At 43.5% G+C, this 144,179-nt stretch overlaps 1 protein-coding gene across 1 annotated transcript; it reads left to right on the forward strand.

Moving 5' to 3' along the window:
• The first annotated feature begins 16,510 nt into the window (after positions 1 to 16,510).
• Positions 16,511 to 112,327, forward strand: LOC147716853 (olfactory receptor 6N1-like). Its single transcript, XM_086919808.1, has 3 exons — positions 16,511 to 16,948; positions 101,605 to 102,503; positions 112,297 to 112,327. Exons 1-3 carry the CDS (start codon positions 16,511 to 16,513, stop codon positions 112,325 to 112,327), a joined length of 1,368 nt encoding a protein of 455 aa, XP_086775934.1.
• The last annotated feature ends 31,852 nt before the right edge of the window (positions 112,328 to 144,179 follow it).

The following is a 144,179-nucleotide window of genomic DNA, read 5'->3' on the forward strand; positions in this document are numbered from 1 at the left end:
GCGACTCTCAGTCCTCAAACTCTGTCACAGAATACCTCTCTGCCAATGTATGGCTTGGCTGCTTATCAGCATATTTAGCTCCAGCAATCATATCTAGCTATTTTACTTTACAAATCAGGTTTTCCTTTAGAACCAATCCCCTCTACTGTTCCTAAGAAAGTTATTGGAGTTTTTAATCCTGTAATGAACAATGTTTTCATTGCTTACCTTTAATTGCTTGACCCATGGAGGTTGGCTGTTACTACTAAAAAAAGAAATCAGCACTCAACCAAATTTAGGCCAATTTCTCTTCTTCCTGCCCTTACTAAGTTTTGGAAAAGTTAGTTGACGAGTAGGTAACAGATTTTCTAGAAAATTCCAGCATTCTCCATTCTTCTCAATCAGGTTCTAGGCCCAGTCACTGCATAAACAGCATTTCTAGAAGTATCAGAAACAATGAAAGTTATGATGGATCAGGTGTAGAACGCAGTACTAATCTTTATAGATCTTTAAGTTATATGCAATCAAGTATCTCAGTAGGTACTCCCTCAGCGACATAGGAGGCTAGTTATATCTATTTGTCGGTTCCACTCAAAATAAGAAACCCTGAACTAGGGATCCTGGAGGGCTTGTCACTTAGCGGAACCCTTTTTAATGCATACATATCCCGTCTAATCACCATCATTGATTTCCACTTCCACTTCATATGCTGACGATTCCCAATTGATCTTATCACTAGACACTATTCATTCCTTTCGGCACAAAATAGAAGGAGGAATAGCTTTCACCTTGTTGGGTTCAAAAGCTTGGAACAAGCTGCTTTTAGCACTCAGATTCACTGATAGTAAAACAGGTTTTAGGAGACGTCTTAAAACTTGCTTTTTTCACTATCTGCTCATTCTTGTAGATGATTAGCAGACTCATCTCAAGTCTTAACTCCGATCTTTATTGCTGTCAGGCTTAGGGGGTCATTATGATGACGGGCGGACTTAGTCCACCCGCCATCCTACCAGGACTCGGGACCGCCCGCCATAAGGGCGGGAGTCCCGCGCCCGCCATAAGGGCGGGGGTCCCGTGAGTGGTATTAGGATGCCACTCTCAGCACCGCCTGCCACAATGCCAGAAATGCATGTATGCATTTGCATACACAATGCACCACCCACCCCTCCTTCACTTTGGGGTCCCGCAGGGGGCCCCCAAAGTGAAGACCGCATGCACCATATTATTCCTTTTCCGCCCCGGACGCAAGACGAGCGGGACGGAAAAGCGGCGGACGGTCTTTCTGTCCGCTGAGGTCCCCCCGCCATAATAATATGGCGGGGGGAATTCAGGAGATGATGTCGACGGATTGCCCCCGCCAGGCCGGCGGTGGCCACCGCCAGCCTGGCGGGGGCAATCCGGCCGACATCATAATGGGCCCCTTAATGTTTCAATTCTTTCTACAGTGATTAACAAAGAGTTCTGTATCTGAAATAGCACCGGACTACTAAGTTCAGCGTGACAGTGCACTCTAAATGTACCCTATGATTCATTTATGTCAAAATGTGGTATACTTCTAATTGGCACATTTAAAACATTACCTGAATGTCGTGAAATTTACAACATACTCCTACTTCAAGAGGTCTCCATGTTTCAGCCATTATACATTGCCTAAAAATTGTTGACTGACTTTCTTCAAGACACCAATTATAGATCCCTATTTACTGTGATTTACTGATCAATTACTCTTTATGAAGCAATTATCTCAGTGAAAACTGTTAAAGCTAAAATGTTATTACATATCTTACACAGAATACATTTTTAATTTGAATACCTCACAGCATCTAAGAGGACGACGGACAATATAGTGACACTTTTGTAAAGAGTATATGCCCTTGAGAACCTAGTCGCATCCTCTACCAGATTTAGATTTTAGGGGTTTCCATAAAAATTAATTCACTAAGAACTTGGGACACCTGATGGCAATAATAAAATAGTTCCCTTACAAAAAAATAAAAAGAGCTCTGCTGATAAAAAGCGTTGCGCCCATCCTGATAGATTAGGTATCAAGAGTGAGGATTCAAGGATGAAGCAAGCCAACAGTGTAACTAGTGGGTGAGGGTGCATTTAAAAAAAAGAGGTTTCTTTCCCCACCCCCATTATCATTTAACTGATAGGGAGGGTCAATTAATAGAAATACAAAATATCTCTCTCTTGATCTGATGATTCAATCAACAAGAGGCAGAGTCAACCTATAAACCTAATGTATTATTCCTCTGTTTGTATTTGAAAAATAATCCCTTTTGGCAGGTCTAAATCTTCCTTTTATACATTAATAAGTCAATGCTAAGTACCACTTCCAGGCCATAAGTCAAGTTGCATGATATTTAAAAGCGGGACTATTTTCACTGTACCAAGGCTAGTTGTTTCATAGGAAAAGACTTGGATGCAATATTAAATGTAATAATGCCATCTTAGGCTATGAAACTTACTAGAAATGTACATTTGGATTCTTTGTAATACCTAGTATCTAGTCAGATCTTTAATAAATACTAAGGAAACTGTACTGTTAGAAAAATACCCTTTTCCTGCCTAAAGCTTCCGGAGGTTAATTTGCATTATCCTCCCGCTGCAGACATCTGAGTGCTTAACCCTGATTGAGGTATGGAAAATTGCTTCCAAGGGTAAGACAAAAGCTTGTAGTGCTGGGGTTGACATTTGCCTGGCCACTTATATGTCATGGGCACACGGGCTAGGCACAAGATGAGAAGGACTTCACCACCTTAGGTTTAGGCATGCAGGAGCACTGTGGGATTGTTTGCTGTAGGGCAAACAGAAAAGTCTGAAAATATGCATATGGTAATCCCTGGGAACTTTTATCCCATTGGTTAGGGAGAATTCACAAGTCAACCTACCCACAGGCATTAAGGTGGTGGCCTCCACAGAATCCTCTTGAGAACACCACTGCACCTATGGGTGATCAAAACAGGACTTAGAATTCTGAGTAAAATGATACCTCACTTACGTGGGGGGGCGAAGGCCTGTGACTGGGAGAAGCCAAAATTATAGGGATTAAAGGTGCAGCAACGCAAATACTAAGCACAAGGCCTACCCACACATGTGAGGTACCATTTTTTCAGAAGATTTCAAGGAATGCAGGGTAGGTGGAATTCAGTGGATTCACTCAGATCACAGAGCTTTCATCATAGAAATTTGAGGAAAACATGTTTGTTTTAAAACTTTGGGGTTTGCACTGGATTCTGAGTAACAGAGCTAGTGAGAGCCATACAAGTCACCCAATACTGGATTCCCCTTGGTGTCTAGTTAAAAAAAATTTATAGGTCTGCTAGGTTTTCCTAGGTGCTGGCAGAGATATGGGGCTAGATGTAGGTAATTCCAATTTACCTACTCTTAAATACCGAATTTTACCGATTCTGTATTTAAGAGTAGGTAAATAGGAAGGGGGCAGATGTAGGTAATTATTATTTTACAATTACTGAATCTGTAAGATTCGGTATTTACCGATTCGGTAAATACCGAATCCGTATTTCCCATTGATTCCTATGGGCCTTGAAGCCCATAGGAATCAATGGGGAATACTGATTCGGTATTTACCGAATCAGTAAATACCGAATCCTGCAAGGGGGAATGGGGTGTCACTTTGACACCCTGTAGCACCCCAATTCCAGGCTTGTGTGCCATGTGGCACATATACATGCTCTAAGGGCATGTCTCTGTGTGACATGGCACAGGTGTACATGCACAGATGTGCTTCTACACCTGAATTCGTTATTTACCATGCAATAGTATTACATGGTAAATACCGAATTCTAAAGGGCCTGTGGCACACTTAAAAGTGCCACCTACATCTGCATTTACAGATTCGGTATTTTTACTGAGTCTGTATTTACCGATTCGGTAATTTTACCGATTCGGTAAATACAGAATCGGTAAAAATACCAATTCTGTGAATGCATGCCCCCTACATAGGAAAAGGCATTTACCGGTCGGTAACGGCCGAATTCGGCCGTTACCGACAGGTAAATGCCTACCTACATCGGGCCCATGGTTCTTAATCTGTAGCTAGGCACTTTGAAAACAAGCACTGGCATAGCCAATAGGTCACGTCATTGGAACCTTATACGTGTTTAGTTATGCAGCACAATATCCCTGGTGCAACATCAACTGTTGGATGGCTAAACATTTATAAGGTCCCAAAGGCGAGACCTATTGGCTATGCCAATGATCGTTCCTTTTGCCATCTGCATGGCTGATATAAGTTCAGTAAACTGTGATGTTAAAAAAAGAAACCTATTCCGCCCAATTTTATTTTCTAACAGACCTCCTGTACGGAGGCTCAGACTATTATCCGAAAGGCATTTCATTTTATTGAGACAAAAAAAGAACACGATCTGTTTGAAAAATATGAAGAAGCTCATAGACAAAGAGAGAGAGAACATTAATTCTCTGGGTGGCAGACATTTCGGTTCAGGTCCCTGTCAATTGGTTTCCTTGTAGCATTCAATGACTCTTCTGCAAATTTCTACCACCGTATTACCCTGCGGTTCAAATGCACTCTGTACCTGAGGGGGAAACAGCCTTTAAATTTCCACGGAGCTAAAATATTGACTAAGTACCCACGGCATATCAGAAAACTAGTAGAAAAAAAGACAAACCACACTGGAGGATGCCAGAAGAAAACGGAGATTTGATGCTCAGCAATTGAACTAGTGTACTAAAAACTAAACAATTTCTAGAATTTTCTCACTGTTATATTTTATAGTTATTGATGAGTCTGAACAACAAACTAATGACAAGCGCGGCCGCAAATGCAGCGGCAGCGTCCCGCAAGTGGTGTGCGCACATGCTCGCGAGCCAGTGCGGGTAACAAGTCAAGTCAAGTCAAGTCAAGAGATTTATATAGCACGCTACATACCCAGAGGGTCTCAAGGCGCTTGAAGAAGGGTGGGGAATTACTTGTCGAATATCCACGTTTTAAGTTGCTTTCTGAATGCTAGGTGGTTCTAAGTAAGGCGAAGGTGAGTGGGAAGTTAGTTCCAGGTTTTAGCTGCCAGGTAGGAGAAGGATTTACCTCCCATGGTGGTTTTGTTGATGCGAGGTACAGTGGCAAGGGCTTGGTTGGAGGATCGAAGCTGGCGGGAGGGGGTGTAGAAGGACAGTCGTGTGTTGAGGCATTCGGGTCCAATTTCGTAAAGTGCTTTGTGTGCGTGGGTTAAGAGGCGGAAAGTAATCCTCTTATTGACGGGGAGCCAGTGGAGGTTTTTCAGGTGACCAGAGATGTGTTCTTTACGCGGGATGTCTAATATGAGCCTGGCTGAGGCGTTCTGGATGCGTTGGAGTTTTTTCTGGAGTTTTGCGGTGGTACCGGCGTATAGGGTGTTTCGGTAGTCCAGGCGGCTCGTGACCAGTGCGTGGGTGACCGTTTTTCTAGTTTCGGTGGGGATCCAGCGAAATGTTTTTTTGAGCATGCGAAGAATGTTGAAGCAAGATGAAGAAACGGCGTTTACTTGTCTGTTCATCGAGAGTGAGGAATCGAGGATGACGCCCAGGTTCCGTGCGTGGTCCGTCGGGATGGGTGCTTTTCCAAGGGCCTCTGGCCACCAAGAGTCATCCCAGGCGGAGGGGGAGGTGCCTAGGATGAGGACTTCTGTTTTGTCTCATTTCAGTTTCAGACGGCTGTGCTTCATCCATTCGGCTACTTCTTTCATTCCTTCATGCAGGTTGGTTTTGGCAGTGTTAGGGTCTCTGGTGAGTGATAGGATCAGTTGAGTGTCATCAGCGTAGGAGATGATGTTGAGGTTGTGTTGGCGTGCGATGAACGCGAGGGGGCTCATTTATACGTTGAAGAGGGTGGGGCTGAGTGAAGATCCTTGTGGTACGCCGCAGATGACTTCAGTGGCCTCTGACTTGAATGGTGGAAGGCGTACTCTCTGGGTTCTTCCGGTGAGGAACGAGGTGATCCATTCCAGTGCTTTTCCTTGGATTCCGATGTTTCTGAGGCGCTGTAAAAGGGTGCTATGACAGACTGTGTCGAAGGCTGCGGAGAGGTCGAGGTGTGGTCTTGGGGTCGATGTGGATCTGGAAGTGAAGGTGTTCAGTGTTGGCGAGATTGACGTCTGAGCTGGTTGAGATGCGGATGGATTTCTTATGGATGATAGCGATGCCTCCTCCTGTTTGGCCGGAACGGTCCTTGCGAATGATCTTATAGCCTTCCGGGATGGCAATGGTGATGTCTGGGGCTGATGTGGCGTTCATCCATGTTTCTTTTAGGAAGGCGACGTCCGGAGAGATGGTGTCTAGTAGATTCCAGAGGTCGATGGCGTGCCTGTGGACCGAGCGGGTGTTGAGCAGGATGCATTGTAGGTGGTTGGGGTCGGGTATCTGTTGTGTGTTCGTAGATGAGGAGTTGTTCTTGGTGCCGTCGAACTTGCAGGAGTAGCAGGAGAAGGGTCCATGGAGGTGTCCGGGAGCGGCTTGGACGCAGTTGGGGAGTCGGCCGGGGTTAAGGGCTAGGAGGGTGGAGGTGTCGTAAGTAATGCGGGAGGGCTGGGTAATGCGAGGACCATGGGCTCTGGCGCTGGGCGCGGTCCAGGCGCGGACGGGCGTAGACGGACTTACCTTTGGCGCACCTTCGGCGCGATTGGGGCGCGGTCTCTGCGCGTGAACGCTACGCGCAAATACTCCTGTCATATATGGTGGTGAGGGGGGGAGGGGCGAGGGCGGGTCAGCTGGGAAGGTGGGAGCGGGGTGGAGACTAGGGCAGGGCGACCAACAACAACAACAACAAAATGGCCGGCGGCCTTACAGGGTCGATCAGCTGCACTGTACCTGCTGAAATCGATTGTAACCTCAGTGACACACAGCGCAAAGCGGCAAAGGAAATGTGATGCCAGGCAGGCAGCAGCGGCCAGGGCAAGCAGCGGAGCGGCGCTGAATATTTAAATGAATGCAAAGCAGTAATTATAAATAAGCAATAATATATAGATTAGCGCGAGCAGTCAAATCAAGGCAGTGTCAAGCAGCAATGCAGTAGCGGCCAAAGCGAGCAGCGGAGCTGCCTAACGATACCCAGCAGGGAGGAAAGGCGGGTCAGGGAGCAGCGTGGGGAGCGGCTGAGTCCGCAGGGAGCAGAACGGTCAAGTCATAGGCTCGAAGTCAGTCCGGAGAAATTCCAAGAGGTCTTTTTTCCTAGGTCAGCGCATGCGTGCTGTCTAGGTGGGACCTAAAAACCATGGCAACTGCCCAGAACAAGTAACATCTAATTTAGGCACGTTGCATAGGTGGGATAATTTATGCAGCAAGGTTAGTTTCTAGAAGACCACTTCATCAGATACCAATGCTAGTAAACCAAATGTGGTTCACCTAGCCTCGAGGGTGCAGCAAAGCCATAAGACATCCGTCCATGACCTTATAGGGTGAGGCTTATTCAGAGCAGAGCTTCAGTTACGACCTCCAGTATCTACTTCTATTTTTAAGGGGAAGAATCAAGTGGGATCTGTACTGCGATCTTCGATGCAGGTGTGTCAACTTACAAGAAAGGTAAGAGGAGTGAAACAGGATCATGTTGCACCATTAACTTAATGCATTCTGTGGTCAAGCTGCTTGGGAGAGTAAAAGGGCTTTTCCCTGGTCAGGTGAGACAGGTGTCTCAGTCAAAGACTTTGGAAGCAGCGTGTGAGGCAAGGATGAGAAACCTTTCTGGCCATATTGAAAAATACATTATTCACTGAATTAAAAGTAGGTCAAAGCTGTTGAGCTTCCAAAATATTCGACCAGACGCTTTAGCCACGGCTTGCATCCTCTAATCAGTGATCACCATCTGAACACTGCTAAAGGCAGTGTTGTAGGAAAATTATTCAATTTTAGCTGAATATAAGGGGTTAGGGGTATGCAGGTGCCCCAGCATGGTCCCATCTCTTTCACTTGGCACAGTTATTCAAACCTAGCACTATCCAGACCAGTTAACGAGTTATGGAGAGGGTGGGGTTCACGAGCACAAATTAAGAACAATTCAAAACTTCTTGGACCAGCTTTTCAGATTATTGCCGATCCAACAGCCTAGCAGTTGATGGGATCACCTTCAAAATAATGGGTCAAAGAAAGAAAAATGGAAGAATATTTTGGATCCAATTAGAATGCCTTGAAGAAGTGCAGCGCTATGATTATCAAGATGTCTGACTTCAGAAAAGTGTTATTTGACCCCCACTATTTCAGAAAAAAAATATCTGTTACAGCCAATGAGAGCGGATATGCTTTACTGGTGGATCTGGATTGTTAGTTCTACAGCCAAGCCTTATGCCCTAAAGATGGTGGAAGCAGCATTACAATAACTTACTGACGTGAGGAATAGCAGAACAGTGTTTACTGGTCTGCTCCAAAGGCAATGTTGAACCAAGAGCGAGGGGGAGGGTGCATTTATGACAAGATAGCTCATACACCAAGTGACCTCTAGGACAGGTGTAACACTGTAAAACTCTAACGTTCTTGTATTGGTCATTATAAAATATTTATCTCACAAGAGCATCTCAAAGTGCAGCATGGAGGACCATTTTAGGACATGTTTGCTTTTCTTTCAACATTATCAAAAGGCCTAGGGTAACGCAATTCCTAAGATTTATAAAAAAAACACTCACTTACTGATTACGTTATGGAGGCCTAGCAGGAATTGAGAATTTCATAGTTTTAAGTTATAGTATGTTACCATTATTCATATAGTGCACGTCTGTAAATTGTGTGGTTTCTTAACCCTTGAGGGCTGTCTGGAATGTGCATTAATACATGTACCTGGGATATCAGTGTGTATGCAATGATGCATCGGTCTCGGAGGGGTCAAGAATCAGTCTTGAGGTGGTAAGGTAGAAGTTGAAGCTGAAGTTTAAGTATTTTGTAAAGCGCTCTAACACCATACGGTTTCTTGGCGCTATGAAGTGACATCACTGAGGGGGAGCAGGAGGAGAACTGCGATGGATATGCTTGGGAAAAGATATGAGGTTATAGGGCTTTATGAAAGTCCATATAGGTGGGGATGCACCTGATGGTAAAGGGAAGGGCATTTTAAAAGTGGGGGCCAAGGGTGGAAAACCTCATGCCTCCAAATTTTTTTCTCCGAAAGCGAGGAACGTTCAGGAGGGACTGAGTGGAGGAGCGAAGGCTTCTGCTAGAAACATAGGCACAGATCTTCGAATTAATGAAGACTAGAGCAGTGCCAGCCAGGGCCATGAAGATCAGGCAACCCATCTTGAATAAGGATCGCTCCAAGATTGGCAGCCAGTGGAGAGTTTTTAGCAAGGGGGTGGCTCAATGGGCCTGTAGATAAGGTGGGCTGCTTGATTTTGAATTAATTGGAAGCGCCGAAGTTCGTAAGCCGGAATGCCTACATACAGGCCATTGCCGTAATCGAGGCGGGATAAAATCATAGCCAAGAGGATGAGTTTGAGGGCTTCAACAGAAAAGAAGCAGGAAATTTTACGAATAATTCTGAGAGTCAGAAAATAACATGAAACAACAGAACTGATCTGGGTACACATGGTGAGATCATGACTGATTTTAATGCCCAAGTTTTTAACAGAGGTAAAGGGTTGGGGAGGGGAACCAAGGGCTGGGAGCCAGAAGGCAGAGGTCCAGGGGTTAAGGAGGCAACAGGTAAGGCCCAACTCGGTCTTATCAGGATCAGGATTAAGTTTTAAGTGATTATGGTTCATCCAGTCATAGATAAACGTAAGTGTGGTTTGGAACTTAAAGATAGAATCAGAAGAAGAGGAGAGATTGAAGATGAGCTGGAGGTCATCGGCATAATTAAATACAGTGACCTCCATTTTTTGCAGAGAGGCTACAAGAGGATAGATATAAAGGTTGAAAAGAAGAACCCTGGGGGAACCTGCAAGAGACAGAGCAGGTAGGGGCAGAAAAACCATCCAGCTGGACGGCCTGGGTGCGGTCTTGTAAGAAAGAGGTGAGCCAGGCCAAAGCTGACCCCCGAATGCCCGCGCCCCCGATGTGATCGATAAGGATGGAATGATCGACCGTGTCGAAGGCGGCAGACAAATCGAATAGGACCAAGGCCTGAGGAGAATTGATATCAGCACTTCTCCTAAGCTCGTCCAGGATGGAGAGGACCACAGATTCCGTCGAGTGAGCTGGGCGGAAGCCGGCCTGATGAGAGGCCATGAGGTGGTTCTGCTCAATAAATCAGAGAGACAGGTGGTGACTTGGCTCTCCAGGATCTTTCCCAGGAACTGGAGCAAAGAAATAGGTTGAAAATTGGAAAGAGAGGAAGGATCAGCACCAGGTTTTTTAAAGATGGGAATAACTGTGGCTGATTTGAATGATTTTGGGTCAATTCCCTGAGTGATGAAGGTATTAAGGAGGGTTAGCGGGGGTTGGGGACAGCTGGCGAAAACCTCCCTCAGAATGTGGGTGGGGCAACAATCGGATGGGGACCCCGATTTCACTTTCTTAAGCAGAGAGAGGAAGATCTCTTTAGAGATCAGAGAGAGTTGGTCAATGAGGGAATAGGTAAGAGGCAGTTCGGGGGAGGAGAAGGAAGGGGAGGGCAAGGGAATATTGCATTTGATAGTAGCAATCTTCTCAATGAAATAGATATTGAGGGAGTTGCAGAGAGATTGAGAGGGGATAGGCTTGGGGGCGACTCTGTCAGAAGCTGCTAGGCCGTGGACAATGGTAAAGATCTCCTTGGGTTTATTTGCCGCAAGGAGGATCATCGAGGAAAAATATTCTGTTTTGGCTAAGAGGATGGCTTTTTTGAAATCCTGAAGGAGAGTCCAGTATTGTGTCCTAAGAATAGGACAGTACCTGCGCCTCCAGTGGTGCTCAGACTGCCTAAGTGCGAGTTTGAGAGCCTTAAGATCGTTAGTGAACCATCTGTTAGCCTCGTGTGAGCGACACGTTCTGACCAATTTGAAAGGGGCGACTAAGTCACAGGAAGCATAAAGCCAGATGTTAATTGCAGCCACCTGAGAATCAGGGGAGGCATCAGCCAAGCAGGGGAGCAAGGCCACTAGAGAGGAGCAGAGAGCAGCAGGATCCACACAGTTCCAATTACGAGCCAAAATGTTTTTAGGAGGGGAGGGCTTATTAACGGCCCCAAGTTCAAGGGAGAAGGAAATCAAGGAGTGGTCGGACCAGGTGCAGGTAAGGACTGTGAGGGAGGAAATGGGCAAATTGGCTGACCATATCTGGTCAAGGGTATGGCCATGTGTATGGGTAGGGAGGGGAATCTGAGAATTTGAAGATGCGCTGCAGTACAGAACAAGCAAGAAGTCCTATTTATAATATGGGTCCTTGAGCCATAATATGACGCCATGGTTTATGCTGCCCGAAGTAGACGGGGTCTGTATTTTTTGTTTTTATTGTTTGCCGCACATATACTGACTGGAAAATTATCCAAGTTTGTGTATGAGATGCAATCAGCATGACTCTGAAACACGAACAACAGAGCTTTTAATGGGCAGGTTCTGTTATATACCGAGTACCTGCACTTCTCAGCGCTGGTTCAATACTTTTAATGGGAGCGTAATGGCACTTCTCAATAGCAAACAGGTACTCTGGTATAGTGAGTGCATGCACTTCTACATTACAAATTACACCACTGACAAAGAGGCAATTACTGCCCTTTGTATCTATGCTCTGCTGTCAGTAGCACAAATACTAACTCAGAGTCTTAACGTATGTACTGAAGATGGGGAACAGACACTAAGGGGGTCAGTAGGATGGCGGGCGGACTTTGCCCGCCTGCCATCCTCGTGGTATTAGGGACCGCCGCCATAAGGCTGGGGGTCCCGTGGGGAGTATTAGGATGTGCCCGCCACAGTGGCGGGCACATCCTGTATTTTTAGCATTGTGGCGGGCGGTGCTCTCAGCACCGCCTGCCACAATTCTAAAAATGCATTTCAGCATTTGTATTTACAAAGTGGCAGGCACCGCGGGGTGCCTGCCGTTTTGTAAATGCAAATGAAGGGGGGTACCACAGGTACCCCTGTGTGCACCCCCCACCTCTCCTTCATTCTGGGGGCCCGCAGGGGTCCCCCAGAGTGAAGACCGCATGCCTTTCCATGGTGGCACCGCCGCCGCGGAAAGGTACCTAAATGCAAACATCATAATATGGCTGGCGGTGTCTGATAGACACCGCCACCATATTATTCCTTTTCCGCCCCAGCCACAAGGCGACCGGGGGCGGAAAAGCGGCGGACGGTCTCTCCGTCCGCCGAGGTCCCCCCTACCATACTAATATAGCGGGGGGAAAACTAGTGTGGATGTCGGGCGGATTGCCTGCGCCAGGCCGGAGGTGGCTACCGCCAGCCTGGAGGAGGCAATCTGCCCTGACATCGTAATGACCCCCTAAGACCTGTTCTGTGCAGAGATCTGGTTAGAAATGCAGCCATTGTTTTGTGATTTCCTCCTATTTTGCACAAGGGTGGGGTGCGCTTTGAATGTGTGAAGTGCTATTAGAGGGGAGATGTTCATAGCACTACCATTGTAGATTAAAGTGTGATGTTGGCACCATTAGTGGGTTTTATTTTACTAGTGGTGTTGGATGTTGAGATGCATGACTGATGTTTAAAGACTATCAAAGCAATATGTATGGTGTTACCAGTTGCTACCGTTGACAAATTGTATTAAAAGTGACAGAAGGTTTACTTTACTTTATTGCGTGATTTGTTAAAAAACCTTTGCAGCAGTATACAAAGACAGAGGTTCATTGCTAAGTGCTTAACTTGAGAAATAAAATTAAAAACATCATTATGTCCTTAAGTACTGACTTTGACGGTGAAGTTAAGAACATCATTAAAATCTAAAAGTTCAGTAAGTTTTGAGCTAAAAAGTTGGGATTGAAAAAATAATTAAAGAAGAATCATTATGACATATGAAACCTCTGTTGCCTGATGCACAGACCATGATACACTGTAGATTATATTCTATTAGGGAAGAGAGTTTAGCATCTTCCTAAATGAAAAGTATCAGTATATGGCCTTAGGCACGGTTTTCAGAGGAAGAGAATGTGGGTGTTGGTGCAACTGTGATGTGGGATTGATGGACTCAAATGCGATAAAGCATTCATGTTTAGCAAGCTCATACACTACATTTATTACACCCAGGTTATACATTACTTTAGAGTACGATTTACCCTGTTAAGTGAATATTGCATGTGCACACGCCAATGAGCTACCTTACTTAAGTAAACCGTAAATGCTCCTTTTTGAATCTAGTGACCATAGGAACAGGGCCCAAGTGGTTGCAGTCAGTGCTTTTATTGGGCAGGTGAATACCTGCTCTTCATTTTGAATGGGACAGTTCCAGCTCTTTCCACCACTTGTGCAATACTTTTGATAGGAGAGTACCAGTACCAGAAAAGCCTGGTCTGGAGGTTTAATGGACTCATGCGTCCACTGTAGGGGCCTGTGATTGGCCTCATTGTCACAGGTTCAAATCCCTGCCTGCTTACTCAGCCTTTTATCCTCCCGAAGTCGATAAAATGAGTACCCTTGAGTTGGGTAACAAACATCTGTTACTCAGTGCCAAGGTGCCCTTCTGGATGAATGTGCTTCACAAATACACGCTATGTTCTCAGTAGCGCACAGGTAATCTGGGGTAGTGAGTACCTGCATCTCTGGATTTCCATTGAAAGCACCGGCCTCAGCTTTACAAACAGTAATGTAAAAAACAAAACAGTAGGTGTTGTTAAAATGGGTAAATAATGAGGGGGGGGTCGCTACTTGAGCTGAGGGTAGTCTTTTAACCCCTTCGCCGCAGGGCTAATTTCCCAGCGGCGCTGGGGGGAGCGGGGGCGTGCACAGTGCCAGGGTGCTTGTGACGAGTTCAGCTCGTCACGCTGCTCAGCTCGTCATGACCACGCCCTTTTTTTTAGAATACTCAGCACAGTAGGGGAATTAGCCCCGCATGTGAGCGCTGCGCGTGTCATGACGAGCTCAGGTCGTCATCAGAACAGCACAACAGTGCCTCATGATGAGCTGAGCACGGGAGGGGTTAAAGAATGCTTTTTGGTTTCTATGTTATGTAACATTCCATAGTCATAAACATTAAACAAAGCGACAAAGAAATGTAGGAATCTCCAGTGGGAGAGTGGTCCGATGGAGTCCTTTATTTTGTAAAACAGCCAGCCGACACGTGTTTCATCGCTATTGGGAATCCTCAGGGCTATATATGGCTGTATCACAACAGAAGGTCGTTCAGCTGGTGAGAATTCCGACCCAGCCGGGCGCGTGACCGTGAATGATGAATAAACAGGGAAAAAGCCTCCACTCCCTGTATGAGGTAACTGTTAATTAACCCGGTATTGTGTCAGACATCCGATGGTAGATGAAGAAATCTTCCGTATTTGCCGAGTTGGGCACAAGTGATTATAGTATCAATCTAAAAGGGCTTCATGCCACATCGCACAACCTGGAGTTGGGTACGACTTCAGTCGTTAAAACAAGACGCCCAAATCTCAGTAAAAAGTGCATCGCTGCTGCGTACTCTTCGTGGGCCGTGTTCCCAACAGGTAAACGGCCCACGAGGAGTACGTGGCAGCACTGCACTTTTTACTGAGAATTGGGCATCTTGTCTGACACAAGACCTGGTTAATTAACAAATACCTCATACAGGGAGTGGAGGCTTCTTCCCTGTTTATTCATCATTCACGGTCACGGGCCCGGCTGGGTCAGAATTATCACCAGCTGAGCGACCTTCTGTTGTGATTCAGCCATATATAGCCCTGAGGATTCGCAATAGCGATGAAACACCTTTTCGGCTGGCTGTTTTACAAAATAAAGGACTCCATCGGACCACTCTCCCACTGGAGATTCCTACATTTCTCTGTCGCTTTGTTTAATGTTTATGACTATGGAATGTTACATAACATGTGATCAACTTTTTTGAGGTCATTGGGTAACCCCACAATTCCTGCAAGTTGGTAGTGTTTGCCACCAATTATTGAGCGGTTCTAAGGGCTCTCCACTCACCCAGTTGCACCACCCATATATGCCATTTAGTATCCAGTGCGTCTACTTTAGGTTGTGCACCCAGTTGTATCTCTGACAAAAAGCCCTTCGGTTTCTGTTTGCTTTTTGGTTTCTAGTAAATGTCTAAACGTTGATTGAGCGATCTTTGACATTAAAATACAGGTCTCGAGAAAATAGCAGAGCGTATAGGGCCATAAGAGGCGTTCAGAAATATAAATGCCTACTGTGTTCACTGTAACATGCTATACTGGGAACATTGCTGTCAATGTGATAGTGACAAAGGCGGTCTTTGCTTTACTGCTGTAGGTGGTACCAAAGACCAGTATCTACAAACTGTTTATTGATTTATATTGTTTTGTCATGGTTCACTTGTAAAGCGCTCAAAGGGTCAATTTTGCGCTATATAAAGCTTTTCAAATTAAATAAATAAATACATTTGTTATATTTTTTTGCCTTGGTTCATTTGTAAAGCATTTATTTTTTTATTTCGATCGGTCAAAAATATTATCATTCACATCTTAAAATACAATACAAAATCAATATACCATTAAAAAGGGCAGCAATATAAAACCATTAAAAGTGATTTATATAATACAATAAGACAATCTTATGCATTTTCCATAAAAAAAGAGCCTCGTCTGAACATGGTTACCACTGAATCTGGTTGGAATTATGTTAACAGTGCTACAACGCAGGAACAAGTTTGCCCATTTTTGACCTTTTCCACCACGCAAATATTAAAAACCTTGAAACAGTGAATACCAGCCAGCTTATGGTATCTGACTCAAAAATACGCATGGCTTCCAATAGACAATTAAAAGATAAAATACGGCATACAAGGGCCAGCCAAGTTTTCCTAAGTTCAGCGTAAAAGGAACAGCAGAAGAGAAAGTGCTCAGTGGTTTCAGGTAAAATATGGCATAAAGGACACAATGGGTTAACAGACAGGTTTCCCCATGAACTCTTCAATACATTCAAACGTAGGGTTCCGTATCTAAACTGAACATACAGAGCTCGAGCCTGGGGCGGTTCAATATCATCCAGAAACCCTTCAAAAGCAAATACTCCTTCAATATTTAAAAACCCAGCAGTCAAAGTGCCATGTGCAAACCGGTCAACTCTTTCTGAGACCCTTAGTTCCCAGAACCTCTTTTTGACTAAAGGAATTGTATATTTAGTCATAGACCCTGGGTCTTCCCACATCCCAATGTTTGTAAACATCCCAATTTTTGTAAACCAAATTTACTAAACCACTTGATGCGGACTGTTAGATTATGCAGAGCAATCAGCTCTACCAAAGCCTCCCCCAGGGTCAACTTTGTTTTGCTTACCCAAACCTCCAGAACATGATTGACCTCAAAATGGCATAATGGTGAATGAGCTTTAGGCCAAGAGCTAATCTAAGTGGCAGGAGTGGTGTATTCACTGGGAGATTCATAATGGCTCTCATGAATTTGTTTTCAGCACAAGTTAGTTCTGTCAGGTTTCCCAACCCTCATGATTAGGCCCCATAGAGATTAAAAACAAAGGTGGTTCTGTTGGGTGGCAGAATGAATTGCTTTGAAGGAAGGTGTAGCGAGGTGGGGAGGGAGCTGGCCCATGAGAACTGGTGGGTCGCTGACATTACATCCCCTCCTTCCCTCCAGAGAGACTGGGAGCCCTGGCAGAGAATCACCGACACCGAAAAGGAGGAAGGAGCCTTTAATTGGGCATGCACCAACGAAGAGGAGAACACGCCCACTGATGACGTCTTGGAGTCCGGAGTGGACAAGAGCAGGGAAGTCCTCTATGCGGTGTGCAACGTCACCCAGGAGGAAGAAGGAGTTCGAGAGGGGGAGAGAGGAGATCGGCGTTCGGAAGTCGTGTGGAGAGACGAGGAGACCCGTGAGCAGAGGAGGGAAAGTGAAGACGGCGAGAGACAGCCAGGAGGCCAACGTCCCCACGATTCGCCATGCCACACTCCGGAGGGAGGAGTGTGGCTTCAGCAGGTACGGAGGCGTTTGTCAGCCTGGGTGGGGAAGAGAGACGGCCCGTGTAAATACTGTAATTAAACTTCCCGCGTTCCTTTACTGTGTTCCCTCCTGCCCGTGTTCCTTCCCTTCCCTACCTACCATCCTCCCTTTGCTTTACCTACACTTCTCCTTCACGCTGCCCCTTCACTATAGCCAGATTTGAGTCACGTATCAGCGGTGTCCCTGTCACTCCAGTATCCCCCTGGGCATTCAGTACCAAACCTCTAAACTAACGGCGGTCCCTCTTGTTGGTTCTCTTTTTGGCTGGCTGACGAGGAGAGGCGGAAAGAAGACTCCCGAAGACCACCTAAGGCCAACAAGGGTTCCCCCAAGCCAGAACTGGCTTCTTCAACCGCGACCACGGACCGATCCGAATTCGCCAGGGAAAGACTGACCTCACGTAGCAGAAAAGTATTACTGAAAATAAAAGAAAGGTCTCCGATATGTTCCTGACCCACAACCCACGCTACAACTGGTGTCAGAAGTGGGATCAGGAGCCTCTGTCCAGATACCCAAGAATGAGCAGGTTATCCAACACCTGATTGAGGGGCAACAAAAACTGGAATGGGCTGTTAACCAGCAGTTGACTACGGTGGACGCTGATAGAACCCTGTTTAAAGACACCATCAGCGCCCAGATAGAAGGGCTACAGAAGGCGGTCCAGTACCCCACTACCCCTACACCCCTGGAGAGAAGAAGCATGGGGCCACATCCGGCCGGGGTGTCCCTCCAAAAATACATACCAGGGGAGGACCCAGACGCTTTCCTCACAAACTTTGAATGAGCCGCAAGGGCCTGTGGGTGGCCCGAGGACAAATGGCCGTATTTTCTAGCACCGCTCCTGACAGGGGAAGCACAGACGGCTTACCAAGTCGCCAACCATGCAGGAGTAACACCGTACGCAGAGATAAAAGGAGTGCTTCTGGACCACTTAGGGCTAGACTCAGAGGCCTATAGACTAAGGTTTCGCAAGGAGAGAGGGGTAACAGGCGAAAACCCCAAGACTTTGTTTCTACGTTTAAAAATGGCAGCTGACAAATGGCTGAAACCAGAGAGCCGCAGCAAAGAGGAAATAATGTCTAGCATTTATCTTGAGCAGTTTATGGAGGCATTGCCTTATGGGACACAGCGATGGCTGAGGCAGCACGCAGGCCTCACAGTGATACAAGCCATAGAAATGGCCTCCAATTATGCGAGGGCTCAACCACGGCCCTTTCCTCGGGATACAGACAAAAATACCAAATCCGTCCCTTCAACGAAACCGGAGAGGAAAAATAGACCAGGTCCAGAGGTCCCTAGGATACGACCCATACGGATGGATGTGGTCCCTGCAAGGGGCCCCCAATGTTTCGAGTGGGGAGAGTGGGGCCACATCGCACGGCTGTGTCTGAGAAAATGAAGTACGGAAGAACCGATGGAAGTTGGGTACATCCCCAAAGCGGTGATGTACACCGCGGAGATGGGACCATCCTTCTATGTATGGGTATTTGTGAATCACAAATGTGTTAAAGCCCTGTTAGATTCAGGGTGCAGACAATCAGTCATAAAAAAGGGTCTAGTTCTTCCCTCCCAAGTGATACCCAAGGTCCTGGTACACATACGCTGTGTGCATGGAGATGTGAAACCATATCCCGTGGCACACCTTGCTTTGCAATCGATAGGCAGGACCCCTTGTACAGTCAGAGTAGGAGTTGTGGACTCCCTTCCGGAGGAACTGATCCTAGGGGTAGATAACCCGGACTTCCTATCTATGTTCCACACAGAAGTCAAGGAAAGGGAAACGAAACCACATAACACCTATGTAACCTCCGAACCTTGGGTCCTAGACCGTAGCTTCAGAGTTCTGAGTTGATGCTCCATGGAAACAGATGGTTACTGTGCAAGTTCCCGGAGGTTTCTTGACCAACTCAGAACTCTGACCTTCAAACTAAAAAAAACCCTCCCCACCTTTTCCCCCGAAAATGTATACATTTGTAAATACGTGTCACTATATTTAATGCACTATTCACTTTGTTCACCAACAGTCACTCATCACATGTTTTAGCATTAATTGAAACTAAAACGGAATGAAGTAATTCCTGTGTACTGTAATTGTGTTTTTTACTATATAAAAGTTTCGAACTTCATTTGTTTTCAGAGAGGTTTAATTTATTGTGCCATGACCTGATATAGCCTTCCTTCAAAGCAATTCATTCTGCCACCCAACAGAACCACCTTTGTTTTTAATCACGCTTACCCAGGTTCTGAGGGACACAGGGTTACCCCTTTTTTGTAAAACAATAGGCCCCATAGAGGGCCGCACCTTATCCCTTAGCCCTATGAATTTCAATAATAGGAGATATTGGCTGAAAATGGGAAGCTCTAGCCCATTGAACTATAGTACAATCAACATGCTGAAGGGTCGCAATACTTTTTTCTATCTGCTGTGTCCATGCCACCCTATCGTTGATACGGATTCCCAGATAGTCAAAAGAACCAACCTGCTCCAGACTATGCGTGCCCAGGGTACGTTTCCTCTTATTAGGCAGGGTACGTTTCCTCTTATTAGGCTTACATGGATTAAAGACTATGGGCCCGATGTAGGTAAAAGTCATTTACCGATTTTAAAATACCGATTTTGAGCCTAAATCAGTATTTTTGTGCTTCCCTACATCTCAATCTGAGTTTTTGCCTGTCTGAATCGGTAATTTACCGATTCGGTAACTCTACTGAATCGGTAGATGGTCCGATTCGGTATATTTACAGATTCGGTAACTCTACCGAATCGGTAAATGGTCTGAATCGGTATATTTACTGATTCGGTATGTTAGCAATTCGTTAATTTACCGATTCGGTGTATTTCCGAATCAGTATTTTACAGAATCGATATCTTTACCCATTCGGTGCAATTACCGATTGGGACGGATTTCTGGCTCCTACATCCCGATGGCTCGATACCGCTCGGTAACGGCCGAAAATCGGTATTTTCGGACGTTACCGATCGGTATTGGGCCACCTACATCGGGCCCTTTGTTCTTTTCTACCTCGGCGTGGATAGCACTGTGCTAATCCTTCAAGACTTTGATAGAAAAGCAAACATTTGAGGTGAGCAGATCTAGAGTGTCGCTGGTGTTGAGAGTACTCCATACAGAAGCTGCTTTCCACCTAAACTTGAGAACTACCCAGAGTTCTCTGCTCCTTTTTTGCATAGTTAAATATTTATAATTGTTGTCAATCACAAATGAATGGGAGTAATGTATTTACTATTGAGAAAGAAATGGCAAACAAAATCCCAGGACGAACTTGTTGTGACTCTGACCTACAAGTATTTTGTTTGTTTTCATTTTGTCACATGGTGCACACAAATTCAGTTAAAAAGAGGGCATTATGGGAAATATTTCTGATGTGAACAAGGGCAACCGCCCGAACCGCGTCGTCTGCCATGCTGCTGTAATCTTCTCGGAATAAATTACCTTTTGCCAGCATTTTGGGATTCGTTGGTCTTTCTGTGTGTGGTCGCTGAGACATTGGTGATTCGGGATTAACCTCCTGTTGCCGATATATATATATTCACAAAAAAAAACATAGGTTTCACAATCGTTATAGTTAGGAATTAGCATTTAAATAACCTTTGAAATTCACTGAAACAAACATAGGTTTCAACCTTGTTATAGCTAGGAATTAGCATTTGAAAAACCTTTGAAATTCACTGAAAAAACCATAGGTTTTACACCAGTTATAGTTAGCTGAACAGTTTACTCATACAAAACCATTGAAATTTCCACGATATAGTTAGTTGGACTCACTATAACTCGCGCGCCCGCAATCCACTGCTGATGATGTCACATATTACATCATTCATGGCATGGTCAGTGACATCACTGATGACATCACTGATGACATCTCAAATGACATCACTGATGACATCACTGATGACATCATCCAGTGAATGTGTGTTCCTGTAAAGTTAAAATGTGTCTAACATATTGAAGAATGAGTGTATGTATGAGTGTCTGGATAAAGGATTTAGTAGGTGTGTGACTGACTGTATGAGTGAGTGATTAAATATGTCTTACTGAATGCATTGGTTGACTAAACTGTCTGAATGTGTGCATCAGTATGTCTGTTGTTGTGTAAGCTGCTGCATGTGTTGATCAGTAGCTATATGAGTGGCTATATGGGTTATTGATTGGTTGTCTAAGTATTTGAGTGTGAGGGTGAGTATGTGTGTTGGGTGGCTGTGAGACTCTGTGCATAGATGTGTGACCAGTTGATTCACTAGGTATATGGGTTTAAGAGTGCATATAGAAACAGCTGTATGGGCGGTTGACTGTGTGCATGGGTGTGTTGCTGAGGGAATGGATATATCAGTGCTACATGTCCATGTAAGTACATATATAAAACACAGTGCATGTGAGAGTTGGTATATATAAATGACTAAACATCAGAGCCTGTGATTGCGTAAGTGACTGTATGGATCAATGTGTACATGTATTAGTGATTGTAAAAGAGAGTAAGTATGTGTTAGTATATGTTTGAATAAGTAAGGTTTAGTGTGTATAAGTTTGTAGTTGAGGAAATGGGAGTGTGATTGATTCTTTGCATAACTGACTAGGTGTTTGAGTAACTTTGTGGATGAGTGTCAGCATGTAAGTGTCTGTATAGGTGTATTAGTGGATATGATAGTGTTGTATTGATGAGTGTCTGTATGTATAAGTGATTGTATGGGTGAATGAGTGGATGTGTGTGTAGACCTAGGAATCAGTGAGTGCGTATGTAGTTACTGGTATTGGTGTGTCAATAATTACAGGAATAGCAGTTTGTATTTAACACTGGGTGTATCAAAGGTTACATTAGAGTGTGAGGAGGTGCATCATATTATCTCATGGTTGATGTCATCAGTGATGTCATCAGTGATGTCACTGACCATGTCATGAATGATGTAACATGTGACATCATCAGCAGTGGATTGCGGGCGCGCGAGTTATAGTGAGTCCAACTAACTATAACGTGGAAATTTCAATGGTTTTGTATGAGTAAACTGTTCAGCTAACTATAACTGGTGTGAAACCTATGGTTTTTTCAGTGAATTTCAAAAGTTTTTAAATGCTAATTCCTAGCTATAACAAGTGTGAAACCTATAGATTTTTCAGTGAATTTCAAAGGTTTTTTAAATGCTAATTCCTAACTATAACGATTGTGAAACCTCTGTTTTTTTCACTAAATTGCAGAGGTTTTTTAAAAGCTAATTCCTTTCTATACCGAGTTTGTAACCTGCGTTTTTTTTTGTTGTTTTGTGTAAGTATTAATTATTAATATTTTTTTTAATAATAATATTTTTCCAATGTTTTTTTTTTTTTAATCATTTTTTTCCTGGGGCCCTCAGGGTGCGCGCACCAGTAAGCTCTCCCGAGAGCACACCGAGAGCACTATTTCTGCGTTCGTTAAAAAAAAAAGTTATGAAAAGTAAATAATAACGCAAAACATTTAGGCCCAGATGTAGGTAAAATAGATTTACCGAATTTTAATTATCGAATTCTACCGATTCGGTAATTAAAAATCGGTAAATCTTAGGGGTGGATATGTAGGAACATCCAGATGTTCCTTTTACCGAATCGGTAAATATCTGTATTTACCGATTCGGTAAATACCGACCGGTAATGCCCCATTCATTAATGAATGGGGCATTACCGGTCGGTATTTACCGAATCGGTAAATACCGATTTTGACAAGGGTGCAGGGGGTGTCACTTTGACACCCTCTAGCACCCCCAAAAAAGATTTGGGGGCCATGTGGCAGGCATACCTGCCCTAAGGGCAGGTCTGCCTGTCATATGGCACAGGTGTGCATGCACACATGTGCATGCACACCGTAATCGGTATTTTACCATGAAGTTGGATTTCATGGTAAAATACCGATTCTGTAAGGCTTGTGGGACTCAGAAGAGTCCCACCTACATCTCATTGTTACCGAATCGGTAACAATACCGATTTGGTATTTTACAGATTCGGTAAATTTACAGATCGGTAAATTTACCAAATCTGTAAAATATGTGGCCCTACATACCATTTTGTGAATCTCGGTCGGTAACGGCCGAAAATACCGATTTTCGGCCGTTGCCGACCGACCTACATCCAGCCCTTAGTACCATACTTATAAAAGCAATATTTATAATTTACGAAATGAAAATGTATTTTCATTTTCGTAAAGCTATCAAAACGTCACTCTTGCGCGCCGCGTAAGAGCCCCCGGAAGTGCCTACGTTCGCGCCGCGTAAGCGACCCCGGAAGCGCCTACGTTCGTACCGCGTAAGTGCCCCCGGAAGTGCTCTGATGCGCGCAGCGTAAGCGTGTCAAGTCATGTGACCTTAAAATAACTCTTTTCATTGGTTGCTAACAGTTTTTTTTACAACTAATGAAAACCCCACTCTTTTCCTTCACTTCTTCTTTCACTTTGGTGAGAGCAAGACCTCTTTTTGTCTGTGCTAAGAATTTATGGAGAGAATGGCTGCCAGACCATCCAGCAGCAGTGACGACTTAAATGAATTCATCGATGAAGAGCCTCCTCAGCCGAAGGTGAAAGAACATTTCATTAGGAAATTTTTTTCTATACCCGACGGGCATAAAAAAAAGTAAATGCACCAAAAGTTGAATGCAAAATCTGCCAAACAGTACTTTCCTGTGGAGACCCCCGAAAGAAGTACAGTTTTGGTAATTCAACTATGATTCGCCACGTAGAAAGGAGGCAACCCCAGAACTATGCCCGGGAGAGTGTTAGGGCTCTAGCACAAGAGGCTCCCAGGGATGGGGCCTCTACATCAACCGGAGGACCAACAACATCGGTGAGGGGGCGATCGCAAGAGCTGGTTCCGAATATTCAGCCTGCTTTTAACAAAGGCGTCCTTAAATGCAGAGACTGTGATCAGCTACTTTGCTATGGGGAACAAAGTGTTCTGCTCATGGTTCGAGCATTGGAGAACCATCGCTGCCGTTCCCAGCCCTACATTTTTTTTTGTTTGTTTTTGCTCCTGTTGAGCAGTTTCCCATTCCCTGTTTTTGTTCCTGTTCTGAAAAAGGAAAAAAGAAGAAAAAAAAAGATCTGTTCAGAATTAACTCCAATTCTCATCAAAGAGCTGTGGGGCATATTACCAAGAAATAGTGATAATTCTCGCTATTGCTTGGTTAGAGACAAAATTTTACCGCTGAGCTGCGGCGATTTTTATCGCAGATAAACCTTGGTATTACCAAGGTTTATCGCAAAAGCGATAAAAATCGGCCGCAATGCATGAATATCGCTGAAAAGTCAGCGATATTCATGCATTACCGAGCTAATGCTCTTAGCCAATTTATCCACCTCCCATTGGATGACATGGCTAAGAACTGCTCAGGGCAGATCTTAGCTTTTGGAGATATTCGCACTTAGCCAGTATCACAGCAGGCGTAAGACTGACGCAGGCCCTTTCACATGGGACTGGCCCCATGTGAAAGGATGCATTGCTGGAGTTGCATCATTTTTGTGACACACTCCAGCAATGCATCACTTTTGCGCTTACAGATACGTCTGAAATACTGACGTATCGGTAAGTACTTGCGACATAATGCGTCATATATTTAATATGACGCATGAGTAGAAGACTGAAGGCCTCATTTATGAGGCCATGCGTCACTTTTACGTCACCAGTACGTCACTTTTTGTGACGCACCAGTGCTGTAAAAAATGCACCTTAATGAGTCATATTTACAAAGTGACGCATCTAGGTAGATGCGTCACTTTGTAAACCCCTGCACCACATTATACCTACGTCAGGTGTAATGTATACAAAAAGGGTGTATTGACGCAAGAAAGGGTCGAAGAGGTGACGCAGTGAAATCTAAGAGATATCACTGCGTCACTTTTATGATGCTGTTGCGTCCAAATCTTGCGCCTGTTTAACAGCAGCTGTAAGACTGATGCAGGCCCTTTCACATGGGACTGGCCCCATGTGAAAGGATGCATTGCTGGAGTTGCATCATTTTTATGACACACTCCAGCAATGCATCACTTTCCTCTAAACACGCAACATTACTTTTTTTACTCTATTTTTTTACACTGTTTTTCCCTGTGGTACACTTATGGTGCGCGTACCGGAGAGCGTACCGGGGAGCGCCGCCAGCGCTTACCCTGCGAAATTTTAAAAAAAAGAATAATAATTTTTAAGCCATTCAAGGTCCTTCCCGGCCCCCCTCAGAATACCTAGGGGGCCAGGGGGTGTCTACTCTGCCCCCTTTTAATTATATCCCCCTTTCTTTTTTCACCTCTTGTGTCTCGATTCTACAGAGACACAAGATGGCGGACTCTCCGGACTGTTTAGAATGTTGACAGACACCCGACAGCCAACCAGCTTTCGCTCGGGCACTCCCGTAGCGCGCCGGGTGCGCTCCCCGGTACGCGCACCGATGAGCGCCCGCAGCACGCCTATAGATATATATGTGTTTTTGAACTTAATTTTCATAAACACTAGAGCAATTTTCACCAAACATATCAAAGGCACACCAGCGTACCAGTCCCTACAACTTTGCCAAGTTTGGCGTAATTCCGTTCAGCGGTTCGGGCAGTAGACTTGTCAGACCGTCCTACGAAAATTAACATGGAGAAAACACGTTTTGGGACCCCCCATTTTTCTCTGCCCCCACTTCACGAATCCCCCCGAAACTTTCAGGGAAGGAGCGGAGCGCAGCGAGACCATTTTAAGGAAAATTGCAGGCAGATCCCTCAATCGGCGCTAAAGTTATTCCCAATAGAATGTTCGGAATTTCCTATGGTAGCCAATCCTAACTATAACTACCTACTAGCGACCGCCAGTAGGTAATATATATATATATATATATATATATATATTTATATATATATATATATATTACCTCCAGAGCGGTTCCTTCGCGGGAGCTTGTGCAGCGCTCTCGCATGTGCGGTATCCTGCGGCAGAACCAAGCCGCTATTTATCAAACAACTTCTTCCCAGATGGGAAAAACAACGGGTCGCACAGCCAACTTGGATTTAAACAGCAATCCTTTTTTATTTCTTTCGTTTCAAAGGGCAACAGGCGCAGAGATCTACGCGTTTCGGTGTCACTCCACCTTGCTCACGATATATATATATGCCCGTACACCCAGTCCAGTACCACAAGCTCCCAAGCAGCTTGGAGCTCAAACACGGTAAGGAAACAGGAGCCGACCCAGATTGCAGTGAGCAATTTTGAAGTTTATTTCATGAAGCTCGCCCGCCAGCATAACGTTTCGCCTGCCCAGAGGCCTTGGTCACATGACGCCAGCTTGGGAGGGAGTTCTATTTAAAGTGCAAGTGATCTTAAAGCAGGGATTGTCATTGGTCAATTAAAATCGAGACATCAATGCCACAAAAAGAGGACTATAAAATACATGAATGTAAAAAACATCCCCGTGTTTACAGCAAAAACAATGATTTACACAGACATGTCAACACAGGAATTACTACTAAAAATGGAAAATCTGTTTGTTTAACATACAGTCAGATTCCTCAAAATCAATTGTGTATACATGATATTGCATTACACCCAATATAGAAATTTCTCAATTTATCATGCTTAAATGCGGCTTCAATATTGTGCAAATATGCAGCGTTAAAAAAGTGTTAGTGCAAATCGTTTTTTTGTACTCCCATGTGCTATGCTGACAACTAACATTTGGTATATATCTATAGTACGAGTGTTCAGTGGCTTGACCTTACAGATGGAATAATGCCCCAATAGGCTCGTCTCTTCTGTAAAAACCCTTTACAAGTAACCTGCCGGTGAAGCAAACGTGTCAAGCATGTACCATTTCTTTCCCCATTTTTTGTTTTTTTTAAAAAAACACAGAATTAAATAAAGGACTGCAGCAGTACAAATGGCAAAAAAGTAAACCCGATTATGGTCACTAGGCCAAAAACCCAACTGACAAAATGGATGTGCCACCTGTTATATATATATAAATTCACTGAAAAAACCATAGGTTTCAGGGACGTCATAGTTAGTTGGGCATTTCACTCGTACAAAACCAGAGAATATTGGCTGTTATATGAATTTGTACTTGTTTGTACTTGTAAAGCGCACTTATACCCCAACCAGGGTTTCCTGTCGCTGTACGCATACCGCTGTGGAACCCTTCCTGGCTTTTCCCCGTGAAATGTCCACTCCTGGACAACCCCAAGGTGAAGCCAGGCATCCCAGCGCTGTTGGGGCCATTGTGGAGAATAAGCAAGCTATTGCCCAGAGTTGCAGAGTGGGACCCATGATTAGAATAGGCACCGAGGTGAGAATTATCAGGTCGGAGGAAATTGAGCCCAAGACCCACCGAAGCGGGAATTGAACCCTGGTCCCCGGCCAGACCTCTGCATTAGGGTCTGCCGCTCTAACCATTGAGCCACACTTCTCCACCAGTTAGTTGACTAACTATAACTTGCGCCCCCGCAATGCACTACTGGTGATGTCACATATTGCATCACTCATGACATGGTCAGTGACATCACTGATGACACCTCAAATGATATCATTGATGACATCACTCATGACACCTCAAATTATACGACTGATTCACTGATGACATCATCCAGCAACTGTTTTTGTGAAAATTTTAAGTATGTGTTTTATATATATATATTCACTGAAAAAACCACAGGTTTCACACCAGTTATAGTTAGGAATTAGCATTTAAAAAAACCTATTAAATTCACTGGAAAAACCATAGGTTTAACACCAGTTATAGTTAGCTGGAAATTTTACTGAAATAAAACCATTGAAATTCCACGTTATAGTTAGTTGGAATCACTATAACTTGCATGCCTGCAATGCACTGCTGATGACGTCACATATTACATCACTCATGACACCAGTCCCTACAATTTGGCAAGTTTCGCGGAAATCCATTCAGCCGTTCGGGCTACAAGTGAGGTCGACCGCCCTATGTAAATTAACATGGGGAAAACACGTTTTGGGACCCCCCTTTTTTCTTGGCCCCCACTTGACGAATCCCCCCCAAACTTTCAGTGAAAAAAACAAAGGTTTCACACAGGTTATAGTTAGCTGGACATTTCACTCATTCAAAACGATTGAAAACACCCCATTATAGTGAGTTCAGCTAACTATAACTTGCGCACCCGCATATTACATTACTCATGACATGGTCAGTGACATCACTCATGGCATCACTGATAACATCTAAAATGACATTTTTAAATTACATTACATATTTTTAATATAAATTTAAAAAAAAGTTTAAAAATTGAAATTGTAATATTTGCTTTTTTTATTTTATATATTTTTTAATTTATATATATTTTGTATTGCAGGCAATGATATCCTATGCAGCACTGAGGTCTCTCCTGATAACAGGTGAATAAATCGGAATTCCTAGTTCAGCTGATTTTATAGGAGTATTTTAAAGTTTCAAAACTCCACACTTAAAAGAATTTCCAAGTGAAACCAGTCAATGTTAGCCTATCGAAGAAAATTCAAGTTGCTGTAAGTACAGTTAGAATTACTTTACAGGATCAGTAGTGGGCTGAAAGATGCAGCACTGAGGTCTTTCCTGATAACAGGTGAGTAAATTGGAATTCGTAGTTCGGCTGATTTTAGAGGAATTTTTAAAAGTTCCAAAACTCCACACTTAAAAGAATTTCTAAGTGAAACCAGTCAATGTTACCCTATGGAAGGAAATTCAAGTTACTGTAAGTATGGTCAGAATTACCTTTCAGGATCAGTAGTGGGCTGAAGATGCAGCACTGAGGTCTCTTCTGATAACAGCTAAGTAAATCCTAATTTGTTGTTCGGCTGATTTTAGGTGAATATTTTAAAGTTCCAAAACTCCACACTTTGAAGAATTTCCAAGTGAAACTAGTCAATGTTACCCTATGGAAGGAAATTCACTTAGCAGGTAAGCAGTGTTATCGTTACTTTTTCTTACTCAGTGGTAGATCCTGGATCCAGCACTGGTGCACTGGTGCATCTCCTGTAAACAGTTGAAAGACTACATTTAAGTCATACAGGCGATTTTTTAGGAATATTTGTAGTTTGTGAAAATAGACACTTAGAAACTTTTCTAGTGAAAACCAGACAATGGATTCCTATGGAAGGAAATACAAGTTATTGGTAAGTATGGTTAGAATTACTTTTCAGGGTCAGTGCTGGGCTAAAAGATGCAGCATTGGGTTGTCTCCTGATAACTGGTGAGGAAATCGGAATTTGTTATTCAGATGATTTTAGGTGAATATTTAAAATTTGCAAAACGCCACACTTTGAAGAATTTCCAAGTGAAACCAGTCAATGTTAGCCTATGGAAGGAAATTCAAGTTACTGGTAAGTATGGTTAGAATTACTTTTCGGGATCAGTAAAGATGCTTCACTGAGGTCTCTCCTGATAACAGGTGAGTAAATCGGAATTCATAGTACATCCAGTAAGCACCACAGAGCTGGGTAGCAGAAATATGTAAAAAGGGGCACGGGTTGCACCACCTCTCTGCAACGCAGCGCAGTGGCGCTTCCTGGAAGCACCTGGTGGGCTACTTGGCCCCCATGGTCCCTCAGGTTTGAAGTGGAATTATTTTCCGAACTTAAAGAGTGGCACAGGGCGTGTTTGCACACATCACGCCAGGCCCCTCCCCTCCCTTCACCACTGTGTAAATGCACCCTATCACCGTTCTAAATTGAGAAATTAAGTCCCCTTGAATCCTAAGGGTCCCTAGGGTTAAACTAGCCCACTAGGTACCTCCAGTAAGCGCCACAGAGCTGCATTGCAGCGAGGTGTAAAACGGGGAGTGGCCTCTGAGCACCTGTCTGCAACTCAGCTCCCTGACGCATACTGGAGATACCTGTTGGCCTATTTGGACCTCAGGGACCCTCAATATTGAAAGAGAATTAATTCCCCAACTTAAAATGCGACACAGGGCGCATTTCCACAGTGGTGAAAGGAGGCGTGACCTATGGTGATATGTCTGCAAGCACACCCTGAGGCGCGTTTTAAGATTAGAGAATTAATTCCTCACCAATCCTGTAGGTCCCTGGGGGCCCAATAGCCCACTAGGTCCGTCCAGTATGCGCCAGGAGGCTGCGTTGCAGAGAGGTGTTCAGAGGCCACGCCCCTTTTTACAACACTCTGCAACACAGCTTACTAGAGGTACCTGGTGGGCTAGTTGGCCCCCAGGGACCCTCAGTATTGACAAGGAATTAATTCCCCAACTTAAACCGCACCACAGGGCGTGTTTGCACACATGTGAACTCAGGCCCCGCCCCCTCCCTTCACCACTGTGCAAACGCGCCCGTGGCCCGTTTTAAGTTGGCGAATTAAGTCCCTTTGAATCCTGGTTGTCCCTGGGGTCCAATTAGCCCACCAGGTACCTCCAGTAAGCGCTACAAGGCTGCATTGCAGAGAGGTGAACAAAGGGGTGTGGCCTCAGAACACCTCTATGCAATGCAGGCCCCCGGGGCATACTGGAGGTTTCTGGTGGGCTAGTTGGCCCCCAGGGACCCGCAGTATTCAAGGGGAATTCTTTCCCCCTCTGCAAACGCACCAGGGAGCGTGTTTGCAGAATTTAGAAAGCAAGGGGCGTGGTGCCCAGGCACAATGCCGTTTTTTTAAAAGTTTTTTTTTAAGAAGGGGGCTGTGTACCCCCCTACTTTTTCAATTGTTTGGTCCCTGCGAACCCCATCCCCCAGGGCCTCCCCCAATTTTTAATTTAAAAATAAATAAATCAGGAAGGGGGCCGCGTGGCCCCCTCCCAAGGCCATAGTCTGCCCCGGCGACCCCATCCCCTGGGGCATGTTTTAAAAAAAAAATATTCTCTTTATTAGAAGGGGGGCTGCCTTGCCCTCCTCATGTGGCCACTCTTGGCCCCGGGGACCCCATCGCCCAGGGCCGGCCCACTCCGTTGGCGACCATGGGGGGCCCAATTCCCCCAAGGTCCCTGCCGGCTCCCCGCATCCTGCGGGAGCCTGCATTGCTTTACAGTATGGGGAGCAGCTAACATGCTGCTCCCATTGTAGCAAAGCAATTGTCTTTGGATTTTGGAAGAGAGAGCAGGTTTCCTGCTCTCTCTACCAAAAACTAAAGCAGTTTGCTATGGTAGGCCGGGGCCTAATCACCACACTTACTATCGCGGGCATTCCTCCCTTCTCAGCACTTCAACACTTCTTTATCACCTTCACTGATGGGCACCTGTGGCATGTACTATGGACTTTGCGGCAGAATTGTGCACGACTGCACTTTGATTAACATTTACAAACCTTTGAACCATTGGCTTACATGATTGAGGCGAGCTAGACACACACCTTTCCTCTTAGTGGGAGATATTGTGTATTTTACATAGTAACTTTACCCCAGTTCATTGCAGATCACTGTTATCATTGGCCAGTCACGGCTCTTACATTTAATTGGTGGCCAGTGTTTTAGTGAGATATTCTGATATAACTCCTTGCTGTGCATTTTGACAGCAGAACAGAATCTTCCTTCAATTCAGGATTGCATTTTTGAACGATGTTGTAAAGTTTGATCACTTTTTGCAATTACAGACTTAAGCCGATTACCAGCGTGTACACTTTAATCATAATCAATGCAAACACAATTTTGATCCATTTAACATAGTCCTGACCCCTTTACTATGTGAAATATTAATTTTATTGTGTATAGTATTTTGCTAACCTATTTGTACCATTACACATTGGCAGACAGTGTGCGCATTGGGTCACTCATACCCAGAGGGCTGATACAAGGATGTAGGATGGAATCATGAGGTGTACGTCTTGCATGAATAAGGAAAAGTCCAGTAATTTCTTTTTCCTTTATGTTGATTTTCATGGTATTACTTTTACTATTAGAAGTGTGACTAACATGTTGGAATTACCGCTATTATTGTTTCACTTACGATGCATTACCCTTCCAACATGTCAGCCTTGTTGTTGCCGGTCAACAGACATTCTCTGTCCTTTTTTTTTATGTCAATCACTTGCCCAAAACTTTATCAGTAAGCTTGTTGAATGCACTCACTTACATGAAAAAGGCTTCTTTGGAAGCCGAAACATGTTGTGTAGGTGAAATAAACACCCTTCAATTTTGGATTTAGTGGCACATTCTTGTTGGCTGAGAGCGTATGAATTTGGAACTTTTTAGTTGGACGTGATTTAACTACTGGCGTGCTCGGCCGGTGTATACGCCTCCTCCCACGGGGCCACCAGCAGTCAGAACGGAGCAATCTTTGGTAAATATATATCTATATATACATATCTTGGGTTCGGACGTCACAGGCTTGGACTGTTTCAGTTCTATGTTGTACCACAGTTGTTTGGATGGTCCTTTACCCGCCTCGGAGCCCAGTAAGAAAGCCGGCCGTGGCGAGGTTAACCCAACCTCGTTGTGGGCCTCGTTGTGGGCTGCAGGCATTGTCTACGCAGCCCCTGCTTCATGAACACCTGAAATCGGAGGCTGAGGCGTATTAGGGGAGCAGAGGAGGTTTTGTTGCGGACTATGAAGCTGAAAAACAGAGCATCACATTTTGTTCTGTTTTGTGGACTCATTTTGCTTTACTCCCGCAATCACGCACATGGTTTTATTTTTATTTTTCACTCCATCCCCCAGTACCAACCCCCATGGTCCGCTTACAAGGGACTCTGGGACCTGTAGTTTCTCCAGAGGCACGGGATACTACACAGGTGTGCTGTTACAAGCTCTTCTGGGGGAGGTGCAGACTCATCACATCGAGTTTAAAGAGAGACGGGACTTTGAGCACAGTGATACTTCACCTATGGAGGCTTTGGGCGCTGACGAAGGCATGACAACAGCCAGAAATGCATCCGCCACACTCTTCAATAAAGCCTCCGAATGTCTCCCCTTGGGTCTCTGTACTCTTTTGTTCGGAAGGAGTTTATGCTGCATATATATATATATATATATATATATTACCTACTGGCGGTCGCCAGTAGGTAGTTATAGTTAGGACTGTTTACCATAGAAAATCCGCAACATTCTATTGGGAATAACTTTGGCACTGGTTAAGGAATTTTCCTGAAATTTGCCTCGCTGCACTCCACTCCTTCCCTGAAAGTTTGGGGGAGATTCGTCCAGCGGGGGCCGGGATAAAAGGGGGGGTCCCAAAACGTGTTTTCCCCATGTTAATTTCCATGGGGCGGTTGGATTCACTTTTAGGTCTCTCACTCTGTCACAAGGATGGTGTCATCAGTGATGTCATGAGTGATGTCACTGACCATGTCATGAGTGATGTAATAAGTGACGTCATCAGCAGTGCATTGCAGGCGCGCAAGTTATTGTGAGTCCAACTAACTATAACGTGGGAATTTCAATGGTTTTATGTCAATAAAATTTCCAGCTAACTATAACTGGTGTGCAACCTATGGTTTTTTCAGTGAATTTAATAGGTTTTTTAAATGCTAATTCCTAACTATAACTGATGTGAAACCTATGGTTTTTTCAGTGAATTTCATAGGTTTTTTAAATTCTAATTCCTTTCTATATCGAGTTTCTAACCTATGTTTTTTTTTTACAATTTGCTGTTTTGTGTAAGTATTAATTTTTGAGCTTTTTTTTATATCATTTTTTTCCTGGGGCGCTCTGGGTGCGTGCTCCGGTAAGGTCTCCGGTAAGCTCTCCGGTAAGCTTTCCGGTAAGCTCACCGGTAAGCTCTCTTGAAAGCGCACCCAGAGCGCTACTTTTGTTTGTAAAATAATATGAATGAAAAGTTAATAAACCATACAAATAAAAGCAGTTTTTTTTATAAGGGAAATGATTATGCATTTCCGTAAAAGTATGATGGCGTCACTTTGGCGCGCAACGTAAGCGCCCTCGGAAGCGCCTACTTTCGCGCTGTGTGTACGCCCCCGGAAGCGCCTACGTTCGCGCCGCGTATGCGCCCCAGAAGCGCCTACGTTTGCGCTGCGTGTGCGCACCCGGAAGTGCTCCGGAGCGCGCAGCATCAGTGCGTCAAGTCATGTGACCTTAAAATAACACTTTTCATTGGTTGCTAACAGTTTTTTTTACAAAGAATGAAATCCCCACCCATTTCCTTCACTTCTTCTTTCACTTTTGTGACTGCAAGACCTGCCTTTTTGCTCCTGGATATTTCTTGGTTTTACCATGGCTGCCAGACAATCCAGCAGTGATGAAGAACCAGAATTCATCAATGAAGAGCCTCCTCAACGAAAAGTTAAGGAACATTTTATTTGGAAATTTTTTAAAATCCCACCTAACCAAAAAAAGGTGAATGCTCCAAAAGTGGAGTGCAGGATCTGCAAAGAAGTGCTGTTGCGGGGTAACCCCTTAAAAAAGTACTCATATGGAAACCACACGATGATCCAACATGTGGAGTTAAGCACCCCCAGAATTTTGCCCGGGAAAGTGTCAGGGCTCTGGCACAAGAGGTTCCCAGTGATGGGGCCTCTACATCAACCGGAGGAGCAACTTCTTCTGGGAGGGGGAGATCACAAGAGCTGGTTCTGAACATTCAACCTGCTTTTAACCATGGTGCCCTCAGATGCAGATACTGCTATCAACTGCTTACCTTTGGAGAACAAAGTGTACAGCTCATGGTTCGAGCATCAGAAAACCATCGCTGCCCTTCCCACCCCTAATTTTTTTAGTTTTTTTGCTCCTGTTGAGCAGTTTCCATTCCCTGTTTTTGTTCCTGTTTAGAAAAAAGAAGAAAACAAAAATATCTTTTCAGAACTACCTCCAATTCTCATCAAAGAGCTATATTCTTAAAAAACATGAAAAAAGAGTAAGTGAAATAGAACCCATTGATAATGGAAAGGAGAATGAGTAAGAAAGAACAGAAAGGTATGAGAGGAGAAAGGAAGTGAAGTAGGAGGACTGAAAGAAGGTGAGTGTTAGGAAAGAAAGTAAGGAGTAGAAGAGTGAATATGGGGAATGTTGATATTCAAAGAAAATGTTGAAAAGGAACAGGGGTGTGGAAGGATAAGAAAAGATGCATTGCTGGAGTTGAGCGCAGAAGGCCTCATTTATGAAGCCATGCGTCACTTTAACGCCACCAAAGCATCACTTTTTCTGAAGCATCAGTCCAATAAAAAATGCACCTTATTTATTCATATTTACAAAGTGGCGTATCTAGGTAAATACGTCACTTTGTAAACCCCTGCTCCACATTATTCCTACGTCAGGTGTAATGTATGCAAAAGGGACGTATTGACGCAAGAAAGGGTCGTTGAGGTGACACAGTGAATAAACTGGAGGCCTAATTTCTGAAAAGTGACGCATCGCTGCGTGAAAACAGCGATGCATCACTTTTCTGTGCGCACTCCTTACGACATTCCAGATGTGTCATATTTAATGTATGACGAATCAAGTCGCAAGGAGTTACAGATACGTCAGTATTTCTGACGTATCTGTAAACACAAAAGTGACGCATTTGTGAATTGCGTCACAAAAGTAACGCAACTCCAGTAATGCGTCCTTTCACATAGGGAAAGCACCATGTGAAAGGTCTTGCGTCAGTCTTACACCTGCTGTGAGGCAGGCGCAAGATTTTGACGCAACAGCATCCTAAAAGTGACGCAGTGAAATCTCATAGATTTCGCTGCATCGCTATTACGAAGCTTTTTGCGGGGGAACGCCCCCTCTGCATACATTATACCTGACGCAGGTATTATGTGGCAAAGGGTTTTAAAAAGTGACCCATCTCCCTAGATGCGTCACTTTTTAAATATAGCGCAACGAGGCGCATTTTTTTACACCGCTGGTGCGATGCGTCACTTTTCTGTGCGCACTCCTTACGACATTCCAGATGTGTCATAATTAATATATGACGAATCATGTTGCAAGGAGTTACAGATACATCAGAAATACTGATGTATCTGTAAACACAAAAGTGACGCATTACTGGAGTGCGTCACAAAAGTGACGCAACTCCAGTAATGCGTCCTTTCACATGGGGAAAGCACCATGTGAAAGGTCTTGCGTCAGTCTTACACCTGCTGTGAGGCAGACGCAAGATTTTGACGCAACAGCATCCTAAAAGTGACGCCGTGAAATCTCATAGATTTCACTGCGTCGCCATTACCAAGCTTTTTGCAGGGAAATGCCCCCTCTGCATACATTATACCTGATGCAGGTATAATGTGGCGCAGGGTTTTAAAAAGTGGCCCATCTACGTAGATGCGTCACTTTTTAAATATAGCATAACAAGGCACATTTGTTTACACCGCTGGTGCGATGCGTCACTTTTCTGTGCGCACTCCTTACGACATTCCAGATGTGTCATATTTAATGTATGACAAATCATGTCGCAAGGTGTTACAGATACGTCAGTATTTCTGACGTATCTGTAAACACAAAGTGACACATTGCTGGAGTGCGTCACAAAAGTGACGCAACTCCAGTAATGCGTCCTTTCACATGGGGAAAGCACCATGTGAAAGATCTTGCGTCAGTCTTACACCTGCTGTGAGGCAGGCGCAAGATTTTGACGCAACAGCATCCTAAAAGTGACGCAGTGAAATCTCATAGATTTCACTGCGTCGCTATTACCAAGCTTTTTGCGGGGGAACGCCCCTTCTGCATACATTATATCTGACGCAGGTATAATGTGGCGCAGGGTTTTAAAAAGTGACCCCTCTACCTAGATGCGTCACTTTTTAAATATAGTACAACAAGGCGCATTTTTTTACACCGCTGGTGCGATGCGTCACTTTTCTGTGCGCACTCCTTACGACATTCCACATGTGTCATATTTAATTTGTGATGAATCATGTCGCAAGGAGTTACAGATAAGTCAGTATTTCTGACGTATCTGTAAACACAAAAGTGACGCATTAATGGAGTGCGCCACAAAAGTGACGCAACTCCAGTAATGCGTCCTTTCACATGGGGAAAGCACCATGTGAAAGGTCTTGTGTCAGTCTTACACCTGCTGTGAGGCAGGCGCAAGATTTTGACGCAACAGCATCCTAAAAGTGACGCAGTGAAATCTCATAGATCTCACTGCGTCGCTATTACCAAGCTTTTTGCAGGGGAACGCCCCCTCTGCATACATTATACCTGACGCAGGGATAATGTGGCGCAGGGTTTTAAAAAGTGGCGCATCTACCTAGATGCGTCAGTTTTTAAATATAGCGTAACGAGGCACATTTTTTTACACCGCTGGTGCGATGCGTCACTTTTCTGTGCGCACTCCTTACGACATTCCAGATGTGTCATATTTAATGTATGACAAATCATGTTGCAAGGTGTTACAGATACGTCAGTATTTCTGATGTATCTGTAAACACAAAAGTGACACATTGCTGGAGTGCGTCACAAAAGTGACGCAACTCCAGTAATGCGTCCTTTCACATGGGGAAAGCACCATGTGAAAGGTCTTGCGTCAGTCTTACACCTGCTGTGAGGCAGACGCAAGATTTTGACGCAACAGCATCCTAAAAGTGACGCCGTGAAATCTCATAGATTTCACTGCGTCGCTATTACCAAGCTTTTTGCGGGGGAACGCCCCTTCTGCATACATTATATCTGACGCAGGTATAATGTGGCGCAGGGTTTTAAAAAGTGACCCCTCTACCTAGATGCGTCACTTTTTAAATATAGTACAACAAGGCGCATTTTTTTACACCGCTGGTGCGATGCGTCACTTTTCTGTGCGCACTCCTTACGACATTCCACATGTGTCATATTTAATTTGTGATGAATCATGTCGCAAGGAGTTACAGATAAGTCAGTATTTCTGACGTATCTGTAAACACAAAAGTGACGCATTAATGGAGTGCGCCACAAAAGTGACGCAACTCCAGTAATGCGTCCTTTCACATGGGGAAAGCACCATGTGAAAGGTCTTGTGTCAGTCTTACACCTGCTGTGAGGCAGGCGCAAGATTTTGACGCAACAGCATCCTAAAAGTGACGCAGTGAAATCTCATAGATCTCACTGCGTCGCTATTACCAAGCTTTTTGCAGGGGAACGCCCCCTCTGCATACATTATACCTGACGCAGGGATAATGTGGCGCAGGGTTTTAAAAAGTGGCGCATCTACCTAGATGCGTCAGTTTTTAAATATAGCGTAACGAGGCACATTTTTTTACACCGCTGGTGCGATGCGTCACTTTTCTGTGCGCACTCCTTACGACATTCCAGATGTGTCATATTTAATGTATGACAAATCATGTTGCAAGGTGTTACAGATACGTCAGTATTTCTGATGTATCTGTAAACACAAAAGTGACACATTGCTGGAGTGCGTCACAAAAGTGACGCAACTCCAGTAATGCGTCCTTTCACATGGGGAAAGCACCATGTGAAAGGTCTTGCGTCAGTCTTACACCTGCTGTGAGGCAGACGCAAGATTTTGACGCAACAGCATCCTAAAAGTGACGCCGTGAAATCTCATAGATTTCACTGCGTCGCCATTACCAAGCTTTTTGCAGGGAAATGCCCCCTCTGCATACATTATACCTGATGCAGGTATAATGTGGCGCAGGGTTTTAAAAAGTGGCCCATCTACCTAGATGCGTCACTTTTTAAATATAGCGTAACAAGGCACATTTGTTTACACCGCTGGTGCGATGCATCACTTTTCTGTGCGCACTCCTTACGACATTCCAGATGTGTCATAATTAATATATGACGAATCATGTTGCAAGGAGTTACAGATACATCAGAAATACTGATGTATCTGTAAACACAAAAGTGACGCATTACTGGAGTGCGTCACAAAAGTGACGCAACTCCAGTAATGCGTCCTTTCACATGGGGAAAGCACCATGTGAAAGGTCTTGCGTCAGTCTTACACCTGCTGTGAGGCAGACGCAAGATTTTGACGCAACAGCATCCTAAAAGTGACGCCGTGAAATCTCATAGATTTCACTGCGTCGCCATTACCAAGCTTTTTGCAGGGAAATGCCCCCTCTGCATACATTATACCTGATGCAGGTATAATGTGGCGCAGGGTTTTAAAAAGTGGCCCATCTACCTAGATGCGTCACTTTTTAAATATAGCGTAACAAGGCACATTTGTTTACACCGCTGGTGCAATGCATCACTTTTCTGTGCGCACTCCTTACGACATTCCAGATGTGTCATATTTAATGTATGACAAATCACGTCGCAAGGTGTTACAGATACGTCAGTATTTCTGACGTATCTGTAAACACAAAGTGACACATTGCTGGAGTGCGTCACAAAAGTGACGCAACTCCAGTAATGCGTCCTTTCACATGGGGAAAGCACCATGTGAAAGATCTTGCGTCAGTCTTACACCTGCTGTGAGGCAGGCGCAAGATTTTGACGCAACAGCATCCTAAAAGTGACGCAGTGAAATCTCATAGATTTCACTGCGTCGCTATTACCAAGCTTTTTGCGGGGGAACGCCCCTTCTGCATACATTATATCTGACGCAGGTATAATGTGGCGCAGGGTTTTAAAAAGTGACCCCTCTACCTAGATGCGTCACTTTTTAAATATAGTACAACAAGGCGCATTTTTTTACACCGCTGGTGCGATGCGTCACTTTTCTGTGCGCACTCCTTACGACATTCCACATGTGTCATATTTAATGTATGATGAATCATGTCGCAAGGAGTTACAGATAAGTCAGTATTTCTGACGTATCTGTAAACACAAAAGTGACGCATTAATGGAGTGCGCCACAAAAGTGACGCAACTCCAGTAATGCGTCCTTTCACATGGGGAAAGCACCATGTGAAAGGTCTTGTGTCAGTCTTACACCTGCTGTGAGGCAGGCGCAAGATTTTGACGCAACAGCATCCTAAAAGTGACGCAGTGAAATCTCATAGATCTCACTGCGTCGCTATTACCAAGCTTTTTGCAGGGGAACGCCCCCTCTGCATACATTATACCTGACGCAGGGATAATGTGGCGCAGGGTTTTAAAAAGTGGCGCATCTACCTAGATGCGTCAGTTTTTAAATATAGCGTAACGAGGCACATTTTTTTACACCGCTGGTGCGATGCGTCACTTTTCTGTGCGCACTCCTTACGACATTCCAGATGTGTCATATTTAATGTATGACAAATCATGTTGCAAGGTGTTACAGATACGTCAGTATTTCTGATGTATCTGTAAACACAAAAGTGACACATTGCTGGAGTGCGTCACAAAAGTGACGCAACTCCAGTAATGCGTCCTTTCACATGGGGAAAGCACCATGTGAAAGATCTTGCGTCAGTCTTACACCTGCTGTGAGGCAGGCGCAAGATTTTGACGCAACAGCATCCTAAAAGTGACGCAGTGAAATCTCATAGATTTCACTGCACCGCTATTACCAAGCTTTTTGCAGGGAGAGCCCCCTCTGCATACAATATACCTGTCGCAAGTATAATGTGGCGCAGGGTTTTAAAAAGTGACCCATCTACCTAGATGCGTCACTTTTTAATAGCGCAACAATGCTCATTTTTTTACACCGCTGGTGCGATGCGTCACTTTTCTGTGCGCACTCCTTACAACATTCCAGATGTGTCATATTTAATGTATGACGAATCATGTCGCAAAGAGTTACAGATACGTCAGTATTTCTGACGTATCTGTAAAGACAAAAGTAACGCATTGCTGGAGTGCGTCACAAAATTGACGCAACTCCAGTAATGTGTCCTTTCACATGGGGAAATCACCTTGTGAATGGTCTTGCGTCAGTCTTACACCTGCTGTGAGGCAGGCGCAAGATTTTGACGCAACAGCATCCTAAAAGTGACGCAGTGAAATCTCATAGATTTCACTGCGCCGCTATTACCAAGCTTTTTGCAGAGGAGCGCCCCCTCTGCATACAATATACCTGTCGCAAGTATAATGTGGCGCAGGGTTTTAAAAAGTGACCCATCTATCTAGATGCGTCACTTTTTAAATATAGCGCAACGATGCACATTTTTTTACACCGCTGGTGCATCACAAAAAGTGACGCACAGGCGGCGCAAAACTGTTGCAAGGCCTTCATAAATAACGTCCTGGATTTTCCCCGTGCTTCGCTCCCCGGTGCGCTTCCCGGTGCGCGTTCCCGAGCGCTCCCCCTGCGCAAATCGAAAAAAAATATTTTTTCAAAATGCCCCGCGGGACCCTATTTTAGCCCCCACATTAAACCTAGGGGTCAGGAGGGGGTCTACCCTGCCCCCTTATAGTCATTTCTCCCTTTTTTTATGTCACCTCTTGTGTCTCGATCCTACCGAGACACAAAATGGCGGCCGCTCCGGACTGTTTCGAATGTTTACAGACACCCGTGAGCCAATCAGCTTTCTGCGCGCAAGTCGCGTGTCGCGCCTGGTGTGCTTCCCGGTGCGCACACCGGAGCGCGCCTATAGATATATATATTTTTTTGAACCTAAATTACTCAAAATCTACTGGAGCACATATCTTAAGACATAGCAAAGGCACATCGGGCTACCAGTCCCTACAATTTTGCCAAATTTGGTGGAAATCCATTCAGCCGTTCGGTCAAAAAGTGAAATCGACCGCCCTAAGGAAATTAACATGGGGAAAACGCGTTTTGGGACCCCCCTTCTATCTCGGCCCCCCCAAACTTTCAGGGAAGGACCGGAGTTGGACGAGGCTATTTTGAGGACATTTTCAGGCAGATTCATCATCCGGTGCTAAAGTTATTCCAAATAGAATTTTGAGATTTAACATTGAAAAAAATCCTAACTATAACTACCTACTGGCGACTGCCAGTAGGTAATATATATATATATATATATATATATATATATATATATATATATATATATATATATATATATATATATACATATACACATATATAACATATATATATATTTATATATTTGTATATATATATATATATATATATATATATATATATATATATATATATATATATATATATATATATATATATATATATATATATATATATATATATATATATATATCCAACCAGAATGAATCGCTTCGGATCCCTGCCGCTTCCAGTGGCGGGCCTCGGACAGGGTAGTGAATCCCAAATATTCCAGCCAAACACTCTCCTTTGTAAGAAAGAAATCTGGGCCACTTTAAGTTTGCAAAGTGTGTTTATTTTACAAACGGCTCTCTCAATGCTGGAATATATATATATATATATATATATATATATATATATATATATATATATATATATATATATATATATATATATATATATATATATATATATATATATATATATATATATATATATATATATATTTCCTCTCAACTGTTCCCATCGCAGAGGGAACTCGATCTGTCCGTGCCCGCGTCTGAGACCGGGAGCGTGTCCCCTTCTAATTCGGAAACAAGAAATCATGCGGCACACTTCTGGGCAGCAGTTATTTCGTTTATTTTACAGGTCTAGCGCAAAACTCCTATGCGTTTCGAACAAACGTTCTTGATCTCGGCAGTGTTCTACATTAGTCCTTTTTTAATTTCCACATTTTATGCTCTCACCCTTTGACTTTTAGGGTGATGCATTATGGGCTATGTAGTTTATCAACATAACTTTATGTGTTAAAGTACATTTTGAATATGTTTCAACTGGGATTATTGTGGGGATGCTTATCTAGAGTGATACTCTTTAACACATTTGATCGTTTAGTAGGATATTTATAATGTGTTTGATCATGGAAAGTCCTAAATGCTCCTGTTAAGCAAAGATGATTTTTGAGAATTCACTTGGTGATATCGCATTGGTAACTCGGGCTGAGTGCCCTTTACCCTACCTATTATCCAATCATATGCTGTTCTCTTTACAAGGCCCTTTCATTCTTTACATTTGTGCGTCAATCCGTACAGTAGTTCCTACTATGATCAAACAGTACACGCTATAACAGTATTGTCCTTTTAATATCATTTCACCATTTCTACAAATGGACATGCATCTCTTCATCTGCATTTAGACCCAATGGATGATTTGTTTTAAATTTTATTATGAGCTTGGACTCCAGTCTTCTCAATTTTAGTAGTCTATCTCCTCCTCGTTCTTGTTTTGGGATTGTTGCCAGGCCCAGATATTTTATGTCTTGCCATGTTTTTCCAATATGAGTTCTGATGTTTTGCCATGACATACGTATTATCATTGTTCTGAATTGTCCGGATGTGTTCTAGTATTCTCTTTTTCAAAGGGCATTTTGTGCTGCCTATATATTCCTTTCCACAGCAACATCTCAACATGTAGACTACAAATAATGATTCACAAGTTATCTTGGTTTTGATTATGAAGTCTCTTCCTGAAGGGTCTTTTCAGGTGGTGATGTTTTGTCCTATTTTGCATGCTTTTCATGTTAAGCATTTTATAAATCCATTGCTCCTCTTCTGGAGCCAATCTGCAGGTTTGTTTGTTGAGAAATGGCTTCGCACCAAATGGTCCGGAAGATTCGGCGCTCTACGATATGAGATTAATGGACCCGTTCCAATTTCAGTTCCTATGTCCGGGTCTCTCATTAAAACATGCCAGTATTTCGATAGAATTTTTTGAATTTTGTAACTTTCCTTACTGAAAGTTGCAATCATCCGTGGTCGCTCTTCCTTTTCTTGTTTGGTTTGCTTGATCTGTTCTTTGTTTTGTGTTTCTGTTATTGTTCCATCTCTGCTCCCCCTATTCAGTGTCTCCAATCTTGATTTCAATCTTGCTTCTTGTTCCCCCTGTACAATGTCTGTATGTTTATATCCGCGTTCCAGGGAGCGATCTTTGGTGTCTTTAAATTTCTTTTCTATTTCCTCATTTGTTGAACAGTTCCTCTTCATACGGAGAAATTCTCCATATGGTATGCTTTTAATCAGTTTTTGGGGGTGAAAGCTTAGTCCATGGAGGATGCTATTCGTTGCAGTCTGTTTTCAATAACTGCTGCCAAGAAGTGTGCTGCGTGATCTCTTGTTTCCTGAATATATATATATATTACCTACTGGCGATAGCCAGTAGGTATATATAGTTAGGATTTTTTTCCTATGGGACTTTTGAAAATTCTATGTCTAATAACTTTGGCGTTTGTGGACGGAATCGGCTGAAATTTTCAGGAAAATGGCACATTTTGTTTCTGAGCAGCTCCTGAAAATTTGGGGGGGGTTCGTCAAGGGGGGGCCGAGAAAAAAGGGGGGTCCCAAAACGCGTTTTTTCCATGTTAATTTCCATAGGGCGGTTGGACTCACTTTTAGCCCGAACGGCTGAATGGATTTCCACGAAACTTGGCAAAATTGTAGGGACTGTTAGCCCGATGTGCCTTTGCTAGGCCCCTCCTGAACCCCTAGGATTGATGAGGGGGCTATTAAAGTTCCCTGCGGGGCAAAAGAAAAAAAAATTGCGATTTTTCGCGGTAAAGGTGCTTCCTTGTACGTTAACCGGGCAGCTAACCGGCAGCGTAACGGGAGTCCGACATATTGTGTTTTTTGAACGTTTGTGATATGTGCACGTGTGGATTTTGTCTAATTAAGGTTAAAAAAATATATATATATCTTTAAGCGTGTTCTGGCGCGCTTACGTTTTGGGTTTGGTTTGCGCTGCAGAGACGATACGTCACGGTTATGCGATGCATCATGAGGCGTCTCACGGGCTACGTGATACGTCACTTAATAAAGAATATATTTTACAGCTATAGATATTAGCTTTTAAAAAACCAATGAAATTCACAGAAAAAACCATAGATTATAGACCATATATAGTTAGGAATTTGCATTTACAAAACCTTGAAAATTCACTGAAAAAACCATAGGTTATAGACCATATATAGTTAGGGATTAGCATTTAAAAAACCTTATTTTATTTGCACAAAACCATTGAAATTCCATATATAGTTAGTTGCACTAACTATATATCGCGGACCCGCAATCCACTGCTAATGATGTCACATATTACATCATTCATGACATGGTCAGTGACATCACTGATGACATCACTGATGACATCTCAAATGACATCACTGATGACATCACTGATGACATCTCAAATGACATCACTGATGACATCACTGATCACAACATCCAGTGATTGTATGTGTCTGTAAAGTTTAAATATGTTTCACATATTGAAGAATGAGTGGATGTATAAGTGTCTGGATGAAGAATTTAGTAGGTGCATGACTGACTGTATGAGTGAGTGATTAAATGTGTCTCACTGAGTACATGGGTTAGTGACTAAACTGTCTTAATTCGTGCATCAGTATGTTTGTTGTTGTGTAAGCTGCTGCATGTGTTGATCAGTAGCTATAAGAGTGGCCATATGGGTTATTGATTGGTTGCCCAAGTATTTGAATGGGAGGCTGAGTGTGTGTGTGGGTGGCTTGGAGGTGCGTGACTCTGTGCATAGATGTGTAAGCAGTTGATTCACTAGGAGTATGAGTTCAAGAGTGCATGTGGAAACAGCTATATGGGCGGTTGACTGTGCATGGGTGTGTTGGTGAGTGAATGGATTTCTCATTGCTACATGTGCAAGTAAGTACGTATGTAAAACACAATACATGTGAGAGTTGAGATATATAAATAACTGAACATAAGAGCCAGTGAATGTGTGAGTGGCTGTATCGATCACTGTGAGCTTGTATCAGGGATTATATAAGAGAGTAAATATGTGTTATTATATGTTTGAATAAGTAAGATGTGTATAACTGTATAGTTGAGGAAATGGAGGTGTGATTGATTCTTTGCATGACTGACTAGGTGTGTGAGTAACTCCATGGATGAGTGACAGTCTGTGAGTGTCTGTTTATACTGAGTGTATGTAAGGTTATATTAGAGTCTGAAGAGGTTCATTGTATTATCACATGAGTGATGTGATCAGTGATGACAAATGAGATGTCATCAGTGATGTCATTTGAGTTGTCATCAGTGATGTCATCAGTGATGTCATTTGAGATGTCATCATTGATGTCATTTGAGTTGTCATCAGTGATGTCATTTGAGATGTCATCAGTGATGTCATCAGTGATGTCACTGACCATGTCATGAATGATGTAATATGTGACATCATCAGCAGTGGATTGCGGGTGCGCGATATATAGTTAGCGCTTATAGTTAGCTAACTATATATGGAATTTCAATGGTTTTATGCGAGTAAAATAAGGTTTTGTAAATGCTAATTCCTAACTATATATGGCCTATAACCTATGGTTTTTTCATTGAATTTTCAAGGTTTTGTAAATGCAAATTCCTAACTATATATCCACTATAACCTATGGTTTTTTCTGTGAATTTCATTGGTTTTTTAATAGCAAATATGAAAAGCTTTAAAATGTCAAGTACGTGATAGATAAAAACATTTTCGTATTTATGCACGCTGATGTGCTTTGAACGCTGCCCCCCCCCTCCCCTCTTTTGCCTTAGTAGTACTCTCTCTTTGCAGATACTGAAGGGTAGTTAACGCAGGCCTTTACCCCCGTTGTAATCCGTCGTGCCTCCTTGTCTCTCCATTTGATTGATTGTTGTCCAAGCATTTACTGTTTTAGAATTGGTTCTCTTTGGATCATTCTCTATTTACAAACAAGCACAAAGTCGCAATACTCTGTTTAGTCTTTGCAGATAGTGAAAAATCGTGTAAAAAAATAAAAGTAATCGAACAAAATCAGTAGGCCACTAATTGGATCTCTTTTTGACCTCGCTAAAATAGAAATATTAGGAACAACCCTTCTTGAGAAATACGAAAATAGTGAGATGAACTGAGCTCCACACCATGAGGGCTGCAAGACAGCTCGGCTCCATCACCCATCCCGCACAAAATAATGACAAACCCTATGCAAATATTAAAAATATAGACAACACACCAGCAAAGAAACAGGGTAAAACATTTTATTAAAAAACTATTTACATAACGTTGGTCTATAAGATGATGTCAGTAGTGGACCGATGTGTGAATAGATCGAAAACAGCACAAGGCTCCAAGATCCGGATAGCAAGCTCCTGGATGTTGGGTGCCATAGTTTAGAGTTCTGAATTTCAGCCTTTTTCAATGCCTGTGCTTTGTTGAATCAAAATGGCGGCTTGACACAAAGCTAACTCAAACGTTGTTACTGATGCTATGCAGACCAAAACTGGTTTTCAGTTTGTACATTTTTCTAGATTTTTCAATCCAAGTTTGGTTGACTTTGTAGAACGATGGCTTCAGATTTTCAACATACGGTGTGGTGGCGCTGACTGGGAGGGGGCGCTTCGCTCCTGCCCCCTCCCCAAGTAAGATTTTCATACGTGAAAGTACGTTAATAGTTTTGGTCCCTGAGATGCTTCGATGTCACTACCATTCTCAAATAGCATAAGTTCTGGATGTTGGGTGCCATAGTTAAGAGTTCTGAGCAGTGCTTGTAACACTGTCTGAAGCTTATTTCCACCTACTGCAGCTTCACTATTCTCAAAGTAAGTGAGTGTCGTTTGTGGACCTGACTGCATTAGAAAACAATGTGATATGTTACCTTCCTAAACAGCTTGACGGAGGCCCCTGAGGGGCGGTGTGATGGCCATGGACTCGGAGAAGACGCTTGGCTCCGACACCCTCCCCAAGTCTTATAGCACTGGTGTAGCCTGAGATCGCCCCCGACATAGGCGGCCGGCTCCCGGGGTCCGGCGGAACTTTTTGCCTTTTGATGACTCTTCAATTCTGGACCTTGTCCCACAATCCGTTTGACCTGAAGACAAGCTGTAGTGGTGCGCCCCTTTATCGTTTTAGTTGCTATTCCGCCCGCTTTTGCTACACTGTGCCTCTTCCGCCATTCAGCTGTTTTCCGCCCGCTCTTGCGACTACAGCGTCTCGCTCACCATGTAGTTGAGATGCGCCCGCTCTTGCGGTGCAGCGATAGGCGGCTGCCACAGGACTCTCAAAATGGCGGCCGGCTCTTCGGTTTTGGGCCTGGTCCACTAAAATGGCCCTGGGACACCTTGGAACTCGGACGCTTGTCTGCTAGGGCTTGGGTCCCATTCTCGAAAAGCGTCCCCTCAGCCGTGAAGATTCTACAAAAGTCTTGGGGGCCTCCGACTCCCGCAGGCTTCTGGTGGGGAGCGGCTGCCATGATTGCTCGTGGAATGGCCACGACGGAGCTACGAGATGGTAGTGGTCTCATGCTGACGCCAGCTTTAGTCTGAAACATCCAGAAACACTGTAGACTACCAATTCGATCAGTTCCGGTAGTGCCCCAACATGACCCGGAAGAGAAGAACTTGCCCTCCCCTCTTTGACTGATGGTTCTTGTTGCCTGTCCCCTCTGTTGTCATTTAACAGAACTTTTTGGACTGCTGAAAGGGGTTGTGTTCTGAACGCTGGTTGGTGGAGACATTTAGACTATATTCTTGACCTACGTTGTCGCGTAATGCGTTTTATGACACGCCGCGTTAGCGCACCCGGAAGTGATCCGAGGCGCGGCGCGCAGCGCGTAACGTAAGCATAACAGGTCATGTGACTTGTTAATAAAACTTTTCATTGGTTCATTTTACTTTTGTTAATTTAATGATGAAAAGCTTGGTCATATGACCTAAAAATTACGCTTTTTATTATTTTCGAACAATATTTTTTTTTCAAACATATGTTATAATATTCCAGGCTAATGTACTTTCCCGGAAAATTTCCAACTGTCTTGCAAGTAAAATATATTCCTTTTTCGAGAAAGAGGGCGTTTCTTCCTTCCATGACGGAGCCGTTGAGTAAAAGAGATTCGGCCTGCTGTCTTAGTCGCCGATACGCCTGATTATCAGATTCTTATCGATCACTTTATGTTGCAGACATGAAAAACACAACTGCCCTTCACCATTTATCTTTACTGCGTTCCTACATATTATACCTTTTATCCGTCATGTAATTGGACTGCTTTATTTCACTTGCCTTTTACTGATTCGAAAACAGTCACTAAAAGTAAAAACTTTACAAATGAAAATACTACTACCGTGTTTTGTTTTAAAAACCTTTATTGTGAAAATGTCAGTATACAAATACGGGCCTATAACCACGTGGGCCGGCCACGGAGCAAACTGAAATCGTATATGATGAGGAGACATTTACACTGTAGAAGAACGTAACGAGCGGGCCATTAGGTGACAAGAACAAAGGTGTCTAACAGTTGCGGAATCGGTGGACGTACATTTTGTAATTAAAATACGACAGGGCCACTTACAATAACATTTTCTAGATATACATTTGCGGGCAAAGAGTTACGAGTCCCATTTATACCGGCGCCATTTTGGGCGAGGCCGGGCAGGTCCAAGATATAGTCAAAATGTCTCCACCAACCATCGGCCAGACCAGAACCCCTTTCGGCCCTTTATGCTACAAGATGGTGTCTTCCATTCAGAAAATATTGGTGGCAGCATTTTGAAAGGAAACAGAAACAGCCGTTCTCCTAGTGAGTTTCACATTGTTACATTTAGGAAGAATGTTGAAGAGTAGTATGTGGAAAATCTGAAGCCATTTTTCTACAAACTCTCAATCAGACTTGGATGGAGAAAAAAAAACCTGAAGAATGTTCAAACTGAAAACCAATTTTTGTCTGTATAGCACCAACAGTAACGCTTGAGTCAGCTTTGTGTCAAGCCGCCATTTTCATTCAATCAATAGCGTCCCCCTGCACACATTCAGGGACCTGGTCGTGTCTTCAGATGAAACGCATTGTAGGAAAAGAAGCAGAAAGGAAAAGGAAAAAAGTTCCGCCGGACCTAGTGAAGCTGCAGCAGGTGCAAATAAGCTTCAGACAGTCTTACAAGCACTGCTCAGAACTCTCAACTGAGGCACTCAACATCCAGGACTTGCCATTCGGATCTTGGCGCCTTGTATTTTTGTTTTGTTTTTGATGGAGGGGAAACAACAAAAAAGAGACATTGAAAAAGGCTCAACAGTGCAGGGCGCCTTGTGCTGGTTCCGACCTATTCACACATCGGTCCACTACTGACATCACCTCATAAACCAACGGGGCACCCCACGCCGACTTTCGGCGCAGCATTGTAGGATGGCCACACCAGTGCGGCAATTTTCTGGACACCACCTCGGTGCCATCCAGATCTCGGCGTGTTCATTCAATCAATAGCGTCCCCCTGCACACATTCAGGGACCTGGTCGTGTCTTCAGATGAAACGCATTGTAGGAAAAGAAGCAGAAAGGAAAAGGCAAAAAGTTCCGCCGGACCTAGTGAAGCTGCAACAGGTGCAAATAAGCTTCAGACAGTCCTACAAGCACTGCTCAGAAATCTCAACTGAGGCACTCAACATCCAGGACTTGCCATTCGGATCTTGGCGCCTTGTGCTGGTTCCGACCTATTCACACATCAGTCCACTACTGACATCACCTCATAAGCCAACGGGGCACCCCACGCCGACTTTCGGCGCAGCATTGTAGGATGGCCACACCAGTGCAGCCACTTGCTGGACACCACCTCGGTGCCATCCGGATCTCAGCGCGTTCGAGTCACTGTGCCGGAAGAGTGACCGGAACTCAGCTGAACACGCCGTCTTTCGGCGCAGCATTGTAGGATGGCCACACCAGTACGGCAATTTGCTGGACACCACCTCGGCGCCATCCGGATCTCGGCGCGTTCGAGTCACTGTACCGCAAGAGTGACCGCAACTCAGCTGGACACGCCGTCTTTCGGCGCAGCATTGTAGGATGGCCACACCAGTGCGGCAATTTGCTGGACACCACCTCGGTGCCATCCGGATCTCGGCGCGTTCGAGTCACTGTACCGCAACAGTGACCGCAACTCAGCTGGACACGCCGTCTTTCGGCGCAGCATTGTAGGATGGCCACACCAGTGCGGCAATTTGCTGGACACCACCTCGGTGCCATCCAGATCTCGGCGCGTTGTGCTGCCTTCGGCCTATTCGCACATCGGTCCGCTACTGACGCCGCCTCACGTGCCAACGGATTTTCTACGCTTTTTGTAGCCCTATGTCGCATAACAGGTCATGTGACTTGTTTATAAAACTTTTCATTGGTTCATTTTACTTTTGGTTTCCTAAAGATGGAAGGCTTGGTCATATGACCTAAAAATAACACTTTTCATTGGTTTAGAACATTTTTTTTTCCCAAACGATGAAAGCCCCACCTTGTTTCTGGATCATTCAGACTGAAGCTGGCGTCAGCATGAGAGCACCACCATCTCGTGGCTCCGTCGTGGTCATTCCGCGAGCAATCATGGCAGCCGCTCCCCACCGGAAGCCTGCGGGAGTCGGGGGCCCCCAAGACTTTTATACAATCTTCACGGCTGAGGGGACGCTTTTCGAGAATGGAACCCAAGCCCTAGCAGGCAAGCGTCCGAGTTCCAAAGTGTCCCAGGACCATTTCAGTGGACCAGGCCTAAAACCGAGGAGCTGTCCGCCATTTTAAGAGCCATGTGGCAGCCGCCTATCGCTGCACTGCAAGAGTGGGAGCAACTCAACAACATGGTGAGCGAGACGCTGTGGCCGCAAGAGCGAGCGCAACTCAGCTAGATGGCCGCCACCTGGGGAGGCCCATTCACGCCGGCTCCCCCACGCCCCCCCCCCGGGCCGCCGCACGCCAATTTTCGGAGCAGCATTGTAGGATACCAAAACCAGTGCGGCAGTTTACTGGACATCACCTGGGTGCCTGTCGTACATGTTGTGTCAGCCATGTGACACTGGACACAGACCGCTACTGACGAGGCCTCCCCCCGCACCACCCGGGACGCCCCACGCTGTTTTTCTGTGCTGCATTGTAGGATCCCTAAACCAGTGCGGCACCCAGGCGACATCACCTGGGTGCCGTCCAGAACTCTGCACGTTGTGCTGCCTTGGGACTATTCGCACAACAGACCGCTACTGACGAGGCCTCCCCCCGCCCCACCCGGGACGCCCCACGCCAATTTTCGGAGCTGCATTGTAGGATCCCTAAACCAGTGCGGCACCCAGGCGACATCACCTGGGTGCCGTCCAGAACTCTGCACGTTGTGCTGCCTTGGGACTATTCGCACAAAAGACAGCTTCTAACTATTGTTGCTTTTTGTGTTGAGAAATGTTTAAATGTTTTTAGTTTTTGTTCCGTTTGTTAAAGTTAGTAGTTAATAAAGTTTTATAACCTTACTTTGTTGGAGTGTTATCTATTTTTTTAAAAACGGGTGAATGGGGCCTTGAATCGGGTTATTGTCATGTGTGGGCTTTGGAAGTGTGCTGCTGCAGGATCGGACATTTCAAACTCAAATGCACGTTCTTTTTCTTACCTTTCCGAAGCATGGAGCGCAATAGCAGGCAGAGAAAGGGTGATGCACGTGTTGAACACTACCTGACCTGGCAAGTTGCTGGCAGTGCCCCCCCGCCCGCTCCTGAAAAAGGGCACACACACACCGCCGCCCCGAGTACTTCACAAATCTTTAAAAGACCATGCGCTTGTTCATGAGGCTTAAATGGTTTATCACCTCTTCTAGAACCCCTGCATCGACCCTCTGACGTTTCCTGGAAAAATTACCATGTAACACAATACCAAGCCCTGTCAGCTGAAACCCCCAAGGAATCGTGGGGCATATTATCAAGGGGGTTTATCTCCGCTTTTTTGGCTTTAAAAACCATGAAAGCGGAGATAAAATTATTTCCCTATTATCAAGCTGTCGCTAACACCAGTTAGTGACAGCTAAAAGGAGATAGCGACCATCTTGGGCCCCGCTTTGCATGTCAGTGATACTTATCACTAATGACATGCAAAGTGGCGTGCCAAGATGTTAGCGACTGGAAACAGTCCCTAACATCGCTACCTTCTATTACCAACTTTTGGAGATATTCGCGCTAAGCGCGAATATCTCCAAAATCTAACACCTGCCCTGAGCAGTTCTTAGCCATGTTATCCAATGGGAGGTGGATAACATGGCTAAGAGCATTAGGTCGATAATACATGAATATCGCGGACTTTTCTGCGATAATAGCAAGGTTTATCTGCGATAAAAATCGCCGATGTGCGGCGATAATTTTTGTCTCTAAACAAGTTAGAGACAAAAATTATCGCTAGTTGTTCGTAATATGCCCCCGGGTTTTTGCTTGCAGAAATCGGGAGGCGGGAGACTAGCACTGAAATCAGTACTCACACGCCTGAATCAGGAGGATTGGCATGTCTGAATTCTCTACAGCTGGGGCCATAAACTACATCCGCAGGGTTAGGTGATAGCCTGGAACCAGCCTGGCATCTAAAATGGCTGCCGTGCACGACAAAATTGTGGCATTCGAAAAAAGGCAAGATGGCGCAGCCGCTGGAAGAGATGTATCAACATATATCAGCCTCCTCAGCCACCCTCAGGAAACATAGGGGATTAGGCTATGTCTCCCGCACCCCCTTATACCTAGTACTTTAATTAACGAAGCACAAAATGGCGAATTCCCGTTTCGCTACCAGTTTGCGGCCCAGTTCGCGGCCCGTGAAGCGCTTCTACCGTGAAAAATCTTTTTTTTTTTTTTTTCCCCACGGGACCCTTTAATAACCCCAACAACATTCCTAGGGGGTCAAGAGGGGGATACCTTGCCCCCTTTCATTAAATTCCCCCTTCGTTTTCCACCTCTTCTTCTCTCTCGATCCTACCGAGAGACAAGATGGCGGCCGCTCCGGACTGTTTAGAATGTTGACAGACACCGGAGAGCCAATCAGCTTTCTGCGCGCAAAGTTCCGATAAGCGAAAAGTAAGCGGACCGGATCGCTGCCCGGAGCGCTGTTACAGATATATATCTTGGTTTGAACGTTAATTTCTCAAAAACTACTGGAGCACATATATTGAGACCTAGCAAAGGCACATCGGGCTAACAGTCCCTACAATTTTGCCAAGTTTCGTGCAAATCCATTCAGCCGTTCGAGCTAAAAGTGAGTCCAACCGCCCTATGGAAAAATGAATGGAAAAAACGCGTTTTGGGACCCCCCTTTTTTCTCAGCCCCCCCTTGACGAAACCCCACCAAATTTTCAGGGGCTGCTCAGAAACAAAATGTGCCATTTTCCTGAAAATTTCAGCCGATTCCGTCCACAAACGCCAAAGTTATTAGACATAGAATTTTCAAAAGTCCCATAGAGAAAAAATCCTAACTATATATACCTACTGGCGACCGCCAGTAGGTAATATATATATATATATATATATATATATATATATATATATATATATATATATATATATATATATATATTTCCTCTCAACTGTTCCCATCGCAGAGGGAACTCGATCTGTCCGTGCCCGCGTCTGAGACCGGGAGCGTGTCCCCTTCTAATTCGGAAACAAGAAATCATGCGGCACACTTCTGGGCAGCAGTTATTTCGTTTATTTTACAGGTCTAGCGCAAAACTCCTATGCGTTTCGAACAAACGTTCTTGATCTCGGCAGTGTTCTACATTAGTCCTTTTTTAATTTCCACATTTTATGCTCTCACCCTTTGACTTTTAGGGTGATGCATTATGGGCTATGTAGTTTATCAACATAACTTTATGTGTTAAAGTACATTTTGAATATGTTTCAACTGGGATTATTGTGGGGATGCTTATCTAGAGTGATACTCTTTAACACATTTGATCGTTTAGTAGGATATTTATAATGTGTTTGATCATGGAAAGTCCTAAATGCTCCTGTTAAGCAAAGATGATTTTTGAGAATTCACTTGGTGATATCGCATTGGTAACTCGGGCTGAGTGCCCTTTACCCTACCTATTATCCAATCATATGCTGTTCTCTTTACAAGGCCCTTTCATTCTTTACATTTGTGCGTCAATCCGTACAGTAGTTCCTACTATGATCAAACAGTACACGCTATAACAGTATTGTCCTTTTAATATCATTTCACCATTTCTACAAATGGACATGCATCTCTTCATCTGCATTTAGACCCAATGGATGATTTGTTTTAAATTTTATTATGAGCTTGGACTCCAGTCTTCTCAATTTTAGTAGTCTATCTCCTCCTCGTTCTTGTTTTGGGATTGTTGCCAGGCCCAGATATTTTATGTCTTGCCATGTTTTTCCAATATGAGTTCTGATGTTTTGCCATGACATACGTATTATCATTGTTCTGAATTGTCCGGATGTGTTCTAGTATTCTCTTTTTCAAAGGGCATTTTGTGCTGCCTATATATTCCTTTCCACAGCAACATCTCAACATGTAGACTACAAATAATGATTCACAAGTTATCTTGGTTTTGATTATGAAGTCTCTTCCTGAAGGGTCTTTTCAGGTGGTGATGTTTTGTCCTATTTTGCATGCTTTTCATGTTAAGCATTTTATAAATCCATTGCTCCTCTTCTGGAGCCAATCTGCAGGTTTGTTTGTTGAGAAATGGCTTCGCACCAAATGGTCCGGAAGATTCGGCGCTCTACGATATGAGATTAATGGACCCGTTCCAATTTCAGTTCCTATGTCCGGGTCTCTCATTAAAACATGCCAGTATTTCGATAGAATTTTTTGAATTTTGTAACTTTCCTTACTGAAAGTTGCAATCATCCGTGGTCGCTCTTCCTTTTCTTGTTTGGTTTGCTTGATCTGTTCTTTGTTTTGTGTTTCTGTTATTGTTCCATCTCTGCTCCCCCTATTCAGTGTCTCCAATCTTGATTTCAATCTTGCTTCTTGTTCCCCCTGTACAATGTCTGTATGTTTATATCCGCGTTCCAGGGAGCGATCTTTGGTGTCTTTAAATTTCTTTTCTATTTCCTCATTTGTTGAACAGTTCCTCTTCATACGGAGAAATTCTCCATATGGTATGCTTTTAATCAGTTTTTGGGGGTGAAAGCTTAGTCCATGGAGGATGCTATTCGTTGCAGTCTGTTTTCAATAACTGCTGCCAAGAAGTGTGCTGCGTGATCTCTTGTTTCCTGAATATATATATATATATATATATATATATATATATATATATATATATATATATATATATATATTTCCACAGATGTCCTCCCCACAAGAAGAAGACTGAGGCAGCACTCGAGGTCCGTTCAATCCTTTTATTTCAATTAACACCATGGGCATTAACGCGTTTCGGGGGTTTGCTTTCCTTTGTCAAAATGCCCCCCTGGTGAGTAAGTCGCCACTGCTGCTAACAACCCCTTCATTTGAAAAAGTTTGTCCTTCCCACCACTAAAGTAGCGTGGGTTGCCTCCAAAACACGGTATGGAGTCGCCTCTGTCTTCGCTGTTGAACCACATTTCCCAGCATGCAACATCATTTCCAAGCTGGCGGCGATCCCATCCATCGGTGTATTTGTTTGGTGAGTGACCGATGGCTTTTGTGTGAGCAGGCAGGGATTGTAGAAAGTTTTCTGGGCATTTCAAAGTCAATCACGGTCCTCTCCCCCTCCCATGCACTTCCATCCGTCGTGGCGCCGAGAACACCGTTAAAGTAAGGTGTAGTTCCATGAAGTATGGACTGCGCATCCGCAGCCATGTCCGCTCCAGATTTCGTGCGGGGCAGTCAGGGGATCTTCCATGTAGCGACCCCCTTAACACTTGCGGGGGGTGCCAGCCTTAGCGCGCAGCAACACTCCAAGTCGCGTCGCTAACCACGCCATATGTTTCCACAGATGTCCTCCCCACAAGAAGAAGACTGAGGCAGCACTCGAGGTCCGTTCAATCCTTTTATTTCAATTAACACCATGGGCATTAACGCGTTTCGGGGGTTTGCTTTCCTTTGTCAAAATGCCCCCCTGGTGAGTAAGTCGCCACTGCTGCTAACAACCCCTTCATTTGAAAAAGTTTGTCCTTCCCACCACTAAAGTAGCGTGGGTTGCCTCCAAAACACGGTATGGAGTCGCCTCTGTCTTCGCTGTTGAACCACATTTCCCAGCATGCAACATCATTTCCAAGCTGGCGGCGATCCCATCCATCGGTGTATTTGTTTGGTGAGTGACCGATGGCTTTTGTGTGAGCAGGCAGGGATTGTAGAAAGTTTTCTGGGCATTTCAAAGTCAATCACGGTCCTCTCCCCCTCCCATGCACTTCCATCCGTCGTGGCGCCGAGAACACCGTTAAAGTAAGGTGTAGTTCCATGAAGTATGGACTGCGCATCCGCAGCCATGTCCGCTCCAGATTTCGTGCGGGGCAGTCAGGGGATCTTCCATGTAGCGACCCCCTTAACACTTGCGGGGGGTGCCAGCCTTAGCGCGCAGCAACACTCCAAGTCGCGTCGCTAACCACGCCATATGTTTCCACAGATGTCCTCCCCACAAGAAGAAGACTGAGGCAGCACTCGAGGTCCGTTCAATCCTTTTATTTCAATTAACACCATGGGCATTAACGCGTTTCGGGGGTTTGCTTTCCTTTGTCAAAATGCCCCCCTGGTGAGTAAGTCGCCACTGCTGCTAACAACCCCTTCATTTGAAAAAGTTTGTCCTTCCCACCACTAAAGTAGCGTGGGTTGCCTCCAAAACACGGTATGGAGTCGCCTCTGTCTTCGCTGTTGAACCACATTTCCCAGCATGCAACATCATTTCCAAGCTGGCGGCGATCCCATCCATCGGTGTATTTGTTTGGTGAGTGACCGATGGCTTTTGTGTGAGCAGGCAGGGATTGTAGAAAGTTTTCTGGGCATTTCAAAGTCAATCACGGTCCTCTCCCCCTCCCATGCACTTCCATCCGTCGTGGCGCCGAGAACACCGTTAAAGTAAGGTGTAGTTCCATGAAGTATGGACTGCGCATCCGCAGCCATGTCCGCTCCAGATTTCGTGCGGGGCAGTCAGGGGATCTTCCATGTAGCGACCCCCTTAACACTTGCGGGGGGTGCCAGCCTTAGCGCGCAGCAACACTCCAAGTCGCGTCGCTAACCACGCCATATGTTTCCACAGATGTCCTCCCCACAAGAAGAAGACTGAGGCAGCACTCGAGGTCCGTTCAATCCTTTTATTTCAATTAACACCATGGGCATTAACGCGTTTCGGGGGTTTGCTTTCCTTTGTCAAAATGCCCCCCTGGTGAGTAAGTCGCCACTGCTGCTAACAACCCCTTCATTTGAAAAAGTTTGTCCTTCCCACCACTAAAGTAGCGTGGGTTGCCTCCAAAACACGGTATGGAGTCGCCTCTGTCTTCGCTGTTGAACCACATTTCCCAGCATGCAACATCATTTCCAAGCTGGCGGCGATCCCATCCATCGGTGTATTTGTTTGGTGAGTGACCGATGGCTTTTGTGTGAGCAGGCAGGGATTGTAGAAAGTTTTCTGGGCATTTCAAAGTCAATCACGGTCCTCTCCCCCTCCCATGCACTTCCATCCGTCGTGGCGCCGAGAACACCGATAGCCAGTAGGTATATATAGTTAGGATTTTTTTCCTATGGGACTTTTGAAAATTCTATGTCTAATAACTTTGGCGTTTGTGGACGGAATCGGCTGAAATTTTCAGGAAAATGGCACATTTTGTTTCTGAGCAGCTCCTGAAAATTTGGGGGGGGTTCGTCAAGGGGGGGCCGAGAAAAAAGGGGGGTCCCAAAACGCGTTTTTCCCATGTTAATTTCCATAGGGCGGTTGGACTCACTTTTAGCCCGAACGGCTGAATGGATTTCCACGAAACTTGGCAAAATTGTAGGGACTGTTAGCCCGATGTGCCTTTGCTAGGTCTCAATATATGTGCTTCAGTGGATTTTGAGAAATTAACGTTTAAATCAAGATATATATCTGTAACAGCGCTCCGGGCAGCTATCCGGTTAGCGAACCTTTCGCGTATCGGAACTTTGCAAAGCGAAGCTGATTGGCTCTCCGGTGTCTGTCAACATTCTAAACAGTCCGGTGCGGCCGCCATCTTGTCTCTCGGTAGGATCGAGAGACAAGAGGAGGCCAAAACAAAGGGGGAAATGAAGGAAAGGGGGCAAGGTAGACCCCTCCTGACCCCCTAGGATTGATGAGGGGGATATTATAGAGCCACGCCGGGCCCAAAAAAAAAAAAAAAAAAATCCGATTTTTTCGCCGTAGAGACGCGTCTTGGTAAGCGAACCGGGCAGCTAACTGGGCAGCTAACCGGGAAGCTAACCGGCAGTGTAACGGGAGTCTGAGGAGTAGCTGATTGGCTGTCAACATTGTAAACAGTCCGGAGCGGCCGCCATCTTGTCTCTCGGTAGGATCAAGAGACAAGAGGAGACCAAAACAAAGGGGGAAATGAAGGAAAGAGGGCAAGGTAGACCCCTTCTGACCCCATAGGATTGATGAGGGGGATATTATAAAACCACGCGGGGCCCAAAAAAAAAAAATCCTGAGGAGTAGCTGATTGGCTGTCAACATTGTAAACAGTCCAGAGCGGCCGCCATCTTGTCTCTCGGTAGGATCGAGAGACAAGAGGTGGAAAAAAAAAGGTGTAAATGAATGAAAGGGGTAAGGCAGACCCCTCCTGAACCCCTAGGATTGATGAGGGGGCTATTAAAGTTCCCTGCGGGGCAAAAGAAAAAAAAATTGCGATTTTTCGCGGTAAAGGTGCTTCCTTGTACGTTAACCGGGCAGCTAACCGGCAGCGTAACGGGAGTCCGACATATTGTGTTTTTTGAACGTTTGTGATATGTGCACGTGTGGATTTTGTCTAATTAAGGTTAAAAAAAATATATATATCTTTAAGCGTGTTCTGGCGCGCTTACGTTTTGGGTTTGGTTTGCGCTGCAGAGACGATACGTCACGGTTATGCGATGCATCATGAGGCGTCTCACGGGCTACGTGATACGTCACTTAATAAAGAATATATTTTACAGCTATAGATATTAGCTTTTAAAAAACCAATGAAATTCACAGAAAAAACCATAGATTATAGACCATATATAGTTAGGAATTTGCATTTACAAAACCTTGAAAATTCACTGAAAAAACCATAGGTTATAGACCATATATAGTTAGGGATTAGCATTTAAAAAACCTTATTTTATTTGCACAAAACCATTGAAATTCCATATATAGTTAGTTGCACTAACTATATATCGCGGACCCGCAATCCACTGCTAATGATGTCACATATTACATCATTCATGACATGGTCAGTGACATCACTGATGACATCACTGATGACATCTCAAATGACATCACTGATGACATCACTGATGACATCTCAAATGACATCACTGATGACATCACTGACATCTCATTTGACATTACTGATTACATCACTGATGATATCATTTATGTGATAATACATCTTCAGACTCTAATATAACCTTAGATACACTCAGTGTAAACAGGCACTCACAGACTGTCACACATCCATGGAGTTACTCACACACCTAGTCAGTCATGCAAAGAATCAATCACATCTCCATTTCCTCAACTATACAGTTATACACACCTTACTTATTCAAACATATAGTAACACATATTTACTCTCTTATACAATCCTTGATACAAGTTCACAATGATTCATACAGCCACTCACACATTCACTGGCTCTTATGTTCAGTTATTTATATATGTCAACTCTCACATGGAGTGTGTTTTACATATGTACTTACTTTGACATGTAGCACTGAGATATCCATTCACTCACCAATATACTCATGCACACAGTCAACTGTCCATACAGCTGTTTCTACATGCACTTTTGAACCCATACACCTAGGGAATCAACTGCTCACACATCTATGCACAGAGTTATACACCTCCCAGCCACCCACACACATACTCAGTCTCCCATACAAATACTTGGGCAACCATTCAATAACCCATATAGTTACTGATATAGCTACTGATTTAAACATGCAGCAGTTTACAGAACAACATAAATAATGATTGCCAAATTAAGACACTTTAATCACTAACCCATACACTCAGTGAGACACATTTAATCATTCTCTCATACAGTCAGTCATGCACCTACTAAATCCTTCATCCAGACACTTATACATCCACTCATTCTTCAATATGTAAGACATATTTTAACTTTACAGAAACATACAGTCACTGGGTGTTGTCATCAGTGATGTCATCAGTGATGTCATCAGTGATGTCATTTGAGATGTCATCAGTGATGTCATCAGTGATGTCACTGACCATGTCATGAATGATGTAATATGTGACATCATTAGCAGTGGATTGCGGGTCCGCGATATATAGTTAGTGCAACTAACTATATATGGAATTTCAATGGTTTTGTGCAAATAAAATAAGGTTTTTTAAATGCTAATCCCTAACTATATATGGTCTATAACCTATGGTTTTTTCAGTGAATATATATATATATATATATATATATATATATATATATATATATATATATATATATATATATATATATATATATATATATATATATATATATATATATATATATATATATATATATATATATATATCCTGTACATAAGATCTCTCACCGTTTGGATTTAGAAAATCATCCGGCACTCCGTCCTGAATCTTTTCATGTACAAACAGGCGCTGACTCCGTGGGATCAATAATATATCAAAGAGAAAATGTTACTCCATGCGATAGGAGACCACCTTGTTCACAACATCTGTCCACAATGAGAATAGTGCATTATATACATCTGACTTGCTTGGTACTAGCATACGTGGGTTGTCATGGATACTCTCCCAATGTGAAAGACATAGAAGAGGTGTGCTCCGTGACAAGTGATTAATCATGGTACGACTTGCAGTGTTTCTTTTACCACCATTAAATCAAAAGATTTCGAAATATACAATTATAAACTATAATGTAATGGCTAGGCAAGTGGTATTTTTAAAACTAAAATTGTTGTGTGTCACAATTCCGTTCATCAGTGAAAAACATAATGGTGTATAACAGTGAACCATAGTAGGAATTATGTGCAATATATACAAATATATAATGAAAATGAGTCTTTGCCTACATGCATTGCTAAACGCCTCACACTTACCAGAAACAGAAAATAGGCCAATCTGAATGAGCAGAGATGAACTCCACAGAATATTTAGAGTGGGACCACATGGTTAAATCCTGCATGTCATGTCTGTTGAGCAACATTTAACATTTGAAAGGGAGAAATAAGGATGGCAAGGCCAGTCCTGTGTATACCCTGGCTAGTCGCTCAAGGGTCCTGCATTTGTCCTACCAGACTTCTGTCTCTGGTTTGTTGTGGGTAAAGTACATCAGAATAAAGTTTGAAAACATTACCTTCAGATCACTATGCTTGAAAACTTTTTTGAACATTCTGACTACCAGATTTTCACCAGGAAAATCCACTTGATGTATCTGACCAAGGCTCCATCATGTTCATCCTGGTATTGCACCTTGATACCAGTGTACCATGACCATTGAATGTTGCTGATGCTATACTTTTTCTTGGCTTTATTTCAACCTAAAAAATTCAAAAAATCATATCTTGAGTTCCTGTAAATGTATTTTTAGCATATTGGTGTCATTTTGTTTATTGCATTTCAGTATACTTTTCCAATTTCGGTTGGGATTTTTTATTGCTTTCTATTTTGAATTCATTGCTGTTTTTGCACCTCATAAATACTTTACATGATGCAATGTTAATCCTTTCTGTGCCAGATGTATGACCTCTTTTGCGTCCGCAAACGGGAGATGTTCCCATTTGCGGCCACAAAAAGGGTGATAGCATCTACAAATGCTATTTGCGAGTCACTGCCTCACAAAATAGGATTTGCAACTCTCGCTATTAAGAAGGGGAGTCCCTTTTTTAAAGGAGAGTTAACATGCTATCTACTAATGTTTTGCTACCACATTTGCGGTCGCAAACACTCGCAGTTCATCATAGCTGGTAAACCACTCGCAAAGGGGAAGAAGTCCACAGGGGACTCCTTCTTTTTTGTGAGTATGTTGGAAAATATATTTTAGGCGCAGACAGTGGTCCCAGAGAGAACCTCCTGCCCTGCCAAAAATGAAACTTAAAAGTTGCATTTTTCTTTCTTAAATGCTTTCCACCTGCCTCATTAATATTAAGAAGTCAGGTGCCTTATTAAATCGCAAACAGTGTCTGGGACACTGTTGTGCATTCCAATTAGCTAGTCGCAAATTGCGACGCAATTTGTGACTCGCTAATTGGTGGGTCATACATCTAGCCCTCTGTTATGAGCCACAGCTACCAGAGGGCTGAGCACAAAGTAATTTAGTGACTTTAAGTGTTCACCCTGACAAGAGTTGTGAATATTCCTTGAAGTGGGCAGTGGCCCACCCCAAATAAAAATCAGATTTCTCACATTGTTGTTTACAGTGGGATCCGGGACTGTATCACATCTGTCCAAGAAATGAGTACTGAAACTGAACAAGCAATGCAATAAGGAAGATTAACATATTGCTCTCTGAGCCTGGTGGAAAGTCACTCAGCTACTGCCCACCTCATAGGAGAAGGGGGATAAAGTTGAGGCGGGAGATGAGAATGACACTAAGAAATCCTGGTTGCGAAGGGACTGCTCTCCACAAGCAGGAGCATTGCCTGCACTGCCGTGGGTAGTGATCCTATAGATTTTCCACATCAGAGTGGGAGGCCAAGCAGGCAGAGAGAGCCTTGAAATTCCAGCTGGCTATGTCTGTCCTTGAGAAGTCAATTCTGACTTTGCCTGTGAAGAAGACTGTTGTATCTTTGGGTGTTAAGGAAAAACAGGTTGCAGAAGCTCTGGGAGTGGCAGAGAAACATTTGGCTTTAGAGGAGAATTAGGCTCCGCAGGCCCGTGAGAAGCACCAGTACAAGATGGACTTGAGGTCCAATAGTGCGTCTAAGTTCAGGGATGATGTTGGCACCAATGCACAAATGTTGAGGAGAGGTAAACAAGTGTCCATAACCAAAAATACCTGTTGCCTAATTTTGTGGTGGGGGAGAAATTGATAAGTGTTTTTCAGCTCAAGAGGTGGCCTTGCATATGCTTAAAGTTTTAGAGGAGGACTGGTGTGGTAGCCATTGAGCCCACATACCCATTATAGAGGGGGATAACATATTGGCCCCAGATACGGCTGACCAGGCTAGGTATTCCCCCATAAAAGAGGCCCTCATATGTAATGTTGATATTACCTCAGAAAAGTATCCCAGGGATAGCCTACAGCAGTCATACAAGTCTTGAGTGCATAACTAGTTTATGCAAGAGTATATTTTGAGAAATAGATTTAAAGGGGTGTGCCAGCACCTGATAGATTGCAAGCTTACTGTGGCACTGGGGCTTTGAGAAAGGTGTCAATTTCTGGTTTAGCACCAGAGTGTTCAAAAAGGTACTCTGGAGTGATCAAAGGGCATGGGGGTCCTGATTCCCCACCTCAAAGAGAACTGGAAGGCCAGAATTATAGAGAAACATTGTCTATCTGGCCCCTAAATAGTTTTAAGGGGAGGGATCAACAGACCACTTCTGAGCAGAAGGGAGGTGTTGGTAGAACAAAGCCAAAAGTTTCAAATCATCTGGCCCAATGGTATAATTATCTTTAGACAGGACATAAGAAGGGGACTCTATATGTAACCAGAAACCACCCACAGGTGGGCACTTCATTGGGTTGACTAGTGTAGCACCAAGCAAATATGATGTCCGGAGGAAAAAGTCGTCTATGCCCTGGTACTAATACTTTAGATACTTGCGCCAGCAAGGCCATGGTGTTTTCCCCAGGATATTATCTGCCAATACATATCTGCAGGGGGACACAGGCCATTGAGCAGGATGAAAATCAAAGAAATGCCTATCCACACACAAGTAGTAAGGTACACAGTAGTGAAGAAAATCATGTAGATATGATTATATAAGTCCAAGACAACAAAAGTAATCAGAATTTGGAGACATTCATTGTGTAGATTTTGGAGTATTTTAATGGTTCCACAACCAGCCGACACGTGTTTCGTCACTTTGGAACAGTGTTCACGTGACTCCTCAGGGCCGCGGCGTGTGTCTAAAAGACTGAAAGGTCGCTCCACTGATGATAATTCTGCCCCGGCAGGGCACGTAACCAGATCAAGTGGAAGTCTAGGTTGTAGTGATGATCAAAGTGTTTGTGGTTAAAGTAACTTGGACGTGCGGTTGCTATTCTCCAAAAGTTCGATGCTGAAAAAAGCGACTCGGGTAAAGGTCGCACAATGTGTAGGTAGTAAGGGTGAATTTACAGTGAGATGGTTGTCATCCAGAATTGGCGCTGAGACGAGCGACTCGAGTTGGAGTCGTGCCCTTGAGGCGTTATCTCTTGTGGAAAGCCCGGGAGTTGCTTGCTGCAGTTCGGAGGTTACTGGAGGGGATCACTCGCAGTAAAGTGTAGTTGCGGAAAAAGTATAAGCCGCAATTGTGTCTCCTGGGTCGCCGTGTTCCAATGTGTCACCCTTACCGCCTACGCATTGTGCGACCTTTACCCGAGTCGCTTTTTTAATTGATTTAATTGTTGAAGGGCACTGTATTGGTCCTACCAGACATCTATCTCTGGATTTGCTGTGGATCCACTGTCTGCCTCAAACTCTATTTTAGTGTTAGATGTGGAAGGACTCTAGGTGTTCACCAACCGTAGCTTCTCGGTAGAGCAAGGAGGAGCACGCTCCGACACCTTTGAACTCGGTCAAGGAGTGCCGCAGGGCTCAAGCCTCAGTCCAACCCTTTTTAATTTATATGTCACCCCCGTGGCTACTACTGCGGAACGATATGGGGTAGAAGTAGTGACATACGCAGACGACACACAGTTGGTGGTCGCTCTGACCCAACCTGCTGAACAAGCTGCCGCTAACTTCTCAGCATGCCTCCAGGATATGGCGGGATGGATGGCGAAGAATTGCCTCCGTCTTAACGGTGACAAGACTGAGGTGCTGATTGTTGGAAAACCCCCCTCAGTCTGGTCATCTGCCTGGTGGCCACAGACCCTGGGGCCCCTTCCTACCCCTAGTGATCAGGTCAAGAATCTGGGAGTATGGGTGGACTCAAAATTGGACTACGACTACCATACTAGACAGGTAGCCGGTACGTGCTTCTCGATTCTACGGAAACTCCGCAAAACCATCGCCCTTCTCCCAGAATCATCTAGGAAGACCCTGGTCCACGCCCTTGTCACATCAAGACTGGACTACGGCAACGCCCTTTATCTGGGGGCCAATGCCACTAGCCGGCGGCGACTGCAGACAATTCAGAATGCTGCCGCCCGCCTGGTCCTCCGGCTGCCCAGAAGAGCCCCCTCAAAAAAATCCCTACAAACTCTTCACTGGCTTCCGATCAATGAAAGAATTGATTTCAAAGTCCTTTGTATCGGTCACAGGATCGTACATGGCAAGGGCCCGGCCTTCCTTTGGAACCTTCTTTGCCCCTATACGCCCACTCGACAACTCCGCTCGTTAGGAGCAGGCCTCCTCGCTGTCCCCAGACACAAGAAAGCCAGAATGGGAGGAAGATCCTTTCGTACTTTGGCAGCACATAAATGGAACTCTCTCCCCCTGAGCTTAAGAGTGAAAACATCAGAGCTCATCTTCCGTAGAAAGCTCAAAACATTCCTCTTTCCCAAAGATTAGCCCGTCCTGTTTGACTGACGGAGTAGATGGCTCTTCTGACAGCGCGGGGACACACTGAAAGTGTAACCATGCGCTTTACAAATTCAGAAATAAATAAATAGTACACTCTCCATCTCATACTCCTAAGCTTCAGCACCCACATTTAGTATGGCCAAAGACCTTTGCCCTCTTGGATTTACCCTAACACATTGGAATTTGGGTCTGTTTTCAGAAATGAAAACTTGAACTACTGCAAATTAAGGTAGGTAAGAGCCTGGTAAACGTTGAAGCAATGGTCACTAGAGGAACTAAGAGTCTCTTGGGATGTCCTTCAGCCACAGGTTTGTAAGCCCAAAAACGCTGGACCTTTACCAGCCTTCCTGGGAACACTCTCCGGGACTGCAGAAGACCAGAGAGGAGCCCTGAATGTCTGTACCTGCTCTCTCGTACACCCAGGACAAAGACTTAGATGCTGATGGTCACTTGTCGGACCTCCTGTGTGGCTACAGCAAGCCAACAACATGCAAGAGTCTTTTTGCTGGAAGTACAAAGTTGACCAGTGGAAACTTAACCTGGACTGGACCCTGATGTTGACCATTCACTGATGATATTAAATATGGGATCTACTCAGAGTTAGCCCCATTGGGGAGGGATCAATTTAAAGTAATAAAAGAAAAGAGAGAACACTCACTAGATGTCTGACAATCAGTCACGTAATACACAAGGACATTATTTAATGTGTACAGTACATTACGTTTCATATTCAGACCATGTTTATAGCACATTCACATTAACATATATAACTAAGCATCATGTGCTCTCTACAGTTTACATGAAATATTGATATTAGATCAAATTGATACATACAGTTCAAATATACAGTGCCCAACAAATTATCATAAAGCCTATTTCCAAGCTCAGTAGATTTCTTTTGAAAGGATGTGCCCAAAAAATTATATCACACTCCTCAACCCAATAATGCATACCAACACATTGCCAGTTGACAGGAGAATGAACTTCAAAGCTCTGAAGCCCGATTCACAAAATCCATCCGAGACAAAAGTCTAACTCTACAACTTTTGGTATTCACAGAGCTCATTTACGAGTTGTATCTTTATGTCCACAAATAGGCAGGAATCTCTGGCTCGGATATACTCTTTGCACAGGCAGAATCTGGCTAGGGCCAGAGGAACTCAATCAATGGGCCGGAATGCAATTTTTTACAAAAAGGAACATTAGAAACATGTGATAAATGGTAGAAAAACGTTATGAAAATCAATTTGGGCAAGGAAAAGGGTGTGCCAGGCACTACATCATAGCCCAGAAAAGTTTGCTACTTTGACACACTACAGTCAACACTGAGGGGAATGCAAATTGTGAACTGCCAGTACCATGATGCAAAGGAGCAACGTTTCCTTGGCTATAATGTAGTATCTGGCCACACCCTTTTCCCTGCCAACACTGATTTTCACTTGCTGAAAGCCAAGTTCATTCACAAAGTCATGTAACTTCGAGATGAATCCTTTTTACAAAAAGCAGAGGGTATTTTATTCCTCCTTAAAAAATTGTGCCACATCATCACCCATTCCAAAATATGCTTAAATCGTTTCTGTTTTGTATTTTTATATAAAAGTGATATCATGATTTACAGCATATTGAAATCAGTTTAATGTACAGAAGATTAAAAGGCTATAGATCAGAATGAGAAGTAACTTGCACAACAAATATTTCTTCCTTGCCATAGATCTCTCCTTTGTGCTAATCTCTGTGTAGTTCAGACACAGCTATTCCTAAGAATGGGAAGTGTTCAAAATTCAGCTGAAATGAAGCTTTGTGACCTGCCTACATTTGTTATTACAGAAGCAGCTACTACATATGCTTTAACAAACCTGTAATGAGGAAATTTGATTGAGATTGCACCTTCCATTTATTATACAACATTGAGAAGCATTATTATTGTTCCTCAACTGGACTACGCACTATAGCGCTACCTAAACAAAGCAAAGGACTTGTTGAATATGTTATGTGTCAGGAAGGACTCTGTGACAAGCAGTTATGCTTTCAGAAAATTCCCACGCCAACAGAAAAGGGCTCCTATCAGTATAATATAAAAGTCAACTACAAGACAGTGGTGCTGAAAGAATTTCTAAATGCCATCAGTATTATATCACACAGGTCACCTAAGCAAGAGAGTGGTGCAGTAAGTAGCTAGCTGCTGTGAATTGTTGTGTTTAAATCTTTTTATTGAGTAGCAAAACTAGGAAAGGCATACAATACAAATTACAGTTACATTGCCACAGACACAGTCATAAACAGAGATGAAGAAAGAGAGAAGGAGAAAAGGATGAGACAACAAACCAACTTTTGCATGCCAGACCGGCTTGCGACCAGAATGTCAGGGAACATACATGGATTGAAGCAGTGAGGGGGTGGTACTTGGGAGTGGGCTGAACAAGGTCAAGTGGCCAGAAATAAAAAAGAAAAAGCAACACCTATGGGTTGAGGGGGGCCGCTGGGCAGAGGAAATAAAGGGGTCCCTCAAGGAAGAAGAGACATGCACCTCAGGCAGGATCACCCATATCAAGAAAACAACAGTGCAGGGGGAGGGAAAACAGAAAGGAAGCAGTAAGGCAGCAGGGACAATAAAGGATGAAGGCAGTGGGGCAAGGCCTACGCAATCCGGACAACATACAAGCCATTTACCCCAGCAAAAACACAACAGACATGAAGGAACAACAAACAGCAAATGAATGTCCAATAGGCCAGGCCAGGGGAGATAAGCATCCAGTCACCCTGCCCCAGGAAGAAAGGGGTGTCAGACGCCCGTAAACAGGTGCTCCTGGTAATTCAGAGGTTATATCAGGCATGTGTGTGCAACCATGGACGCCACACTATCAAATCAGTCCTGCTGGGTAGGGACAGCCAGGGTGGACCACGGGTGGAGGGTGCACAACTTAGCAGCGGCCAAGAGGGAGGCTATCCGGTGAACATTGTAGGAGCTAAGGGCTGGCATGCCCTGTGTGTTGTAGAGGATCGCCATGATAGCCTGGAGGATGATGGTGTGACCAAACATGTCCTGCAGGAGACAATCTAACCTGAAACGGAGATATGGGCAAGGGGCACGCAAGAGCACAGAATATGAAGAATGGCACTGTTTGTGGCCTGACAGTGCCAGCAATCTAAAGTAGGTGCCAATGGTGCCCTAGGGAACCTGAACAGCAACAGTGCTAGTCAAGGAGAAAACAGTCCTGTCAGCAGAGCCCGAGCATGCATTCCAAGGGGGCAGAGTATAGGTTTGTTTGACACAAGCAATCCATTGATAACAGAGACCAGTTTTTTGTCAGAGGCCCAGAGCATCAAGTATTTATGGTGCAAGGAGGGGGCACCAGGGCCTAGAATACACTTGTGAATGAAGGAAATGTTGCAGCTGAATGTAGCGCTAAAAGAGGGAGCATGGGATACAATAGTCAGCAACGTGGCTCTCGAAGGACAGAAGGGAATTCTCACTTAGGACTACTCAGACCAACACAACGGAAGGTTGATGGTGATGGAGATATTGTGCACAGGTGTGCAATTGAGTGCATGAAGCCATCTTCCTTCAAAAGGGCATGAGTCGACTTCCAAAACCATGTGCGTGGCCAACAGCCTGGCGTTCCGTGTATCACTGGATGCCTTTTGTCCCGCTTAGGGAACCAGAAGTCAAGGGAGAGTATGACTTCGGACCCACAACAGAATTTCAATGTGATGAAGAAGATACTATGCCATCTGGAACAACTGATAGGCCCTATAGTTGGAATAAAAGTGGAGAAGTTGTTGCCCCCCAGAAAGCATGGCAGCATAGAGTTTACATGGAGCAAGCCTTAGTGACAGAGAGCCTCAAACATATTTGCAATCCAGTGAGTCAAGTTGCTGGAGGAAGCCTACCGAAATGCAGAATAGGAGCACGCTAACCAGGTAATTAACCCATGGGACTGTCACCATCCTGATCGTCTCGACTCCGCCTCACACGGACAGGCAGAGGGCTGACCATTTAGTGAAGTCCCACTTTGGCGAATCCAGAACTAGACGAAGATTGTCCTGTACCATAGCTTGACTTCAGCTATACAAGGAGACCCCTAGATCGTGTAGGCCATGGGGGAGCCCGTAACTGCTAGTCAGGTGAGAGACATTTCAGCAGTGTTGGGGGTCAAGGGCATGGCCTCTGTCTTGACCCGGTTGATCTTACAGTCAAAAAAGTAGGCACATATGTCCTCAAAAACTATAAGGGGTGGGATTGATTCCTTCAGTTCAGTCAGGGCAGTCGAATGTCATCTGCATACAGCAATAGTTTAAGCTCTCCCACACCCATTTGGATCCCAGAGACTCAGGCTGAGGATCGAACCGCCACAGTCAAGTCCTCCAGCAGGAGAATGAAGAATCCTGGGGACAGAGGGCAGCCCTTTCTATTGTCCCCGGTAATGGACAATACAAAAGCGAGCTATGGTGTGAAAAAGGGTAAAGAGACAAAACTTTGATGAAAAAAAAGTTGAACTACATTTATATCGAGGGAGAAATATTGTGGAATGGAAAATCGAGTGCAAGACTATCGTTGTCAAGAATATCGATTTATTTTTGTATAAATATTGTTTATGATTTTTAATATATGTGTTGAATGTCTATTAGTTATTACATTTGATGTAATTACATTTGCCTCATTTAGTTCCGTAGCGGGTTGTGGGATTTTAGGGGAAAAGGATGGGAAGTAATTTAATTATAATAAATTAATGATTGTGTTGTATTTACATATGTTTATTTAATTTATATTTAATAGTAGTAATTGTGCTTTTAATTTTTTAAGGGTACAATTTTTGTGTGGGTTATGGGGTTTATAGGGGGTAAAAGGTGGAAAGTCATTTATTTTCAATTTATTAATAATTAGTTGTTAATCACTATATTGAATTAATTGATAATTCATTATAGTAAATGTGTATTTTTTTAGGTGCAGGGTGTGGGGTTAATATGGGTAAACGATGGGAAGTAATTTTATTAATTAATAATAATTCGTTTATAATTAATAATACTCAATCTTTTTGCCTATCCAACGGAGGAATCTTGAATCGTCAGCGAGGCACAGCAGCTCACCTGTTCACAACTCGCCGCACCCGCTCCGCGGGTGCCGCTTCGTCTGTGCTGAGACGGGGATCACAACTTCACGTCTTTGAGGAGCATTGAACTACAGAGGCGGTAAGGAGGAAAAGCGGTACCGGGCGTGTGGCATCAGCGGGGCTGCGAGCGTGCGGGGACTTCAATTCCCAGAAGTCCCTGCCAAACCGACGGACAGCTTCCGGTCCGCTCTCCCTGCTGGCCCGCCCCCCGCCAATCCCGCCCCTATATCACTCCTTCAAACTCCCGCAGCGCGGGACGCAGCCCGGGCGAAGACTGGGCAAAGACAGGGCCGTTTTAGGCCGTTATAGACCGATTAAGACCGGACCGGGCCATCCCTCTTGGTTTTCTTATGTGAGTTATTTAGTTGGGTTCTTTGCTTTGTTTTAACTCACTTATTGCCCACATAATGTCTGTCCGTGAAACTAGGAGTAAGTCTACTAAGACCTCAAAAAAGGCCACAGGCACCCTAGATGATTTTATCACTAGGACTAGTCTTTCAATTGATAACAAGATAACCAAACTCCAGCACAGAGTATCACTAGAGTTGGAGTCTGCTAGGAGGCTCTCTACCGAACTAGCGCTAAAGAAAAAATCTTCTTCAGGTAGTATTGCTACTTCAAAAACTCCTGAGCGCACTACTGGTCCCACACCAATCATCACCCTGGCCGAGGTTCACTCTATTGCTAAGGAAACAACCCCCTTTATTAATCATGATCTCACACCCACTGGGCCTTCTGTCAGTGTTGAACCCGAAAGTCTTCCACCTCTGGATCCTCTGATAGGGAATACCGAGGGCACCAAAAATGGGGAGAAGCAAAAGGCACTGGTGGAAATAGAGTCTAACAAAAGCCAGGTGCCTGCTAAGGTATCACTAAAACACAAGAGAAAACGCAAAACATTTAACTGCATATGCTAGGAAAAAGGCAAAGGTAGCCCTTAGCCAAAACATTATAGGGGGTGCCCCACACACGCCTAGTGTAACTATTGATAACAACATAGCTGACCAAGCACCTCTAATTGTAGAAAGTGTTAATGACAGCATAGATGAGCAAAACTCGATTATAATGGCTGACCATTCTGTTCATGAGGGCCAGAGAGTCTCTTTGAATATGACAGAACAGGAAGGGGGAAGGGAAGAGTTTCTAAAACTGGTGTGGGAGACGCTTAAGAGACTGCTTAGGCCGCTAGAAGTCAGGTTAACTGGTATTGAGAACCAGTTGCTTGAGGTAGAGAAAAGTGTCATCACATTATCTAGCCTAAGCCTTAATTGTACTGATGTACCTATAGTCCCTAAGCAAGCTCCAGCTGCTGCTCCTGTGTTACCTACGAATAAAAACTCAACTAGCGTACAGCAGCAAAAAGAGGGAACAGTAAAAAACATAAATACAAAACCATTAACTAACACTACTGATAAATCAAACTCACTACCCTCAACTTCATCATCTGTAAATACCACTAACAAACCCCTGCAGAAAGGTCATGTCCAAAGTAAAACGTCCCAACTGCCAAATGCTGCCATCACTCATTCTCCTATCCCGAATGCACTGGCTCGACAGAAACCCCCATCTAATCCTCCTGCCCTGCCTCATATTATCCCCGTCAGTAGCAAACCCCTGTCTGACAGATCTTTTGCCAATACTAATAGCAAGACAAACTATCAATCTGGCCATGCGTATAATAACTTTAAAGGAGGGTATATAGACCTGCCACCTGACGCTAGCCCATTTGTAGCCGTTCTTACAGGGGTGCCTGAATTAGAAAGCCAATATGAAGAGAATTTCCAATCCCTAAAGAACAAAGTGATATATTGGTTAAACTCAAATAAACCCATTCCGAACCACATGAAAAGCAAAATCCTTATGGTTCGTGGGGTGCCGTGGGTGGGACCCATGGCCAAATCAATTATGGGTGACTGTATAGTCATTTCTTTTGAGGAACCCCATAGTGCTGAACAGATTTGCAAATGGAAATCATATGGAGATACACCACCCATTGAAGCTAGGCCCCTATCGTTTTTTTACCCTCCACCCAGGCCTATACAATATGGGCCTAACTGGAATACAGTTAATCAGTATCACGGTTACGCACCTAACTTGGCTAGACAGGTTGATCGAAACATGTGGTCTGGTATTCCCACCTTCAATAGGTACAGTTGTCTAGATGCCGTCGACTGACTTGGAACTATGCCAGATTGTATTTCCAAGCTATATGACACCTACTGCACTCTTGGAAATGGTAATTTTTATTCCAGAACAGACAAACGAATGACCACAGATAGTAAGGGTGTTGTAGATAGGATGTGTAGTAGAATGTGGAATCACCAGAACAAGGAACTGTCTTTACCAGCTGATAAAGTATGTTACAGCCTGGATATGGGTTGTCTGGACGGGGGATCTAACATTGTAGCTAGTGATATGGTTAAAGAGGCAGAGAAAGAAACGGCCGATTTACAGTTAGGTAGTGTACTTCACCAGCCGGCATCCATGCCAGCCTTTGATGATCAGAGCCTAACACCACGTTTGCTTATTCTGTCATGGAATATCGCTGGTGTTGGCAAAAATCTAAAGGATCCCGAATGGGCTGACTATGTTGACACCAGTGACATTTGTTTGCTGCAAGAAACTTGGGCGATTGAAGTTCCACACAGGGTCGGATACAAAACCTATGGAACTGAGGCAGTCCAGTCTGACAGAGGAAGACCATCAGGGGGTCTGATCGTATGGCTTAAAATTACTTTGGTCATGAGGGTTGAATCTATTGATACAGGTACTCCTGACATTCTGGCTCTAAAGGTTGTACCCCCAAACGGAAACGAATGTTACATCATCAATGTCTACAATAGACCAATTGGCCATTCCAAGGTCTCACCTACTTTGGAAACACTGGATCTCTTTTTGAAAAATGTTGTTTGGAGATACTCCGGTTATTTTGGGAGGTGATTTAAACTGCAATTTCGAACCTGTTTCTGGCATCAATGATGTCTTTGAGGATGAGGACCAAGTGTACAAAATTCCCAGCTTGAAACTTCAAAATTTGTTAAGTATTATACCTTGGTCGGCCAACTGTTAAGGCTAACTGCAGATCATGGCCTTAGAGCATGTAATGGCTGCCTCCCCTCGGACCTGATAAAACATCCAACCTTTGTTAAAGCCAATAGCAATCTAGACTTCATACTTGTCTCACTTTATCTGGCATTATTTGATTGACTTAAAAGTGGCAAGTAGGGGGGAAAGTGATCACTATCCTCTGGAACTTTACATTGATGTGCAAATGTTTAGTGACACTCTCGCCAACTCAGCTACCTCACCAACTGAGAACACCAACGGAAAAATGCGTGAGGACGTACACATAAATAACAATAGACGTGCAGTAAAATGGCCCTATATTTTGGCGGATGGCAAGGCTCTAGCATCGGTGTACTCTCTTTTTGAGAAAACGTTTGAAAACATAGTTGTTCAATCCTTTTTACCTGTACACTTTGAACACTTTATCGAACTCCACAATGCCTTCTTTACTGAACTAAAAACCTATTTGTCAAAAATGCCAAGGAAAAAACAACAAAACATAAGAGTGGGAAGTCACGGAAAACTATGGTACGACCACTCATGCAGGATGGCTAAGAGAAACTTATTGCTTGCTATCAAAAGTAAATCAAAAGAAGAAGTTAAACTTGCAAGGGAGGTATATAAATGTGCCCAAAAAACATCAAAAAAACTATGGGAGGAGTCGATGTGGGCTGAAATGCTAGCTGCTGCAAAAATTAATGACAACGTTGGCTTTTGGAGGCTGGTGGCAAATGAAGGGCACGCAGGCAGAGCTGTGAAAGACATGTTCTTGGACGAAATGACATGGGTGACCCATTTCACATCCCTTTACAAACAATATGATGGTGATAACAACAAGATTCCATGGTCTCCTCCTCCTATTGAACCCCTTGACTTTACACTGGAGGAAACAATAAGGGCGATTAATGAATTAAAAAACACTAAAGCACCAGGCCCTGATAAAATACCGGGGGACCTATATAAACATGATATTGGGGTATGGGCTCCTTATGTGAACCGTTTGTTTAATGTTCTGTCCACAAATTGTCGCTTTCCAGATAGTTGGCGTGCAGCGGAAGTTGTGTTAATCTTCAAAAAGGGGAATAGACTGATACCCTCTAATTATAGACCAATTAGTCTCATGGACACCCTGCAAAAACTATATGCCAAACACTTGTTATTTCGGATCAACGACTGGCTGGAAGATTCTAAAATAATCTCCAAATTCCAAGCTGGGTTTAGGAGCAAGACCAGCACCATAGATCAAATATTTAGATTCTGTTGTTTGATCTGGCAGTACGTGCATATTAGGAAAGGTCATTTGTACGTAGCTTTCGTTGACCTGAGAACTGCATTCGATCTTGTCCCTCGCAGCTTGCTCTGGAAAACGTTAAGTGAAGTAGGCTTACCAGGGTGCCTTTTGGCACAAATAGTTGAGCTGCATGCTGGAAACTATGCAAACATCAGGTGGGGTCCAAATGGTGAGCTGACGCGTAACATTCCTATTGAACGTGGGGTTCGCCAAGGGTGCGTCTTGGCCCCTACCTTGTTTTCTCTGTTTGTTAATGATGCCCCAGATTATTTGAATGGTTGTATTAATGACTCCCCGCAGCTCAATGGAGAAAGGGTGCCTGCGTTGCTCTTCGCGGACGATACCATTCTTATATCTCAGACCAAGAAGGGACTCCAGGCACTCCTAAACTCCTTTAGCCGATATTGCATGACAAAGGGTTTGGAAATTAATGCAGATAAAACGAAATGCATGGCATTAAATCCCAGCAAACCAGACAGAGGGTTTTTGACCTTGAACAGCCAGAAATTAGGAACTGTGGAAAACGTTTCTTATCTGGGTGTTGCACTTGATTCGAAACTAAGTTGGAAAGCCCAAATTGAGAAAAGTAAGATATCATATGCCCACAATGTTAAGCCAATCATATGTAGATTGAACGCTAGCACAAGCAAGAGTGTAACCCCTGTTTTAGAACTTTTTAAATTCAAAATCCAATCTGCTGTGTTGTATGGAGCGGAGATATGGGGACCTTGGGCAAAAGATAGCTTTCGGGGCTTGGACAACAAATTCATGCAAACCATTGTAAGGGTCCCAAATAGTACACCTTTAATACCCCTCCAGCTTGACTTGAATTTTAAAAGAACAGACTATTTTGCTATTTTAAGACCATTATTGTTTTGGGTTAGGTTATGGACCACCCCAGAACTGGTAGAGTATAGAAATGGTCTACAAGAACTGTTGAACCTTGATTCTTTTAATTCCATCCAGTGGCTTGTACATATCAAAAAATGGTTTGCGCTCCTGGGCCTGTACTCAATGTGGGAGAATCCTGATAATTTATCGGCCTCCTCTAAATTAATAGTTAAGTGAGCCTTTTGGTCTCACATGAGTGACAAACTGGTACATGGAAGTAGAGTTGGGTCTGCAATCCAAGATTTTCTATCCTTTAAGGATGAATTTCGCTTCGAATCATTTTTGGATGAAATAGAGCCACCTATTGCAAAGTCCCTTTACTTGAAGTTCAGATATGGGATACTTATGCTGAACTATAATACAGAACGATGGTCACAGAAAAGACTGGGAGAATTGAATGTCAAAAGCGGGTGTTGCCCCATGTGTTTAAACCCCTGTATGGAGAATGAGGTTCATATGCTGTTTATATGTAGTGCCTACATGAAGGCTCGAAAGAAATGGTTAAAACCCATGTGTACCCTTCTAGAAACCAGATCCTGTTGTATAGCCTATAGGATCTTAAAAAGCAATTCTACCCAGTTTATTGTATTTAGCATAAGCAGGTTCCTCTACTCTGTTTACATTACTCGTAGGAAACATGGTCAGGTACTCTGAGCAGGACCTCTGCATATGTTTACAAAAGTTTGCAGCTAAAATGAAATATGTTTTAAACTGAGGTGGTAAAAATTATTTTTTGCAATATATTTTAAATTTACTGACTTGAATTGTTGTTATGTATGCTGCTATGATCTTTTACTTTTTAATGTGTATATGTGTCTTTTATGGCCAAAACTGGCCGAAATAAAGAATAAAATAAAAATAAAAATAAATAAATTATAATTAATTATGTTAATTGTTTACATTTTTTGGGGTGTGGGGTTTGGGGTTTTTGGGGTAAAGAGTGGGAAGTAAATTAATTGTACTTAATTTAGAATTAGTTGGTAAATACTATTAGCTATTTAATTGACAATGAATTTTCAATTGTATAATTCATGTTTTTAAATTTAGGTTTTGGGTGTGGGGGTTATAGGAGTGAATGTTGGGAAATCAATGTATTTTAATGAATTATGATTTGTGTAATTGATAATTAATTTTGTTAATTTTAGATGTGGGTTGTGTGTTTTGTAGGGGTATGGGTGGGAAATAAATATATTTTAAGCAATTATTATTTTTTAAGTGAATAAGAATTATTAATGTAATAATTTTTTGTGTTTTGTGGGGGCATATTGTGAGAAGTGCGTTAGGTATATAAAATGATTAATGAATATTTAATTAATGACATTTATTGAGGAATATTTATATTAATAGTGTCAATAATTGTTTAGGTGCAGGTTGTGAGTTTTGTGGTGTGATAGGGTGGGAAGTAACTAAACTAAATGTATGTAATAATTAATGTGTTTGTTGATAATTTCTCAATTAAAATATTGATTTGATAACATGTGTAGGTATTTGTGATATGTATTTAACTTCATTATATGTTTATATAAAATTATTTTAACATAAAATATAGATTTTTAACATATTTATTTATATATATATATATATATATATATATTATAAATATTTTAATTTTGTTAATAATATTTTGTTTATTTTTAATGTTGAACTGATTCGAGGGTGGGGGCTGAGATGTTTTTTTTTTTAATATGGGGTCAAGGTTTTTTGGTTTAGGCCAGGGGGTAGTTTTGTGGGCTGGTAGTAGGTTAGTGGTAGTTTTTTGGGTTAGGGTGGGTCAAGGTAGTTTTTGGGCTGGGTGGAGATAGTTTTCTGGGCTTTATTTGTAGTGTGAAGGGCTGGGGATTTTGGGGTAGTTTTGTGGGCTGGGGTTGGTCGCCATAATTTTCAGGGCTGGTGGGTGGGTCAGGGGTAAGGGGGGTGGGATGTTTTTTCATATTGGGGTCAAGGATTTAGGGGTCAGGGCAGACCTGGTTTAGGGCTCAGGGTGGGGTGTTAGGGCTCAGGGCACAGAGGTGCTGGAGTGTTTTTTTAAGTAACGTGTCAAGGACTTAGGACTCAGGGCAGGGTTTTTTGTGCTCAGTGTGAGGTTTAGAGCTCAGAGCACAGGGGGGGCTGAGGTATTTTTAGTGCTGGAGCTTTGATTTGTTGTTAGGGCAGAGTGATAGGCTATTTTTAGGGCTGGGGTCAGAGTAGAACTCAGGGCAGTTGACTGGGTTTAAAAAGTCAGGTCAGGTGTTAGGGCAAAGTCATAACCATGCATATGATTTTACCAATTTACCATTAGAACTAAATTTGTTGTAAAGGAATACATGGTGAAGGTATGTGTGGTTAAGACGTGGTCGTTATTAAGACCTCATTGTTAAGGCAGCCATGGTTTGGATATTCATGGTTCCGACTATACCCCTGAAGCGATCAGGTGACACAGGAAATAAATATCCCAAAGATTCAGCAGCTGGACTGCATCAGGAGTGGTGTAGGATCATAGAAGGCCAGAAACAAATCATCCAGACTGTGGCCTGCTGGGCTCCCTCTGCTGATCTCTCCGATGATGTTTCAATTTTAGAAAATGCAGCAGATTTTTTTAAATCAGTCACCATGTTATTAACAGTTTCAAACTCCCAATCATCAGAAAATGTACTTGAGGTATTGATATCACTTAATGATGTTTTAAATAAATGTGGAAAGTTCTGTTGGGTCTAATATGTTGAAATCAACATTGTCCCAAACTATACCATTCGGTACAGGAACAGCTGTAATGTTCACAGTCTCTTTGTTCTCGATGAGATGATTGGTGTTTCAAAATTATATTCACCGCTTGGGCTGTCGAGCTTTGCCTAATGCAATGCATGTTAAAAACTATTACTAAGCCTAACCAGAAAAGAAAGAAAAGCACCCCAGTAATTAACCATAGTTCTACCCACGGTGATACCAGGTAAGTTCTTTTGTGAAAGTTCAAAAAGTCTTTAGCTTGCTGCTTGCATCATTTTTGTGCTGGCTTTGGTTTTGGTTAGCTTGGATCAAAAGAAAACATATAAAAGTTTATGAATAGCCAGAAGCAGTTTGATCAATTGTTGGAATTGCATCAGGATTTGTTGAAAACGTAGTTTGCTCTTGTCGAGGCATATTGACGTTATCATCAGTATTTTGTTCTATTGTAACTTGTGTGTATTTTGAGTTTGATATTGAAGTTGAACTTCTGGTTCAAGAGGCACGAGTTCCATGGCATTGTTGCACAGTCCTTCATTCCGTACAGGAGGCTCTTCGAACGTGACGAGTCTTTCAGTTTGAACTTCTTATATTGTAGCGAGAGAAGGGCGTCTGCTACTTTGGAGTCCATGTGGCCTACCGCTTAGTATTGGCCACATAGTGTGGTTTGATTAGGTCAATTGAGACAAATCTTTTCTCCTTTTTTCCAGCAAGAGGCGGTAGAAGTACAGTTTTTGTTCCTTCAATGGCTAGGACCGGTACAGGTTTTCTGTAGTATGGCCCAAATTCTTTCTTGTCCGCTATTTTTTCTCTGACCAGATCCCCGACTTTTGGGATCCAGACCGGTCTTGATGTGACTGATTTGACTTCCCCAGTGGAGGTCTTTTTCGGGTGGACGGTACTTTGTTTTGTCCTGGATTCATTCAGATCCTGTAAAACAGCCAAATGATCAAAAGGCTTTTCATCCACCAATGCGACTTCACAATCAAGACCAGGTACCCACATTCTTGTCCCAATTAGGACGTTGTAAGGAGTGACCCCCGCCGGAGAACTCCTTGACATGTGGTTAAGGGCCCTCTGGACTCCATAAAGATGTTTTACCCAACTTTCACCCATGCCAAATACTCTAGCTGTCAAAGATTGCTTTAAGTCTCATTTTTTCTCTCTCCACAACCAAATTTCCCTCACGATGGTTCCGAGATGAGGACCACAATGCTTCACCCAAACTTCCCATGGCTTCCTCGTAAGTCCAAAAGATAAACGTGGGGCCCTGGTCAGAATGTAATGTGCCAATTGCGTATTTGCCTATAAAGACTCGCAATTCTCTGATGACAGTTGGAGCATTAGCCGAGGGCTGGGGCCACACCCATAGGCACCTCGAGCAGGAGTCCACTGCTACCATGATATACTTTTTACTCCATCTCTTTTCAGGGGGTCACAGTGGTCTAGGTAGACACAAGCTAGTGGCTTGTCAACTATTAACAATGGTGTCTGTGCAGGACGTGTAACGGTGGAACCCTTCATTTGCTGGCAGATGTCGCATTTCAAGACATAGTCCTTAGTTTGCTTTGTTAAACCAGGCCACCAATAGCGTTGTTCCAATAAGGAAACAGTAGGTGTAACTCCTGCATGTGCAGAACCAATCTCTTTGTGTGCTGCTAGTATTAAACTTAATCTACAAACCATGTTTGGAATTACTCTATCCCCCACTCCAGGAATCTGAGCAAATGAAATGTCATTGACATCTAAGTGGAGAAGCGTGGCTAAATGGTTAGAGCCAATGCACAGCATATTGTGCCATTACGGTCTTCATGTATCTGAATCAAATTATTTAGTATTTACTCAATGTTATCATTCTTATCACAGTTTTTGTCCCATTCTTTCACATTTTGAAACGAGTCCACACGTTGGGTATAAATTGCTTATTTTCAAGTTTCTAGTGTCCAAATGTGTCAGAGACTTTTCATAAGAACACGACTGAGGCATGGGTTCCTTTCAGGCAGCATTTTATTCGAAAACAAATGACCCAATGCATTTCGGGCATAGCGCCCTTCTTCGGGGGTCGCTGTGAAAGATCATAAGAAAACGTAATTACCATCTGCAGATTGCATAAACATTTAACAATCATCATCGCCCTTTCCTGTCCAGTTATATTCTCTTATATGCTCTTAACAAAAATTAACATCATGTCTGCACGTATTAACACACACTAAATTACGCAGAAATTCTATTTGCTGTGAACCATATCTCTACCCTTTCCTTGTTTACTCATTCCTTCCGCAACTTTTCCCTTAGTTATTTGTCTAAAAACAGGCTCCAAATTGAACATTTAGGAATCATATGGATTTCACCCTCCTCTTCATCCTAGAGGTGTACCAGCGGTATTCTGCCTTTCACCCTCATCTTGCCTCTCCCGTTATCGTTCTCCTTTGTCTACCCATCTGCTTTCACCCTGTAACCTTAAACTCCGATGCTTCACAGCGTTTCAACGGCCCGCTCACGGTGCTAATTCACTCATGTGATATTAGTACCTGAGTGCCATGGGGCTTGGCGCTACAGCAATCTGCACGCTATCCTTGTACATACTGAAAAAAATACATTAAGATTGATAAAAATATGAACATGAGGTGTGCATCCTGACTCTTCATAAATGTCTAAATGGTTAGAGCGGCAGACCCTGATGCAGAGGTATTGCCTGAGACCCGGGATCAATTCCCGCCTCGGCGTCTCTTGGACTCAATCTCCCCGGACCTGATAATTCTCACCTCGCTGCCTAGTCTAATCATCGGTCCCACTCTGTGACTCTGGGCAATAGCTTACTTAATCTCCACAACGGCCCCAGCAGCGCTTGGATGCCTGGCTTCACCTTGGGGGTGCCCAGGAGTGGACATCTCACAACAAAAGACAGGAATGGTTCCACAACGGTATGAATACAGCGCTACAAGACCTCTGGGTAGAAGGCGATTACATTTACATTTACATCTAACTTGTAGGAGCGCTTGAATGGAAATCTTTTTGGTACTGCACTATTTTTTTTGCATGAAGCAATAACAGCTACCATAATCTTACCATCTATTCTCATTTAAGAATAAGTGATTGCAGCTACAGAAGCCATGCGTAAAGCCCCCTTTGCGGCTTTCTCAGATGATGAATTCCCTTCAACATGAACGTCATCGAGTTGATGACTCAATGTGTGAATCACGTGAGTCCTTGGTAGTTCTAATTTAAAGTTCACTACCTGTTCCAATGGAATTTCTGCCTATTTGTGCCTCCTTTTGCGTCTTTGAACTCATTGTGAACCCAATATTGCAAGTATTCATTGTAAAACTGTACACTGTAAAACGAACTGCACACAATTAGTGTGGGGAATCCTCGATCCGTGATTACAAGTGCCAGTATAAGGACTTTTAACTCTGCCAACTAAGCCATGCAGTCTCCTAAAGATTGCGTTTTAGTGCAACTTGGATAGCCCTTTCTATCCCACATGCGATGTTTAACGATATCACATGCTGCACTGTATTGTTGCTTACTCCCTATGGCCGATTGTCCGTCAGTGTAAATAATATTTCATACTGATCCAGAGGCATTTTTTTATTTGGTAAAGGATATTCTTGTTCGTGTTGCAGAAATGCTTGTGTCTTTAGATTGCGTTGTCCCTGATTCTACGTCTGTTGCAGTGGAAAATTAGCCCATTGTATCCATCTAAGATGTAAGGCTTTAGCGTTAGGGACGCTTGCCTTTGACGATGCCGCAAAGGCTTGAACTGTAGTCACTTCTATTATTCGTTTCCCCTGAGCCAGTGCTCTTTCTCCCACTACAACAGTCTGTACTGCTGTTAGAATCTTTTCTGTAGATGCAAAGTGCATCTCAGCATTTGTGTACAAATGTGACTTGTATGCAATTTGTACTGTTTCACCTTCATTATATGTGAGATGGGTGTACCCTGATAGATGCACAATTATACAGATCACCAGGTTGCCTACGTTTACGCATGTCTGTAAGTGTTTGGAAGCAATCATGTCAGCTTGTAAGGAACAAAGTGTATCTGTGCGTTCCTGTGTCCAGTTTCTCGCTGAGCAATCCGGTTTTATAAAGTCATAGAAAGTCTTTACTCTTTCTGCGGGGTCCAAAATGTATGTTCTTTCAAAATTTTGGAATCTCAGTATTGATTGTAGATTTTTTATTGAGCTTGGAGGTTGGAGCAGCGCATATTTTTCTAAAAAATTTGCTGCCATGCTTTTTCCTTTACTTGAAAGCTCATATCCTAAAAACAGGAAACTGAGGTGGGCGATTTTAGATTCTTTAAAGTTACATTTGTAGCCCTCAGATGTAAATCCCAAAATTATGGTATTCACTCTGTTCAAGTGTTCCTCCAGGTCATCGTCCATCTGATAAATATCATCCACATAGGACAATGCCTCTTAATCTAATTTTTGAAGTAATTCTGTTACTCTGGCCGAAGACAACCCCGGGCTGGTCTTATACCCCTGGGAGACCGAAATTGTTGGTGCGACCCTAGCTCTACATATTCTGTCAAATACCGGCTTTCAGGCGTATAATTTGGCAAAAAAATCCATTTGAGATATCAAGTGTTGTCTTATAATTTTTCCACACAATGTTATTCATTAATGCAGCACTGTCTGCAGTTTGGACTGCAAATGTCTTAGTGCACGTGTTTAAATGTCTGCAATATAAAACCAGATGATATGTACTATCAGATTTCATGTGAAGAAACAAAGGATAGTTCATTTGAGAGGTGCACGTTTCAATCACCCCTTGGTATTCAAGTTGATCTAAGATCTCCATTACCTCTTTTTGGTTCTTGTATTGTTGGATACTGCCTCTGTGCAGTTGAAGTGTTTTTTAAAGGAATTATGTGGTGGGTTGAGTCCTCATCCCATCCAACATGGTTTTTGTATAATGCTGGAGCCTAGGCTACCACCCACTCCTGCGCATATGTATGTTGCAAGTGCCTGGGAATGTGATCTGAGAAGGCTGGTAGAATTATTATTTCTCCTTTAGGGCAATCCATGCCGAATGTTGGTGGCTAATGTTGTTCTGCCAGCAAAATGGCATAGCCAAATGTAAGGTTCTCCCAAAAGAGACCTCTTACATTCCTACTTTTGTCCCCGTCCATTTGAAGCATAATTTCATACAATTTATGTGGGACACTTACTCTAGTATCAGGGGTTTCCACCGTGATATAATCATTCAAGTCCACTGTCACCAGAAATTCCATCAGGTACCTGCAAGCTATTGTTACTTCTGCCCCTGTACCTCAAAATCCAAACCTACCCCTGAGCCCTAAAAATACCCCTGAACCCCACAACCCAAACCTCAAACCTAGCCCTGAACCCTAAAAGTACCACTGTACCCCACAACCCAAACCTTCTCCCTGAACCCTAAAATACCCCTGTACCCCAAAACCCAAACCTAGCCCTGAACCCTTAAAATACCCCTGTACCCCAAAACCCAAACCTACCCCTGAACCCTAAAAATCCCCCTGTACCCCAAAACCCAAACCTAGCCCTGAACCCTAAAAATAACCCTGTACCCCAAAAGCCAAACCTTCATCGTCGGAACCCATTTCCCGTTCAGTAGTCAAGTCCTCGGAATTCTGGTCATGTCTGATCTTTAGACCAACGACCTTCTTCTTTTTGAACTGTGGCTTTTGCTTTGGATTTTCTTCTTTTTTGGAAGCATGATTTTGAGTGTGCTGCTTGTCTCTGGAAATTGTCCTTCCTTCTCTGAGTTTTTCGATGAACCCTGAAAGGAACAAGAGGAATGTGTATCAGTATCCTGATACCTGCCAGGTTTCCTAATATTATCCCTATTCCTGAGATTTTACCTCTTTTCAGAGGGTTTTGTGGAAGAGATCTGCCTCGGAATTGAGATCTGTTTCCTTTAAACTTTTGTTGTTTTTTATTATCCCACTTCTTTTTAGAATAAGTAGGTGTCTGCTTATAAGTGTCCTTTTCAGGACAGCCCATAAGTTTTCATTTTAAAGCTTTCCCATGCAAACTGTCTCTGCCTAATTCTGAATATGCAGTTTAAATTATTTTGGGTAGTGTGTGTTATTTATCTTTAGGAATGAACTCCCTTAGGCATTGGCGGATAGCCACTGAAGCTGCTTCCCGTATAATATTAGCTCGTTTTATGGCTGATACCTGGTCATAGTTATCAAGTAAATTCCTCCCTCAGTTCAGAGCAGGCTCTTCCATACTCATTTTGCATTTGTCTTAATACATCTGGTACCACCGATGACGAATGAATACCATGAGTTCTGGTATAAATTGCAGCAAAGACAGTATCCGAAGTGGTACAATCTTCTACTTGTAGTGTTATCCCAATGGCCAAGCAGATTGTTAGCATTCTGTGTTTTTGATATAGGGTAGTATTCCGGAATACTACCTTGAGCTGAGTTATTTTCTGAGCTACCCAGAATGGCATTTGTTCACATTTTGTGGGCATTTTGCCCATTACCACGTGTAACGTTTGTGGTGTGATTTTAGTTGCTGTACCCTGTGATTGAGTTCCATTTGTTGCAACTGTTGTTGGCTGGACAGTGAAAGTCCTCATGATGAATTGAGTCAAGTTTCTATTGATTTTAATCAAATCTTTGTGTTGTATGAGTAAGTCTGCCTGTGGCATTGTTTCAATGTCAGGATGTGGTGTGTAGACCACTAATATCAGCCATGTTGCCCCCTGGGCCTAATCTTGCTCTTCTTCTTATGTGGGATATGGCGTCATTAAACGAGTATAAGTGTTGCTGGTATGTGATTGGGATCTCTATGTCCTAGAATGGGCCATATTCCAAAGGGGCATCTCCCTCTGTGTAAGAGTGAAATGTCTGTGTTATCGCATGTGCTGCTGGGAATGTAACCCAAGAAAAAAATACCTCTGTTTTATTTGTTTTGTGTGCCTCAATCACAAAAGCTACTAAGCCACCCCTAGCTGATAAACCATTTTCTAACAGTTTCAAGGTGAGTGTATGGCTGAATTATGGTGCAATTTGTATTGCATCTGTGTCTTCTTCTCCTGTTGATAGGTGCAGATCCACTACTGGGTTATCTTTGTCCTCAGTCATTTTTGTAATAAAGATGTTTGTTTAATGGAACTAAGATAAGGTTTTATGCACAATTTTAGGAACACTGTGTCCTTCAATCTTGATTAACCAACAGCTAATAAATAGGATTATTTGCCTTCTCAGCTCTGGCAAAGATTATGCCCAGCCACTCTAGATGTCTCGGGTGTTTTGTGAGTAGGGGTCTCTGAGTAAAGCACAACTGAACTACTCAGATTCTACTGTTAAATAAGTACCCAACCAAACATTGGCGGCGCCAATGTCTTGTAGTTCCTATATTACCTACACAGGATCTGCGCGTTTTGTGGATTGTGTATTTGGTGGATTTGGTGGCAGACTGGTTCTGAGTACCCCGACTGGATACATTAGCTTGTTTGTGTTAGCTAGCTCACAGTGCCACTAGAATCTTCACTTATTAGGGAGAGAATAATTTCTGCCAACCTCAGAACATGACAACACTATACTACTTTTCGCTCAGGCACTCGTGCTCACTTAGTTTGTCTCAGAGGTACACAGCCTAAACAGTCTGGGTGTTTCAATAACTATTTATTGAACAGTTGTTATTCTTCTGTAAGATATATGAGCTGTGACAATCATTAGACAGTAGCAGATATATATGGGTAGCAATACTACAAAAGTAAAAGGATGGTACAGTTCTACCATTTTGCAGTAATCATGAATATATATACAAGTACATAAAGCACATGATAAAAAAGTGTGTACTCGTATGATTTTTTCCTAACTAGATGTACTTAAATATACCTAGCATCTGTGTAGGTGTTATGCCAAGAATCCCTTCTAGGAACTAATCCACCCCATTACCTGATAATTAGAGGATATGGGACCCCGTCCTGGTCTCAAGTTTGACACCCCACAAGGGATGTTAGACCACTGCTAGCTGGAGCGTCTGCATGCAGGAACTTCAGCATCTCTGGTCAGTGTGTCAGTCAGAGAGTCACGGTCTCCTCTGTCTTTCTGAATCAAGACATGATGTATATATATTTATAATGATCAACAGTTAGGGAGGAGGAATAACTGTCCATTCAGTTCCCCTTAGTTAGTACAAAATCAATAGTGGAATGGACACTTGTAACCGTGTACCTCTGGTTACTTAAAAAACCCTCATCAATGCGGTGTACGAAGTGTGCCCAGCGGTGTATCTTTTTATCCGCTCTCCACTCGCGTTATGGCATAGTCATTGGGTTTATTAAGTTGTAATATGCAAGCCTCAACGCTGAGGCAACCTCTGGTACTGTACGGTAGTGACCAGAGATCGTGACTCGCCCAAAGGAATGTTAAAAAACAGAGCTGTTCTTTCCAAAATACTTTAATTAACTCAAAACAAGTCTGTTATTAAAAATAATGGGATATGATATTAGACCGAGTGACTGGGTCCAATCATATCACTTTAAAGTTCAGTTGACATGTTTCTGCCCATCCATGCCCAGCCCGGTCTATGGGGCATTCATCAGGACAATAAAAAATCAGTACGTTACTTACACTATTTGTGTAGTATTAGTCTAGTGAACATTGTGTTTTACCACATGTTTTCTTTTGCCAAGGTGTCTTTTACCTAAAATATGGGAGACAAAAAATCATTTTGCAGGCAAGTAATGGCATATATATTCTTACGTGTCTGTAGTAACCTAAATTATGTTAGGTAGATTCTAGCTAAAAAGATTGATAAGCTGTACTTCATGGATAACAATCTTGTACCTAACCACTCAGAGAATTGCGAAAAAATGTCATAGCGTGGGACATTAGTGATCTCTTTTGTCAATCTTGGAAACCTCCGTTAGGGACAGTATCGTCTATTCTGTGATGTTTCTCAGGCAAAATCTGTTGTATGTTGGAAGATGTGTGTTATACATATCTATCATAACATTTAGCCTTTTAAGCTTTTTGGGTATATCATCAACATCGAGATGTAATATCATGACAGTTATTTCAAACAATGAACTCATTCATTCAGTTTCTGTGAACGTAATATATTACATGAAGGTACCATGTGTGGGAGTTACCTTGCCGATAAATGTAGGTTAGCGTCCTTGGGCTGGCAGGCTAGTGTGGAAAGATAGCTCCATTATTTTCAATATTCGGGTAGTATTGGTTTGTTTTCAAGATATGCAATGGCGAGCTTAACAGAAGAGTTCAACTCAACGTTATCTGTCTTACCTGCGTCTTGCGAGAGTTTTGCTACTTGTGCTGGCTCTGACCCCAGAAACAGCTAGACTGTTCCGGGAGGTGCTTTTGTCTTCGTCAATGTGTCGGCATAGAGAGGAGACTTGAGTATTTCTAGTCATAGGTATAGGCTCTAATTAAAGGGCCCACTGTCAACTCTCTCTCCTGATCCGTATCCCACTTTTGTTCAGACATAGGACTCTTCAATATGTAATGTTGTGAATAACCGTATAGATTGAAAAATTTACGATCCAGTTTTTGGTGAATGTGCATTGTCTGTTCTGAGCAGTTTTGTACTGTATTCAAAACTAGTTTATCAAAATAGGTCATATTGCAGGATTTTTGATGTTAATCAGTTCAAAATATTGACCTCCTTAGTACCTAATTTCATGGTTATTTTGTGAATTGGTGCCAGGGAATGTTATCATTCAATCCATCAATATTTGTTCCTAAGCGGTCAACCCATCTCTGTTCTCTTTCGAATAGGTTCTTTTCTGGGTTCTGAGATTTGTCCGTTACCATCTCTGTCACTGTCCACCTTAAATCTTCTGGTTTGTGATTGGCTTCAATGAAGTGTGAGCAAAGTTTTGTCGTACTTTTCAGGTTCTTGATATTACTCTTATGTTCGCCAATGCGAATTTGAATTTTTCTTGTTGTCAACCCTATATATTTCTTTTGACAAGGGCATGTCACCATGTAGATCACGTGGGTTGAATTGCAGTTTGTATGCTGCCTCTGTGTCCAAAGTAGGGTTTCTGTTAACTGAAGAGTTTTTGTTGCTGTTGTCAGTTTGCATACCAGACAAGTACCGCAAGGACAATGGCCTCTAATTGGGGTCATGTTGATGTTTCTCTCTGTTGTTATTAGTTGTTTTTTACGAGGTCGTGTGTGGACCAGGATGTCTTTTATATTGCGGGTACGTCTATTGGCAAATCTTGGTTTTGGCCAGTTGTATTTTCTTGTAGACAAGATCCGCCAATTCTTATTAACGAGTTTTTGAACCTCATATGTTGCTGAACTGAAGGTGGTGATACATGTCATTAGATCTATAATGGGTTCTTTTATCGTTGTCTGTAAGAGATTCTCTCTTGGTTGGTTTTTGGCATTTTGCTATCGTCTTTTTAGGATAGTTTCTTTTTTGCAGTTTTAGGCCAAGTTCCCTTGCTTGATTTCGATAGTCAGTGATCTTGCTACAATTTCGCTTTAGCCTAAGAAACTGACTAAAGGGCAGATTTTCCCTTAGCGGTTTAGGGTGGAAGCTTTGATATTGTTGATGAATGGGTTGATGTTATTCAGTACATATTTCGATTCAAGTTGCTCACATACAATCCTGCTACTGAAGGCGCAAAAGCGCTTCCCATGGATGTACCATGGCTTTGAATGAATAGACATCCATTGTACCAGAAGAAATTTTCTGTAAGAGCCAGACGACAGCATTCAAGGACAATATTATATCTAGGTGTCTGGTAGTTCCACTCTGTCGTGAAAAATATTTCCTCTAATGTTTCCAGCGTTTCTTTTTGTGGCAAGCTGGTGTAGAGTGCCTCTACATCAAGTCCTACCAATAATGTGGTAGTTGGTTCAAAAATCATTCCATTGATCTGATTCAGGAGGTCGCGGGTGTCCTTTAGATAAGTTGGAGTTTGTTGTACTAAAGGCTTCAAGAACTGGCCCGCAAATTGGGACAGAGGCTCCAAAATTGAGCCTATGCCCGATACAATTGGGCGTCCTGGTGGTGGCATTCTTAGTTTATGCATTTTGGGCAATGAATAAAAGAATGGGGTTCTTGGTTCTCGAGCTACTTAGTACTCCGCCTCTTTTTGAGAGATCCATGAGTTCGTTTCAGCTTCGTGAATCATCATTCTTATGGTGTTTTGAAGTCGAGGGGTGGGGTCAATATGTATTTTCTTGTAGAATTTTGTATCTGACAGAAGGGAGAGGCATTGAAGATCATAGCCTTCTTTTTTTAGCAGTACAATCCCTCCCCCTTTATCGGCTGGTTTAATTACCAACTGGTCATTGTTTTGTAATTCCTCCAAAGCTTTTTTCTCTTTTTTCGTCAAATTTTGAAAAGGTTTGTAAGTGGTTTTCTTCAGATCATCCGCACCTTTCAAAAGAGCCTGTTCGAAAGTCTGTATTTCGATTGGAACTGTATGATTCGGGGGATTGAATGTAGATTTTCGTCTTAAATTGGTGTCTTCTTTGTTCACAGTTTGTTCTTTTCCCTCAAAAAAGGCTTTCAATTTTTAAGTCCTACAGAACTCCGCTAGTTCACTCTTTAGTTTGAAGACGTCCAAAGGGGGGGTCGGGACAAAGCCCAGTCCTTTGTTTAGAACTTTTGTTTGATCTTCAGTCAATATTACATCGGTAAGGTTCACTATCAACGATTCTGTTTGCTTGTTCCCGGTTGTTCCGATTTCATGATGTATATATACCCACAGGTCTACCCAGGGGTCCTACCTTGCTGTGTTACTGTGTCGGCCTAGAGGATGATTTTGGACCTGAACTTTAACATAGATATTTTGCAGGAGTTGTCCATCCTGCTGTGAGTCCTGCTGTGCTTTCAAGAACCCTCAGGCTTAATGTATGACTATCGAACTAGGGAAAAACCTGCTTTCTAAATGCAGTGTTGTATATTGGTAAAAGGTCAGTGCCAAAACATTGTTATGTATGTAATGTAGTGAGGAATATAGGTGAAAGGTTGTGATATTTACCTGTACCTACATAAGGTACCTATATGGAATATAACAGCATCCTGTCACATGGAGATGTTAACACCTCCCAGACTTGATGCAGTCAATTCAATTTATAAAGCTTTATTCGACATTTGTCATAAAAGCATTCACCTAACCCTAATACAATAAATACTACATATAAAAATACTTCTAAAAATACATATTAAACATTAAATGTCGAATAATACATAGTAAAAAGTACATCGATATTACAACACATTATTACACTTTAAAGTAAAGTTTCTGTAAGTTAAAAGACAATAATCCATGTCGCAAAAAGCAAAATTGAGGATATACGTAATTTCATTATGATGCATTAGCCGTTAATGATCGGGTACGAATTAGCCACGACCAAGCCAAAAATTTTGCTACACCAACCACAAGTAATGTTGAACAGTCTGTTTCAAGTATCCTAAGGGCTTCAGATTGACTTCGGGTTCCCAACTTTGAGCACACCGGTTTTAACCATTTACGTCTGGGGGACAAGTACAGTGGACAACAAAACAAAAAATGGGAGATGTGTTCTGTTTCTTCAATACAATGGTGACAATGATCATCCCATTCCAGGGACCAATGCTTCTTGAACGCATTCAAAGGAAGTGTGCCAATGCGAAATTGAAAATAAAGTTTTCTATCATATGGTTTTTCAATTAAGTCCCAGAAAGGTTCATAAGAGGGGTACATTTTTGTATTTAGGAAGCGAGATGTTAAATTTGCGCTTGTACTGTCACTAAACATTGTAAAATATACCATTTCCCAATATAGATCTTTTAGCTTTTCCTTAGTAGGGAAGCAGGCCGGATCTTTGTTGTCCCATAAATAGTCCAATTTCAATTTTGTAAGGAGTCCCCGCAACTCCCTTAGCCATGGAATACTATGGAAACGGTCAAATTTGATGACATCCATCAGTGCTGCTGCATAGTGGCCTAATTCTGGGGTCGCCATAACTCGTCTCCAATATAGGAGGGGCCGAAGCCTCGCTATGTCCTCAACAGATTTTCTTCCCAGATCCAATTTTAACGGGATTGTTGGTGTACTTTGGGGGACCATTACGATCCCTCGTAAAAACCTGTTTTCGGCTCGGCCCAATTCTCTCAAGTTTGAGAACCCCCATAGTTCAGAACCATATAAACAAGCCCCCAAGACTTTCATGGAATACATTTCCATCACACAGTTTACAGGCTTTGTCAGTGAGGTGCGGTGTTTTAAGGAAATAGCGCCTGCTAGCTGTCTAAACTTTAGTAGGGTTGTGGTTATGTGTTGTTTCCAGCTCAAGGTTTGAAAAAGAGTCCACTCTTTCTAGGGGTGTGCCTTTGTATTTTATTTCACCCTTAAAAGTGGACTGTTGATGAGGCACATGAATTTTGTTTTAGTAGTGTTCAATTCCAGGCCCCTTTCATCACAATATACACCAAAGGCATCAACCACTTTTTGTAGCCCACTGGGGGTGCGGGAAAGTAAGAGTGTATCATCCGCAAACATGAGGACTGGTACACGAGAGCCAGCTATTACAGGGGCGTCACTAGCAATCTTCTCTAGATGTTCAACGATACCATTTATATAGATAGAGAAGAGGGTTGGCGCTAGGACACACCCTTGTCTCACCCCACGTTCAACCGGAAAGGGATCAGTTACATCTCCTTGTTTGCCCCATCGTATCCTTGCAAAATTGTTTTCGTGTAGGCGAACAAGGAGTGTGAGCAATTCCTGGCTTAGGCCTGCGTCCGCCAAGGTCTGCCAGAGTTTTTCCCTGGGGACCAAGTCGAAAGCGGCTTTTAAATCTACAAAAACTGCATACAGTGTCCCCTTCTTCAAGGTGACATTTCTCCAATAGATTGTTAGAAAATGGAGGACTTGGTCGACGCTGCTAGTTAGGGGCCGAAACCCAGCTTGATAAGATGACAAGATGTTGTTTTCGTCGATCCATTGCTGAAATTTGTTTTGGACTAATCGGCCCATTAGTTTTTGTGCTGTATCGATCAAACTAATGGGTCTGTAGTTTTTAGCCAGGGATCGGTCACCTTTCTTATATATGGGAATTATTTCAGCTCCCTTCCATGAAGCAGGCACTTTCCCTCCCATAGCCACCGCATTAGCCAGCATTGTGAAGTAGCTACTCCAGGACTTCCGGTCCGATAAAAAAATATCTGCCGGAATGCCATCCATGCCTGGGGCTTTCCCCCCTGCTACACAGTCCAATACAATACTCACATCCCTCTCAACAAATATAGGTACTTTGTAGTAAACTTGCGGAGGAGGACTAACATTATTAAACATGGGGTTACAAGCATACTGTGGTTGAAAGTATTCTATCCAACTGCTTTTTGCGACATTATTAGTAGGCTGGGGTGCTATGCCACCCTTTGCCCATTTTACTGAAGCCCAGAAGCGCTTAGAGTCCTTGGAGGCACACACCTCCTTAAGTTCTCGCCAACAATCCTCATCCCAACGCTTCTTAGCTAATTTTTGAGCCTGTCTGTACTGGTTTCTCGCCAGCCTTACTGCTTCTGGCCTTCCTGATCTTAGTTCCCTGCTAAGATTATCTCGTGCTGCCCTACAGCTCTTATCAAACCACCCTCTAGTTTCTTGGGCTTTCTTCATTTTATTTGGTGCTACGCTTTTAAGAAAAAAACTTTGGATTTTAGAAAAAAGTATCTCATGGGCAGCCATCATATAGTCAGTAAAATCAGTCTGTCCATAATGAGACTTAATCTTAGCAACCTCGCCCACCACTACTTTCTTTAGAGTCTCTATTTTGGCAATGTCTTCTAGGAGCATACTCCACGTCAAATGTCGGGAGTTGTTTGAACTTACAAGGTCCTGCGTAACCATGTGATCCTCTCTAGGATGCTCGGGTTTGTCGTGGTAGGTATGTAGTGTCAGGCACAGAGGATTGTGATCACTTTCAATTTTATCCTTCACTTCCATATCTACCAATTTATCCCAAGCCCTTACATCCAGGAGTATATAATCTATCCTACTGGCTGATCGGCCATTATCAAAGGTATTTTTCCCCATAGAATCTGACAGTGCCCGACCATTGGCTGCTCTAAGTCCTCTAGAAAGACAAAAACTTTTCAGTTGGATTGCTACTGCGCTCCATTTCCTAATTGCTGGGATATCTAGTTGGGGAATTCCCCACTTGGTATCCTCATCTTCGGCCAGGATCTTATCCTCCTCACCCAAGGGTTCAAAGGTAGTGTTAAAATCCCCGCCTATTATTATATGGGTTGGGTCTGGTAGCAATTCAATATGATTCTCAAGGCACGTTAGGGTCTCTGATGGTTTACCCCTGGCAACTCCCCTTGAATAAAGATTAAACAGGGCTAGTTGTTGACCATTTTGCCAGGTAATATCAAGTGCCAAAATGTCGTTAGAGGATATAGACCTTTGTTTAACCGAACAATTCAAAGTTTGGCGTACCCAAATTAACAGGCCCCCAGAGGGACGTCCCACTCGATTTCTTGTAGCCGGGACGTAAAAGTTCAAATACCCTTGCCTGAAGATTGGTGTGAGCGACCAAATTTCTTGGAACATGACAATGTCGTAATAGTTGATGAAGTCGACCCAGTCTGGAATGTTTAGCTTATTTGTAATTCCAGCTATGTTCCAAGAAGTAATTGATAATTGCGGTTTGGCCTTTTGGAGGTATGTCTGGTCAATATCGGGGATATTTAATGTTTCTACAGGATCTATTCCTAGTGTTTCATTTCTACTCAATGTTGGTGACTTCTCAATTACCTCCAATGTTCTTTCCTGTTCCATCTGAACTCTATTTACTTCCTCTAGGACGGAAGTACAGAATACATCAGAGGCTAATGAAGGTTCATCTAACGTGGAAGTCTTAACATATCCTTGGTCCAACTGCATATCTAGAGGGACGGGAGAGGCACATGCGAGTCAATCACACTCGTTTAGGTCAGTTAACATAGAATATTGGTTGTCCAAGTTTAGCCCCCACTCGCATACTGGATTGGACCTGGCCCTTCTATTTCCCACAAGTGTCCATTTTGTTCTTAGTATGCTAGGTTTAGCTACTAGACCTCTTCTGCTATAGAAGAAATCCAGGGTCAGTGGAACTATTTCAGCTGTCCTACGTTGTGGAGGGATTATGTTCCGTAGGACGTCAGGCAGCACTTCAGGGCCCTTGAAATTCAAGACCACACAATCCTCTTGGAATTTCTTCGCCTTAGTACCTATCCACCTAACCCTTCTTGCTGTAAGCAGATCGTCAGATAGTTTTTCCTTGCCCCAGGGAGTTATGTGCATATTACTACTGAGCCACTGGAGAGCCTTGTTTCTTAAGGAATCTGGAGACTCGATTTGTCCAGTTTTCAGCAAAGGAGTGTTTGCTAGTACTAAAATCAGGGGCGAGGCTTCAACAATTAGTTCAACTGGGGCAGTTTCTGGGTTTAGGATCTCGGAGATAGTATTGCCCACTGGTTGGGCTGCATCTGAAATTAGGGCCGTGTCAGGGGTATTATCGTGCATAGAGCTGGCTTGTTGGATTTGCTCAGAAGGAACTTGTAAGCCAGTATTCATGTTCACCCCGAGTGATTTTCCTGCAGTCTCCATTTGTTCGAATTTAGTTGCTACTAGATTTGAAATTTCCCCCACCCCCTCATTAGTTTTCCTTAAGAGGGTCTCTAGCTTGTTGACCTTATTGGCTAGTTGGTCTACTTTTGATATGAGGGGTTTCATTAATCCTAATAGTTTGGACTCTAATATACCCATAAGCTTATTTAGGAGAGTATCCTCCCCTTCTACATTTTCATACTCTTCCTCCCTTATCCCGTCTTCCGCCCTTTTCTTTGTTCATCTGGGTGGGGTTGCGGGTTTGTTTTTACATGAGCGTAAGCCGCCTCTTCTAGGTGGTGCCTTAGTTATCCCTTTTTTGGCTCTTGGAGCGGGGACCGGTGTGGGAGGGGTATTGGTCTCTATAACTAACTCCTCAATTGTAACAGATTTATCTTGTTCTTCTAAATTAATTAAATCTGCAAAGGGGTCAGGTTGTTGGTCAGCAGAGGCCATAGATACATTAATTGTAGAGCGTTCATTAGGGTCCTCAATAGGGTCGGTGACAATGAAATCATCAGCGACAGACTGAAACACCCCTGATTGGTTAATTTGAGCACAGGGTGGAGAGTCCGCAATACCCAGGGAGGACCTCCGATTATTATTGATTTTTGTCACTACCTGGACCAGGTAGTTGTCCATTGTATTAGCCGGGGTGACAGGCGTTTTTTGCTTTGACATAGTGGTCACACAATAATTAGCAGCAAGGCCCTGGAGATATATATAACAGTAATAGTCCGATTACACTGTAAATATAGGAGTGTTTTACCTTACCACAGTTTGGTTTCGAGGATGGGGGTAAGAGGGGTGGCCCAGTCCAGTCTCTCACAGTCTAGAACGGGCTAAAACGGGCCCGCCCTTGGCCCGGGCTTCGCCCGGCGTCCCGCGAGACGGGGGTGTTGCGCTATTTCAGCGCCTCCAGGCGCACAGGTGACGCGGCGTGTGCCGCTTAGGCTTCTGGGTAGTGTAGTTTTTGTGCCACCTTCGACCGCGCTCCTCTCGGCGTGCTCCCAGATGACAGAGGAGTCGGCCGGCGGGAGGCGGGAGGGCAGGCACCAGAGGACACCAGAAGACGAGGGCTCCAACAGGACACAGGGCGTCAGGTCAGCAGAAGTGGTTCACAAGGTCTCCCTCCCTCGACCGGGGTGTTGCGCTATTTCAGCGCCTCCAGGCGCACAGGAGACGCGGCGTGTGCCGCTTAGGCTTCTGGGTAGTGTAGTTTTTGTGCCACCTTCGACCGCGCTCCTCTCGGCGTGCTCCCAGATGACAGAGGAGTCGGCCGGCGGGAGGCGGGAGGGCAGGCACCAGAGGACACCAGAAGACGAGGGCTCCAACAGGACACAGGGCGTCAGGTCAGCAGAAGTGGTTCACAAGGTCTCCCTCCCTCGACCGGGATGTTGCGCTATTTCAGCGCCTCCAGGCGCACAGGTGACGCGGCGTGTGCCGCTTAGGCTTCTGGGTAGTGTAGTTTTTGTGCCACCTTCGACCGCGCTCCTCTCGGCGTGCTCCCAGATGACAGAGGAGTCGGCCGGCGGGAGGCGGGAGGGCAGGCACCAGAGGACACCAGAAGACGAGGGCTCCAACAGGACACAGGGCGTCAGGTCAGCAGAAGTGGTTCACAAGGTCTCCCTCCCTCGACCGGGGTGTTGCGCTATTTCAGCGCCTCCAGGCGCACAGGAGACGCGGCGTGTGCCGCTTAGGCTCCTGGGTAGTGTAGTTTTTGTGCCACCTTCGACCGCGCTCCTCTCGGCGTGCTCCCAGATGACAGAGGAGTCGGCCGGCGGGAGGCGGGAGGGCAGGCACCAGAGGACACCAGAAGACGAGGGCTCCAACAGGACACAGGGCGTCAGGTCAGCAGAAGTGGTTCACAAGGTCTCCCTCCCTCGACCGGGATGTTGCGCTATTTCAGCGCCTCCAGGCGCACAGGTGACGCGGCGTGTGCCGCTTAGGCTTCTGGGTAGTGTAGTTTTTGTGCCACCTTCGACCGCGCTCCTCTCGGCGTGCTCCCAGATGACAGAGGAGTCGGCCGGCGGGAGGCGGGAGGGCAGGCACCAGAGGACACCAGAAGACGAGGGCTCCAACAGGACACAGGGCGTCAGGTCAGCAGAAGTGGTTCACAAGGTCTCCCTCCCTCGACCGGGGTGTTGCGCTATTTCAGCGCCTCCAGGCGCACAGGAGACGCGGCGTGTGCCGCTTAGGCTTCTGGGTAGTGTAGTTTTTGTGCCACCTTCGACCGCGCTCCTCTCGGCGTGCTCCCAGATGACAGAGGAGTCGGCCGGCGGGAGGCGGGAGGGCAGGCACCAGAGGACACCAGAAGACGAGGGCTCCAACAGGACACAGGGCGTCAGGTCAGCAGAAGTGGTTCACAAGGTCTCCCTCCCTCGACCGGGATGTTGCGCTATTTCAGCGCCTCCAGGCGCACAGGTGACGCGGCGTGTGCCGCTTAGGCTTCTGGGTAGTGTAGTTTTTGTGCCACCTTCGACCGCGCTCCTCTCGGCGTGCTCCCAGATGACAGAGGAGTCGGCCGGCGGGAGGCGGAAGGGCAGGCACCAGAGGACACCAGAAGACGAGGGCTCCAACAGGACACAGGGCGTCAGGTCAGCAGAAGTGGTTCACAAGGTCTCCCTCCCTCGACCGGGGTGTTGCGCTATTTCAGCGCCTCCAGGCGCACAGGAAACGCGGCGTGTGCCGCTTAGGCTTCTGGGTAGTGTAGTTTTTGTGCCACCTTCGACCGCGCTCCTCTCGGCGTGCTCCCAGATGACAGAGGAGTCGGCCGGCGGGAGGCGGGAGGGCAGGCACCAGAGGACACCAGAAGACGAGGGCTCCAACAGGACACAGGGCGTCAGGTCAGCAGAAGTGGTTCACAAGGTCTTTTAGAGCTGGGTGGACTTGCCAATGCCTCAAAGTCTGATTGAGGGGCACACTTGGTGTCTCTCTGCATAGTCCATTTTGACCCATTCCTGGGAGCCGTTGGCTCCTGCATTGGTACTAAACTGGACAATTGACATAAGAGTAACATCCCCCCTGTCTAGCCCCTCACCTGGGAAGGTTGCCTGAATCTTCCTAATGCTTTCCCTAGGGTATTTAAGGGCTTAACTGGGTGTAGGTCTCTCGATACGTCATTAGATAAGATTCAGATCAGACACCACTGCACTTCGCCATCTGGGCACTCTGGATTTTGCTGGAATTCGTTTGGGCCTGAATTTGTCTCCCTTCCAGTCTGCTGCATTGTCTGTGCCTGTGCATCATACAGGAACCTTCCAAGGCCTGTGAAGCATCAAAGACACCTGAAGAAATCTCCCTTTGGAGTGAAAGAGTCACTCCCCTGCATTCAGAGGCAGAGCAACTAAGGCGACCGGTCTGCTGAAGCTGAGTTCCTCCAGACTCTGAACGGCTTTGCAACACGTGTGGTTGTTTTACACAGCTACTAAGGTCTACCCTCACACCAAGTTTGAGGCCAGTATTGTTGACTTCACTCGAAGAAGATCTTTAGGCTCCCAGTAGCCCTAACCTCAAGCATCTCCTGTGACCAGAATCTTTAGCCAAACAGCATTGTGTGCATCGTGGTATGCATCTTTTGGTGAGCTGCTTGAAGTCCTCCCTCAACTCCTGTGCCTCCCACCTGTGGGTCCATTTGAGGGTCACCTTTGTTTTTCTTGGGTCCCTGTTTGCTCTGGCCTGCCCTGACTCCCCTGGTTTTTGTGAGTCCCCGGGACTATGCTGGTCTCGATGTTGCTCTTCTTTGATTCCTGCATGGCTTGCCTTTGCCAAGGCTTGTTGGTGTACCCGCCCGACTTCGAACTTTGCAGCACTCAACATTTTTCAACATCCTTTGTGGAACAGCTTGTGCATGACTCCTGGTCTTCCTCAGCATCGTCTGGTCCTCCCAGCTGCAGAGTCAAGATCATCTTCATCCATCCTGCAACACCCAACATCGACCTTCATCTTCCAAGTCCTGGTCACCTCTGAATGACATAGACTCTGCTTGCAGGTACCTCTCTTCAAGAATCCATCTTTGGATTTACAAGTAGAGTTGTACGGAAAACGCATTTGTGTACTCACACTGCTCACGGTCTCCGTGGGGTCCCTATTTACTTACCTTGGGTCTCCAGCATTTCTACACCCTCTTGACACTGTCTTCACTTCAGTTGAGGTTCTTATACCACTTTCTTAGTATATGGTTTGGTACCCCCTGCAGCCACTGTGTATTTTCTACTATTTACTGTTTCTTTGTTTCTTAAAGTATTGTGTGTATTGTGCATATCTCCAGGTAAGATATATTTCTATATGTTAGAGAGCATAATATAATACATATTGTTATAACTACTCTCTGTGGCTCATTTTACCTTAATATATACTATACAATTGTTTATAACTACTCTGTGTGGCTCATTTTTCCTTAATATATACTATACAATTTCATTCTGGTGAAATACACAGCTTTACACTGCTTCTGGAATAAGCCTGAAGGCTGATCTCCACAGTTACCACTTAGTGAGCTTTCTAAGGTTGTCTATGACCTTTTAAATCTCAATAGGATTGTCTGGACTGGTGCAGGGTGTCCACTTACATAAGTGTACATCATATACCAGGTCAGCTTCTCACAGCCACACACTGTATTTTCCTCCATAAGACAAAATCAGCACCAAACTCACAAGATATGACCATGTAAACTGGTGTGAACAGTCAGCAGTAGTATCAAAGCAAGATTCATCATCTCTCTGTGTCCAAGACATAACATTAGAATAGTAATCTATGAAATTCAAACTCACACTACTTCTGTCTTTGCCTTGTTCCAAAAATGCAATGATATTGGAAGTGAAAACTGTTGCCTTTGTTTCCATCCATTTGATTGAGCTATTGCTCCTAAAATAGCCTGGTGAAATAAGTAGGTATTGCTGAATTCTGTGTGAGAGATTCAAGTCAAAGACTTGAATCCCATGACATCAGATGTGCTTTGTAAAATGAGCCGTTTTGAAGAAAACTTCATATCACATTTGAGCGAGTGTGAAAGTGTTTACTGAAAATATAAATGGTCTGTTAATCACAGAGCGATACCAAATGAACGGATCGTTTGAGAAAATCAAACATTCACCCCCAGTCAACTGATCTGGGTTTAACCCATCATCATTCTTTAGCTCACTCCACCACCCCAGTTCAGACATGGCCAAATGCAAATCAGTCTGACCCAGTGCCTCATGGGAACAGAACAGCCCGATCTGCCAAGCCATGTCTTCCCTGGACTGGAAACAAGCATCCTGGGACCCGCTTAGGGTTCATAACCCTCATAAGCCAGGCTATCTTGAATCCAGTGGCAGAGTGAGCAAGGGACCCACGTCTGGGAATACCCTGCCAACTCAGGGCGAACAAAGTGATATCAAAGTAGATGTTGGACGGAGCATTTGAGCAAGTCAAACACTCACCCCCAGTCAACTGATCTGGGTTTAATCCATCATCATTCTTTAGCTCACTCCACCACCCCAGTTCAGACATGGCCATATGCAAATCAGTCTGACCATGTACCTCATGGGAACAGTCCAGCCCGAACTGCCAAGCCAGTCTTCCCTGGACTAGAAACAAGCATCCTGGGACCAGTTTCAGGTTCATAACCCTCATCATCTGCAATTACAGAGAAATCCATCTTCAGTACCATGGACCTAAGTAATCATTTGAGCTTTTTTTACACATTATCATATTAACATTTGAAGTCTGATGTATTCTCATATTGTTTTTCAGGTATCAGTATGGAGTAGAAAAATAACACTATAGCAAAGGAATTCATTTTCCAGGGATATCCAAGTTCTCAAAATGTACAGTTAGCTCTATTTATTGTACTTTTACATGTTTATATGATGACAATTGTATCAAACATCCTGATCATACTTTCAGTAAAGGCTGACCCACAGCTGCACATCCCCATGTACTTCTTCCTTAGCCACCTCTCATTTGTAGAGATCTGTTACACCTCAACTACTGCACCAAAAATGCTCTTTGATTTGTTGAGAAAGCATAAAACAATCTCTCTTTCTGGGTGCCTTATACAATTTTATTTTTTTGTGTCTTTTGGGGTGACAGAGGATTTTCTACTTTCCACCATGGCTCTTGATCGCTATCTGGCCATTTGCAGACCACTGCATTATAGTACTATGATGACACATACTGTGTGCAAACAGCTGGCTGCCACATCCTATGTCATGAGTTTCCTTGCTATTTTGATTCCTGTTATCTGTATGTCAAATGTGTCCTTCTGTTTCCCCAATGGCATAAACCATTTCTTCTGTGATTTTGCTCCACTAATGAAACTATCATGCACCGATCCCACTATCAGCGAGCTGATATTTCTGATAGCCTGTTGTATGAGCATCTTCTTCTGTTCCTTCATGATCCTGGTGTCTTACACGTTCATCATCATAACAGTTCTGAAGATCCCATCCACCAGAGGACGTCGGAAGGCCTTCTCCACATGTGGCTCCCACCTCATGGTGGTCATTATCTTCTTTGGAACTTTGATATTTATCTATGTTAGACCAGCAAGCACAGACTCATTCTCATTTGACAAAGTCGTGTCTGCTTTTTATGTAATTATTGTACCACTCTTGAATCCACTCATCTACAGTTTAAGGAACAAGGAAATGAAGCAGGCAATGCACAAGTCACTGCATCCATGGATAAGGTTATGGAAGAAGTAGTTTATAATGACAGCAATAATGTATCATAGCAATACAAAATGGTAATGTGTGGCCTCTCAATAGGTACATCTGAATACTGTTGTCGAAGTGCAAGGGCACTTGCTTAACAGAGATAATCTATCAACTTGTCATACAAACTATGTAATAATAAATATTGAGTGCACAACTACACTCATTCTTATGATCTGTCCAGTATAATCTGAAGTAAGTCCTCAAATTGATGAACTGCTGTAATCAACTTCATTTTCTTATTCATGTAAGCCCAGATCAGACTCAGCGGGACTTGTTAATGGCATAATTATTTTTCGACCCTTAAAAAACAAACCACTGCATTGGATCTTTAGAATTCCTCTTCATAATGATATATTTTAGGCCGCAATTTGAGACACTTTGGGGAAGATTTACATTTTGATAGACAGGGTACTCTATCACAAACATTATGGAGTACCCTGCACACCAAACGTATTTAGGGGCTGTGGACCTCTGGCTTTCTCCCATTGGCCCAGAGGCATCTTCTTATTGCCTGATGAACTTTGGGCAATCAGAGGAATGAACCATCCCCTTTACTTAGGATATGCAGTGGGCGTTCCTGTGCTTCTCACATCTATTTTAAATAATATAAATCTTAAAAGGAGCTTACATCCAGCCCTTACTTTTAATTGGATAGTGCACTTGCCACTTGTTTTCTGCTGTTTCTATTGGCTGTAGCATACTATTTCCTGTTGTTCCTCTCATGTGTTTCTTTTATCAGTGTCCCGTGGCCCAAGTACTGTTTTCATCCGCTTTGGTTTTGAACCTTCTTTGCGAATTGATTTGCTACTTTTCACATAGCGCACCCTAAATAAGTTTTTGGAGTGCTTCACAGGCACGGAGAGATAAAGTGAGTTTTAGATAAACACTGGGGGCCTCATTTATGAGGCCTTGAGTCAGATTTGCGCTTCCGATGCGTCACTTTATATGACAAATCGGCAGTGTAAAACATGCCTCCTGTTGCGCACTATTTACAAAGTGACTTATCTAAGCAGATGCATCACTTTGTAAACCTCTGCGCTACATTATACCTGCGTCAGGTATAATGTATGCAGGGGGGCGTTCCCGCGCAAAAAGCCTTATAGAAATAACGCAGTGATATCTATGAGATTTCACTGCGTCACTTCTAGGACGCCGTTGCATCAAAATCTTTTGCCTGCCTCACAGCAGGCATAAGATTGACGCAGGCCCTTTCACATGGAGCTTGCCCCATGTGAAAGGATGCATTGCTGGAGTTGCGTCACTTTTGTGACACACTTCAGCAATGTGTTAGTTTTGCGCTTACAGATACGTCAGAAATACTGACGTATCTATAACTCCTTGCGACATGATGCGTCATACATTAAATATGACGCATCAGGTAGGTCGCAAGGAGTGCGCACTGAGAAGTGACGCATCGCTGCTTTCACGCAGCGATGCGTCATTTCTCATAAATGAGGCCCTGGATGTTGTTCCTCTTGCTGAGACTTGAGCCCTGATCGCATGGCACTGCCCAGTCCTTCAGCTGAAACGTACACTCACCAGTCCCCATGAGGCAAAAGCAGGCACCCACTTAAGTGTTCCCTTTGGTTGCAGAGGCTGGCACTTGCGGACACCCCGCTGCAGCCATATCAAAGATATTTGTTTGATTGAGCACACAGGAAGAGTGAGCTGCGCTCCTCACAGCTGCGTGCCTGGCATTGCTTGTTTTTTATTTTGCATCATTTTACACGCTCTATATTCAATCCTCTCATCCCATCTGTATTTGTAGCTGTTTGCCCTGCACTTACTGTTTATCCAGCTATTACTTTACCAGCAGATCTTATGTTGCTGGCACTAAGACCTGTGCCCGGCTTACAGAGCAAGCCTTTGCTTCTTGTTCTACGTGCATTGTCTGATCTTAACATCAGGTGCTGCAGGTGTGATAGTCATTCACATGGCTAGGGTCGACACAGATTTTGTAATAATGTACAGTCTGCCTGAGGGGAATGCTCTTTTCGATGTTTTTTTTTAAAGGTAAAGGTCCATGAACGGCTTCTGTTCCCAGGAGTTGTTCTGACGGACAAGTGTTGCGGTAACAACTGTTTGTGTCAGAACCAACATGGGGTGTAACAGAGCCTTGTAAAGTTTTTCCACACCAAGTGGATTATTTTTGAATGGCCTCCCTCATGCTGACAACCGCATGCTATTCAGATGGGCTAGCCTTCCAGCAACTGTCGTCGTAGTCGGAATAGGTTCCCCTTGCCATGTACTGGCCAGCTTACTGCTGCAATAGTGTTACAGTGTGGTGCTGAACATGGCGACGTAGTACTGCAGTCAAGAATTCTCTCCCCTTTTATCTCACCCTCGATTATGTTTTTCATAAAAGGTTATTTGGCACCACCTATTGTGTTTAATTGCCCAACAGATTTGAAACTAATTTATTCTTTTGGCCATATTTTCATCTGTACTTATATTGCATAGAAATGTATGACTCTAAGGCTCATGCCTAGTGGAATCAATAGAAATCTGCTTTCTGAATTCATTTTGGAGAGACACCTTTAAAACTCCCGATGAGTGACCTGGCGAATGATGGAAAAGCAGCAGCAAATAAACAAGCAGCATTCTGTGTATCTTATTACTTGACAATGTGTAAACTATCACGAAACACACTTTGCCATGCATTTTTGCTTTTGGTGTTGATGTGCCAGTGACAGCCGTTGGTCTGAGCTCTGCTTTAGATGAAGGTCCAGGCAGCGGTTAAATGACCTAAGCCGAAAGATGCGCTGTGTGACCTTGAATTTCAAACTGTGAATGAAACATCAGGTGCAGCTCACCATCTGACATACGCTGGCTCATTCAGGTTTGACCGTTACTCTGAGGGTGTTCTTGACAGCTTTGTTTTAGTTAGGTATTCTATCACCGCAGCTGGTAACATTCCTCCTTCCTAGAATGGGTAAGGGCTATACTTGTATCAAAAGCTGGATAATGCAGAGCACCCTCAGTACTGCAGGTCCTACCTCCCCTACACCTCTTGCTTACAGTGTCCAGATTCCACTGCAGACTCGCACTTCCTTGCAAACCGATTAACTCATCTGTGCTTTGTATGTCTCCCCCTCCATGCTTGGATGTATGTTGTATTCATTCACTGCTCCCTCTCACCCAAAATATTTTTTCCAAACTGCCCAGCCCCCTACTTTCACAGTTAGACCTTTCCTGTGTTAACCCTCTCAGTCTGCACAGAACCCCCTGCACATTTTTCAAGGTGGCAGAGTCAGGGAATGTTTCAAAGGATGATGGCAACAACAACAACAGCAACACTATTTACCCACCTTTTCTCCAGACAAAATTACCAAACGTCTTTAGTTCACTTCACAACATGTTCAACCAATGTATTCTTCAAGTTATCCAAGATGGTTTTGCCCTTTCCTTTCTTCTTAATAATCTCCCCCATTTTACTCTTTGGCATCAGTGGACTACACCATGATCCTTTCACAGGAACTGCTATTACTTACAGGAAGGGTGATAGACCTTTATATGAAGATGTCAAGAAAACTGGGATATTACTTCTGACAGTGTCTGAATCCTAAGAAGCATGGGGTCCAAGACGTATTCAAGACCTCTTGAACATCTTCCTTAAAAAGAAGTTACACAATGGCAAAATGTGCTCAGGCTTTGTGTGCCTTGGAGTCAGAGGATTGGATTATCCGCCCGATTCATCAAACAAAATTGCGCTCGCAAAGGGCCAGATTCTGAGAATCTGGCCCTTTGTGAGTGCGATTTTTGCATTTGGGATTCAGCATCCCAAATGCAAAAATCGCTAATTGCGATCTCGCAATTTTGCGAGGAATTACATTTAAGGAATCTCTATTTGAGATTCCTTAAATGCAATTCATCATCCAATTTTTTTTTGCGAATTCGCAATTTCTGGCCGCAATTTACCGCGAGGTCAGACCTCGTGGTAAATTGCAAAAACTCAGAAAAATGCATTTAAATGCATTTTTCTGAGTTGCATGTTACACACACACATGTCCTTTGGACATGTGTGTGTGCAAAACCTGTGTAAAATTTCATTTGAGGGGTGCTACAGGGTGTCCTTTGGACACCCCTGGCACCCTTCAAATCGCTAACCTTTTTGCGATTAGCAAATTGCTAATCGCAAATAAGGAATACTCCCCATTCATTCCTATGGGCCTTTTGGCCCATAGGAATGAATGGCGAGTTATTCCTTATTTGCGATTAGCAATTTGCTAATCGCAAATAAGGAATATGTCGGAATCGCATTTCTTTATGCAATTTCTACATGAATCCCGTTTTGCGAGTCCTTAATAGCGATTCGCTATGAATCGCTATTAGGGGCTCGCAAAACGGGAGAATGATGAATCAGGCTGTATGTCCCTAGAGTTACAGGGCCATTATACCTATAGGACCGATTTTGCTGTCTACATATTAGAATGAACCTGTCATCTAACATATGTTGGAAATACAAAGCTCCAAGTCTTCAACAGGATACTTCATACACTTAACGTCTGCTCTACATTCATGGCCTTCAGAGAAGCTGCATGTTTTTTTTTTTAAATTTGGAATGCCTATAACTGCTTCAGTCGAGAGTGAATAATTAAACACGATTTTAGTTGCTCCGAGAGACATCCGTGGCTCACTGTAGAGTGAAGGAAGCATTTCAGCCCTCCCACTCATCAATATTTGCTGCCTATCCACAGACTCCCTGGCACTATAGTCCGAAACCTGCTGTAGAACTACTTTTCCCCTCAAGCTGTGTTCAGCGAATGCATCCTTTTCCTCTTTCCTTAGCACTCTGCCAATTACAGCTCGCAGCCCACATCAGAAAACATTGACAGTGAGTACATCTCCTCACAGCTCTCACCATCAGGTCACTCACAGTTCCTAAGGGGACAGGACTCGGGAGTCGAGCCCACAATAAGAGACCCTACCTTCCAGTCTACCATTGCATCCCACAATAAGAGACCCTACCTTCCAGTCCACCATTGCATCCCACAATAAGAGACCCTACCTTCCAGTCCACCATTGCATCCCACAATAAGAGACCCTACCTTCCAGTCCACCATTGCTTTCCAACCAGAGCTGGCCGCTCCATAAGACTTTAAAGCTGACTAGACTTCATCCCAGTTGCCCAGAAAGCTGCTGGGCCTCTGGGTCATCGGTGTCAGCACAAATGGGCTCGTCAGAGCTGAAAAAGAGATCGGCATTGAAACGGGCTTCAAAGCCGAAATAGTCTTCGGTGTACAGTTGTAGATGCTATTTAAAATGTGCTATTTAAACCCCTGGATATGTTTTTTTTAACAGGTGATATACATAATGCCTATCCTTCCTGGCACTCGCAATCGAGGCCAAAGTATTTTCATAATACCACATGATGAGGCAGTTCACTCCGATTTCCACAGTATCTGCACTAACATTGGAATAATATCCATGGCAGATCACTGACGACTTACTCAATGAAGACCAGAAAGGCAGCTTGGCCTAAAGTGTCTTGGTCAGACAGACAAAGACACTTTAGGCCAATCACATTTCAAATCTTGATTCCAAAGTTTATATTTTGTTGAATTATGGATGGCCTAATGTGATTTCTCAAAAAATTGAAATTTAATATTCGTTTATTGTATTTTTCACAAATTAAATATTTTGTTGATTGCCCAAGAGTGGACTTTGGTGTGTATGATAAAAGATGTGTGTATGAATGTGGGAATGAGTCAAACACAAGTATGGATGTAAACACTACACAAGAGTTTGAGAGGGAGAGTGCAGAAGAAAGTTTGTTGTGAATGGGATGTGATTGTTTTCAAAAATAAAAAGGTGTTTTACGGGGGGAAGTATTTTGTTTGTGATAATCTGAGAATTTTGTCAAGAATGTTTTCAAAAATTTCATAAAATTGAAAAAATTAAAGAGATTGATTCTAAACTGAAAAAGTGGTATAGAGGAACTTGTTTGAGTCAGGTCCCTTCTTGAAAGGTGCAAGAAAGTGGCAGTATTGGTGGTTACATTTGTTTATTGTTGTATTAGCGTGGCCTTGCTGCGCATGAGCCAAAACCTATTTTGGTAATTATTTAAACAGTGAGCACTACTTTGTCTGTGCCTTCACGCCCCCTTCAATCTCTACCCAACCCACTCTCCAGCTACTGTCAGTGCCTTCTCGCCCCCTTATCCCTGCTTGCACTCCCGTTGTCTGTCCCTTCTCGCCCCCTTCTCCCCCATCCCCCCGTAAATCCCTTGTCCGTGACCCCCCCCTCACTCCCTTTGTCCGTGATGCAATGTGCAATAGGTGTCAGGTAAATGCGATTCCTATTGCATTGTAAATGCTTGTTTTACCGCAATTGTTTTTTTAATGCAGTAGTAGATGTCTCTGTGATAGGTTAGGTGGCTTCTTTAAGCACTACCTCGCTAGTGCTGCACACGTCTGTTGGCCGACGCAGCCCCGCCCACTCAGAACTTCCACACCACGGCGAAATTCGCACGTGGTTAAGGAATTCATGAGGCAAGCATCCTGCCTTCCAGTGGTGGACTCTTCTCTTGGATGTTATCACTGTCTGGAGCCGCTCACTTCTGTTTACAGACAAGCACACAGAGGCTGTAGTGCTTGTCTGTAAACGGCGATCCGGCATTTGTTTCAGATGTGCAACGTTAAACCTGACTAAGGTGAATGGGGGGCTTTTTGGGGGGAAATTAGGTCAGCAATGTTTCCTTTCTCCAGACTGTCATATTTTCCAAGTTCACCAGACTTCACATTCCTGGATTGCAGTTGCTGAAACAAAGCGACCAGTACTCTTTCCTGAAGCGAATACTCCTGACGCTTAACACTGTACCACTGTTGTTGTTCTAAAAGGGGCATTTAAGAATAAACTGACTGGGAGCTTGCTTGGCTTCATCTTTATTTTGTTCCCCAATACAGAAGATAGACTAGAGCACACATCTTCGGATCAATGGTTTTTTACTTGTGACCTAGATTCTTTTTCAATAATTTTTTTTAAGTTCAAAAAGAATTTATTGAACAATAAGAGGTGTCAATACAATATACGTTGGTGATACAAAAAAGAAACAAAAACATTTTAGGAAAGCATTGCATCAATAACAAAAGGTACACTGACTGTAAAGAAAGAATGAGGTTATACAATAAAAGAATGAAAAGGAAACAGTAATAAAAACTGTTAAACAGTAAAATACTTAGGAACAATAGGGTCAATCAGGGAGGTTTTGAAAATTCTTGCTGAATGGGTGATAAATGAAATGATTTTTTAGCACAAGCATCAAGGTGTAATGTTATAGGAAGCCATAAATTGGTGTGTTTCGTTGCCATATGAAGAGGAAAAACAAAAGCAGTATCTAACCTATGGTTATGACAAACATTATACCACCATGCTTTAAAAGAGATATTTGTAAAATTCTTCCAATTAACAGTAATTTGTTGGAATGCAACCGCTATCAGTAAATCAACGATTCGCACATCAAAAGCGGCATGATCCCAACAAGGAGAAAGACTGCCTAAAAAAAGTGGATATAAGAAAAAGGGATTTGAGTGTGAAAAATATCATTGATTTGGGACCAAATTTGTTTCCAAAAATCATGAATGACATTGCAAGAAAAGAGCATGTGGAATAGAGTTGCAGTGGGTAAAGAGCAGGACCAACAGAGGTCAGGGACAGAAGAGAATTTCTTACTAAGCATATGTGGTGTAAAAAGAATTCTATTATAGATGAAAAATAGTGGCTGTGTTAAAGTGGCAGATCTAGAGGATTTGTGAATCTTGGTCCATAACTTATCCCACAAAGAAATGGGCCAAGAGGAACAAAGTACTGAGTTCACCCAGGAGGATTGCCAGAGGTTCCAGGATTTCTTCGTGAATAAGATCTCCGATATTCTGGGAGAAATTGCTGCAACTACACCCCTCGAATGTCCTTGCCCACCGGACTTCACTGCCCCGCCAGATATCTCACCACTAGTTGAGTTCTCCCCAATTTCAAAACAGGAACTATTTACGATCACGGACCGAGTCAAATCGGGTTCCCTGGTGGATCCATGCCCTCCTGATGTGTTCAAGTTGGCATTGCCAGGAATTGAGGAAGAGGTTTTACATTTGCTGAACACCTCCCTTCACACAGGACAGGTCCCTCTAGCTTTCAAAGAGGCTCGCCTGATTCCTCTACTAAAGAAACCCGGATCGGACACGAAGTGTTTGAAAAACTTCCGACCTATCTCCCAGTTGCCTTTCCTGGCTAAGATGATCGAGCAGCATGTGTTAGCATTACTCTCAGGTCATCTAGAGAGCAACAACCTGCTGGAGTCCAATCAGGCAGGGTTCCGTGCTAACCATAGCACGGAATTAGTCATGCTATCAATCCTGGATGAATTGAGAACTCGGGCTGATGTAAAAACACCGAGCGCCCTGGTACTACTGGATCTCCCCGCGGCGTTTGATACCGTGTGTCATGAACAGCTTCTGTCGCGGTTGAGATCCTTTGGTATCAGGGGTACAGCACATGCATGGCTTACATCATTCCTGCAGGGCAGGACACAAAGAGTACAGTTGGGAGACTTACTTTCCACCTCTGCTCCCATCACCTGCGGGGTTCCACAGGGATCTGCCCTGTCACCCCTACTCTTTAATATCTACCTGCAGCCACTAATCGCACTCCTGAATAGGATGGATTGCCTAGTATACAACTACGCCCATGATACCCAGATAATCATCCGGCTGGATGATGGCCCGGGAGCGTCCACCAGATTGCAGGACATACTAAAGCCACGGTTAACTGGATGTCCGAGAACTCCTTAAAAATCAACCCGGACAAGACGGAAGTGTTGCCCATTTCCATCTCGGGCAACCCCTGGAGCGAGCAATTTTGGCCTGTGGAGCTATGGTGTGCCACCGAAACCGGCGACTGCAGTCAAAAGTCTGGGCCTATATGTGGATGACAAACTATCCATGAAAAAGCAAGTCACTACGGTAGTGGGTACTTGTATAGGCCTGATACGACAATTAAGGAAGATCTCTGCATTACTCTCATTCTCTACCTTGAGACACGTGGTCTCAGCCACAATCCTGGCTAGGCTGGACTACGGGAACTCCCTGTATATAGGTTTACCCCAGCGGTTGCTGGATAAACTACAGGGGGTTATGAATGATGCAGCCAGGTTGATCTATAAGAAACCCAGGACTGCCCACTCTTCCCCCCTGATGCAGGAGCTACATTGGCTCCCGATTCGTCAGAGGGTTGTATTTAAAGGATTGTGCATCGTACACAAGGCGTTGTATGGTAAAGCACCAAGATATTTGAAATCCCGTCTATTCCCATATATACCGGGCAGGACTTTGCGCTCGTCGGACGCTACCCTCTTGTCCCAATCCCGTTTCAAACTGGCCACGGTGGGGGGACGTGCTTTCTCCAACACACTCCCAGCTTTGTGGAACAAACTGGCCCCAGAACTTAGGAAGGAAAGCAATTTGCTATCCTTCAGGAAAAAAATAAAAACTGTACTTTTTAAGCAAGCATGGAGCAGACCCTAGGCGCACTACTGGGATCAAGTGAATGCCATATCTCACTACGTAATCTGGACAAACAGCGCTTAGAGGCCCCGGTGGTTATAACGCGCTATATAAGTTAAATAAATAAAATAAATAAATAAATAAAGAGGTAGCAAAGTCGCATTCCCATTGTTCCTCTACCTTAGACTTTAGACGAGGAGAAGGTATGGCACGAAGGAATGTGTAAATGAGAGAGGCTGTAGAGGAGGCAGTTAATAAGGAGTGGTGTTGTGGGGTGAGGTTAGGAGATGTAGAACGATTGCGAGAATGCTGGATCTGGGTGTAAGTAGACATAACCGCTTCTTTAAGTATAAGATATTTATGAGCAAAGGAAGCGGGAAGATGAAAAGAGTGGCGTAGTGTTGAAAAAGGTAAAAAAGTGGAGTGAGAAAAGAGTTGACAAATCCAAATTAAACCCTTCTGCCTCCAGGATTTCCAATAAAAAAGTTTTTAATGTATAAGGAGACTCTTAATTATGCCAAGTGGTAGTGGATAAAAAATCATCAACGGAGGAGGGAGGGGCTAGAGAGGAGGCTAAGAGTAGCTTGACAGTAAATTTGTGTATGGGAATGGATGATAACTGTGGTTTACGAGAAAAAGATAGAAATTCAGCAAAAGTAAAGGGAGAGAGAGAGAGAGACGTTCTACCGTAACCCATAAAGGACAAGGCTCATCAGGGTTCCGCAGCCAAAAGGAGGCTTAACGCAAAAAAGGCCGTGTGATAGGTTAGAAAGTCAGGGAAGTTGACACCACCCTCTTATTTAGGACGTGGTAATCTAAGGAGAGACATACGGGGTTTTTTGCCCAACCAGAGAAAAGAAGAAAGAATGGTGTTAGTCTTCTTAAAGAACTTCATGGGAATGGGAACTGGAGTATTAGAAATAATATACAAAATAATAGGGGATAACATCATTTTAATGGTTTCGTGGCGCCCCCACCATGAATGATAGAGTGGATGCCATCTGGTGGTGAGATCGGAGAGTTTTTGGGTGCATTTGTTGAGACAAAGCGAGACCGTGTCTGCAATGGAGGGAGTGACATGTAAGCCTAGGTATTTGATGTGAGAGGGATTCCAGGTGAAATTAGAGGCAGCAAAATCAGGTTTGAAGGTATATTTCGTGAGAGGTAGAATTTCTCATTTGTCATTGTTCAGCTTGTAGCCAGAAATCTGTGAATACTCACGTACTTCAGCAAGGAAAGCGGGAATGGAGGCAGTAGGGTTGGAGATAAAGAGTAAAATGTCATCTGCATAGGCAGCAAGTTTGATGTGAGAATGTGATGTCTGAAAGCCCTGTATGTCAGGATTTTGTCTGAGTTTGGAGAGAAAGGGTTCCAAAGCTAAATTAAATAGAAAAGGGGATAGAGGACATCCTTGCCGTACACCTGTACCCAAATCAAAAAAAGAGGAAACCAGACCATTTGGACAGACCGCTGCTCTGGGATTGGAATAAAGAAAGGAAATTAAGGATATAAACTTGGGTCAAAACCGATCCATTTAAGGGCAGAAAAAAGATAGGTCCATTCTACCCTATCAAACCCATCTCTGCATCCAAGGCAATAGCAGCCAGAGAATTTTGAAAGCGTGGGGAATTAAATAAAACATTAGAAAGAAGCCTATGGTTGTCAGTAATAAAGCGTCCCTTAACAAATCCAGTTTGCTCGGGCCGAGTAAATCAGGTAAAAAGGGGTCTAATCCAGCTGCAAGGGATTTAGCATAAATCTTATAATCAATGTTGACGAGGGAGATTGGTCTATAATTTGCACAATATCGAGTGTCTTTCCCTTCCTTAGGGATGATACAAATATGAGCATCAGAAAAGGTACCCGAAGAGCTGCCAAGGGTAACAAATGAATTCATGAGGGAATGTAATTTAGGCATTAGCAATTTGGAAAAATGAAGATAGAATTCAACAGTAAACCCGCCAGGCCCAGGAGCTTTATCTTTTTTGAGAGAATTAAGGGCGGAAAGTAATTCTTGTTGGGAGATGTCCAATTCCAAAGAGGTTAAGCCAATAGGGAAATGGTCTGGTTGGTGAATAGTAGAGAAGGAATCAGAAGGAGATTGCGGAGTAGGATGAGTCTGAGAGGAATAAAGGGTAGAGAAGGAACGGGAGAATTCATCTAGAATATCATTGTCTTTATGTTTAAGAACATCGTTATCATCAAATACAGATTCAATGTTCAATTTATTGTCTTTGATTTTCAAGTAATTAGCCAAAATTTTCCCCGCTTTATTTTTCGCAGCATAAAATTTCAAACTAGATTTCAATAGGTAGAGAGAGGCGTCCTCTGTGGATTTCAACTTGACGTCAATAAGTGCTGTCAAGCTTTCCTTTGAATGAGAAGGTATAGTAGGAGTGCTCCAAACCCTTGATTTTTTGGAGAAGATCACTAGTATACTTACGAGCGGTCTTCCGTTTCGTAGCCACATAATTGATGATGAAATCCCTAGCTGTGGCCTTGAACGCATCCCAAATAGTGTGGGTAGGAATAAAAGGGGTATCATTAATGGCAAAATATTCATTGAAAAAATCTGTGAAGGAGGCAGTAAATTTAGAATCCAAAAGCAAAGAATTATTGAAACGCCACCTCTTAGTCCCAATGACTTTGGGTAGGATATCAATATTAATAGAGACTGGGGCATGATCGGATAATAGAATAGGGCCAATTTCTGCATGAGTGAGAGATTGGGAAAGATGATGGGAAACAAAAATGTAATCAATGCGCGACTGGGAATGGTGAGAAGGAGAATAAAAGGTAAACTCTTTGGTCGTTAAGTTTATGCTGCAGCACTTCTTGAGTAAAGAGTTTATGAGGTTTGTTTGGAACGAAGGAAGCTTTAGAGTGTCGGTCCAAAAAAAGATCAAGAGGCTGGTTACAGTCCCATGCCATAATGAAATTATCATCAATGAGATTGGTGATGCGAGTAGCCATCTCGCGCCAAAAATTAGAAGAGAGAGTGGAACACCCCTTAAGGAAAGCTTGACATATAACCATCTACCATCAGAATCAGATTCAGTAGCCAGCAGGGAATAAGTAACAGATTTACGAATTAGAATAACGACACCATTGCGCTTACCATCTCCAGGAGCAAAACACACCTCTCCCACCCAACCTCTTTTAAGCTTAACATATTCCGCTTCAGACAAATGAGTTTCTTGTAGGAAAGCAATATCCACATTAAATTTGGCAAGGTGAGATAGAATTCTTTGTGTCTTAATGGGAGAGTTAAGACCTTTAACGTTCCATGAAACAATACGTACTGACATTAAAAACAATAAGAAAAAAGATAGCAACTACAATAAGAGAAAACCTCAGAACAAAGAAAAACCAGAAAAGATAAAAAAAGGAAAAGTAGAAACAGGAAGGTAGAGAAAATATTTGTACTAACGTACATCATGCAACAAGACAGAATATAGAATCCAAGAGAAAAGAAAAGTCTTGATTCGGTTAAAAGAAGAATGAAGAAGTAACGAGCCATGTCTACAATACGCAAAAAAGCAATGAAGTAATGAGGAAAGGGGGAAGCCTAAGCAAAACCAAGAAAAGGATGGGAGGTATAACAATAGAGAAGAAGACATACTTACAGTTGAAAGAGGACAGAGGGATATGACCAGGAACAATACCAAGAGAGTAAGAGGGAGGGAGGGGTGAAGCCACATCAGGCAAGGCAAGACTTCAGGGCAGCACACGGACAACCAGGAGAGCACCACAGAATACAGGGTAAAATCTACGGATCATAAGGAAGAAAGGACATCAGAGAAAACATGAGGTATGTAACAAATGCATAACAATGAGCAACAATGAATAATACAACAAGTGTAATGTAGGAAATGCATTAAACATAAACAATGAACATAAGAAAAGCATCAGTGAGCAAAAACAGGGAAAGGGAGAAGAACAAGGCCATTCACAATAATGAACTCAAACAAATATTTGAAGGCCGCAATGGTCAAGTAGGGAATGAAGATGAAGATCCAGAAAGGTCCATATAAGAGGATCCACATGAGTTCAGGAAACTTGCAAGGCGCAGGGGGTATTCATAAGCCGTCTTCTTGTTGTAATGAGTGACCTTGAAGAGGCACGGATGAAAGAGGCCATACCGGGCCCCAATGGAGCGGAGCTCAGATCGCATGTCCAGGAAAGCTTTGCGTCGGCTATCAGAGGCCTTGGCATAGTCCTGCGCGAAGAATAGAGAAGAACCAGACCAGGTGAGACGAGGTGAGGCCCTAGCTGCCGACAAGACCTTTAGAAGGTCTGTATATTCCAGGAAGTAGATGATGACTCCTCTCGGCCTAGGTGAAGGTGAGGTTGAGGAGGAAGGTTGGCCAACTCTGTGCGGACGTTGGATATTGAGCACCGTGCCTTCTGGAAGTTGCAGAAGCTTGGGGAGGAATGACTTGAAGAAGGCAATGGGGTCAGTCCCCTCGCTTCCTTCCCCCAGGCCGTAAATACGCAAATTATTGCGTCAATTGCGGTTTTCAAGGTCCTCGACTTGACGCTGAAGAGAGGAGACTTGTGACGACAGATAAGAAACCTTGGCAGATGATTCTTGAAGAGAAGAGACACTTTGCTCCACTGAGGTGACTCTGGTATCCATGCTCAACCAATTATCCATTAAAACTTGAAATGTGGCGTTGGTCTCCTCCAAAAAAGGACGAAGAGCCCTGATTTCCTCCAATAATAACTCCACAGAAACCGGAGATAGGGGCTTGGGTGGAGAGGGAGGGTCTTTTTTCAACCTCTTGGCATTGAGTTTTCCTGTGTTCGCGGCAGGCTGCTCCATCGCTGACACCGAATCTTGAGCAGTAGAGAGGTGAGAAGCTTCGAGTTTAGCAAAGGCAGAAAACAACTTCAAATTTTTTAGCAGAACGTGTGAGGAGGTTGCAGAGCTAGAAGGCTGCCTATTCCTGCCCATGAAGTAGAAATAGCATATAGCAGAAGCAAGGAGCATGAATGCAAGGAGGCAGCGTTAATATGTAAACTTTCTATGAGGAGAAATAAATAGAAACTCCAAATGGCCGCCACTGCTGAAGTGAAGGGAGTCTCTGCGAACGTCATGAAGGCAAAGATGGGCAACAGTGCTACAGAAAAGAGAACGATGGACCAAGGTGTGGGAGGTAGTCAATATTTGGCCTTTAAAAATGATAAAAGTAGATAGTATAGTCCATGGACAAGGAGGAGAGCAAAATCATTACGCAGAAGCGAGGAGGAAAAGAGATCAAAATGGCGGCCGCAGCCGTTGGAGAGCTGCGACCGGACTTACAGCACCAAATTCGGGGTCTAAACTGCCTCAAAAGTCGATGAAATGTTCCTCAATGGACGCCTGCTACCTTCCGACTGCATATCATGTCATCCGTGAAGAAAAACGATGACGAAAACCGTGGGTCTCACTGCCGTCCTCGGAGCGCTCACCCTGCAGCTGCCATCCCTGTCCGGTGCCAAGCCACGCCCCCTTTTTCAATAATTTTGAATACTATATTTTTCTATCATTTACGAAACTTTTAAAACCTTTGTGATTCCTGTCTAAACAAATAAACCAAATTGACATGCTTTCTTTTTTATTAGTTTTGGTTATCTCCATCTACTAAAAAATGATAAAAGGTGTGCGCTAATCAGGGTTGTTTGCATTAATAATAGTATTGTGCTCTACGTGGTCGCCTGAATGTTGCAAGATGCTGCATTGAACTTTATGCTCTGGACCCACTGCTCGTGTCAAATGAGTGTTTTTGCTGGAGAGCAGTTGTTCTCCTGGCCACTTTCATGACTAATATCCAACTTGGTGAGGTGCTCTCTCTACCCTGACTCTGCCCTGCTCTATCACTCCTTCAGGGCTGCAATTTCATGGCCTGCAGAGGGCGCACGTCCTACTGCATAGACAAGTCAAGTACTCGTCCTGTAATTGTGTTCATTAAGTACCAACCAGTGAGTAGGTAACAAAGTTGTGCATGTTAGCAAACCACACTTGGGTGTGCTGCTAATGGTGTCAGCCAGGGGCATCTTCTGTTACATTGTGTTGGCATCTAGATGGAAGCAACTAAGCTTTCTGTAACCCTACAGAGCCTCTCTCCTTTTCTTCTCTGCACTGGGATATTTTACCCCACAGTCCAGTATATTTACCCATCTAGGAGATGAGCTCATATCGATCTATTCATAATGCTTATACTATCTCAACTGTGATAGCGTTGTGACTCGCTTCGTGGGTGTACTCTATGCCAGCCTGTGTTGCCACATTGCATCACAACTCACATACAGCATTTCCCTTTTTTCTTTTCTACCCCAACTGCAGCGTAAAAGAAGTTGTAGATTGTGTACATTTGTATAGGTGCATCGCATTAAGCCCTAAAGATACACCCAGATGTTGTTTTTATGTTATGATTGCCGAGACAAATTTGCTAGAAACTTCTGTGATACCATTACATTACCTCCAAGCCTCTCCTGCTGAGATAATATATTGGCAGGCCACATCCTTTTAGTCAAAAAGTCCTACTTTGATACTGAGTTAAATGTTGGAATATGACTCGAGGAAATATTTTTCGATCACGTAACTCTTTGACTAACTAATTCTTCCTAAAATATGGACCATCAATTTCTTTAGATTGGGGCATCCTCACACATTGTCTTCCTTCTTTACTGTTTAAATTATGTTATGTACTGCTTATGTATTGAGGGGGTCCTCCAGGACCCTGGTGAAGGGGTCATCTATCATCCTTATTACTATAAAAGGCTGAGTAATTCTTTACCATTGTCATCATCTAGTGATGTCGGATATGGCTGAGAAACTGCTATTGCTCTCCTGCTCAGTTCACCTGCTCCACCACCACCTGCTCCACCACCACCACTAATACCACCTCAACCAATACCACCACCACCAATACCACCACCACTAATACCACCACCAGCAGTAATACCACCACCCTCAATACCACCACAAAAACCACCATCACCAATACCACCACCACCAACAATACCAATACAGCATCCAATACCAATACCACCAACACCACCACCAATACCACCAACACCACCGCCAATACCACCACCACCACCAATACTACCATCAACAACACCAATACCACCACCAAACTACTACCACCACTAATATCTCCAATATAACCACCACTAATACCACCACCACCAATACCACCGCCACTATCAATACCACTGCCAATATCAATACCACCACCACCAATCCCACCGCCACCACTAATAACATCACCACCAATACCACCACTAATACCACCATCACCACCAACATCACCACCACCAATACCACCACCACTACCATCAATACCACCACCACCAATAGCACCACCATCAATACCACCACCAATACTGTTAGATCTGGGGGTCTATAGTTGGCAATGGTATTCACCTTTGTCCAAATAGGGATCCTTACTTCTAAGTCAGGATAAGGGGATTACACTCCTTATTAACCCCTGCTCACCCCCTTGGTAGCTTGGCACGAACAGACAGGCCTATCTCAGAGGCAGTGTGGTAAGCATTTGCGACTATACACAGTAATACAGTGAAAACACTACAGATGGACACAACTCAGGTTTTATAAAAATAAGTATTCTTTATATGGACTTAACACAAGACCACAAATGACAAAAATCCACAATACTACACCTTAAGATGACTTAAAGATGATTGAAAGTTGCTTAGTTCAAGTTGATGATAAATGCGACAAAGTTCTCAACAAAGTACCTGGATGCGCAACGCAAAGTAAACAAAAGGCTCGTAAAAGGGCAAATGCGTTGGTTCCGTGATTCGTGGGAGATGATGCGTTGTGCCACAATGCTTGCGCAGAGTAGATGATGCATCGTGATCCTTACCAGTGAGGAGGAAATGTGTAGATTCTCGGCCTGCTGGCCTGTTGCGGTGCGCAAGATGGCGCCTTGATGCGATGCGATGATCTGGTTACGATGTGAGAAGATGGGGCCCTTGATGCGGCGATTCAATGACGATGCGTAGACGCCCTGGCAGCCTTGAGACGACTTCATTCTTTGGAGCTACGACAGGCCCTGCGACACGCTTCTCCGGTAATGCAATGGCAACTCTCAAAATGGCATCACGCTTCTCCGGTGATACGACAGCAGGCAGCTTCAATGAACACACGCTTCCAGGGAGATGCGGTGAAGGCTGGCTTCTCCGGCAATGCGACGATTTCATCTGCAGCGGCAACACACTTCCTCTCGATGCGTCGCGCTTCCAGCTCCCAGCGACACGCAAATGTCTGGAGTTGAGAATTCCTAGCAAGGAAATTCAGAGGGGAGCTGGAGATGAAGTCTTTTGTCCATGAGATTTCAGCAGGAGGCAAGCACAGTTCAAGCCCTTGGAGAATATTCTGTAAATGATGAACGTCCTTACAAAGTTCCTTCTCCTTTCCTTGGCAATAAAGCAAACACTGCAGGACAACCCAGCAAACAGCACACTGGCAGAGGGGTAGTCAAACTCCTGCAGCTTCCTTGGTTCTTCTTCTTAGCAAAAGGTTTATTTTCCTTTGTTCTCTGAAGGCAGAGAGGCCTAGTTCAAACCAGTTCCTGAGCACTTTGTTTACATGACTCTCTTCTTCCTTTCACTGTGCAGGGCAGAGACATCAGCCTCCAAACAGGAGGTGAAGCCAGCACAGGGGAGGGAAGATACAGCTCTGGAGCACTTTATTGACATGATTCCTCCTCTCCTTTCACAGTGCAGGGCAGAGACATCAGACAAGCCACAGGAGGTGGAGCCAGCATTGTAGAGGAAAGGCCCAGCCCTATTCAGTTCCCAGGTGCAACTCCTCCCTCCCATCCTGATGCAGATCTCTCTATTTAACACTGAGCTGCCCCAGCCTGTCTCCTGAAATCCCCCAGCCCTGTCACTCTGGACAGTTAGACAAGAAAATACCTACTTTCCAAAAGTGGTATTTTCAGACACAGAAAATTAAAACCAACGTTACTAAATTCGAATTTCTACCATGTTCCCTGGGTCAGTTAGGATTATAAGAATCTAGCAATCTAACTACCCATTCTAGCCTATGGAGAACAGGTAGTCTTTGATAGTGAAAACGAAAATTGCTGTATTTTACTATTAGGACATGCTAACACACCAGAGCATGTCCTACCTTATACTTACAATGCACCCTGCCCTTGGGCCTACAATAGGGCTGTCTAACATAAAGCAAAGGGAAGGTTTAGGGACTGGCAAGTGGGTGCACTTGGCCTAGTCGACATGGCAGTGCTAGACTGCACACAGGTATTGCAATAACAGGCACATTTTACAAGCTGTTTCTGTGGGAGGCAACCTGTGTTGTCACAGTGCATAACAACTCACATACACCATTTCCCTTTCCAAGCTCCCAGTCAGTTCATTCTTAAATGCCCCTTTTAGAACCACAACAGTGGTACAGTGTTAATCGCCAGGAGTATTCGCTTCAGGAAGCCCCCCACCAGCATTAGATTTACAAGCCCTGGGCACACATGGTGCACTGCACTAGGGGTTGACAGATAAATCAAATAACCCAATCATGAAATCACCAATTAGTACATTAATTTATCATAGGGAGCACTTGCACTGTGGCACTGATTAGCAGTGGCACAGTGCCCAAAGCTTAAAACCAGAAAAAACATATCAAAACAGAGGAGGCAATCCGTCAAAATGGAAGGGAGACTCACACCAATGATGCAAGGTCTAACAAATACCAATACCAACACCACCAATACCAATACCACCACCTCAGCACCACTCGCTCACTAAAATTAGCAGGGACACTATACAAGACCAGAGCTGCTCCAAGACCATCCCTCCCTCCAAGCCTGCCATAAAGCACAACCATCCCTGCACCAGGAGGTGAAGCCGGGGCCCTACTACAGCTGCAGTGTTTTTTATTAGGCCAAAGATGGCAATTACATTATGCATTGTCACACTGCACACTCAAATCATGGAGTGGACAAGAAATAGCCCCCTTCCCACTCTTCATCCGGAGCCACAACAGTTTAATCACTGAGCAAAGGGTGTTGGAATGCTTTTTTTGTGTTTATAGCTCAGATCATATGTAATTTTCAGTTCACACTTTGAGTCTGTGTAATTTACAACATTTACACATCTTCTTCACTGTACTATTTATCAATACTTTGAAGACGTCGCAGGCCGGTCTTTTCCTCTGATATTTACAATCTAGCAAGCGGTCAAGAAGACCCTTTATTGCAATGCAATAGGTCTCGCATTTGCGAGAGTTTAACCTATCAGTAATGTAAATGACAATGCCTTTTATTTATGTTTTAAAACTCAAAACATAAATAAAAGGCATTTTCATTTATAATGACAATAGCTCAAACTCGCGTGAATTCGAGATCTATTGCATTGCATATGCATGTTTTTCAAGCAAGCACTGTGACAGCTTGTGTGATGAATTGCTTGCTGCTTGTAAATGTTCACATCTGATATAAACTCGTTGAGGGCCTGAGGTGATATCTTTGCCACTCGAGCAATGTCTACTTTGCAAATACTTTTACGAGAAGAGAAAAATATATTGGTCAAAGGGAGCACGTGCATCAAGCTACAAGCAGAGGCACAGAGCAAATTGTAAATCCTTAATGCCAGAATTATGCACAACAAAATTAACAGTTATTTAAAGCACTTCGAGTCCTATTAAATCACATATCATCCCCACGTAAGAGTTAAAGATGAGGTGAAATTCTTCCTTTTCGCTGCGTGTTGCTGCCAAATTCTAGTTACCTTCCTCCATTTGTGGCTCTGCACAGCATGGGCCCCCAATTGCTATTCTGCTAGAAGTATGAGAACCTACAAATATTGCAGATGTTTTCACATACATTTAAAGTGCTATGCGCTGTTAAGCCATTCCTGAACTAACTTCACATAATATCAGAGCTTCATTTGGGGACAGTATTAGTTGCACAGAATTTGTTTTTTGTTGTTTTTTTCAAACTCTTTTTTATTAAGTATTCGACTTTGGAGCATAATTTGACAGACATTTTGTACATGCGATCTAATATTGACTTTCAGAATCACAGCTCACTTTCCAACTCATTTGACTTATAACCTTCCCCCCACTTTTCATTATAGTACATCATTCAGCTGTTTACCAATACAGATCTTCCCAACGGCAATGTACAAATATTTCCCCTGAATTTGTTCCACCCTCCCTATATCTGTTCCCACTCGTTGGGGCACCCTCTGTTTATCTATACAACCTTTTCACCCATTATGACCCAGTTCATGTTGTTACACCAGTCTGCATGTGTTGATATGGTTTGCACTCCCCAGTGCTGGGCAGTATTGTGTTTTGCTATTATAATGTCCAGTGTTAACCAGTCTTGGGCTGCATGGTTGAGGTCCGTGGCTTCCCATATGTTTAGGAGGCATTGTTTGGGCTCTCATGGTACTGGTGCACCGATGACAATTTTTATTGTATTTATGATTGCTTCCCAGCATTCTTGAATGTGAGGGCAGTCCCATATTGTATGAAAGAATGTACATATAGTCCCACATTGCCGCAAATAAAGCTGGTTGTCAGCTTTAACCATTGTAGTTATGATTGGACTGGAAAAGTACATCCTGTGGAGCACCTTGAGCTGCACCAGTCGTAATCTAGAGGGTATTGCCACCACCCGCGAGGACTCTAGTGGCTCCTGCCAATCTGTCTCATCTAGCTCCCCAAAGTTTGCCTGCCATTTCTTACGGAGACTCACTGTGGGGTCTGGTTGGTTATTAATTATTTATGGTAGGTTAGGGAGATAGCCCTCCAGTCAATATGTTCCATAAGTAACCTATCCTCCAATGGTGAAGCCTCTGGGAGGGTTGTCTCTGGTGGAATTGTGGCCATGAGTGCATGCCAAATTTTTGAGATATTGGAACTTTTCTGTTGATACCATTTTTTACTTCTCCTGAAGTTGTTTATATGGGATAGAAAAAACAAAGTGTAACAATGGGTCAACAGAAAAGTAAAGCAGCTATCTAGACAACTGTATGTGAATTTGTTAAAAGGAACACAATCCCAGAATCCAAAGTATTCTTGGTGAAAAGTTGTTCCCATCAGATACCCGTCCTGTACCACCCTACATCACTTGGGATCCTTCACCGGAAGGAAGTGGAACAAACCACTTAGGATTAGGTGGATTGTGACCTAATCGAAGTGTGAAGGAATGTAGGGTGTGTGGATAGACTATTATGATGGTATCAGGGGGCATAGAAAAATCAAAAGGCAGTGCATTGAGTGCTCGCTGCGGCGTGTAGAAGTTAATATTGGGTTGAGGGAGTGGAGAAAGAGTTTATTATGTTCCTACCCTCACCCAAGGTTAAAAAACAGTGCAAGTAGTAATAACAAATAACTACTGAGATTTTATATTGGTCGACATGTTTCTGCAGTATTAGGTTCAAAGGATACCAGTCTGCTTCATCAGGACCTAGTTGTTAAATAAGTGCTACTGCTCATCTTAAAGTGTATGGTGTGTATAAAAAATCATATCACCCGTGTTCTGGGGAATGGATTCTCCACCTCACCCGGCAACAGCTCAGGTACAAATGGAGCACCGCTCTGTCCGTCGGTACTCCGCGCCTTCCTCTAGGCTGACTGTGGGAGTCACGGGTGATATGATTTTTTATCACATGTGTATCCTCACTGCCTCAATTTGGCCCGGTGCCCACTTTCCCGCGGCGCCAACCCCCCCCCCCCCACCATTATCACTACTCTGCCCGGGACTCGACCTGATGTGGCGGTCCTAGGCACTTCAGGGGACACTGACTCCACCAACTCCTGCCACAGCCACGGAAAACAGTTTTGGTTTCTCTTCCCGGAGGCCGTTTTCTTTGTTTAGTCTACATAATGCGCTGTTGTAAAGCACCAGGTATGTCAACAGCCTCTATTTGATAAACGCTGTAAGGGTCCTGCTAAGCCTCTAAGCTACTCTAAAATGGTGGCGCCTTGAAAGGCAACTCAAGTTACTCCTAAGTTTACTTTAAATTGGCGGCGCCTTAAAAGGCAACTCAAGTTATTCCCCTCCACCCCTAACTCTTCACCTCTACTTGAAGCTATCCTACAAACACTGCCAATAATCATATGTAATTACCCTTTGAGTGGTGCTGGATTTTGAAAGTTACCTGCTCTTTTGCCTTCTCTCAATGCCTGACTTTACAATGACAACCACCCAAGACATCCTGACTTCACATCACAGTGCCTGTCCTCAAGATGGCGCTGCCTCATAACTCTATTGCTCTAATGTGCAATATTTCATCTCTTCTGCTATGCTAGTAACCTTACTTATCTTTAAAGTGTAGGTCACCATCTCAACTGACCCCCAACTACACCAGGGCACCTCAGGACTTTATCTCACGACTCACATTAGCGCTGCTCCCTATCAATCATGGCACGTCCCATCTTAACGTGGACAGGGGATAACTGCTACACGCTGGTCTACCCCCCAACCTCACCATAACCACCACTAAAACTCTCAAGCACGTCACCCTAAAAAACAACCCTGAGGCACTGATATCTGACCTGTGCCACAACGCGGGCAATGGCATTTGCATATATGACCTTATCTTCTTTTCCAGAAGAACAGCCGCCTGGCGCAAAACCTTGACACACCTCCTTAACATTCGCTCTACCAGAAACATCCCTTAGGGCACCAAACTCACAATTGCACCCTCCTCTACCCTACGAGCAGACCTCACCATCACCCTCTACAAAAATGGCATAATTCTGATCCAAGCCTCTACCAATAACCTTAATAAATTTGCATAACTTTTCACCCTTCTCAGAAACCACATGCACAACAAAAATGGGGTGACAAACATCTGTGCCAAAAACCCACTGTCCTGCCAGGATACCGTGCCCGACCTCCCGCACACCCCCCAAGCATTTCCACTGCAGTTCTTCCCATCCCCCAAGCATGCCCAGTGACCCCAACCACAGACAATCCCCGGCACCCCAGACTGGTGCCCCCCTGGCACCCCTCTCCTACAGTGAGACTAGTGCGCTCCCACTGACCCCTTATGTAGTCCAAACTAACCCCCCTATGACTCCCAACACTGATCGCCCCCACCATTATAGCTCGCCCATGTGCAACTCCAGCAGAGCGTCAGTCCTCCAACGTCCTCTTCACATGCCATCCACCAAACTTGCAAGTTAGATACTCCAAAGACCCTGGAGTCTATCCAAACCAACCTATCTCCCCTTCCATCCTTACAAGCTTCCTTGACGGCTCTTGCTCCTGAACCTTTGCTCCCTCACCCGCAGGCACCCCCAGATCTAATGGATCTCGAAACTCTGCACTCCAGAGCGACTAAACTAATCCAGAGCATTCATAGCTCCATCCAGGACCTTATGAACCTCCTTCACCTGGCCTAGCTCTCCTTCGCTTACCTCAAATCACCCCACACCTCCCCCCCACAGATCACCGAGCCTCACAAGCACCCACTCCCGCTACCTCTGAGACATCTTCACCCATGTAAACCACCTTGCCACCTCTCAGAGGATTAATCACATGCTCTCGCACTCTCCTACACCTCTGCCACTTCTAACCCCCTTGGCCTTACGGGAAACGAAATCCTAGCCATCCTCCGAGACCTCAACTCTGCCCAAGCCACCCCTTATCCACATAACACGAGTCCGGCCCACCCCATCAGCACGGTCACCATAAACCCAAACAGGCCACCTACCCTCCATAACAAAAGTGTGATGAAAAGCATCCTCACAGCGGTAGCCCTGTCCGTCCAGTCCCCGACCCCGCCTTATCTGGTCTCTTAATCAATTGCCGATCAGCAGTCAAGCATGCAAAAATTTAAACCTAGCTATCCTAACAGAATCTTGGCTCAATGAATACTCCTCCCCTTGCCTGGACCTTGTGGTTGCTTGTGAGGATGCTTGGTTGCTTGAGGTTGTTTGGAGGCTGCATGATATGTCTATTTTATTGAATTATACTGTATATATTTTTATGCTAAAGTCACTATTGATGGACAAAAAATAAAAAAGTGATATTTTTTTCAAATAAATTTTCCTGTGTGGGACAATGTTGATATATAGAAATTAATGGATATATTACCTACAGATTAAGAGTTTTCTAGGAGAGGTTACCCTGTTCTTGTTGGTCTTTACTCAAACTTCCCTGCTTATCTGGCACAAACACTAGTGGTATCTGGAGGAAGCAGGAACTCCCGGTCCGCCAGAATCCGCATACTCCAACCCGCCTTTTTTCAGAAAAAAAGAACCTATAATATGGCATTCACCGGGGCAGCACCTAGAATCTGGAACTCTTTCTCAACTGCCATCCGAAGAATCCCATCTCTAGCACGATTCAAGAAGGAGGCCAAAATTTTCCTCATGGGTAAATTCCTTCCTAATGCCTGACCACAAATCTGATGTTTCTAAGACTATCGTTTTTCCCAGATCAACAACCCTCCCCGCAGAGAATTTACGGGGTCTTTAATTTTTTACTGAATGTAATTATGATTGCAATCTTACCTTTGTATCCCCAATATCCCCTATGTTCCCCATACCCCTGCCCCTCCCCATCCCTTTGTACAGTTGCTGCATATTTCTGCACATTGACTTTGTTAAAACACTGTGATATATCCTGTAAAGCACTCTGATACCCTCACGGGTAAAGTTCTCGCTCTATAAAACACTAAAATAAAATAAATAAATAAAAATAGATAGTCTGCCATTGACTACCACCAGCGCCAGCGGCTTCGTATATAGTAGCTGTATCCAGGATCTAAATTTGGGGCCTAGCCCCATGTGTTCAAGGACTGCAAAAAGAAATGGCCAGTCTCTCGTATCGAAGGCCATATGTGTGTAGAGTGACAGGATGATGGCATCTTCTTGGGTAGTATGTCTCCGACTCATCACCCCATGTTGGCAACGCAGGTTAAGAGCTGTGTTCCTGTTCAGTATGAAGCCAGACTGGTCTGGGTGCACTAGTTTCGCGAGGTGGGGGAGTTAATTCATTGGCCAATACTTTGGCCAAGAATTTAGCCTCTGCATTAGGCAATGAGATGGGGCAATAAGAAGCACAATCTTGGGCCGGCTTTCCTGGCTTGCGTTGGTCTCTGGGGAATTCTCCCACTTATAGACTAGCTGTGTACATCCCCTTCCTTTTCTAGGGCTTCCATTATCTTAGACTTTTCTTTATTATGGCCTGCAATGACTGGCTCATAGGCATTCCACGGGGTGAGGAGGGTGAGACTGAATGTTCGTTTTCCTCGAAATAATGTTTGGTGGCAGCAGTAAGGCCCTTCTAGATCTTAGGGTTCTTGAGGTAGCCTGGGTAAATAGGAAATATGCAGCGTTGAGCAGGGGCATTTAGGGTGCATTTGGTAAGGACTGGGGAGTGGTCCGAGATGCCAATTGCTAAGTGGCTGGTCTCACTGAACTTCCCAAGTGTATCTGCTAGTGTCAGTACATAATCAATTCTAGAGAGGCTGCTGTGTGCACACGTATAGTATGTATACTGCTGTGCCTGCGGAAAGTGGGAGCGCGAGAAATCTACTAAGCCCAGCGCCTTTAACAAATCAGCTAGACAGGATGTTGTTTGGTGTTGTTGTCTGGGGGGTATGTGATCCACTAGGTCATTTAAGATAGTGTTGAAGTCACCTCCTACTATTTACTCAACCTCCGGAAGACTAAGAAGGAATTCGCTCAGCGCTGGGAAGGCATTTGAGTCCAACGCTGGGGGAATGTATACAGTGACAATATTGAATTGTCACCCTTCCCACTGGCCTGTGACTACTGCTAAGTGCCCATAGTCATCTGTCCACAATTGATGGACAAAGAATGGGAATTGTCATTTAATCAGGATCCCTACCGCTCTTGGGCTTGACGTGAATCATGGATGTGCCACTATTTCGCAGCCCCACCTATCTAGGGGCTTACATGTTGTTCCCACCAGGTGGGTCTCTTGGAGCAGGGCCACCACTGGCACCTGGCTTTTGATGTACTGTAGCACAAGCCTCTTCAATGTATCCCTAAGACCATTCATGTTCCATGAAAGGAGCTGTAAGTGGGGGTTACCCGAAGGGTGAAAAGCGTGTGTACATATGACATGATCACCTAGGGTGAATACCTGTGTCATGGAAGTCTACTGGTGGAGTGAGGTTAGTCGGATATCGAAGCTGCATTGCTAGGTAATGTCTGTCAAATCATGTCCTGGTCAAAGTCAAACAGTTACAACTAAGAATACAATGACTATGTATCCTTCCCACACATCTCTCCCCCCTCCCTGCCTCCCTGCATAACGGATTTAAAACAACCTGCATCCCCAACAGTGCAGAGCTCCTGGTAACCCATCTCCAATATCCCCCCATGTCCATCCCCATGTCGTAAATGTACATATCTGGCGATAACTGTTGAATCTCCACCAATACCTATAAATGGGCTAATGATCACAACCAATGACATAGTACACTAGTCCAGATCACCTCCCTCAGTGATTCTGGGGCGATGTTCGTTCACCATGGTTGCCTGTGCAATCCTTATCTCACTTTGTACTGAGTGCCACTCCGTTCATATTGTCTACTTTCTGTAGTTATGCCAGAGTCTTGTCAACAGGGGGAGTTTTTTAGCATCCCTTTCTTCATCTTAATGTAGGTTGTCACTTTGAGTTCTCCCGGTCACCTGTCGCAGTCATAGATGCTGCTTCTTCGGTTCCCGGATTTCCAGCCATTAATTGGCATTTGTTTTGATTTTTTCCAGACTTTCCGTGGTTCGTAACTTGACACCAACCTTCACGCCATTCCTGGGCCTCCTCCGTCGTCATGAAAAACCATGCCTTCCCCTCCGCCTCAACCCTCAAATTTGCATGGAAGAGCATTGAATATATAAGCTTGCGGTTCCTCAATTCCTTTATTTCTAAGAAACTGCATTGTTGTTTTGTGACTGACACCATGTAATCTGGGAAGAAGGTTACTGTACTATATTTAAACCATAGTGGTGGGGATGTCTGGGCCGTCTGTAAGATTAAGTCCCGTAAATTTAAGATGTGGGTCAGGAAAGGCCTCAAAGCGCCTCGTGTGCGCCCAATACATGGTGGGCTCTCTCCACCGAGAAGTATTGGTTGCAAGTGGTTCTGGATGAAATCCTCCACAAACAATTCAGTCACCAGTCCTTCTGCTCTTCCGGGAACCCCGATGATCCTGACATTTTTGCGTCTTGAGTGGCCTTCATATTCGTCCTATTTCATTACCATCATCTTGATTTCAGTTGGTAGTTGTTCCACTTGGCGTTTCAGAGTATCCAAATCGCCGTGGAGGGCGTCTGTGATAGTTTCCACTTCTATCACTCTAGTGTTCATACTTTCAAGGTCTGCCCGAACCAGTGCAATATCTACAGAAACTGAACTGATGCATGATTCTAGGGATGTGTGCACCCTAGTCAGGGTGGCACACAGAATTAATTTTGCAAATCATTTTTAAAAGTCAGGTGTAATAATGCGTGTATCTCCAGCAGAAACATTTATCGCCAAATTTACCTTTACATTTTTATTGTTGATTGAAAATCTCTGGACACACAAGGACATGTTATTTGGGGCCGGCATCTTAATCCTCTGCGCTACTGCAGGAGTGGAAATAGCGACTAGATACAACGTTGATCTCTCTCCAGCAGGAACAATAATCACCAAAGTTACCTTTACATTTTTAATTTTGCCTGGAAACCTCTGGATACACAATAAACAAGGACATGTTATTTGCAGCAACCATCCTAATCCCCTGCTGTACTTGGGCATGAGTGGAAACAGCGACTAGATACAACTCTGGTCTCTCTCCAGCAGGAACATTAATCACCAAAATGACCTCTACGTTTTTATTGTTGCCTGAAAAACTACTGCAGGATGACTTTTCCCCAACCCGGCTAACCTGTTTGAAACCTGGATCACAAATGATCCTTTTTTACTGCAAGCTACCTTCCCTCACCTTTGCCTACAAATCATTAAAGGTGCACACCATAAATGTCCTTAGTAATGCACAGCTCTAAGGCAAGGTGACCTCTCCTTAGTCCATCTAACATATCCAAAGTCTTAATATGCAGCAATCTGCAAGAGAGCTTAAGGTTCCTCCCCTGGCCCCTCCCCCGCTGGTATGAGTCATACGCAATAAGCGTTGTTACAAGGTTACAGCTATGCTGCCAGGTGACCTTTCCCAAGCCCATGTTTACTTTGATTGAAATGCGATTTAAATGTCTCTTTTTTACAAACAATACACCTGCCCAGTTTTAAGCACCCCTGTTCTTTTGTTTATTATGGTTCACTTACATAATATTGTTTTTTAAAATATAGAAGTACAAAATATTGATGCAAAAATATAGAATGGAAATATATTGACTCTCTATACTACAGGCAAGTACAAAAATATTGGAAAAAGCATATCAATGTAAAAAAAATTGTTGTACAAAATATTGTATGTTATAAATATGTGTGTGTGTATATATATATATATATATAATCAAATAATAAATACTAATTATGTTAAATAACAACATAATTATAAAAAATAAAGTAGATTTAATATAAATTAAAAAAATATATTATACAAAAACTTAATTAATATAAGTTAAACACAAGTACATAATAATTCATGTATATTTACTTTAAAACAATTGTTAAACTATTACTTTCTTTTATTTTGTCATTTTTAAATTATATGAAATTTACAAATATATATATATAAGGATTTGGCCCAGTGGAAGCGCATGGGCCTCCTTAGTAAAAATGAATTCTACCTTTTTTTAAATGAACATCCCATAACTCCAGTGTTATGTTTTTTCCAAAGTTCATAAGAATATAACACCTGTTCGAGATAGACCAATAATATCAGCTCGAAAGAGTCTCTTGGAGCCCATGTCCAAATATGTTGATTATTTTTTACATGAAATTGTTGAGAATCTCCCTTCTTTTATCAGAGACACTGGCCATTTTTTATCTAAACTTTAAACCGTCAAATGGGAGGAGGATTGTGTTTTTATTGTAATGGGCATTTGCTCACTGTACACGAGCATTCACCATTCTGATGGTATTGAAGCGGTCAGATACTTTTTGGGTAAACGCAGTATTCATTTGAATGAACGTAACACAATTATCCTAAAAATTATTGAGACTTGCCTTATGAATAACTATGTTACGTTTGAAAAGGAGGTTCATCAACAACTTTGTGTGGTGACAATGGGGGCATGCTTCTCTCCCAGCTATGCGTGTTTACAAGTTGGCTGGTGGGAGGAGCACTGCTCTTAACATGGCCACCTTTGGTCATTAGACCTTCCTCTATGTTCACACCTCTTAATCTTCCCAGTATACCTATTTGCATTCTACTTGGTACCTGTGTGTCCCATACTTGTCAGTTGATGGTCTGGTCAGCTGGCGAGGTATACTGCCCTGCTGTGTCTTAATAAACCTATCCTGTAACTTAACTAGAAGTATTTCGTCATTTAACCTACAACGTTTTTGGCACGATCTAGCTGACCAGACCAGGGAAGAAGACCAAGAAGAGCAACACCTCGCACAAAAAACCTAAGATTGAGTGTCACCCAAATGCAGTTAAAAACAAGAAGAAAAGGATTTTGAAACTAAAAGAAATAAGCCACAAGTACCATAACCGCGAATCAATCTAGGGGTTAAATCACCATTTCTTAGTGAGTATCGATCCATCTACTGCCACTAATCGGAACAAAAGAAGCGTTTTTCATTAGAAATGAGCGAGATCAAAGCAAACTACCTTTAATGTCACTTGCCTCATTTGCTGCTCAAAACATGAGAATTACAAGCAAAAAGGAGAAAGAAATAGAAGAAACCAATTGTTAGGGAAACCAACCTGAAAAGAAGTCTGCCACAAGTATCAAATAAATAACTTTAACCCAAAGACTGTCTGCCTCCCCACTGTAGCACGAAGCAAGAGGAAAACAAACCTGGAACTCGAAAACTTGCCTTCCGATGCCATTAGAGGTTTCTGCCCAGTCCAAGGTGAGAAACTTTTTACTCCTCTTCTTATTTTTCCCTGAACTGACTCACTCGGTTTATCTCACCATTTTGAGCTGAGTGGTCCTCTTGGGGCGCTGTCATCCTTGCAATGATGACGTCATGGAGTTTTCTGGTGTCCTAGGGTAGGACCAGCATGTTCTCAGTGCTCTCTCACTAGCATTCAACCTCTGACCTGAAAAGGACTTTTAGCACGTTATTGCGCAACATAGGGCAACGTCAGGCAACCATCTTGGGCCTCATTTATGAAAGCCCTGCGCCACCTATGCGTCATTTTTTCCCATTTTAAAAGTGGCGCACCGGCGGCGCAAGGCCTTCATAAATAAGGCCCCTTGGCCCTTATTTATGAGGCCTTGCGTCAGTTTTGCGCCGCCGGTGCGTCACTTTTTGTGACGCACCAGCGGCGTAAAATATGCGCCTTGTTGCGCCATATTTAAAAAGTGACGCATCTAGGTAGATGCGTCACTTTTTAACCCCCTGCGCCACATTATACCTGCGTCAGGTATAATGTATGCAGAGGGGGCGTTCCCCCGCAAAAAGCCTCGTAATAGTGACGCAGTGAAATCTATGAGATTTCACTGCGTCACTTTTAGGATGCTGTTGCGTCAAAATCTTGCGCCTGCCTCACAGCAGGCGTAAGACTGACGCAAGCCCTTTCACATGGGGCTTTCCCCATGTGAAAGGACGCATTGCTGGAGTTGCGTAACTTTTGTGACACACTCCAGCAATGCGTCACTTTTGCGCTTACAGATACATCAGAAATACTGACGTATCTGTAAGTCCTTGCGACATGATGCGTCATACATTAAATATGACGCATCAGGAATGTCGCAAGGAGTGCGCAGTGAAAAGTGACGCATCGCTGTTTTCACGCAGCGATGCGTCACTTTTCATAAATGAGGCCCCTTGTTTTTACCTTCCCATGGTTACCGGAATGAGGGTCTGAAGATATCTGCCCCGTGTTTTTCCTCACACGTCTTTGTGTTTGTTTGCGGACTCGATGCTGGTAAGTGAGCACATGTTTAATAAGCCTCACTGAATAGTTTCATCCAATTCCAAGAGAAAGAAGCACAAGCACTGCGGGTATAATGCGTGTGTATTTTGTAAATGAGTCTGACACCGTACATTGGCAGCACTGTCCAGTTCGCATTCACGCTGGTATGAAGTTGTGATTAAACTTTACATCATCAATTGTGCACATAAAGGAAAAAGAGAGCTCCTTTCACCAGATGTTTCCTCAAGAGTACAAGGGATTTGACTTCTTAAAGTATCTTTTCGGGTTCAAATCAAATAGCTCTATCCTTGGAGCTTGAACCACACTCGTAAGTGTATTTAAAGTCACTAACTGTGCGAAACTCTTGACAATAATGCCATCTTGTGGAGGTTTAGAGTATGTTTGTTATGACCTCATATTTTCTATGCAGCTTCCTCGAATTTTTAATTATTAGAAGAGTCTGTTACCAGCAAAGAAAATGTTATTTGCAGCTGAACTAATTCACATTGATGGTGCTTATCAGCACATATGACAGCACAGTATTATCCTTTTGCTAATTCCATTTGTTATTACTGCAAGGAAAATGGACAATGTTCTAAAAAAAAAAACATACAAAGCATAATGGAAAAGAAATCGGAAAAGCCTTTTAGGCACCCACTATCACCTTCTGGAGAGAGGGTTTCATCTGATTCCAGCGTTTGACAGAGAATAGCTTGGAGGCAAGTGTGGCAGATAAAAGGAAAAATACAACGTAAAGATATAAAAAGAGATGCCACCGTGCAAAGGTATAGAAAGTCAAGTCAAGCGATAGGTGCTCCTAATTTGAAAAAGAAGAACTGGGACTCAAACTCCAAATCAAATTCAAAATGAAGGACTGAGGGAGTGAGTCCAGAACCGAGACTGGGAGAGGACAAAGGTAGTCCCTGGACCGGCTGAACTAGAAGTGAACGAAGGATGTCCCAAAACCAGGACCGGGAGAGGACAAAGGAAGTCCCAGGACCGGAAGAACTAGGACCGGGAGAGGACAAAGGAAGTCCCAGGACCGGTAGAACCAGGACCGGGAGAGGACAAAGGAAGTCCCAGGACTGGTAGAACCAGGACAGGGAGAGGACAAAGGAGGTCCCAGTACGGGAAGGGGTCGGAGTGCCCTAGAATCAGTACCGGGAGAGGATAAAGGAGATCGCAGGACCAGGAGACTGAGCGGCTCTTAGTAGAGCCAGGACAGAATTTTCAGTACGACAACACATATTATGACACAGCGGTTCCCAGAACCAGGACTAATGTTCCGCGACTAGAACTGGGCCTTATAGCCCACAGTACTGAGACAGATAGTCCACAGAAGAGAAAAGGAAAAAAATAAAAGAAATTTAGAGGCCTGAACCACAGCAAGAGGCCCATAACCCGAGAAAGAGTACCAGAACCGAGACACCTGGTCCAGAACTTCAACTTGGACTGTGAGAGAACTTGCTCGAACTCTTTTGTCGGGAACATCCTTCCAGAACTTTTGTTTTTGGAGCATGAAACCACCTGTTGAACTGTTCATCGTCAAATCGTAGCGAGAAGCCACGGCGGACAAGGTCTGATCGGAGAAAGTAACCTGTCTCTTTCTGTTTTTGCAGGCCACAACTATGGATTGCAGAGAGTTAACTTTCTTTTCCTGTTTTTGACAATTGAAAGGCAGTGGGTGGTTATCATGATCCTCATCATGATCCTGTTCCTCTCTTCACCCTTGACATGAAACAAAAACGCTTTTTAGTCTTCACCATCACGAAGTCTATGAGGTCGCCAACCTCCTTTTTGTATTGTTGTCAATTATTGTTGTCTCTCATACTTTATGCTTTCTTCCTGTGTTTTCATTGTTCATTTTCTATTCCATGTAAAGAGGGAAGATGTGTAGTAAACATATAATGCTCTTAACATGGCCACCTTTGGTCATTAGACATTCCTCAATGTTCACTCCTCTTAACCTTCACAGTATACCTATGTGCATTCTACTTGGTACCTGTGTGTTCCATACTTATCAGTTTATGGTCTGTTCAGCTGTTGTGTCTTAATAAACCTATCCTGTAACTTAACTAGAAGTATCTTGTCATTTAACCTACAACAAGCATGCCCTCAGGAACCTCCACAACACATGTCTGTGTGGCATGGAGAGGGTCTGTGGAATCTGCCAGTCAAGTTGTTGAGACTATTAACAATAAAATGCTCAATTTGAGTTTTACCGCTCATATCAATGATAAATGTGTGCAATTCCTGGATGTGGAGCTATATATTGAGGGTAACACCATACATACTAAACTCCACAGGTAAAATACTGCTGGAAATTCTATACTCCATGCCAGAAGTGCCCATCCCAACCATCTTATTTGGAGTATCCCCTATGGGGATTTTCTGAGAATCCGGAGAATCTGTAGTTCTGAAACAAATCTCAAAACCTGCCAGTCAGAAGCGCTCCAACATTTTAGTGCACAGGGTTAAAAAACCAAACATTTGAAGTCAGCATTGAACAGGGCTAACAGTCACAGCAGAGAGGAGTGTTTGCAGGTTAATACCACAAACCTCATCCCACATCAACCACACATCTGAACCTTTGGACTCAGTCAGACTGATAACTACTTACAGTCTCCAAGAGAAACACCTAAGAAAGATCATTTATAGCAATTGGCCTATAGTTTTGACCTAGTCTTAAACCTTGCCAGAACTTCCTTCTCTAACCTTTAGATGTGCCCCTTCAAGAAGAGATGCACTCGTTAAAAGCAGGCCAGAGGTTAGTGTCTCTAGCACATGATTATCTAAAAAGACAGAATTATTTTAATGTAGCTCTTGTCGAGCTTACAAAGTTGGTAAAAACACAACAGAGTATACCACCGCATTTGAGCTCAAACCTATAAAGATTCAGGGCCATTATACCTGTAGGACCGATTTTGCTGTCTACATATTGGAATGCAACTGTCATCTAAGATATGTTGGAAGTACAAAGCTCCAAGTCTTCAACAGGATACTTCAACATCTTGGTGCAGTAGTTAATTCAGATCCCAACTATCTTGTTGCTCGACACCTTGAATTAGTTCACAATAACAACCTTAACAACTTGAGTTATTCTGTATTAGGTTCAGTACCGAAGTCAATCAGTCCCAATTTATCCTGTTATTAGATACTAGGATGCCTAATGACCTTAACACAGGAGAGCACTTGCACCATTTCCTATAGGCTGGGTATACAGTGGTTTTATATATTTTTCTGTTTTAGACAGATTTTTTACTCAGTTTTTAACTTGGTTTTAACCTGGTTTTGCTTGGTTTTAAACAAGATTTAAACTTGTTTTGGCCCCGTTGTTTTACCATGTACTGTATCTTTTTGGGTATCAATAGTAAGTAATGATGACATTAACTGATTTGCACTAGTCGTATGTTTAGTGTGCACTTGCACTTTATGTACATATGAATGGTACTAGTATCAGAATTCAGCTGTGTTGATTTATTCCAATTGTAAGTTTACTGTGCACTTGTACTTTATTCTTCATATGAATTGGGCATGCCTCAGGCTTTGTGATTTTTTTATGCTGCCAGCTATTACAGATTATAGTTGGCAGAACTTTATGATTTGCATATTCGTGTGCTTGCACTTTATTTTCTAGCACTTTTTCTTTGGGAGTAAACAATAATGATATTAATACTGGGAAAGAGGTAGGATGCATGATCATTTATATCAAGTAGAGCTATATATATATCTCAGGATGGAACCCTAATCACCACTTGGGTAAGTTTTAGATATTGTTTATACATTTATATTCATTATTATGGATTTATCTAGTGAGTACGATTTTCTACTGTGTTCATCATTTTTTTAAATCCCCAGGCAGTGACACTTTCTTTTATTAAAAAAAAGTATTGTGTTTGTTGTAGACCAAGGGGCATATTACCAAGCAATAGCGATAATTATCGCTATTGCTTGGTTAGAGACAAAAATGTACCGCTGAGCTGCGGCGATTTTTATCGCAGATAAAACTTGGTATTACCAAGGTTTATCGCAAATGCGATAAAAATCGGCCGCAATGCATGAATATCGCTGAAAAGTCAGCGATATTCATGCATTACTGAGCTAATGCTCTTAGCCATGTTATCCACCTACCATTGGATAACATGGCTATGAACTGCTCTGGGGCAGGTGTTAGCTTTTGGAGATATTCGCGCTTAGCGCGAATATCTCCAAAAGTTGGTAATAGGAGATAGCGATGTTAGCGACTGTTTCCAGTCGCTAACATCTTGGCACGCCCACTTTGCATGTCATTAGTGATAAATATCACTGACATGCAAAGCAGGCCCAAGATTGTCGCTATCTCCTACTAGCTGTCGCTAACTGGTGTTAGCGACAGCTAGGTAATAGGGAGATAAAATTATCTCCGTTTTCTTGGCTTTTAAAGACAAAAAAGCCGAGATAAATACCCTTGATAATATGCCCCCAAGTGCCTGTCAGGTATGTTTTTTATCTCCATTGCTTATGGGTGTGGTTGAATTTTGTCAACCTAAGACTCTGACATATTTAAGGGGTGTAATGGGTCCAGCTCATCATTTGATCAAGACTGTGGAAACGCTGTCGAAACGCGTCATGCTGGGCAAATGATGTTACATTGTTTGATGCTGAAATTTTCTTCTGCAATAAAGCACTGCACTTAGAAACATCATGCTGTGGCCCAAACCTGATTTTCGCTGTGGCTATGGTGATCCAGGATTGTGGTTCTTGTTTATTCACCCTATGTGTTTCAATTAGCCAGCAGTCTTGGTCACCAGAAAAGTGCATGACAATCATGTGTCTTAAAAAAGAAAAATGAAAACAAATGATGGTTACAATATTATTAAATATATTAAACTTAAAAAAAACATATTATGATGTTAAATACATATACCAAACACCTCCAAATATTATATTATATAAAATAAAAATTAATTTCCAAACAAATACATATATTTTATTAAAAATGATTTAGAAACAAAAGCATTAATTATTACAAACATGTTCTTTTTCCATTTCCTACCCTATAATACCACACAATTCACAAACATATCTAAATTTAAAAACATTTCTACTTCCTCAACTTAAATATTCAATTACAAATTAACCCTTTCGATGCTCATGACGGAACGGTTCCGTCATGAGCATCGGTCGAGCTGTGCTCATGACGGAACCGTTCCGTCATGACCACACACATTAACATTGGGCCCCAGCACCGGGGGTAAATCGGGGCAGCACGGATGAGGTTAAAGAAATATTATTAAATTAAAAAAATGATAACTCATAAACATTATTTAACTTCCCACAGTTTACCCACATAATCTCCAAAACCCACAGATACAATTAAACTGTAAAAAAAATAATGACACAATCAAAGCTTATTTTCAATTAAAAAACTAATCATACTTACTAACTAATAATAAAGTAGGTACAAATAATTCACTCCCCACACTGTATCCCTTTAACAGTAACACCCACTAACAAAAATGATAAACAAATACCCTAATTAAATATAAAACAATTAATTAATATTACTGATCAACTAATTTGTAATTAATTAAGCAAAAATTAATTCCCACCCTTTACCCCTATAAACCCCACAACCCACACCTAAAATGAATTAAACTATTTCCATACTGAATTTTATATGAATTAATTACTGTAACTAACAACAAACTAATAATTAATCAAAAATACATTACTTCCCATCCTTTACCCCTATAAACCCCACAACCCACACCTAAATAAATCACACAATTAGCATAATTACTTATCAATTAATTGATTAATATTAATTAACAAATAATTATTAATTAATTTTAAAAAAAATCACTTCCCACAATTAACACTATAAAATCTAAATTAAATAAATACAAAAAATCATTAATTTATTGGAATCAACTTACTTCCCACACTATTCCCATATGAATCCACAACCCGCTACAGAACTAAAAAATGCTAACTCCAATTAAAATAAAATTCATAACTACTAAAAATTTAACACATATATTAAAAAACATAAACAATACTTATACAGAAAAACATACATCATATACATTTAAAAAATAAACTAAAAAACATAACACTAATTAAATACATCGATATTTTAAGCATTTCTATTTTTGCAAACAATATTAATGACTTCTATAGTTTTTAAAAACAATATTTCTTACTTTAAATTTGATATTCTTGACCACTATGTTCTTGCTGTCGATATTTCTAAATCACGATATTTCCAACTCGATGTTTTTGTAAGTCGAAATTTCCAACTCGATATTCTGTCTCAGCACCGCCCTTAATATCGTCCGCTGCTTATGTTGTAATTCAGGTATTATTTTCCAATATCCAACCTCCCATTGTTTATGCCCCCCCCAATAACAAGAATAAATAAATATGACAAACAAGTATTAGAACATGCAGGAAGAAGTTGGCAGCATTTCAAGGACAAAAAACTAGAAGATATTTTTTATGGTAATTCATTTTTAGGTCTTGTATAGGGCAGCGCATGCGCTGCCATACGAGGTATGAAGTAATTAGTATTAAGGGTGAAACTCCACCCATTGCGTTTTTTTTGTTTTATCCCTTGCCATTGGTTAAAATCTGGCATTGTTCTTTTAAACTCTCTCATTATTAGCTGGTTGGCCGATGCCTCACTTCTGTTTTCGGAGGAAGCAGCATCGACCAACTACAGTTCCCTGCCGCTGCAAGGCAGTGTCGTTCAATTGTAGGGATTACATTGTTGTTGCCTGGTGCCTCCTCCCAAGCCCGGACAGGACTAGAACGCACTTGTGTTGCAGTAGTTTTTAGGTTTCGCCTATTATCATTCGCTTGCAAATGTAATAGGCAAAAATTCAAGGGCTCGATCGACTCGTGAAACCACTGCGGTTTCTTCACAGTGCATGTGAGTCACGTAACCACAAAAGCGTGTCACGTGACCACACAAGCACGCGCATCTCCCTAATCCGCAAACAGCATTCATTCAAAAACACAGAAACCCCCGCCCCATCCGGCTTCCCTCCGCGTATCTGCCTGCCACACTTCTCATCCCCTCGCTCGCATTCCCGCCCCCCCACCAGGCTCTCACGCCCCCATCCGGCTTCCCTCCACGCATCTCCTTTCACCATGCCTGCTTCTATCCCCACACTTCTCCTCCCCTCGCTCGCATTCCCGCCCCCCCACCAGGCTCTCCCGCCCCCATCCGGCTTCTCTCCATGCATCTTCTTTCACCATGCCTGCTTCTATCCACATGTCTCATCTGAGGCCCTTTCCCACTGAGTATTTCTCTTCCCTCTGTAACTCTAGCTCTCTCCTTCTCTAGCTTTCGCTCTCCACCTAACTCGCCAATCTATCTTTCTCCTCCAATCTACTTGCTCCCTGCTGCTAGTCTTCCGCGTCACTCTCTCTTCCCACTCGAGCCCACCTCCCACCCAGTACGGATCGAGACCGGTTATGGGTTATCCTCCGCCGCCTTCTCCTCCGTCAGGCATGGTTTTCGCCTGCTTGCTCGCAATGTGCATGCCCCAGGGTAGTGAACCGCCCCAAAATTGCGAGGGACGTACTTACCACTGATGTGCCGAAGAGCATGGGTTTCGAGCCAGTATGTAGGAAGCGACAGCAGTTTGTCCCGGTGCATGTGAGTGAGTGGCAAATCCAGAAAGCCCAGTATGCCATTGCAGTTTCTGATTATTTTTTTCCTCGTTTCGGAAGTGCAGTTTTGTTTTGATAAACGCACCAGAGTGCACGGGTATAAAACGAATTGCCTGATCACACCATGCATCGGTCAACTTGGAAATGGCATAACCAACCGTGCTGGCCTCTTCACACCTTCGTTGTCCGTCTTGAGTTTTACCCAGGTTGGAAACAACGGAAGTGAGTGCTTTTAAGTGCAATACTCTGGTTTCTCGCGGCATCCTCCCATTCAAAACGCGAGGCATTTTGGAGTACTTAAGAGCGTACTTCTGTTACACTGTTTTTTACAAACTTTTGCATGGCGTATGGAGTTTTCCTCCACGCGTTCAACTGCAGGGTGATGATTCAATTAGTAGAACTATAGAAAAGAGCATGCCATGCAGTCTTTGCACTCGTTAGAGACTTTTCGGAGCTGATTCAGAAATGCTTTTAGGAGCACGTGAAACAGCACCACTTTACCAAAATGAGTGAGATCAAATCTGGAACTGCAACAGTGACACGTATAATTAAAAGGGCTCACGTTTTTTTGTATAGAACACACTGGCTGACCTGACCCTCTTTGTCTTGCGTTCTCAATTCTTCACATTGACTTGATGTTTTGTTATTTTGTGCATGTGATGCGTTTTTTGTGTCTCCACTCACTCAAAACAAAACTGACCTGTTTGGAATAGCTTGTTGTAAATCGGCGATGAACGGCGTGGCACTAATGAGGATGCTGCATATTGTGGAATCTTGTGGCAGATGACATTGAGTCGTTTTCTAATGGTCCTATTAGGCAAAAGCATGGAAGTGTTCGGTTTATTGTACCCGCCTTTGAAAGGTCTCGTACTTCCAAGACACAGTATTTCAAGTTACAAATGTAGAATCTTACTAAACTTGAGCATATGCAAATTGCAGCATCCTACCTGTTAGAAAGGTGTGCAAGAGAACATTAAACAAGCACTGGCGTTGCCAATAGGTTTCGCATTTGGAAAGTTGGAGGTATTGGTTTTGTAAATGACATTTTATATTTATATATCGTTATTGGCATTGTCAATAACAATATATAAATATAAAATGTCATTTAAAAAAGTAATAGCTCCAACTTTCCAAATGCGAAACCTATTGGCAACGCCAGTGCTTGTTTTTTTTGCTTTATTGCTCTCTCCACAGACCGTCACAGCAGCCTGGTGTATTAGTGACTGTGAGACAACTTCCGCTGCTCGTGCAGTTCATTATTGCACGGTGCACCTCGAGTCCTGCTCCTAGGCTTTGGTTTGGAGAACATAGCGCATTCTGGGATCCTTAATCAAGGCTAAGTCGCCCGGGTGTCTGCAATGCTGATTGCCTCAGTCCGAGATGTACACAGCAGCCGTCCCTTCTCCTTTAGATGGGATCAGCAGGCCACTTAAATTGTGGGCCTGCTTTATTTGAGGACATTTAACGGTCACATCTGGCAGCTTCGGAGCTCGGGATCTAGCTTTGTTTACAGTGGGGGCTTGTTCAGCGGACCGAGGTATTTTACGGGAGCTGCTCTCCCATCAATAAATCATCGATTCTGCACTGTAATAACATTAATGTTTGATTCCGATACGCGCACAGGGTTGGTTCATCCTGAATCACGAGCTGACATAACATCATATTGAAAAGTCTGCCAGTCACCGGCTGCACGCGGAAAACCTGTGCTGCATGCACTTCAACCAGTGACAGAAACACGTCATTACCCTATGGTGATATTGTCAAGGGATCCTTCAGATAAAAGTGTCTGACCGTTAAAATCACAGTAACAGCATAGCTCTGTTAAATGACGCCAGCACGTTTGAATGATTTCTAGGATTGTGATTGTATTCACAAATAACCTTTCTAGCTCTCATACAATAATAGAGCACTGAAGTGTGGTTCTTTGTATTTTATTGGCTGTTTAAGCGCTTTTCATTAAACAATTAAATACAAATATTGAAGAATGACGCAAGGGACGTGAATCACAAAGCTATTTTTTGTCAGAAATGTACGTTTAGACTAATGAAAGTGTGTATTTGATGGTGCTAGGAGGCGGTTCCTACCTATGGACATTGACCCAGTGATATTTTGGCCCGTGTACCCTGTGGGGGTGCAAGGGGCCTGGCAAGGCCTACAGCGCTGCGTCGCTTGCGTAGGCAAAATAATACACACACCCACTCTTGCTATACTGGTGTGGACAGGAAGTGCCGTGCCACCTCTGTCCCTTTATTTAAAGCCTTCTGGCCACGCCTGGCCAGAAGGTGATACATTTGTGGGTAGTGCTTCCGGGGCTCAGCATGAGACCCTCGGAGCACTAGAGCGCTACATCCCTTCCCAACTTGGATTTTGAAAATAAACTAAATTAAACAGTTCAACATGCAAAGTCTGCCAGTCTGTGGTTAGGCCTTGGATTAGGTATAAGATTGTATTGCCACTTGCCTCTCAGAGGTG

This window comes from Lissotriton vulgaris, chromosome 5, assembly GCF_964263255.1.
Source record: "Lissotriton vulgaris chromosome 5, aLisVul1.2, whole genome shotgun sequence".
NCBI classification, from domain to species: domain Eukaryota; kingdom Metazoa; phylum Chordata; class Amphibia; order Caudata; family Salamandridae; genus Lissotriton; species Lissotriton vulgaris.

Excerpts from the sequence above, each read along its gene's own strand:
- LOC147716853 (XM_086919808.1), top strand. The coding sequence starts at position 16,511 with ATGAATTGCTTTGAAGGAAGGTGTAGCGAGGTGGGGAGGGAGCTGGCC. Across the intron at positions 16,949-101,604 it reads GAGGAGTGTGGCTTCAGCAG|AAAAATAACACTATAGCAAA; the intron begins GTACGGAGGCGT and ends AGTATGGAGTAG. Across the intron at positions 102,504-112,296 it reads ATGAAGCAGGCAATGCACAA|GCAGTTAATAAGGAGTGGTG; the intron begins GTCACTGCATCC and ends GCTGTAGAGGAG.